This window comes from Hyposmocoma kahamanoa, unplaced genomic scaffold (genome assembly GCF_003589595.1).
Source record: "Hyposmocoma kahamanoa isolate Upper Pololo Valley unplaced genomic scaffold, ASM358959v1 80, whole genome shotgun sequence".
NCBI classification, from domain to species: domain Eukaryota; kingdom Metazoa; phylum Arthropoda; class Insecta; order Lepidoptera; family Cosmopterigidae; genus Hyposmocoma; species Hyposmocoma kahamanoa.
The window spans coordinates 2,868,975-3,013,153 of record NW_020654051.1 but is presented as its reverse complement, the minus strand read 5'-3'; the positions used below and the strand labels follow the sequence as shown (position 1 = coordinate 3,013,153).

At 36.0% G+C, this 144,179-nt stretch overlaps 2 protein-coding genes across 7 annotated transcripts; one reads left to right on the top strand and one right to left on the bottom strand.

Annotated features, from left to right (window-relative positions):
- Positions 1 to 47,667: 47,667 nt before the first annotated feature.
- Positions 47,668 to 103,190, top strand: LOC113233881 (protein winged eye). 5 transcript variants are annotated; one of them, XM_026469106.1, is made up of 14 exons: positions 47,668 to 47,725; positions 49,957 to 50,022; positions 62,335 to 62,464; positions 62,947 to 63,118; positions 63,354 to 63,549; positions 63,888 to 63,950; positions 83,224 to 83,382; positions 92,935 to 95,390; positions 95,632 to 95,854; positions 95,980 to 96,641; positions 97,316 to 97,510; positions 97,945 to 98,106; positions 98,857 to 99,135; positions 101,344 to 103,190. In XM_026469106.1, the coding sequence occupies exons 1-13, from the start codon at positions 47,668 to 47,670 to the stop codon at positions 99,088 to 99,090; spliced, it is 4,776 nt and encodes a 1,591-aa protein (XP_026324891.1). In that variant the 3' UTR covers positions 99,091 to 99,135; positions 101,344 to 103,190. The 5 variants fall into 5 exon arrangements, with proteins under 5 accessions (XP_026324891.1, XP_026324893.1, XP_026324892.1 ...); XM_026469108.1 differs by lacking the exon at positions 101,344 to 103,190 and having other exon boundaries at positions 92,935 to 94,767; positions 94,903 to 95,390; positions 98,857 to 99,599; XM_026469107.1 differs by lacking the exon at positions 101,344 to 103,190 and having other exon boundaries at positions 83,257 to 83,382; positions 98,857 to 99,599.
- A 147-nt stretch (positions 103,191 to 103,337) lies between these two features.
- LOC113233882 (senecionine N-oxygenase) lies at positions 103,338 to 122,540 on the bottom strand. Of its 2 annotated transcripts, none has more exons than XM_026469110.1 (7): positions 122,331 to 122,540; positions 118,799 to 118,937; positions 114,187 to 114,370; positions 113,719 to 113,994; positions 113,199 to 113,362; positions 112,676 to 112,819; positions 103,338 to 103,926 (listed from the first exon to the last, which is right to left on the bottom strand). In XM_026469110.1, the coding sequence occupies exons 1-7, from the start codon at positions 122,525 to 122,527 to the stop codon at positions 103,732 to 103,734; spliced, it is 1,299 nt and encodes a 432-aa protein (XP_026324895.1). In that variant the 5' UTR covers positions 122,528 to 122,540; the 3' UTR covers positions 103,338 to 103,731. The 2 variants fall into 2 exon arrangements, with proteins under 2 accessions (XP_026324895.1, XP_026324896.1); XM_026469111.1 differs by lacking the exon at positions 103,338 to 103,926 and adding an exon at positions 107,691 to 108,706.
- Positions 122,541 to 144,179: the final 21,639 nt, after the last annotated feature.

Sequence of the window (144,179 nt, the reverse complement as noted above, 5' to 3'; positions counted from 1 at the left end):
GTTTGAGGATTTCGTGTTGTATGTAATGATGTAAATCAATCATCAAAATTGTGAATGAACCTTATTAACCTTTGGTGCCTTTAAGGAATGATATTTGTAATTATTAACTAACGATGACGTCGACAAGGTGTCATAAGTTCCGGCTTCGGAAGTGTATTTGCTTCAAAAACTATTTATTCTATTATGGTTTTATAAAATGGGGCTTCTTCAGGGCAGTGCTTTCATTCTTATTTTCATTTCATTCATTCTAAGTTGTGTTTACTAGAATGACCCTGTGCTAATGTTGTAAATGAAATTTATCTTTCTGTTTCAGGTAATATACAATTACGATTCTCAACGAATTCAATGCAAACAGGCAGATGTAACGACACGAAGGTATCATTTAAGCACTCATATGCAGTGAAGAGCATATAAAAGGCCTTGAAGGGTACGTTTTCGAACAAACGAACGCGTTGATTGCACAAAACGTTTTCCAGTTAACTTGTTGTTATTATGACTGTGACTAAACTCGTAGTTGTTATGGCTATGACACATTTCCGTGTCGATTTAATGGACGTGATTCACTGTTTGGCCGTTGTATTATTACAAATAAGTTTGGTTTTGTATTGACTGCAATCTGAATAATTTGTGTCTCAAGTGATTCGTAGGAAAAACATTCGACGTGAAAGTAAGATGTGCACCAGTAAATTTTCAGACAATAATCCTTGTGAATAAATTTTGTCTCGATTGGGGAATATTCTGATATGATGATTCGGGGATCTCTCAGGGCACTACTTAATAAATTAGAACAAATTCTTTCCCCAATTGAATTTTTCTGAATTTTTTCTCGGGCAACTATTCTATTACACATAACCACCGAATCTCCAAGAGCCGAAGAAAAATTTAAATATTCATATGAAAAGTAAAACAAGCTGGCTACATAAGAAACCCTTGATGTAGCATTAATTTGAATCTATTTTAATAAGCACCACAGATTATATAGTGATGCAGGAAATGCCAGGAGTCATGCAGCCGTTGACGACTAGTTTGCAGGCTGTATAGCCGGCAGGCATCGTTGCAAAGCGCCATTAGTACAGGTTGCTGGTAGAGATTTCAATGAATTGGAAAAAAAAAATAGATGCAGCATGCTATTTAATGAAGCACAGGGTTGGGAAACATTACAGATGACGCGATGTCGCAGAGCCGGATATTGAGCCATGAGCCAATAGCTTTTAAAACAAAACACAGTGTCGCCTTGTACTACATTTAGAAGCCTCTCTTCTTTTTAGAAACTAAACCGTCACCGCGGTTTCCTCAAACTCTTAAAGAAGTCATCGAAACGAATCATAAGAGCCTAAACACAAGGATAGTTAGACACTTGAGGAGTTCGGAGATGTCGGAACATTTAATTTTCATTAAAATTACATGTATGTGCCAAGTTTTATTGAAGTTGGTTATCGGAAAGTGGATGAAATTCTATAAACCGGATTCATCCTCTAATTTTCCACCCTTAGAGGTAGACGATTTTCTTCAAATTTGAATGGGATCGCTGAGGTGGGTACCTCAGTGGTACTTTCCAATAAAAAATGAATCATCGAAATCGGTTCACAAGTCAGAGTAATCGGGTAAAATACTCAAAAAAAAGACGTATGCAAAAGCAAATTTCATTAGCTACTTGGTAAATAAATGTATGAAAACAAACTTAGTGCTACTTTGTCCTTTTTTATGAGAACTGGATCATTTTTTCTGGATAATATATTTACGTATATCGATTCAGAATATATTACCTTAGCGAGACGACCTCCTCTTAAAAAATATACGGTTTAGAGTATTCTTGAAGATATAAAGACTTAATACGACGAATAAGTACTAGAAATATTTGATCTCTACATCCTTGATGTCTGGCATGCTAAGAACGCGCGTTCATCGAGTTCCTTCCGCCAACCTATAGGATGTGAAATGGGCTTCCTCTTGAAGTGTTTCCTTTGCGATATGACGTGGAGTTCTTCAAGAATCGAGTAAACGGGGCTCTCATATGCTGGCAATGCGTAGACTGCAGTATCGTGTCAAATCAAAATACTGCAAATCCCTTTACAATTTCGTCTTAATCAAGATAAAACAAATTGATTAGTTTTTCTTTAGAAATATCTTTATTTTGCTCAGTGTAATTGTAATGGCTGGATAGAACTCTTGAACATCTGACATGCAAAGTAAGTTAAATATATCTTTTTATGTCACTGTACCGAAAAATTAAAAAAAAATCCTCTTTTCATAAATCCGTCTTTTGTGGCTGTCTTTGATGTTACAGTGTATTGGTTTGACATGATAGTGCACCTATGCGTGTTGTAAATGTCCACGGTCGACGAAGACCACCGCTTAAGAGTTTTCGAGTAGTTTTCAAGGAGAGTGAAAAAACTGCCTGTATTTATATATTATTGTGTAAGTTTAAAAGCTATTGTTAGTAATAAATGCTCTCTATAAAAACAAATGTTTTTATGTGAGATAGTTATCTCATATTTATTAACTTAAATAACGTATGAAAACCTTCATTATTCGTCTTGAGCGGTGTTGTTGTGTAATTATGTTGTAATGTGTATAATTCGTTGTTTTCGAAATTGTAAGTTGCGCCTATAGATGTAGTTCTAGACGTTTTAGAAGAACTTAAAATTGGGCAAATATAAAAAAAAGCGTGAAATCGACGCGACGCAGACGGTCCTACATCTCAACTTGTGGGAAGACACTTCTTGTGCGCAACAGGTTTAATAGGTATGCCACAGTTTTTGCCTGTTCAGTCGACAACGTTGAGAAATTTTTTATATGAACTTTCAGATCCAAAAAACTAAAAAAATTTTAACGATTTAAATTAATAAGGCTGCCCGTCCAGTTTTTCTGTCCATTGTCCGTTGTGCTTTATTTTCCTCGCGACAGGTGTGCTGATCATTTCTGACAGGGTTGCTCCATGTATCAAATTACTATAGTGAAAGTTTCTTTAATGTTTTTATTTTATGTAAATTTTAAGAATATTTTAATTTACTAATGTGCAGTGACTTTAACATTTCTAGTCAAAAGCCGAACACTAATGCTAGTGCGAATGTGCGCAGGAAGCTGGCAACATGTCCTCTTGGAGCTAAGCTTACGAGCTTATTCTTTGGCGGAAGTAGATGCTGGCGTTGCCTGTAGGATATATGTGCACACGCGTGTTAACATTGAAAAGCGGAATTGTATAAAACCGTACACGTTAAATGCTAACACAGTCTCCTACAACCACGCTATGATCCACAGAGCTCGACCGACTTCAGCTTATGACCCTGTCATTGTTTAATTTTCCTTCCAATACTTTCGCTGTTGACACGAATAGATAGTAAAATAAATAGATAGTAAGTTAAGAGAATGTTGGACACGCCCATAGGTTCCAGTAGCCGTTACATAGTTCTCATTAGTTAGCTATTCTGTTTCAACTTTGTTTCGTATGCAATAAGAGTTACTTTAACTTGTAAATATTTATAAGATGTTTATAAACGATTTCACAAATTTGAACTAAGTATCGATGCTAATGAGTTCGTTACTCTAAAAACATTTTCGAATGTCAGTAAGAAATCTGTTTTCGCCGAAATTGGAAGTTTATTCGTGTTATATGGTGTTGATGGATTTTAATATGAGTTATTACCATTTTTAGATCTTCCATAGTCAACAACAAAAACCCGTATAGCTACGTTATGTCCGTCCACATTTTATTGATCTTCCATAAAAATAGTTAAGTAAAAAAATTGTATTAACTTGAAAAGAGAATCCTTGTGGCAACCCTAGAAACCCTTTAGGGTGCGATCGTCTGAACCGTCATAAACATCGCAATTACAGGTTTATCGCGTAATTGGATATTATAATAACGTTGCAATATTACGATACGTTATGCGCGTAATGTTATGCGCACGATATTTTTATGCCGTCTGCGATGTGTATGCGCGGCTTGATGTCATCGTTGCATTTTAATTTACTCGTGATGTTATAGTGCGTTTTCCAGAATGCGTTTATATCCAAATTCAAAATATCTTCATTTTGTAGGTAAGCAAACTTGAACAACATTTGGTATCGTTACATTGATCAAACTCTACTACTTATTTTAGCAGCAGTAGAGTTCCTTTTAAACGAATTCGTCCAGGGAAGTACTGCCATCTTACCTATTATAGCAGTAATGTGCGCATTACAGCGTACCGGTTTTAGTGAAATTACAGCGTATATCTCAGGTTGATGGGCGCAGTGGCAGTAACCCTCAGATCTTTGCGATTTAAAGCATGTGAGTGGCAACTGTTATGGACAGGCATGTCGCTTACCATCCAGGCGCAAGACAAAAGTCTCGTCACTTGATATTAAAAGAAAAACTCATTCGTAAGGCAGATTCCTTAGGACGAGTAACGAATTCTAGGGATTGCTCTTTGTTCATAGACATTTGTTTAGAAATACCAACCAACCTGAAAGAGCTGAACGGTCAAACAGATTTTTATCTACTAAGTACGCAAAAGCTATATAAATAAACTTTGGGTCACGATAGTTTTAAACTTTGTAAATGGCAAATGTTTAATATCAACTAGGATCTTATTGCACAGACGTGTACTTTGCCCCTTAAATGAATTTCTGACTTTGAAAAGATCACTGTCAAGAACAGCCAGTGTATTATTGTTTCTCGAATCGATGTTATTTGTGTCGCTAATTTTCATTAAAAACTTAATTATAACGATAATATATCTGACCAACCACACTAAATTACCTAGTTACAAATAGAGAATTCCCCGTACTATGAGTACCAGGGCAAAAGAATTTAGAAAAGTTCATTAACCAAATTGCTCCTACCGAGAATCTGTCTTCGTCTTATCGTATCGATGGCATATGCTGTATTATTGTGACCCAGAAGTTATTGTTGCTACCCGCGCCACTAGTATTAGCCACCATGCTTGCCGGTGTAACTGTTCGCCAATTGTTGCCCAGGGTGTCACACGTACAGAGGCCGTGAATTGCCATTGCGAGGAGGCCCCTTTCGTGCACCCCAAATGTGGAAATTTGTCCAAACTGTCGTAATTCCTCATGACGACGACGTGTGTGTATGACAATTTCCGTTTTCTAAGGTTGTTTGTTCGCCACGGGTTTAATGATTTAACGACATTAATAGTCTATACAACCTCAAATAGCTTTGGTTGATTCCGCTTAATAATGAAGTTGTTGAATCAATCACTTTAGAAACAATATATAGTAAAACTGAGTATGTATAGTGATTACTATACGGTGTGAAAACACGATCCCTAAACATTTTCACGATAGAAAAAAATACAGACTTACCGCGAAATTTTACAAGAAAACCGCTGTATTCAATAGATACTTTGATAGATAGATAGATTTTTTATTTTTTTATTTTTTTTTTTATTTTTTTTTATTATTAAGGAATAACAACAGCCAACTTAAATACGTCTTACAACAAACAATATTTGTCTTAAATAACTTAGGCCAAAATAGTTATCCACAATGACATAAATTTTGAAGCCTTATAAACGAACAGAACAAAACAAAATTAGTAGTGAGCTTATACAATTTTAAATTAATTTTTAATTAAGGTTTAAATTAAAGTCTACAATAACTTATTTGTCGTGGTTATACATATATTACAAACAATAATAAAACATATATTAGTGACATATACTTAAGATATAACTAATGATATATGATAGAATATATAATCGATAACATGTATTTATATAATTATATAAAATTAAATCTTTAAATCTAAAAAATAAAACAATACTTTAAATTAGATAAAAGCTTTATTCACCACTATGACATCAGATACATGATATAGGCATTAACTTATATATAACAATAATGATATTCTTATCTACTAATATTGGAAGTCACTTGGAAGTCATGGCAGTGAAAAAGGCGCTGGCTCAGCATAAATGACGCGGCTGCCCGCGAGCGACGCTGGTATTCTGCCAGGACCCTATAGGATAGAGACGCCACTCGCAATCCAACAAAAATCTGATTTCATTTTTAAATTACTAATTTTCAATTTTCAATCTTCTTCCTCCCAACCTCCACACATAATACACTATTTGCAGTCCTGAAACGAGGTACAGCCAAGAGCATAACAAGCCCGGCACCTTGGACCTTGGACCGTTCCTATCGCAAGCGGCACAGAGCTGAAATTAAATCTTAAATGTCAAGCATGACGCGCTCCATGTATATGCAATTATTAGTATTATATCAATTTAACTAAATAGAACACAGCTTCTGCGTATTTGGATCACAGAAATCCATGGTAGTGACCCGTTCAGCTCTTTCAGGTTGATTCTATATATATATATATATATATATATTTGAAGTAAATTGAATTGACGGTACACAGTGAATCTATTCATATTTCGTTTAAGTTATCTTCTACTTTACTAATGTTTCCACAAATAAATAATTTGGGAATGAATTTGATAGTTATTTTTGTTTAGGCAAGTCCAGCACTAAAGCTCCGGACGACTGCTTGTTTTATAGTTATTAATGAAACTGACACTGGCGAGCTATCAAAGCTCGCCAGTGTCAGTTTTTTCCCTTACTTCGTTCACTGTCTTACTGTCACGCCTAGTGTTTATCGTAACGTGAAGTGTCAGCCTTTCCCAATGTACTAAACGTCAAGTGTCACATGTCCCGTAGCAATTATTAGTTCGTTAACTGTCATGGTTGTCTGGGGTAATGACGTGTTAATGTTTTCCTTTGATGGTGCATTTTTCTTCAGTTTTTACTGTAACCCCCGACGTAAAGAGAGGGGAATCATAATTTTGGAGTCTTTGTATGTATATCTGATCTGTGTGTAAGTGGCATTCTAGTTGCCGAACAGATGGACTGATCTCAAGCTGTTTTTTTTTATTTGAAGGCTAATTTGATTAGCAATTTTGATACTTTTTTTGTGAAACATTTACTATTATGAGTGTTAATACATAGATCGGTGAAAGAGATTCTAAAATCTCTCACTAGATGTCACTAGCGGCTCAGAATGCCGGAAGATCCAGTACAAATATCTTTAACAACTTTAACATTTAATTAATTGCTTTGTCAAAGTCAAAGTCAAAGTCAAATCATTTATTCCATTGGAAAAATGTATACACTTGAAAACGTCATTTTTTAAGCTACTGCTTGTTCACTATCTGAGAAGAGCGAGCAAGAAACTCTAGGGATTGCTCTTTTCAAATAAACTTTAATGCTATAGAATACATTTTGAATCGTACTAGTGTGGAATCCAGACTCATGTTGTCTTTTCATACATCTTTATTTAACACGTAGTCTACTTTAATGTAACTTTTAAACTTGGGAAATGGTAATATTAATATATGCTCCGAAATGTTAGTGTAAAAACATATATAGTTCCATAAAAGAATCGTTTAACTTACTTAAACGAAATCGTAGTACCATGAGTTTGGACTTAGTTCTAAGGTTAATATTATGGGTATCTTGTTTCTTAACTTAAATTATGTACATTTTTACGGGCATGGCAATGTGATGCCACAGTCTCCTTAAATTTTTCTCTGAGAGAAATCCGAGAACCTAAACGGTACACAGAACGAATCGCTCGTTTCTGCAACACAAATATGGTTTGTATATCTGCCAGTTTGTTTTATGATACCAAGTGAAGAGTCGTGCGCCTGGTGGTAAGCGACACTCAGAGCTTTAAATCACAAAGATGTGATAGGCACTGCCACTACGCCCATTTAATGTAATTTTTTTGAATGTGTCAATTTCACCAGCACCCTTGCTCATAATTGTTGCTTGGCGGCAGGTATAGGTAAGGTGGCAGTACTTCCTTGAACGAACGCTTTCACAAGAAGTTCTACTGCTTTAAAAAAAACTTATAGTATAGACAAATTGGCATAATGCTGATGACGCAGGCTTGGCCACAATCTACACGACGCAACCAATGGGACCAATAATGTACCAGACCAGTATTAGCCAATTTAAAGAAAGTAATCATTTTAACCTGAAATGTGGGCGTGATTCTGATAACTACAATATTTTAATGTTAATTAATGCTTCCATAGGCGAAGCGACAGCTGTTTTCACGTTATTTATGAGATTAATAACATCGACGTTTTATCCGTCTATTAGTATGTTGATTCGACATGCCAACAAACAAAAATATACACTCTTTAAATTATTAATATTGACGGTAAACAATATAACCGGTGTAATGAAAACAGATTTTAAAAACATAAGTAACATTGAATTAGACTTCACGGTTAGTTGAACTGGGTAGGTTTACTTATATTATTCACATTAGCATTGCGTTCTCATGGCTAACAGCTGTGATTAATGACTAACTGACTAACACGGACCAACATAACGTAATAATTTCAATATAATAATAAACTACGATACGAACATTCAATTATTGTTTAAATTCCTTTTAATCTTTTAATGTAATCTCTTTAATCATAATGTGAACGTAGTGATAACTGTGACGCTTGCCGCCTATGTGAAAATGCCTAGGTTCCATTCCCAACCCGCACGCACGCGCGCACACACACACACACACACGCACGCACGCACGCACGCGCGCGCGCACGCACGCACGCACGCACACGCACGCATGCACGCGCACAAATGCATACGGTGAAAAAAAAAATATGGAATGTTAAAAATCATGGAGGTTCATCTTGGAAGCCATGCATCATACCTATGCACCGCAATCCTCATATGGACATGGAACGCGAGCGCAGGGCACTGTCGGTGCGGGCGAACGTGCAGGCTCGCAAGTTTGCTGGATGTACGGCGGAGGTCAAGGTCACTCTTTTTAGAGTCTATTGCACACGACTGTACGCTTTGGGTACCCTTTGGGCCAGCTATACCCAAAGCTCGCTCAGACCCCTGCGTACGCAATATAACACCATCAGGACGCTGCTGCGGCTGCCATGGTTCTGTTGTGCGTCTGCCGTGTTTGTTGAAGCTCGCGTCGACAGGTTCATGGCACTGTTACAGAAGAAGTCTGCGTCTTTATTAAACTGAATACGTGGCAGCAGCAACGGCCAACTGAAGACTCGCGGAAAGGAGTGAGTGGCCCGTGATGCGGCGTATAATAACAACCACAAAATCCATAGTAGAATTTAAGTACTAACCTAATTATAAGCTATTTTTGTTACTAACACTTCATGGATCCCTGTTGTTCGTAATAAAGAATTTATTATTATTATTACATCGCAGGACGTTAACTCCACCAGTCCGATGCCCAATAGTGGAACATTAATGACGATGTTGACGCCGAATTAAAATTTTATTTTGTTTCATTTTATTGATTGTGTTCCATGAATTTGTTTAGTGGTTACTAGAAGTATTTAACCACAAGAATTAGTTCAGGATTGACGTATTTATTCAAGTATTTAGCTAAGTTATTGTTTTTACCGTAGCTCTCTGGCATGTTTATTCTTTACGATTACAGTTTACTCATGTTTATTTCGTAGTTAAATATGAATTAAACAGTGAACATGTATTTAATTTTCTACCTATCACACTACCCCTAATTTAAATACCAAATGTGATAAAGTTGAAAAAAATATTTTGTCTATGTAACTAAATTATTCAACCTCAGCTCAGTTTTCAGAAGGTCCGTGAGGTCGTAAAAAACGCAACAAAAAATCACAATACCATTATTTATTGTAGGATACAAAGTTAAAAGTAAGAAAAAACTTATCATCGCAGCGGGAAGTGAGAAAGAGGGTCGGATGTGAATAGAGATACCACACATCGAAATATCGATATAATTTTTATTTGTCGATTTTTCTTGTCCGGCAGAGTACAAAAATTAAATTTGTAGAAGTACACCTACACACATTTAAAAGGTGAAATTTAGATCCTTTTAAATCATTTCTGTAATAACTATGTATTAAAAAGTACGTACTTCAAAAGTACCAGTTATTATGAAAAATTACCTAACTATACCAAGCAATAATGTTGCAAATATCTAAAAATACATTTGGCAAAATACAGTAATGATACGCTTATTATAATCGTAATCATTCACGCAAAACATCAATTTTCGATTAATAAAGCATCATCATCAACACTATCTGATACCATCGATTATTCACTTCGTAACACCATTTTTTCCATATTTATCGATAATTACAATCCACATGAATGCAACACTAGTTGTTTTTGCGTCTACCTGGCTAGGTAGGCGTTTCCAAGAACTGCGTTATTTGATAACGCGATAACCGTTGAGATCGCGTTGCATGCAGCTATTGTGCTTTACTAACTATATGTAACTGTGTGGAAAGCATCGGTTAAATCTCAGTTTGCATGTATAGGACTTCATCTGGGCTTGGTTTAGCTCCTTAGTTTATACTTTATAATGAGACGTGTACTTTTTTATTGTGCCCTTATTACTTAGTGTAAAATGTAGTTTTTATTCGTACAGATTTTCATTCGCTTTGGTATGTTGTTTCAACTTGTTTGTAGTAATTTAATAGTTTTTAACAAACAGTATTTGTTTGGCGAGTTCGGCGGCCTAACGGTAAGCATTGTGGGCGCTAGTTTAGGAGATCTCGAGTTAGATTCATCTAGGTAACATTTCTGAATTGTTTCTGGTTTGGGTATTCTGGGTGGTGTCTTCTCCTTGGTACACAAAATTCCCGAGTACGAGACCAGTTTGTTGATATACATAGTTGTCTGCTATACTGTTGTGCGGGGATTTTAATTAAAGTATAATTTAATCCAGACAATACGCGATATCAACCCGTTAAATGTCCCGCTGCTGCGCATGGGTGTCTTTTATGAAGGCAGTTAAGGCCATAGTTGCGGGTTGAGACTTCACATGTTTTGTAAGGGTTATGAACCATCTTAGGCATGTTGGTTTCATTACAATGTTCTACTTCGCAATTAGCGAGAGATATTGCTACTAAAGCTTCACAAATGTACGTAATTTAGAATTAAAGTCCTAGCTAACATGCCACCACAGAGATTCGAACCATGTCGACCTCTCAATTGAGAAGCAAACCACTGGGCTACCACAGCTCTGGCGATATCTCTATGTATTATGTTTACATAAATCTCGGTATTTTCCAATGAGTGGACCCATACTTATATTCTATGACTACCACAATTCATTGTATTTTAACTCTCTGCAGTAAATGCGTGTTCTACAAAGTCTTCATTCACAGCTATTCATTGCAAAGGTTGCATGTAATAATAGGAACGACCCAACTTTGCGGGGTCAGGCGTACCGCAGGGAACAATGTTCGGACCAACTTTAAAGCGCTCCACTTTACACGGCTTTTGAGACTATTGGCCTGCAGTTGGGACTTACTTGTGGTCGACTTTATAGTATTTTCGTTTACATCAACAATATATAGCACCTTGTTGATTTGCGTTAATAATTTTGTTCAATTATTAGAATATCAAAATTTAATTCATTACGTTGTTATGAGAATTATCTTGGATTTTTTCTAGATTAGCAGTACAAATTATTGCCATCTTTGACCTTGCAATACCAATCAGATCAATTCAATGGACAATTGACACATAGCATTGTTATAATTTACATGAAAATTAATTCTTCACTCCAAAGCTGTATAAAATAATTAATTTGTGTGAATAGTCCGTTGTCTGATTTGATAACTTAAAATATAATGCAATCATTAAAAGTCAATATCATTATCATTGTCACCTGATGATGATGTCCACAGTCGGACTTCATCCACTGCTGAGTATAGGGCCGTAGTTGGGGCCATCCATTGCGCTAGTCTCACTCACCCCTCTACGACTTTGGCAGTGACGTCTACACATTTCGCTACAAGACGTCACACGTTGCAATAAATATTTCTTGGACAACGTCCGCCTGTTGCTTTACTCCATCTGTCATTACCACACCTCGCTATACATCCTGCCCGGCTTCATTTTAGCTTCGTTATCAGGTCTTCTTTGTCATGGATCTTAGTCGTTTTCGGAATTTTGAACTTTGTCTATAACTTTGATACCAAATCTGATACTCTCCATGTTTCTTTGTGCAACTCTCAATCTAAACAGTCTTCATGTGCGAACATCTATGTCAAATCGGTAGCAGTCACCTTTAGACTACTTCTCATATGACAAACCTTATATAATCGTGTAGGCGTTCGTGTCAATCATACTGACAATGAAATAATAAGCGATTATGCGTTACACCATCCAGTGATGTCATTTTCAATTATTGTCAAAACCAGGTTTCAGCGGTACTTATTCCGAGGATATTTTGTCACAAGATAAATATACATCATATAACACGCTGGTATACCAGTGGCATCGGTGAGTTACAACTTGAAATTGATAGTACCACTATTAATAGCATTGCCAATAGTAATTGCATAGTCAGTCAAGTGATTTAGTTAGCCTGCAGGTATTCGAATGGCTCGCGAAGCACCAGTCATGTTAGTAGCAATTTTGATTTCACTTGATATCAAACGCCAACTGCAAAGTACAGATTCAAGCGATGGTATTATTAAGCAAGCTACTTTCGCTAGACTTCCTACGTCTTCTCGTATAGCTAAGAATGAATTGTATGCTACGGGCTGTAACACTAAGCATCGACCAGTAGTTATAGTTAATAGTGAAATGTTAGGAGAGTAAAAGTTCCTTTCTTGGGAAACATGTTTTAAGTCATAAACATGTTTATCATCGTAACACAAACATAGATCAAAACCACCAACCCAATGTCTTAAGTTTATTTATTTAAATATTTTAAATTAATTCTGTTCATTTTAGAGTCTAAATATTCTATGTAAATCGGATTGTTGGGACCTCACGACATAAGCTTGTCTAGTGTGCACACGTACGAATAATAAAATTGTTGCTATTAACCCAACACATTTAAAAAAAAAGTTATTCTATACTTTTTAAAATATGCCCGAATATTGCGTTTGCCCTGAAGTTTCTATTGTGATTGTGTTACACCATCTAGCATAAAATATGCAATACTATACTGAATTGGTTTTTATTAGAAACTTTATAAATAGACGCCCCCGATTTGTTCTACATTCGGTCCTCTAGAATATTATGCACATATAGATGAATTTACTGGGAATCAATATTGCCCATCCTGGCGCGTAGGATAGTGTACGGTCCATTCATAACGGAGCTCTGACTTCGCGATAACCTATTGAAGTTGTTTGAGAAGACACAGACGTCGAAAGCGATCAATTTATACTTAATTCAGTTATTAGATACGTCGGTTTACCAACAGTTAATTACTAGATAGAGACCTTTTAAAAACATAATATTCAATAACTATTACGCTTGTTAGAAAAACCGTGGCCACAAATCGAAATAACCCAAGCATCGATCTCAACTGGCAAAGGCATGGTGCGGAAGTGTGTAATTCAAAAATGTTTAATACTCCCTATGGGATGGATAGTTGAATCCAAATAGAACATGGAAGGAATAAATCCAAACGGTCATAGGAAAGATTATAGAAGTTCGAGACGGTTGTTCGGACTTTAACGACAAAGAGAGGTAGAGGAAGTAAGTAAAGTAAGTAAGTAAGATTCCCTTTGGGTTGGATAGTTGTGTCCAAATACAACGCTAGAATTATGGAAGAAATAAATCCAAATGGTCATAGGAAAGATTACTGAAGCTCAAGACGGTTTGCTCTGTCGTTAACGATAAAGCAGAGTAGAGGTAAGAGGAGGTTTTTTTTGCTTAGTTGGGGGCCAGAGTAAGTATATATATGATAAAAAGAACGTGGCGATACACGCAAAAGTCAGTTGAATCATATAATGTTTATACAGAATATATGTTTATAGTAAGCACTCATTCATAACGCGTCGTTGACAGTGCGATAACATAGGGCTGACTCTGAACTTCAATAAGATTGTTATTAAATTTCCGAATCGGCAATGTAAATCAATGTACGTGCTCAATATTCATAATGTAGTTTCTTTTTTCTAATTTACGTTATATATATGTGGTGGTTGCTCGATGTTTATAATAGATTGTTTATTACATCGTTCACGAAATTTAGTGACATAATTTACAGGGATCGATTTAAATTATGTTACATTTGCCCTTGCATATCTTTCCAACAAAATTAATAACTTTACCACCTAACAAAAATTAATATAATATATAAATTTTTGTTGGTTTGTTAGTGATAAGCTCGATTCTATATAATAAAAAAAAAAAGATTAAACAACTGCAGTGGCAACCCTAAGCAAATGATAAACGCTATCAAGCAGTTCCGGGAAAGCGATAACCGTTCAACACATACAAATAGAGCTCCAGCTTACTATAAACAATTCAAATCAGACAAAACTTAATACTGTAGACTAAATGTTCATACATATAGGACACAAAATGCCTTGTATCAATAAATTGATCTATCCAAGTAGACAAGGAGGAAATAAACGTAGATGGAAATATAGTTAAGTAAGAAACGAAAGTGCTTCCGAGGATAGAAAAGATAAAAGAAAATTAATGGAATGATTTCTCTCGGTACGCCTCCCAGTCCATGTTTAGCTAGATATTGTATCGTATGATTAATTCCCAAATGAAAACTTAGCATTCCGGAATACACTGAATCAATCCTTTCTGTAGAATATATTTCATATCAACATTGAAACACGGATTTACTTAAGCAATTACCATAATGGTTTTATCATCATCATCATCAACCTATTTATATATCCCAATGCTGGGCATGGGTTTTCTCTCAGGCGAGGGTATATGCCATGCGGACCCAATGCGGGGTTGAGCCTTTACACGTTTTTCGATGGTTGTGAACCTTCTTCGACGTTCAGGTTTCATCACTATGTTTTCTATCCCCAAAAACCTCAGAGTTGTTCCAAATTAAATTTTACACATAAATTCGGGGAAACCAAGAGGTGCGCGCCTAGATTCGTATTCACGATCTTTCCTTGAGAGGAGTTAGGTCACAACATTAGGTAACTACAGCTATTGGTCGGCTAATGGCCATAATATAGCTTGAATTGCGCATTGGACATTTGTCAAATACGCTTGTCTACTTTGCACTATATTTTGTCCCACAATCTAAGGAATATGAATTCTACTTCAAAAGATATAGCGGTTAAGACCAAAGGAGGAAATTTGTGTGCGTTATCTTGGTGGCGGATATTTGGTTGTTTTGCTTTTCATTTCTTTTATCTTTTCGATAGATATTATTTTATAGTTTTTATCAAATACTATGTTTAAGCGTTTTTACTTGTTGCGAAAGATAGAAATGGGACTGTACTACTACGAATCGTGTGTTTAAAAGTCTGAAACATTTATCCAAACTTTGGATACTTCTTTTTCACATCTCCATTAATTTATAACAACTTGAACACTAATTTATTTTTGAATGGCTATTTTAATATTAATTGGTAAGGTAGTTTAGCAAACGTTATTATTCACTCTAAGACGACGATATGGAGCGTTACGTCATGAGCTGTGATTTTATAGAATGAATGAGCTGATCGACTTTAAATAACGCGGACTTAGGGTTTCGACTACGAAGATTGCGTATAGATATCAGGCCATTTTCTTTCGTTTACTCCAACATCTACCAGGAATATATAAAATAGGGCAGTTTGAATCCGTTACTAAATTATCTACGCGGATCCATGTACTAAAGTATCAAGTCTAAAATAAATCGTGCCACCTTTTTTGTTTCTCTAATAATAATACAAAGTGTTTTTATTGTTACACCCCTGAAGCAGTTAATTCTTTGCATTTACTCTCAATTGCTTAATTAACACCCATGCAGAGATGTTCATTAAATACAATTACGTAATTGTAGGGTTCCACATTACATCTTTCTTAAGTTTCATGACTCTTGACTACGTATTTATGTGTATGTGTTATGGGTCAAAATTGTTTGATTTATTGGACTTCTATAATTAATGATTATATCGTTCCTCACCTGAATAAGTGTATTAACTGACATTTGGCAGTTTCTTATTTAGCTGTACCTAACTCGTGTCGAATTTGTTTTACTAATGAATTATATTTACATTTTTTTATATAATACCATATAACGGGATGAACAAGTAGTGCGGCCAGTGGTAAGCGACACGCTTATTCATAAAAGATGCCGTGGAGTACTGCCATTGCGCCCGTCACCCAGAGACATAAGTTGACAAGTCCCATGTGCCTGTAATTTCACTAGCACTCTTACCATTCCAATCCGGAACGCAGTAATGCTCACATTACTGCTTGGCAGCAGAAATAGGTAAGTGGCAGTACTTCCCTGGACGAATTCTTTCACATAGAGCTCTATTGCTACTAAATACATGCATACATACATAAAGAATAAGTACAGGTACAGGTAAGAATGTGTACAGGTACATTCAAGACGCTTTAAACTACATAAGAGACAAAAATTACTCAGTCGGATTACTCTTTGACATGACTAAGGCATATGACAAGGTTTCTCACTCTACTGCGTAGGGTTGGATAAAATCATACCTAACCGACAAAAAACAATATGTACAAATGGAATATTTGGACAACACGTAAGCTTAAAACCATTCAATCAGATATGTTGACAGTAAACAGTTCCATACCGCAGGGTAGTGTTATAGTATGTGTCCTTTTTGTCATCAAAAAATAACCGATCAATTGTGTATTCTTTTCGCAGATGATATTTCTTTACTTTTTAAATGTCCCAATAATAACAATCTTTCAAAACTAGTCGAAAGTTAGGACATTATTAGGATTGACTACACATACTCATCTAAACTGGAAAAAACATATTGAAGACCAAATTATCACAGTTTATCTATGCACTAAATGCTATAAATAAATAAAAAATATAAAACCCCGATGCTATAAATGACCATTTTTTAAATGTTCCTGGTAGCAATGAAGTGCCAATATCATACCTGACATATACACGAAAACAATCGACATGGACCTGACACCTTTTGCATTGCGACAACTGTGAGTATATTGACTCAAATAAAAACCAAAGCAAAAGGTATTGACCAAATGACCATTGACATGTTACTATTGACTCTTCCGACAACGCCTGAAATATTAACGGTCATGGTTAATAAGAGCTTCGAGACCAGCACTTTTCCGACTGACTGGAAAACAACTAAGGTGGTCCCTCTGCCAAAGAAGCATAATCCTTCCACTTTGTCCGAACTCCGTCCTATCAGCATTCTTCCGTGCATGTCCAAGATAATGGAAAGGGTTGTGTGTAAATAGCTTTCGAAATACCTGGAGAGGACCAATATCCTTCCAGCATTCCAGTCTGGTTTTCGAAAGGGTCGGGGCACAACAACAGCTCTGCTGGACGTGGTCGACAACATTTTGGCAGTACAGGATGTTGGGAAAAGCACGTTTCTGGTGTTATTGGACTTCTCCAGAGCTTTCGAAAGTTTGAGCATACCACTTCTATTGTCCAAGGTGTCGTATTATGGATTTGACACTAAAACCATCGAATGAGTTCCACTGAGTATTCCTCTCTCCGCCCTGTAACTAGAGGTGTGCCTCAGGGTTCCATTTTAAGGCCGTTACTATTTATATTATACAGTGCCGATATCGTTACTAGTATAAGAAACTGTAGCTACCACCTGTATGCATCTGATACTAATTGCTTCAGTCAGTGACATCAATGCTGATCTAGATCGTATAGCGGCGTGGTCTGATAGGAACGTCTAGTACTGAATCTGAGTAAGTCTAAGTACATGGTGCTTGGAACAAAGGGTCAAATCCATAATACACTGGAAGCCCTTGCTTCCAGAAATATTGCGGTTATGGGTGAACCAATGGAACGGGTCGATAGGGTCAGAAACCTCAGAGTACTGATGGACAGTGAACTTCGTTTTGAGGAGCACATCCTCAATGTGACGGGTAACGGTTTTTATCGACTCAAATCGTTGTATGGTATTCGTGATTACTTTAGCGTTGATTTGCGTGTACACCTTTGTGAATCACTGATATTGTCGCGGTTAAACTAATGTAATGTTGTATATAGTGATTGTATTTTTGATAGGTCTAAGAAGTTAATACGACGTGTACAAAACGCATGCACACGCTTTTGCTTTCGGGTGCCTCCTAAATCACATATCATCCCGTTTTTGAATGCTGCAAGCCTTTTAAATATGACTGCTCGTCGGCAGCTACACCTCTCTATGTTGCTGTTCGGTGTAGTGAGAACCGAGACACCTGAGTATCTCTATCGCAAACTTGGTTGGTCTCAAAACTGTTTTAAATACAAGGTTCGGGCTATCGTTCCTGCTCACCGTACAGCAGCTTTCAGAGGAAGTTTCAGGTTTGCGTCATCCAAGTGCTGGAATGATCTACCCCCTCCTCTTCATGACACTTCTAGTAGGAATGCTTTTAAGCGCAAGCTTAAGGCTCTCCTGCTGGAAAATCAAAAGGGATTGTGTTAACTTTTTCCAGCACCTATTTATTTATACTTTTTATACACATTTGTTATATAATACATTAGTTGCTTGCTAGGTATAGTGTATACGTATTAATTATTATATGTATTATCATAGTTATACATAAATTATTTGGAAGTATTTAAACATACACAACACACATCTAAATAAGCTAAATAAGACAAAACTTAATCTTACAAAATGTTATTATTATTGCAATTAAACTATAGCGATGTGAAACTCAAGGCCTTATACATCCGAGGTCTCTGGTCCGATCCGGCCGGCCGGGTCAATGTAGAATACCTAACTTTTTTATATTGTCTTGGGTCTGATATTTATGTGTTTGTGGTACCGTCGTTGTTTCCGATTTCTATAACACAAGTGATTTAGGTACTTATTTTGGGATCAGAGCAAAGTGCGCGACGTTGTCTAATATTGATATTATCAGTCTTAATACTTAGTAGTACTGACTTTTTTATCAATTATATTTTTGTTAATGCAAAATATACAATTTGGCAAAAGTATTTGCTTTAGGAGTTACGACAATTTATTATTAAGTTTGCGATATTATAATAATAACTTTATTGCAAAAGACAGAAAGATACAGAGGTAGCCAGGTCTTACATCAGCCATCAGACACGTATGTTGCCGTCAATAAAATAATAATACTTACTGCTGCCGCCGTTGGTTGAAAGCGCATGTGAAATTTTTCAAATTATCTATGCTGCCGTGATCAGTAAAAGAGACTTCAAAAAAGGACGAGGTTCTCAATTCGAATGTATTTTTTTGTGTATATGTTACGCCATAACTCTTAAAATAATTTGTGAACCGGTTTGATGATTCTTTTTATTGTTGAAAAGAGGTTACCGCTGTATTGGTCCATTTAAATTTGAAGAAAATATTCAGCTTCTAAGGGTGGAAAACTGGGGAATGAATCCGGTTTCGCACACTTTCCGGTAACCGATTTCAATAAAATTCCATGAACTGTTGAGGTCGGTTTTTTGTGTGGATAAGGTATGAAGAAAAGAAAAAACTAGATTTTTTTTAAATTTCTTTTCCCTTAACATTATTTTCTCGGTTAGAGTTTTTGCCACAAGCGCCCTTCCAACTAACGGCGACAGAATAAATAAAAAATTACAATAAAACCATAAAAAATACATCAACCGTAACTGATAGATGACTTTACCATATCAGCCAGCCGTGACCATGGGACCTGTAAAGGGCCCGGTTTGTTTATTTGAAACAACAAATATATACACAATTTAACAGTACCAAAACCAATAAACTAAACATTCAAAACATCCTGCTTTAGATATCTGGACGGTGTATTAGTCGGAATGATCCCCGCCCGGGGCATACCACTGCGGGAAGCGTTGTTATGGCACCCGACTACACCCCTCTGCCGTGCCTCTTGTGTATTTGACAAGTTACTGACCTAGCTACGTTTCGATCTACTTATTCGTGTACAGTCGACAGCATTCTGGACTTTGTTGCGCGTTGCCGAGTTTCCTTTGTCACTATTGCAATAATTTGCCTTAACAGTACGAGGATAATATTAATTTACATATATGGTAATAGACACTTTCACGGTATTTATATATAATTAATCATAGATGGGTAACAGAATTATTACAAACACGATTAGCAAAACAAGGCCGCTCTGTGTTCGCGCGCTATCCGATCCCCACAGACTACAAAACTAACTAAATATTTTTTTGAGATATCATAAAAAAACCATAACCCAGTTTTAGAATATTGAAATTGGAAATGAAACTATTTTTCCGGATTTAAATCCAAACACACACGTTGACAGTCAACCGTGACCATGGGACCTGTAAAGGGCCCGAAACGTCGGTTTGTTTGAAAAAACAAATATAAGCGATTTGAATCCGGAAAAATAGTTTCATTTCCTATGTGTAACAATCGCGAAAACCTAAGAACTCGAAATATTGAAAGTGTTTAATGATATTTCAGCTATGCATCGTTAGCGTGAGTTCCGACAAGTCGAACACGTTAACTAATTTTAACTGTTTTTAAACAAGACTTTTGTGCACTATCTTTTGCTTAGTAGTTAGTGGACGGCAGAATATCCGTCCGATCTCTAAAAGCCTAGCCCAATGAAAAACCCCAGTTGCCACTTTTCTCTAGCCACATTCGCAATTCTCAATTTTTTAATTATTGAACATACCACTGAAATACATACACATACATATATAATAGTAGTAGTAGAGCTCGTTGTGAAAGAGTTAGTCCAGGGAAGTAGGTACTGCCACCTTACCTATTTCTGCCGCCTAGCAGTAATGTGACCATTACTGCGTTCCGGTTTTGAAAGGTAAGGGTGCTAGTGATATTACAGGCACATGGGACTAGTCAACTTGTTGTTGTCTCAAGGTGACTGGCAGTGCCCCTCTGATCTTTGTGATTTAAAGCTCTGAGTGGTACTGCAACTGTTATGGACAGGCGTGTCGCTTACCACCAGGCGCCCGGTTCAGGAGCTCCACTGCTACCAACTTTTTTTCCAACAGTACTACAACTCGTATTTTATTGCTAATTTTGGTGTAATCGTATAATTGGGGGTTTGCCACCCTCTGCAAAGGCCATATAGAACTATTAGGTAGCTATATTAAAAATGCTTGGTAGTGGAATTTTCAGGGAGTGCTAATAAACCGTTGAATTTTTTAATTAAAATTCTGTAGACCTCGGAATAATACAGGGTGTCCGGTAAAGAATGGATAAGCCTGAATTGCCTTATAGTAGAGCTTATGAACGTTAAAAAAATATATAAATAATAATATATCCCATGTAATACCTAAGATATAGTTTTGGGGCTGCCTTAAGGAAATTGTATATAGTAAGCCGATCAGGTCCATGGAAGACTTACGTAGCCGTGCCAGTGCAGCCGCTGCAACAACAAGTGAACGACGGTATACGCGGCTACTCAAAAGGACTTTTATTCGAAGATGTAGAGCCTGCATCAGAGTCAATGGCAAACAGTTTGAACATTTGCTATAAACAAATTGTAAATGAAGTTGTACTTACTTTTAATATTGTTTTTTTTTATTGAACCTCAATGGTCAAGCTCAATTCAGGACAAAAAATGGTCCAATTTTGAAAACTTAGTTTTTAGTCAAATTTACTCCTTTTGCACATTAATAGCAATAATTTTCTATTTATATTAGATACAATAATCAAATATACCATTTTGAAATCTACTTTAAACACACATTATTTTAGAATACTTGGCCACTCCGGTTATCATAATTTTTTTTTATATCAAAATTGCTTAAACATTGCGAAAAAAAAATTTTGCACTGAAAAATAAAATAAAACTTTTTTTTAAATTTAAGTACCATTGTTAGTCATACTATTCACTGCTTATCTATTAGCACAGTTCATGTAGAATATTTAGACACCAAAAAACTGAAGGAATTCATTAACTTGTAGTCGTGGTGTACAAAAACGTAAAATAAGGTGAAAATAATTAAATTTAAAGAAGTAAAAAATATATCTTAGGTACATTTTTTTTTTTGAACGTTCATAAGCTCTACTATAAGGCATTTCAGGCTTATCCATTCGTTACCGGACACCCTGTCTATGTACTGAAATATTATAATATAGGCACACAAGGAATGAATCGTGAATCATGACTCATGATTCACGATTTTATAACAGGTAGTAATAAAAACGAAAAGTGAATTCAAAATGAGCTTATTCAAAATAATAATATTACTTACGTTTTTACTAAACTACCGGATTTTTTCTTCAATTAAGAATATGGAAACATTCGAAGGAAATACTCCCACTTCTGAAAAGTCATGCTGACGCAATAGTCTAGCTACCAGCTTAATTTATATTTTATCGAAAACAATTGTTAGCCATTTTTATTATAACTAAATAGGTAGCAATTATATATTTGAAAGCGCTTTTATTTGTAATTCTAACAACCTCATGACTAACATCGCATTTAACTTTCGTACAAAAATAACTATGTCTAAATAGATCTTTTTAAACGAAGGTATCTCTATACGTTGTGTGCAAAAAGTACGAGCGTTATTACCTAGGTATATATACCTTGTGAGTCATGGATAAATATTTCCATTAAAAAAAAAATTATATTATGTTTTTTTTTCAGAAAAAAATATTTTTTCCGGATATTTTTCTTATAATTTTTGACACCTGTTAAAGTTGAAGTCACTGAACGAAAACGATGGAACCGTTAAAAACATTTTTTTTTTCGATTTTTTGTTGTGAAATCATTTTAAATCTCGTTTTTCTCTTAAGTGACTTTCAGCTATACAAGTTTATTTTATAATTCAACGTTAAATAAAACTTCGAAAGATATTTCTTAACGTCACAATATGAGCCTTCGAAATTATATTTTTTCAAATTTTACAAATTTTTTCGGGAACTTATCCGGAAAAATTTCCACTGTTTGAAATTTTTCGCAAAATTACCCAACAGTACCTATACTAGTCCGACGCAAAACAACACAAGACAAACTTTCTACTTTACTATCACATACAAATGTAAAAAGTGTCAAATAGTACAAACAAAAACTTGAATATCCTTTTTTTTTTAAATATTTTTTGTAAAAAGTTGTTGTTTATGTTATTAATATATTCATGTTAGTAATATAGTCATGCGAAGTTGTTAGTTTTACTTGCGGAAGTACTATTCGGAAGCACAGTTCGTAGAATTGTAATTTAAATAAGTTCTTGATGGTTTGGTAATTATGATTAATTTTGATCTGTGTCTATTTTTCAGTATAACTAATTTTAACTCAGCTTTGTTAGTATTACGAAATCTTTATTATTTCCCTTTTTATAACTAATTTGTGGGAACACAGATTGTATAGAAGTTGACTGTTAAACAAAAATAAGCGCCTACAGCTTACCGTGCCTGAAGCTTTCCCAACTGAGCTTCGGAACGAATTAGCCGACCTTACGAATTTTCGCGCTTGTTACGCATCTTGTTTTTAGTTTTTAACGACTTTTTTGCCGTAGCGCCATCTGTGAGGTATCTATGATAACTTTTCTTCAGTCAGCCAGGAACCTTTATAGCTACCAGCGACTGACAAGAGATGTCGCTTTAATAATTATAATATTAAGTTTTGTTGAAGATCACAATGTTTTACATTTTTAATAATAAAACAAAAATAGTCTATTTACTATTTATTTATTCATTTTGTACAACTAACACTAACAGTGCCAATAATTACACATGTAAATGACTTACATGTTTAGTTGTCCTAACATGGTTGAGTCGATCACCGCCCGAAAGCGATCTACGGAATTCGGATCACAGAGCTTTAGACGGCGATCATAATATATTATATTTAAAATTAAAAATTTAGTATTTAGAATAATTATTAAAAAAAAAAGGAAAGTGCGTAAGTACATGCTTAGACACTACGCGTCAATTAGCTGTCTACCTAACACTATTAACGTAATTATAAGCCATTATTTACCTTAGACCTTTACCATGAGAGATAGTTATCGGTAGTAAATCGTAAATTACTCCACAGCTTATTGTAGATACACAAACTACGCATATTTACTCTGTCTGAAGTTGAAATTTATACAAATTCGATGTCGTATGAGTACAGGGACAATACATTAAGTATATTTCTACATTGGATCGACGATAACTAATTGTTGAACGTGAATATTTTTTATTTAGTTTATTGGTTCACTTACAGTTATTACAATGTAACATATTATAAATTCAATTTGGTGAAGATCTTATCTAAATAGCACAACACAAAACAACATAAAATGTAAATTTACGAATGTAAAAACAGCAACTTAAATTTAAAAAAAAGAAATAAGTAATACAAACAAAAACCATAAATACACGTGAACAAGGGTCTCGGACAGCATCAAACTAGATAGGGTAAAAAAGAATTAATTAAGGTTTGACATCAAAGTAAGTAAGAGTAGTAAACAATAGTCCAATTGGTTTACTACACCAAACGAAGCAACAAAAAGGAAAAGTGGATGGAAATTTTCCACATTTCAAAGACAATCAATGCTTGCTTCAGACTATGGGTGTAACGATAATATTTTGTCTCCAACGTCATCATAGTTCGTTCGATGCTCTGACGTGTGCAGTCGCCAGAAAGGCTTAATATAAAAATGTCCTACATCTCGACGGTAATATGCTGTTAAATTCGTTTTTACTAACAGAGCTCCTTGTGAAAGGAACGTATGTACCTATTGCTGCACTCAAGCAGTAATGTGAGCATTACTACGTTCCGATTTTGAAGGGTAAAGGTTCTGGTGAAATACAACCCACATGGGACTTGTCAACCTATGTTCAGAGGGACGGGCGCAGTGGCAGTGCCTCTCAAATCTTTATGATTTAAAGCTCATACTGGCACTGCAACTGTTGTAGACAAGCGTGTACGATTTGTTCGTTCAGTCACTTGTTATTATAAAAAACAAGACTTTTCAAAAGACAATCTTGACTTTAATTCAGATATGCGATACCACAAATATCGTCTTAGTCTGGACTAACAGTCGTATCTGGCATTAGGCAGAGATTTTCAGGGCAAATTTTACGTTTTCGATATGCAACGGGAATGTTCGCTTTTGAAAACTGAGTCAGATCATGCACTGAAAAAAAAAACAACTCAGCTGCCACGTGGTAGCGACAGCTGAAATGCGCTAACAAAGTTGAACCTCATTGTTTTGAAACAAGTTTAATTAAATGACACACCGCACGCCGACTTTAACAGCGTCATTAGTAAAAAATCATAATTTCTACGAAATTTTGAAAGTTTCCTATGTCGACTGACGACCACCTTGGTGGAGTGGCATGCATACCGGTTTTCATAGTGTCGCCTTCTCTGAGGTCCCAGGTTGAATCTCCGGCCGAGTCAATGTAGAAAATTAACGTTTTTATATTGTCTCGAGTGAGTGTGTGTTTTCGGAATAAAATGGCATCAATGATGGCAATATGATATTCTGACGTTAGCTGATGTCACTTTTTACGAAAACATGCTGCCACGTTTTCTATCACTTTTATCATTTTTGAACTGTGTTGACGCCGGCGTGAGTATGGTGTGTTTGATCCACCATAAAAAAATTAAATTAAAAAAACCCAAATTCGTTACGTTGGCACACGTACACCTCAGCAGAACACGTAATGAATTAATAACTTTTTTATAAAAAAAAAACCAACCTCATAAGTTCGTAGAAACACATTTATTTGTCATTATTGAAATCGGCTACCGGAGAGTGCGCGAAACCGGATCTTCAAATTTAAATGGGAACAATACTGAGGTACCCCTTTCTAACAAAAAAAAGAATCCTCAAAATCGGTTCCCAAATCCGAGTAAATCGAGTAACATACGTACAAGAAAATACAGTTCAATTGAGAATCGTTTAAAATGATCATAATAACGTGTGTCCTGGTAACATTTTCTTAATATATGAACCTCAAAGATTGCAGAAACGATTTCAAGTAGAAAATTTAATCATATTTCTATTGATAATACACCTGATCCATTAGGCCTCCCAAGAGACTGCCATTACCGTAGGAGCTCGTAACAATTACGCGTCACACGTTACTTCGGTCAAGGAGTGTGCGCAGGAACTTTTCAATTTAGTTCCACCCTCAACGTTCCTCCTTCGGTCGACTGGAAGGTTCGGGACACTTCATCCTTATGTCATTGATATACCACCCATTCGCACTAAGCTGTTTGCTTTCTCCTTTCTGATGCGATGGCAAAGTACAATTTGGGGCTATACTGAATGCCCTAGAGCTAGAGTGTATATAAGGCATCATCATCTTATACATATCTAGTTGTGACAGTTGCGACAAAAATGGTTAGATACGGACGGTTGCGCAGGTTGGGAATTTATGTGAGGCTACTACAAGATAGACTAAACAATATTCCTTTGGTGAAATACAGTAAGTGGTGATAGAGAAAGACGAAGGGCGCTGCTTAGCAACGGGACCGAGGCACAATTTTATTGCTTCTGTTTACTTGCGGTACGTTTCAACCAGGTTTCTAAATTATCAAGACTATTACTATATATATATATTTATTTTCTTTGGTAATTATCCGAGCCGACTCATAGTTTCGTTTCTTAAATTTTTGACTATAAATAACAGTGAGAAAACTAAATAAACACGGAAGAAAATTCTTTAAGAAAACTAATTAGTTTGTGACTTTTTTTAGTATGACATATCGTCGGAGATAGACAGTGCAAATCCGCGTATTAAGTAACAGTAGAGCTCCTTGTGAAAGAGTTCGTCCAGGGAAGTATTGCCACCTTACCTATTTCTGCCGCCAAGCAGTAATGTCAGCCAGCATTACTGTGTTCCGGTTTTGAAGGATAAGGGTGCTGGCGAAATTGCAGGCACATGGGACTGGTCAACTTATGTCTGAGGGTGACGGGGGCAGTGGCAGCGCACTGCAACTGTTTTACGGATAGGTGTGTCGCTTACCACCAGGCGCACGACTTGTTCGTCCCGTTGCTTGGTATTATTAAAAAAAAACCTCGGCGGCGCCGGCGTACATATCTATGTAATATGAAACAGACCTTTGCTTCTGCTTTCGCAACTGTGGAAGTTCCGCAAGCTTTTTCAAATTTGCTTCCGTTTCTGCTTCCGAAATGTTTATAACGGAACTTAAATCCGACACTTACAGCGTTCGTGATAGATAAGGCCGATAGCTTGGCGGTAGGGCGGTGTTTTGTTTTAGCAGTTGTGTATTGTGTTAAGTACAATTATGAAACTAAAAACAAGCTCTGCATGGAACTATTGCGTTGAAAAATTTATAGTATTTACACTTGCGTTTCTGTTTCCGTTATAACTCTTCTGCATCATTAGTACGCAACAATTATTCATTCATTCGGTGAAGGCAACAGCCGCTTTTCAGCCGCAGGTCGAATCCAGTCGGATCGTAGTAACTTTCTTGTGATTGTCCGATCTTTGTATCAATAATGTGAATGTTTTTAACTCGTCGATTATGAAAATTGACATTGAACGTTCCTAGAAACATGTAATCTTAACCACAGTCGACCTTGAATGAGCTCAAGAAGCAACAACTATTTTTGTTAAGAACTAATACTACCCTCCTAATCAAAATTGACATAATCAACATTTTTAGCGAAATTCAGTTATTAACATATCTGGAATTAGCGAAACCAGATCTGCAACCCCCTCTAATCTGCTTTTTTATATATTTTATTTAGTTTCAGATTTATTGTTAAGCAAAATTAGTATAATTGACATTTTTTACTAGCAAAAAACATTAGGTGCCAATGTTTCGAAAGATACCGAAATGCATATGCGTTAGTTATTACAAAGGAGGCGGTCGAGCTATAGAGATAAAAAGCTTATTGATAAAAAACTAGTTGAAGCAAAACCAGCAGCATATAAAAATTGACATTGTTCAAGCCGAGATCGCTCGACACAAATATTTTGATGAAACAACCCGGTGGGAATTCAGCAGCTGCGAGGTAGCGATAGCAGAAATGCGCTAACAGAGTTAAACCTCATTGTTTTTAAACCAAGTTTAATTAAATTACACATCGCACACCGGCTTCAACAGTGTCGCAAGTCAAAAATTACAATTTGTTTCGTCTTATTACAGACGCTCTGAATGTAAGCTAGTGTCGCTTTTGACAAAAACATAGCCGTCACGTTTTTTACTTACCGTGTTTGTAATTTTAGAGCTGTGTTGAAGCAGGTGTGCAACACATCCGTATTTCACTGAAAATACAATGTTGAGAGTCCATGCAACTTCTAATGGCTTTGGTTGATTCCACACAACAGTATTGAATCAATTACTTTGGATATAATGTAAAATTGAGGACATATTATACTCATACACGGTGTAAACACGATTCCCAAAAATTGTCACGATGGAAAAAAAAACGCAAACTTACTTCGAGATTTTACAAGAAAACCGCCCCGTATAGAATAGGTACTTTACATATAACAATGATTTTTTTATATTAACAGACCTAAAGAGAACAAGTATAATATACGATATACATTAAATAAGGGAAAATTTGAATTTAAGCTGAGGTATTATCGACCTTTAAAATAAATAAGATGTTATTACGTGTCCTGGGCGTGTTCACGGAGCTCGAGAACTCGACTATGCTCGGTCACTGGTCGCGATTGCACGCAGTTACTAACACGCCACTGTGATTCCCCCATAGGCCATAAATCAAAAAAAATCATTGGCTTATCCCGGTTAGATCAACTCACTAAGTTAGTAACTAGTTAACAAGCTTCCAAAAACTATAAATATCAATGTAATTAGGTCACGTTATCATTCACTTTTGTGCATCGGAAGTGAGCGCATCGCGAGACTAATTATCACCACGTGTGAGTCATCGAAACTTAATCACTTTGTTTTTGAGTGTCACTATTCCAAATCAAGTGTTTACGTGTTGTGAAAGCATGGAGATCCAAGAGCATGGTATGTACTTTTATTATCAATTTTTTTAAATTTTTTTTATGCATATTTTTTTTTATATAATTTTTTTATTGAAGGCAGTTTTTTGGTGAAAATTTTTGGCATAACTTAATTTCCTTTAGACCTACAACTTTTGGCTGCGCTGAGCTGCACCTGAGGTATATGGTTTTTGAATAAGGAGTATGTCCTTATTAAGAGCTATAAGTTTCATTTGCATCTTGCTGCCTCTTCTTGGCTTAAAGGGGTGTCAAAGTATGCATGTCCATAGTATTGAATTTTTAATTTTTTTTTAAGTTCAGCTTTCATATTGTTTTAGGTACATTTTTCAAATGTTCTGTATCGAGGATGACAATTTTTGATATTTGGCACTCTAAAGTGGGTAATCCAAATGAAAAAATGCAACACGTCCTGAGCACTTTGACCGAAACATCATCCCTTTCTGACGACATCGAAAATATTGATTTAGAGACTTTAAGCCTTAAAATTAAGAATATTTGTAAACGAATTTCCCACTACTGGGCAAAGTCGAATCGTACTAGATCTAAATTCTTAGAAAAATATTCAGATTGGCTGCATGTCGTTGAAAATATTGATGTACAGCGAACTGAGTTACGTGTATCTCAGAGCTTTGACGAAGTTAAACCATCAACTTCTTCATCGCATGGCCGTCCGAGAATTAACTTTGACGACACCAGTAAACGTACAAAAAGGAGAAGATTGGCTAGTTTGTCTAACCACGACCCTTCTCTTGTACAGTCATTGCTCAATGCGTCCGATAGCTTGTCTTGTCCTGAAATCGATTCTAGCGAAGTTTCATCGCTCATTGTTGAAGCTCAGTTAACTCGACATCAATATATATTAGTAAAGAAATTTATAGACAATAAGTTTTCAAAAACCATTTTCCCATCTTACCAAAGTGTCGTGGAATCTAAAAAACACTGTTATCCTTCAGATATTACTGTTACAGAATCATCCGCCGAAGTCGAACTTCAAAGTTTATTAGATCATACTGCCAATCGGATTCTCAAGTCTCAAAAAGATGTTTTGGATAGTGTACCTAATGAGTCTCTAGATAAGATATCTTTGATAGGGAAATGGGGTTTCGATGGCAGTACAGGGCATTCAGAATATAAACAGTGTTTTTCTGACTCCACTCTTGAAGACAGTAGCCTGTTTGTTACTTCGTATGTGCCACTTCAGCTTGTTTTGACAACAGATAACAAAGAAAATTCAGTAGTTTTGTGGAAAAATCCTCGTCCTTCATCAACTCGATACTGTCGTCCTATACGCCTCCGATATTTGAAGGAATCGACTGCAGTGTCAGTTGAGGAAGAAGCTCATTTTAAAGATAAAATAAGGAACTTGCAGCCTACTGTTTTCAAGGAAGAAGATCGCGAATATCGCATTACTCATTGTTTGCAACTTACTATGGTAGATGGTAAAGTGTGTAATGCACTTAGTGGTGTTTCTTCATCAAAATGTTTTATTTGTAACGCCTTGCCCAGTGAAATGAACAAAATTGACGAATGTTTAAATAAGGAAGTCGATGAGAGTAAATATGAATTTGGTTTATCGCCTCTTCACGCGTTAATACGTTTTTTTGAATATTTTGTTCATGTCGCGTACAAGTTAGATGTTAGGAAATGGCAAGCTAGGTCCGCTAATGACAAAATGCTTGTTGCTGCAAAAAAATCATATGTTCAGACTCAATTTAGAGAAAGATTAGGGCTTATAGTGGATAAGCCTAAAAGTGGCGGAAGCGGAACATCAAACGATGGTAATACAGCCAGGCGGTTTTTCTCGAATTCAGAAATTTCCGCTGAAATTACTGGGATCAAGAAGGATCTCCTAGATCGTTGCTGGATCATCCTTCAATGTTTAAATTCGGGATATAATATTAATAAGACGAACTTCGAAGAGTTCGCTTTAGAGACGGCTCGGCAGTTAGTTGCCGAGTATCCGTGGTATAACATGCCTGCTTCCGTTCACAAAGTTCTAATTCATGGTGCTAATGTTATAGATTACGGTTTGTTGTCAATCGGAGAGTTGTCTGAAGAAGCAGCTGAAGCGACTAACAAATACATCAAGTCTTTTAGAAAAAATCATACGCGTAAAATGAGTCGCATTGTGACCAACACAGATTTAGTAAATAGGCTGCTTCTTCATTCAGATCCCTTCATAACAGGTCTACGAAAGTTACCTGTTAAAAAAAAAGGTGTACTGTCAAAAGCTGTATTAGACTTGTTATGTATTTAAAGTTAATATTGTTGAGATTTAATGTATTTTGGTATAATTTGTGTTTTGTTTGTATTTTGTAAAATGAACTTTTTTATGTATTTTTATTGTTTTAATTTATTCATTTGTGGTTATTGTTAATACAAATAATCATTATTTACACAGTTTTACCATTAAAAGTCGCAGTATAAAATGTTTTAGATACATCGTCTAAAAACAAAATTACTGCGAGACATTTTTACACCTAAATATTGTCAAATATTTTTTAAAATGTATAATTTTATTAATTTACGTTTACCTAATCATATTTTAACGTAATAAAATAAAAAAAAAATAATAATTTCGGAGTTACGTATTTATGACCGCCTTAGTATGGAGCGTGAATCACCGTGGCACGCGGACAAAAATTCTGAAATAAATTATTATTAATTAAATTTTTATTCAATTGATATTCAATTATTTTTTGTGAAATTACTCCACTAGTTTGTTATAATTATTAATACAAAGATCCAACACTCAGAAAAAATTCCTTCGATCTGGTCGGATCACGGTATCGGCACGGTATGCAAGAAGACGTCGGTTCGTATCCGACCGGATCGAAGGAATTTTTTCTGAGTGTTCGATCTTTGTATTAATAATTATAATAAATTATTATTATTATTATCTATTTTAGACTCGCGTCTCCATAGCCTCAAAGATAAACTTTAAATCTTTAAACGGGAGAGGCGGCATTCTCCGGAAATGGCACTTATCATTGGGACTCAGGTTCAAGAACCGGCGAGCAATACGTGTCGTATCGAGCAGGATCGCCTTCTGCATTTGTGCAGAAAGCGGCACGCCACAGAAACCCAACCGCTTCAAGTTATTAGCGAGGCTTACTAGAATTAACCCATATGCGGACAAAACAATTAGGATTATTGCATTGGAGGCCACACCCGGTGCTCTGAATCTAACAAGCACGATAATTATTGCCGTAATATTAATTAATTAATTTAATCATGGGATTGAATCCGTTAAGAATCCTGAAAAACTAACTTTATTGAAGTCAATGTTTTTCAGTGTAGTGAAATAAATAAAAAATTAAATAAAAATTCATTTATTACGATCTGACACTGTTCTAGGCTGCAACGTGTATATATTTATTGGTATGTATAAGTTTATTTCGGTATATTTATGTATACTAAATATATAAGTAGGTATACTATGTCGTTATTTATTATTTGATAAAATATAATGTTAATTTTTATTTATCTATACAATTCAATTATTGCTATTGGCACACTACGTATCCCGCTCTGGTTAGATTTCCTATATCTCAAAGGTTATTTGGCAGAAATCGCTCTTAGCGATAAGGCCACCTTTGCCCATATTAGTTTTAAGCTGTCTATGTACTGTTTTTGTTCTTGTGTGTGAGCAATAAAGTGTGTATCTATTTTTTTATAGATATATCACAAACCTACACCTCAATATACACCAGAAAACAGTGGATAAAAAGGGACGAAGATTCAGCATTGCTGATTTTCAATCTTCACCTAGTTATAGCTATACAGTCGCTGCACCAGACCGGCAAGCGGAGTGTATACTACACCAAGTAATCATAGATAGAGGCTGTCTATGTTACACTTTATGTCAAAGGTATATAAATGAAAAAAAAAAATGAAATTAAAAAATAACCCAGCACTAGGGAAACCTTGCATCACGGGTGCCATGGACACACGCATAGACAACCACAACTTAGGTGGAGGAAGGAATCGAACCCAGAACCTCTGCGTGGTAGACCAGCATGGTAACAATATCAACCACGTACACAGTAAATTACAAACTGCCTAATTGTAGTTCTACCATTCTTAAAATGTACACCGAATCATTGACTCAGTACAGACCCGTCGACCCGTCTGGAGTTCCGTATCCTGTGGCTACCCGTTTACGCATTATGGCATTAATAATGATAACATTAATTTGTCTGTCATTACATCGTCGATGACATCATTAACAATGATCTTGCCCAGATTTCAAAGACGAAGAATGAGGGCTTGCATAAAAGGATTGATGAAGCAAGCAAGCTCTGTCAAGGTCGTGCATAGTGGTGATAGAAACCCTAATGGGAATTCGGATTACATGGCCACAGGTTATGTGTAAAATATTAATAACTTTGCAGAACTATACTAACATCATAAACAACAACTTTTGTTGTTGACACAATGACCGATGCCTTAAACTGGCATGTCCATAAGCTACACATGGCGAATTCTAAATCGTATAAGACTAAGAGTCGTATTCTAGAACTCAACTCAATGCTCAAGTCAGGATTGCACTGGAAACACAAGCTCTGGAAATACGACCCTAATGGCAGGGACTTGAGTATGATTTCGAGTGCTTTAAACCATACTCAAATCCTGACTAGAGCATTGAGTAGAGTTCTAGAATACGACCCCTAGATTCTGAATCTATTCCTCGATTTTCATTTAAAACAGCGGATTTTTGTATATTTGATAATAAAAAAACTGCTTTTTCTAACCCATAACTGTTTAATAAATCGAACAAAGTTACAGAATTACATTCCTTATATATTATAGGGAAAAAATACCCAGCTCCGCTTCAGCAACCACCTGCGCAGTATCCCGAAGCTCTTCCGCCTAGTTGTGATCGCTCCGAAAATTTTTCCTTAAAAACTCTTAAAAGCTCTTTAAGTACAATTTACTGCGATTTGTCACCTTTCGTAGGTCAACTAAAGCCTCCCTACGAATCTCATATTAAATATATGGGAGCGTTTAATGTTAACGTTTTGGATATTTCTAGTTTTATTTAAATAAAGTTATTGTTGTCTATTTACTTATTAGGTAGCGTACTTTCGATATCAGTTTAAAGCTTTGTGATATCTCTTGTATTTATGGAATAATTGCCTGGGCACCCTTAACCATTACATCTAGTATTTATTTGACAATAAATAGTTACAAACTCTTGGAACAAAGCTTAAATATTAGTAAATAATTATATATAATATAATATTTATAAAGCAGTCCGTGCGTGCCTCAGTCAACATTCCTGGCGCATTACAGCAGCTCAATAGCATTCTGAGCAAATCATTGTAAGATTTTCTTAACTTTTTTAAATTAGAACAAACGACCATTAACTTTAATGCTCCATTATGTTAAATACTGCCACAAGTTTTGCTTTGATTAAATAAACCATGCAGTCACATAACATTTTCTTTAACTCCCTGCAATTTGTCGAATAATTTGGTGCATTTAGTCACAGGCTACGCTATCCCAAGTGACCCACCGCACCGTATCGCATCGTCGCTCTCTTCACAAAATGCCATATCTGACATTTTTGTCGTAACTTCTTAGTTAAGGGGCGATACTACCTCAGCTCGAATTAATTTTTTTGCAATTTCATTTTACTTGGGTCGAGCACCAGAGACACTGGCTTTATTTCTTTCACACACACACACACACACACACACGCAGGCACGCACGCGCGCGCGCGCGCGCGCACACACACACACACACACACACACACACACACACACACACACACACGTGAATACAGCGCTTTTCTTGTAAAATTTCCAGGTAAGTTTGTATCGGTTTTCTAGCGTGAAAATGTTTAGGAGTCGTGTTTTCACACCGTACAGTAATCAGTTGTATATCATCAATTTTAGTATATATTTTTTCCAAACCGATTGATTCAAATTTTCTTAGTTATTCGGAATCAACTAAAGCCATTTGAGGTTGTATAGACTCTTACACGTACGATCTTTCTAAGATTTTAAAAGCGAACATTCTCGACTAATCGTCGTATTTATACCGTTTTTATCCATGTAACTCATTGATAGAACGAATTTGATAGATATAGATCAATATGTGATGTGTTAAACCGAAAAAACGTTACCCTGAATTTGCCTAATGTTATTTAGGGCGGACAAGAACGACACGATATCTGTTTTGCGGAACGCCTTCTCTGTCTAGAGGATTTATCTCCGGCTGCAACTAAGCTCATATCGTATCCAAGTAAGACGTAATAAGCTTTCAAAGGTGGTTGTCCACTAATCGTCGTGTGGTTTCTTTTATTTAATGATACGAACGAGATTGATACGTTCCCAAGATACAATGGTTCCACAGTTCTATCGGTTCTCGTTGCAATAAAAATGTAACGAGTGATCAATTTAAAAACAAGTGAAAAATGGTGATCTGTTGTGAGACAAACTAGTTTTTTCGTTGTTTGCAGCGGAGCGGTGAAAAGGCAGTACAGCTATTTTTAAATATTGCAACAAAATGCATCTACCAAAAGAATTATCAACGCCTTTAATTAAGCCCATTAATTCAAGAACTACAACGACAGTAACGTAGACAAACAGACGACGTATTTCTGCATACAGTGTACAGGAATGCTAAAACGTAGCTACCGTATAAAATATTTTACGTAAATGAAGGCTCTATCCGTACAGGAGCTTGGCTGCGCGAAGAATAGTCCGTTTAAGTTTTTACGAGCGACTTTCAACCGATTGTCCGACCTCACGCGAGCTCTGTTTGTCAATCGCTTCTGGGGTTTATGTGCCGATATAACTAAAGTTATAATGTAAATAATTAAATTCTTGAGTACTCCATTTATTTATATTTATTTACCAATTAACCAGTGCTACATTAACCCCATTTATAAGAGGTTAATACAAAAAGGAATGTCTTCCCAAAATACCGTATCTGAAATTTTTGTCGTATGCGAGACGTAACTAAGTTTTCAAAAGTGGTTCGTCGTATATTACTTTTTTTAATGAATAAAACGAGCCCAAGATACAAAATGTGTTTTTTTTTCATAATACCAAGTGACGGGACGAACAAGTCGTGCGTCTGGTGGTAAGTGACACGCCTATCTATAACAGTTGTACTGCCACTCAGAGCTTTAAATCGCAAAGATCTTATGGACATTGCCATGTGCCTTGTAATTTCACTATCACCCTTACCCTTCTAAACCGGCACGCGGTAATGCTCACTTTACTGCTTGGCGGCAGAAATAAGTAAGGTGGCAGTTCTACCCTGGACGAACGCTTTCACATGAAGCTCTACTGCTACAAAAGTTTCAGACTATAGATACAAAACGTTGAATCGAAAGTACGTAGTTTGCTACGAGTAGTTACGACCCTTAGCCAATAGAGGAACGAGATGACGTCATGCGAATTATGGTCGCGCAAGTGACGTCATATTTTTTCCATGTGTACCCATTTGGCTGGCACTATGACAAATTTCTATTTTATATGAAAAACTTTCGTACGGTTTTTTATAATATTTCTTTTGTAAGTTTCCCAACAATGTTAATTTGCAAATTATGTTATTTATTTATTTATATACTCACGCCCTTAGATTCCCATTGGAGTAGGCAGAGATTATCGATCGCCTCTTAGCACGATCCTTACAAACCTCTCTTGCTTCACTTACATTCATCAATCTTTTTATAAATGCCCTCTTATTCTTCTCACTACGCAATCCAGCCTTTTTTAAGAGCACTCTCAATTTGATCTGAGAATGTTTTTAGAGGCCGTCCTTTCTAATGACGCCTTTCACGTTAGTTCTATATATTTCTTTCGTTAAGCTACATTCATTCATCCGCTTCATGGTCCCAAAGCATCTCAGCATACCCTTTTCTATTTTTGTCACTACATCCGCTTTGAAACCACGGATCACGGTATTCTTTACTCTGTCACGCAGCCGCACACCACATATTCTTCTCAGTGATGACAGTTCAACTGCATTCGCTCTACTCTCATGCTTGTTCTGCCAACCCAACACACACTCCCATACATTAGCGTCGAATTTTGTTACTTTATTATTAATGGTGCGTTCTATGAAAACCATAAACTGCTGAAGCTTTTACCTTTTATTCTATCCAGTTTTAAGCCATAGTTGTCATATTGATTGGGTATTGTGTTGAATACTAAAGTCAAGAGAAAAGGTCCTTGTATTGTGGACAACGTCTGCCCATCTAAGGTCTTATTTAAGGTCAAATCCGTAATACCTCCTTATCTGTGGAGTTTGCTGTATTGATATGGAGGTAAACAGATTTTAGAGTGTCTCTGTGTAGTGAATCCATGTTTCGTTATAAGTGTAAAAAAGGTTTTCCAAGCCAAATCACCCAGAATATTATGGGCACAATCAAATTTGAAATATAACATTTTGATATTAAGTTTCACTATTGTCCAGCTTAGTAAATAACCAAATAATAAAACCCAATTGAGCTCTTTCATTGTTTTTACTAGTTTGTTCTAAATTTACTTATAAAATGATAACGTTTGCGTTAGGTTCATATTCAACAGGTAAGTAATTCGTTTATGCTTAGTTAAATGCAGTTCCCCACAAAAGTATCGTTTACCTTAATAAACCATTCTTTTATGGGGAACTGCTTACGTTTTTATAATAAGATTCCGGAGCATATATTAAGATTATCTTTACTTAAGTTTAAAACTTACATTGAAAGTATTTTAGTTTGCAAAGTCGTATTACGTTTTTTTTTAATAAGTTATACGGACATTTGTATCATAAAACAACATTCATCATCAACCAGTTGTTATCCACTGCTGCTTGATAAGGATTAAGTCTGAAAATAACAATGTTAAAATTTAATAAGGCTTTGTTAAAGAAAACCATGTCATAAATGAAACCAACGGCGATCGCTGGTAGATAAAACTACGGTCTATTCATCATATACCATTATAAATAGCGATAGTTAAAACACGCCAGTAAAAGCTTATCCGTTATATTTTGACACTGTAATTACTGCATTGAGTTTTAAATACACCGACAAACAGACTAAGCCTAGTTTAATTATTTTGTTCAGTATAACGACTCCCAACTCTAGTATTACGAAAAAGTCGAGGTATAATATTGAGTACTTGGGTTTTCACGATTGTTACACTACGAAATGATTTTTTTCGGATGTAAATCGCTTATACTTGTTTTTTCAAACAAATTAGGTCAGAACATGCAGCTGATGTCAATCACCGTCGCGTAAATAAGTCTGCAGTCTTCGAGCACGTCGTGGATACACTTACACACTCAATTAAGTTCGATAAACCCCTGTTCTTTGCAAAAAAAGTCCAATATTTACCCAGGATGCTGCGAGAGGCCATTAAAATTAAGAAATATTCTAACTTCAAGAGGGAAGATGGTTTCTCGGACTCCGTACCACCATCTTGGGATCCAGTGTTTCCTCTGATGAAAAATCCCATGCGGACATAAAGACTGCAGTACTAATTAATATGTTTTAATTTATTCTAATTACCACTATTACTTAATAATAAAACTAAATTTAGCAAAAAATTATATTGTTAAAATAAAATTATTTTGTAAAACACAAGTAGCGAAAATTGGAATATTTCTTTGGAAAATTAAAAAATAAGGTATTTAATTAATAACTTTTTTAACTATAGTGAAAAAAAGGATGGTTTGCATTAATATTAGACATAACTGGTTGATGACTTTACCATCTCAATCAGCCGTGACAATGGGACCTGCAAACCCGAAACAATGGTTTGTTTGAAAAAAACAAATATACGAGATTTAAATCCGGAAAAATAATTTCTTTAACAACAAAATAAACCTTTCTTGTGGATCCGATATTTAAATAGCAGCACCTAACACACTATCGGCAATAGAAAAATAAATTTCAACAGGTAGCAGTTTTTGTAAGGTTATTTTTTTTACCTTTTTTAGAAAAACAAGTTTACGCGATTTGGAGCCGAAAAAATAGTTTCATTTCGAGACATAATACTAATCATTATGAGATTGTTTATAGCGTTCGTTATAAATAATAATAGCTTATATCGCTAGTAGAGGTGGGCGTTTAAATGAAAAGCACTTTAAAAAGTTTGCTTTTCACAATAAGCACATAAGCACGCTATATAGATTTTAAGACTTTCGTGGTTATTCACTAAATGATTATCACTAGTATCAGGTTTCTTACCATGGTATGCGGGACAGCGCAAGAGGGTAGACAGATATGTCTGCTCATAAAGCTGTCATCTGCCGCCGTCCAGTCAACCCGTGACCATGGAGTGTGCAACCGTTCCGAAATATCGGGAAAATAAAAAAAACTCATACCGTGGTAAGAAACCTGATACTAACCTGATAATAAGCACGCTTTTTATTTTAAGCGTAAGCGTTGGTCAGTTCGATCCTCAACAATTCCATTTTTTACAACGTGTCTAAGTTTCAAGTCCCACCATTTATGTTTCCTAAACAAATTAATTAGTCAATGTGAATAATAATTCTATAAATAAAAATAAAACTCGTATTTTACAAATAAACTTACATAACTTAAAACCTTTATTGATCTACTCTTGCTTCTCCCTATCAACACAACGTTGCAAGATTTTTTTAACTTAGAAGTCTATGCCTTAAATGTTTTTCTAAACGTTTTTTTAAGCTCCAAACTAAAAAGCGTCTAAAAAGCACGCTTATTAAAAGATAAAATTACGCAGTTTTTCCCACTACTAATCGTTAGTTACCTACAAAATAACGTCAAGATTGTACGTTCAAAGTTTGGGACGATATGTTGCGTTGGCGATGCAACGACGTTGTGTTGTGACGCAGCGTTGCACTGTATATAAATCAGTAAGGCTAGCACGACTAAGCACGACTTGCGCGAGATCGACATAAAGCGCGGGATCCCTATGCGAGAATAGCAGTATCTCGCGCTTCATGTCGCTGTCGCACCCTGTTGTGCTAGCCCTACTGACCGACATGCAACACGACCGTGCGCTTCGCAAGCAACTTAGTACTCTGAAATCATGTTGTTGCGACGACACAAGTGTAGCATAGCTCGGAGGGGTGATTCTCCAAGCGCGAAACAAAAATTAACGGCTATCCACGAATGAACGTTCTGTGTTTACCATTAAGATTTATATAGTTATTAACATAGGTGTAACAAAGATGTTGAGTCTTTGTAACTAAACATTAAGAAGTTAATAGTCGCACTAATCACAAGAATAGAAATGTCCAGTAATACAGGAAATATTTTTGAAAAATTTAAGAAATTTCCACTCGCATTGTTTGTTTGTTTGTTTAGATAACTATTTAACAACAATTAATAAGTTAAGTATTGTTGAAGTATCAAAGTGGACTTATTATTTTAGATTCATTGTCTATTGTATAGTGGAAACAAACAAAAGAGCCATGAAATAACGTTAGAAACTATCATTACAGATCTCACACACGAGTGGGCAGACTGTTGTTACTTAATCTGTGGTCTCGGGTATATTAGTGACCTAGTTGTAAAGCAGTGACCCAATTTGGAGTAATTATGAATGATAACTTAATACTTCGCACTGGTCCGATCCATTGTTTTTACGCGAGGTAAAGGTGGGTACGAAAGTAAGCCTTTTAGCATTAACTTTAAGAGCTACTTTTGAGGAGGTTGCTTTTGATTATTCATTTTTTAAATGGTGGCCAGCTCGACTTGAGTTTATGAAACACGTCCGTGGAAAATATTTAATAATGGGGCTTTATTGATGACTATATGAGGTAACAATGACATAAAGGAAGATTTTCTCATACGAGAAACCAAGTGTAAAACGATTAAAATAGAAAGTTTGTGGTGTAACAAACAGTCTATATGAATTAAAGCCATTATTTTGATTCGACACGTAATATGAAAATTTTGTCATCACCGCCATCATCAACACATACGTCACACTACTTGGCACGGGTCTCCTCTAGGAAGGGTGTTTAGGCCAATGCGGGTTGGGGGTCTCCACGCGTTTTGTTATGTCATTTTTAGTTCATTATTAAGTCACAGTTAAGCCCCAAATATGTCGGCTTAACTACGATGTCGTCTGTCTTTTAACCTCTGACGCAAAAAGAGGAGTGTTATAAGTTTCAAACCTTTGTCTGTGTGTGTCTCAGAATCTTTGTCTGTGACACAGAACAATAAATATACTATTAGTTCGTGTGGCATGTATGCCAACAATTCGCGGAGTTCCGCAAAACTTGTACGTTATAACCGTATCAATTAACTCGCACAAAGCTCGAAAATCGTAGAAAAATGACTTATTTGGCTATTTTGGAGTGCAAAAATAATAGTCGCACTTGTAATATTATCTATGGTAGTATTTCGTATCATCATGCTCTTCAAATCTTATGTTATTTAATTTTAATAAATTTTCAATTTTCTGTTTCTGTCGTAATTATTTTTTGTTGCAAGAAATGAAAACTTTAATATGCGGTATAAAATAAATTTTATACCGCCGCTTCAATGTAGTCGCTTCTTTTTTGGAGAACTAAGTAAACATTCGAATTCGTCATCGTTCAGCTACTAACACCTAGATAAAATATAAATAAATATAAATAACGCACACACTCAACATAGCCCCGCACTAGGGAAACCTGTGTCGCGGGTGTCATGGACACACACATAGACAACCACAAATTACACCCAAACTCACGAGAGAAATAATTGTAGGCCATACAACTATTTCTCTCGGCCCGGGAATCGAACCTGGGACCTCTGCGTGGCAGTCCGGCATGGTAACCGTTCGGCCACGCAGGTAGTTATGATGGCCGTACATTGATTGAAGTTTCAATATAAAATCAAGACGTGGTAACTTAGAGTAAAGTTTAAATTACATATATTAACGGTCCAGAATTAGTTATTTCTTTTTAAATTTGAAATTACGACCTCATTATCAAGATTTCACAGTGTTTCATAATTATGAATATGTGAGTTTTGGCGATAACGGTTCTGATTGTAATCGAGGCTAAAACCACTTCAATTGTTTTATTTCTTCCGTGCTCTGTGATATGTTAGCTCAGATACAGAATGTCTGTGGCATCTTGGCTCCCAAACGGGTGGACTGATCTCAAAGTTTTTTTTTATTTGAAGGCTAATTTAATCGGGATGGTTTTTAGCTGTTTGACGACCATCTACCTGTTCAGTTATAATTATTATAACAAAGAACAAAACATTAGGAAAAAAGTGCCAGATGCTCTGCCAATTAAGCCACGAAACGAACCAGCAGACCTTCTGAATTGTTCTATGCGCTTGTTGCAGATCTTTCTTTTTTGTAACGACTTTTTTTGCCGTAGCGCCACCTGTGAGCTCTTTTTCATTAGTAATATCATAATATCTATATTCTTTGTCTCCTTTACAAAATTCGACATTACCCCCAGCTTCCTCATTATCTTCGTTCCCGTTTTTCTCCCTTATCCCCCAGTTCCCGCCCAAAACGTACCTGTGATACTAGATCACTATATTATCCCCAATCCAACTCGAAATCCTTCCACAACTCTTTCACGGTAAGTGCAACTCGTATGTGGAATAAACTGCCTGCTGGCATTCGTGATAGTCCATCGGTGGCATCTTTCAAACACAAATTAAAAGAGCACTACCTGTCGAACTAATATAACTAATCGGTAATACGGTATATAACTAATAATATAGCTAACCGGTAACATGATTATGAACTAGTAATTTGTTTAGATTATAATATATAGTTATATAGTCTGCTTATGTATGTATTTATGTATATAAAGTACATGTTATGTTGGCGTGAACGTCTGTCATATGTACATTATCATCATTTATATATATTATTTATTATTTATTTATTTAAACACTTTATTGTACCACAAAGTAACTTACAAATTTTCAGAAACAATTTAAATATTTGTGTACAAAGGCGAGCTTATCCCATAAAGAGATTTCTTCCAACTAACCTTTGAAAATCTGAGAGGAAAGTTGGTTTTTGGGGTGGCACTAAAAATAGATAAGTAAAGAAATGAAATATACTATACTCAATAAATACACAGATAAATTTAATAAATCAACTGTACATACGAATATAATATATATTAAGTAATGTTGATACATTAATACATACAAAGTCTATAATAAATTGAATGTACAAAATAAAACTATAAATAAATATATCAAAAGTAAATAAATATTTCAAAAGCTCTAACATGTGGAGTCTGAACAATCCCAAAACTTCAAAAGAGCACCCTTGAAAACCCGATTATATATATATATATTTTTTTTTAATATTCACATTTAAATTTTAGTTTTTTTAGTCCCGCAGACATCATTTTACACCTAGGCTAGGGTTGGCTGGAAGAGATCTTTTCTAGAGATAAGCTCACCTTTGTAAATGTCCTTTGTAACTTATGTTTCACGTGTCTTTCCTTTGTGCCGTGCCTTGTGACCCTGTCACCCTGAGTCATTAATTTGACCAGTCCCATGTGCCTGTAATTTTACCAGCACTCTTGCCCTTTAAAACCGGAATGCAGTAATGCTCACATGCTTGAAGGCAGAAATTGGTAATGTGGCAATACTTCCCTGGACGAACTCTTTCACAAGGAGCTCTACTGCTGTTAAAGTTAAAAAAATAATGTAATATAGGGCTCTCAGTTATTAAATTACTTCCACTTGCCCTATCGATTTGACATTTGGTATACTATGTAAATCCAATGATCTTACAATAATTTGGTAGGCTTAACTAGATGCTGCAACCAGGACAATCTGCAGACTATCTGACTCTTCGACTACTTACAGTAGAACTATCGTATTTGAACTCATTAAATTGACCTCAACGAGTTATTAGCTTCCAGATGCCATGAATGAATTTTTAGAGTACACGGTTTTTTTTTGTATGTATGTTAAGTCGTTTTCTGAACCGATTTAGATGATTCTTTTTTTGTTGGAAAGAGGGTACCTCGGCAGTGTTCCCATTTAAATTGGAAGAAAATATTCAACCTCTAAGGGTGGCAAACTAGAGGATGAATCCCTTTTCGCACACTTTCCGGTAATCGATTTCAACAAAACTTGGCAAATAGCTGTTTAATACGAAGTTTTGAGGTCGGCTTTTTTATTCATTATAATTTAAATTTTATATAAAGTAAAGGTATCCATGTTTGACTACGGAACCATGAAAAATGTTTGCTCCGGGGATTCTTTTGCTAAGATTTCATACAAAATAATATGTGTTTTACATCGTTCTGGATAGTGCCCACGAGTTAATTTCATTTCACTGGTAATCATAGTACATAGTTGTCAAGTAATTGGTATGATTGTTTGGTATAATATGGGTCGAGTTGGTACTACCTGGAACTTTCAACGTGCCCATTATTATTTGTATACCCTTACAATTACTACCAGTGTTCTTTTAGTTAAAAATAATTAATTTCATGAAAATAATTTTTATTTATATAATATTTAGTAGCAATAGAGCTGTTTGTAAAAGAGTTAAGTACAGCCACTATTTCTGTCGCCAAGTAGCAATGCAATAAGCATTACTGTATTCCAGTTTTGATGGGTGAAGGTGCTGGTGAAATTACAGGCGTTGTCAACTTACGTCTTTGGGTGATAAGCGCAGTGTCAATGCCGCATTGCAAATGGTACGGACAGGCGTTTCGCTGATTACCAGGCGCACGCATTGTCCCTCCCGTCACTTATGGGTATCATAAATAATTGTACCTTTTTCATTGAAACAAAAATCTACCTCAAAATTTTGCTTATCGGCTTTTTTCGATTTCCATGGGATCCCCTCATCAGATTCTGTTCTTGGTCACAATGGGACTGTTACGGACTCCTTTGTATATTTTATACTTTCTTCTGGTTTCTGGTTAACTATAAATAAATGAGATATCTTCACTTTTTTTATTACTCACTTGATACCATTAAAAAAATCTAATTCGTGTAGTTATCTTTTTGGTCTTGTGACTCTATCGTATTTATTTTCGTCTTTCGTTTGTTTTGTTTTTAAATATGAGAAGGAATGTTGAATTAAATAGTGTTAAATATTAATTTATTACAAACCAGGTCGATGAAAAAATGGAAGGCACGTGTGGACGAAGACGAGCGATAATGAATAATAAATAATATTGGGACCAAATAATTTGATGTTTGTGCGTCTGATACGACACGAAAATCTTCTAATGTTTGTAACATTAGACGACCTCCGTGTCACACTGGTTTTCATGGTGTCATCATCTCTAAGATACCGAGTTTTCTATATTGTCTCGCGTCTAATGTTTGTGGTACCATCGTTGTTTCCAATTTCCATAACACAAGTGCTTTAGTTAGAACTTACATGATGTTGTCTTATATTTATATTGAGAAGGGAAGATCGAAGGAGAGAGAGAGTCAAGGGAAGACTTAGACGAAGTTATTTAGATGAAATAAGTTGAAAAATGTATGTCGTGTTATATCGGGGACCAGGGCCATAAATTCGCAACCGTCAGTGATGCGTCCAGTGGGTCGTACAAGGTTACATTGTGCCTTGTGTACATAGCACTTAACGTAATCAAGTACATTTATAGAAAGAAATATTGTTTATTGAAGGAAAATAAACAACAAAATGGAACTGGGTAGAACATGCTAGGCTTGATGATGACAGACAGAGTAAAGCGACAACCGATGATTGATGGCCAGGAAGTGGTCACAGAAACGTGGGACATCCCGCAGCGAGATTCGATAGCGGTTATGGTAGAAATTGTGTATTTTGGTTACTTTAATGACATGGTAAACGAGATGTTAATTTCTACAGACGGAGTATGTATAAGTTACAATACGCCATTACAATTTTGTGGGTAGATAATCCCTACTTTTTAAGGCAGTTTTAAGACTATTAGAAAATTCATTCTTGCTCTTCTTCCTCCACGTCTCCTTCCACTTTTTCTTCGACCTGGTTTGTAATAAATTCATATTTATTAACACTACTTAATTCAACACTCCTACTCAGATTTTTTTACTCTTTATTTATTTAGGGACCTTCTAAGAGTTAAAAACAAAACAAACAGAAAAAAAACAAGGAAATACGATCGATTTAGAAGACGAAAAATAACTATAGGAATTTGATTTTCTTTAACGCGGTATTCTGAAGAACATATCTCATTTATTTCTAATTTTTTTTATGATACGAGACGAACAAGTCGCGTCTGGTGGTAAGCGAAACGCCTGTCTGTACCAGCTGCAGTGCGACGCTGCCATTGCACCCATCGTACCCTGAAACATAAGTTGGACAAGCTTCATGTGTCTGTAATTTCACCACCAAGCACCGTTACCCTTCAAAACCGGAACGCAGTAATGCTCAATATAATGTTTAAACCAACACTACTTCCATAAAATACAAATTAATTTATTTTAGTGAAGTAAATTATCAAACATGAGTGGTTTTGTGGTGACTAGAGTACGAAATAAAATAAAAAATATCAAAAAAAATAATCGTCGCAGTAATAATGTTTTAAATGGGTCGTTTGTCATTCTGTAGCTAAAAAAAAATGTATGCACTACTGCGAGTGTCTTACTTTGTATCACTGTTGATGACATTATAGTAGGTACTTTATTGATCCATCCCAAAATCATCAAACTAATATTTTGACTTCGAAATGCCTAGAGAACTGTACCTGAACGCAGGTTATTTTGGTGTGACTCCTACTTCTTTAGCTAAGAAACATGGAGTATTTACATATGTAGTTGCTTTCGTGATGATGATCTTAGCTCGCTACAAAAAAGGTTATTTCACCAACCACCCAGCTACCCAGGCGAGTGGTAAAGAACCCAGTACGAAATGGGCAGAATAATTCTGAGTATCTTATCTATCAGGATCATATCAGGACATAATAATTGTGTAAACAGTAACGGTATATTAATTTTATTAATACAACTTTGGTCGACTTTATAAAATCAGGTAACAACTATCCTGCAATTTTTATTGCAATCATATTTTTTTTAAACTGAGTTAACTAATCAGTTTTTCTCACATAAATTTCTCGCAACACTCAACTTTTTCAAACAGCACGGTTGCCTACCATGACGTTCGTTTTACTCGATTTGAAAGTGAGTGGCGATTCGAAATACCAGGCGTATAGATTCTTTAAGAGGTTGAGTTATAAACGGCACTCGACTTGTGAGTTGCGACTCACGCTCTTTTGACACCAAGAACCGTTGGCGTTGCTAAGCTAGCTAAATCTATTGGGAATAATTCGCCTCTTCCACAACTCTGAGCCCCTGGTACTTAGCGTATTGCGCTACCTGTTTGTCGTCTTTAAAATCGTATCCGTAAAAGATTGGATGGAGTAGTTTGTTGGAACTTGACGGAATTGGTTGGAACTTAAAGGCGTGTTTGTTACAATATAAATTACATAATTTTTAGATCTTTTCGCGTGTTCCGTATACATCGCGCCCAGTGGGGTGTTTCTATTTAATATTCTAAGAGTTGCACGCAATAACACAATACATCATGAAAAAAAAAGAAATAACTACATAGTTTATTCGCAAAAAATGGAAAAGGTTAATTTCGCAAAATATTTGCATTTACGTACGTAGGTCGTTATCATTCGTTTTCGAAAATTTTCATATACCTAATGTTTAATTGTAGACCTATGTGTGTGTCATTTACATACGGAATAAGCCTTTAAAATATATATTTGGTGATTTAATTGAAAATCTGGATACTTAGAAGGAACTGAAATTTGGATACTTAGAATAAACCACGGTTTAAGAAGTTTTCAGTTATTCGGCTGCCTTATTCGTCTATGTACGTTTTTAAAAGCAAATTTACGTGGATGAATTTTATAAACCTTATTTTCTCGCAGGTGACTTGGAGTGGCGGCGGCGGCGCGGTGAGGACGCGGGCAGGCCATGCGGGGCGGGGCGGCGGGGCGCGCCCGCTGTCGCCCGCCCTCTGACCTACACTCAGGTATGCTGCCCTGGTACTTATATTTTAAATGCACAACGTAATACCAGAAAAAAATACAAATTCGTTCAAAATTTATTTATACGCGGGCGGGTCATTTTTTTTATTATGACGTACCGGTAAACAAGTTTCATACTATTGTCATTTTTTAACTTAAAAATATAAAATAGTTCTCTCATAATACAAACAAATTTGTGATGAAATTTAAATAATAAAATTACTTTAACTTTTTACGTAAAATGTTTGCCCGTCACAACATTCACGAATAAACATTTATTACGCATTGTTCTAAAATCTTTCAGACGACGTTAACGTTTAGTGACGCATTAAATTACCCGAAAGTAATTTTTAAATGTAGTTGTTACCCTGCCTTGCATGCTAAATACGAGTATTACATATAAAAAAGCGGAATAACTAAGAAAACAAATTATTACTGTGTTGTTTAACTTCGGTCGCATTTTGTGAAAACGGCAAATTTACATAAATAGCGTTTTTATTCCTGTTGTGATATATATTTAGTAGTAGTATGATATTTTTGGAAGCTTTTTTACAACTACAAAAAATTTGCACTTCATCTAGTTTTTGGAACTAACTGAAACTAACTACAAACTAACTCAAATCGAAAAGTCACATCTATGTTACGTCTGAGAGCCTTGTATTTATTACAGGTCAGGCAAACAGGGTTTTTCTCAAACAATGCCAATATGTTTACAAAAGTAATGAGTATTTAATTTAGTTAACATAAATTTTACGTACTCCTATATTGGTCATGTTATTTTTACTGGACACTTGAACATCGTTTGAATTTGCAGGTGGCTGGCTTCTGTATTAGCTTTGTCACTGAAATATGCTAAAATAACATTTTCATTTTCAACTTTACTTACTGTATATTTTCTATTATATTTTTCTTTTTTTAGCTGGAAATAAACAATGGCTAAATTGCCCGCACTCGAACTCATTAAAATAAATTTATTTTTTAATTAAAAACAACAGAGATTAGTGTATCGTAATATACACAATGTATTCGCTTTCCCGCCTTTTAGTATTATTTTATTTTTATCCATCATAATCATAATCATCCTTTTAAAAATGGAATTAAAAAAACGCACGCACTACGCTGAAAAACCGAGCGGGTGACTCGGCCGAATGGAATTTTTCTTTAGCTAGGTAGGTACTGCGATGTTGTCGACAAAGGTTAAATATTTAAAAGTTTATCGTATGTAGCGGTAATTAATTATAAAAAAAACTGATGATTATCTATTTGCCAAGTTTTATTGATATCGAAAAGTGCACGAAGCCGGACTTGTCCCCTAGTTTACCACTCTTAGAGGTGGAATATTTCCTTCAAATTTAAATGGGACCACTACTGAGGTGACCTTCTGGTGATGAAAGAGACTCAGTTTTTTAAGGCGTTTCATAACGACTCTACTCCATTTTACAGGACTCGACTCTAAAATTAAGACTGGGGGTTCGCGTTATACTAAAGACTCAAAAGACTTGAACGACTTGAAAGACTGAAACGACTCGAGTTGTTTGCAAAGGACTTATACCTATTTTATGTCTGATTAAACCCGAAGTTGATAAATAAAAATGACGTAAGAGTATGTAGTAAATAACCACGTTTATTTACTTATAATAAAAATCGTAAAATAAATACCTTGTGGGTAGAAATAAAATCACGTCATAAGGCAGTCGCGACTTCCGAGGCTATGAGGCGCCAGTCGTTTCAGTCGTTTTAGTCCTATAAGTCTTTAAAGCTTCCTGAGGTTAAAATACTTCGACTCGAATTAGTCTTCAGTTTTAGTCTTATGACTCACGACTTGAGGGACTAGTCGTGAGGCGTTAAAAATTTGTCGAGGTTTTTAAAAGGGCCTTAAAAGGCTGAGTACCCTCTTTCCAACAAAAAATTGTCATCAAAATCGATTCACAAATGCCGCCGGAGTTATCGCGTAACTTACATAAAAAAACGGTCTAATTGAGACCCTCCTCTTTTTTTAAAGTCGTTTAAAAATGGACTTTCCTGCACATTTTTCGATGTTAGACAAGACAAAAAAATACTGGCTTAAATCCTTTAGAAGTACTGTTAGCCTTAAGAAGTAGACTAACTAAAGATATAGAAGCTATTCAAAAGTGTCGGTTAAATAAATAATAAGCCTTTTGCATAATAATAATTGCAATAGTGCAATTATTATGTAAATAATAGTAATAAAAATGAGTGCATTTTTTCTGAACAGGTGTCGCCCGGTTCCCTCTCTACTCGTTGTTCCCGCAGGGCGGAAGCCGCCCCACCATCCATAAAGGTTAGTATTTACATACCATGTACAATCTAGCGCATATTATTACGGTTAATGCTTTAAAAAACACTTTTTACACAATATATAATTGTCAAAGTGCGCAATTATTAAGAAAAAAAACTGCCAAATACACGTGCCAAAACAGCAGCAGGTACATTCAAAATTTTTATTCGAAAATTATATTGTACGTCCACTTGAAAGTGTTCAAATTTGCATTTTACAAGGTGGTAGTTTTTGTAACTTACTATGTTACCATTCCCGGCAAGTTCTTTTTATTGTTAATAAAAATAGCTAAAATAGAGAATTAGCTGCAATAAGTAAGGAAATGTTGCAAAAACATTTCAGATCTCACGCGTTTATTTAGTTACGCTGTCAACCTCATACGGCATTTAACATGTTTAGATACGCGTCTCATGACAAATTAACATAGAAAACTCAACCACTAGAACAGGAATATCATTTATTTTATTTAAATACGATTCAGTTAACAAACTGACACGATCTGCAATATCTATGATGCAAATCGGTAGATATGAATTTTTTAATTCAAAATTTTTTTCGGACTCGTGATTTCTTTTAGTAGAATTTGAAAAATTGAGATTCTGTAGTCGGATTTTTAACTAAAATAACAAACTGATAGATACTAATGTCGTTTTGAAAATAATGGTGTCATGATTGTTGAATTTTGAAGACGATGGCCGGTTTGCTCTCGATTTTCGGTACAAATAATTTAGGAAATACACCCAGAGGATGCCATTGTTCTTATACTAAAAGTACACGGCATTCCCTATTTGACATCAGGTAGTTAATTGGTGTGTTTGTTAAAAAAAAAACTTCAAAATAGTGATGTAACATTTATTTATTTATAATAGTTTTTGCGAATAATACAAAGATCGAACATACATAAAGAACATTCTTTCGATCCTACTTTTTTATACTATCATGTGATGGAGCGTTAAATCGCAAAGGTCTGAAGGGCACTGCCACTGCGCCTGTCACCCTGAGACGTAAATTGACAAGTTTCATGTGCCCGTATTTTCACCAGCACCTTTACCTGTCAAAATCGGAACGCAATAATGGTCACATTACTGCTTGGCAGCAGAAATAGGTAAGCTGGCAGTACTTCTGCTACTAACTCGTATGGACACGAACCAGCGTCTGTTTGCCAAACCGGACCTACAGTCCAGTCAAGAAATTTGTCTTTGTGTTTGTTCAATCTTTGTATCAATAATAATAGTGATGTATTAGTTCAGTTTTCAATGAACTCACAGTGAAAGAGTCAGTAAAAAGGAAACGTTAAAGATTTTCGATTATCTTACCTATATCTGCCGACAAGCAGTAATGTGAGCATTACTGCAATCCGGTTTTGACGGGTTAGGTTAGGTTAGGTTAGGTTAGACCTTTGCGATTTAAAGCTCTGAGTGGTACTGCAACTGTTATGGACAGGCGTGTAGTTTACCATCAGGCGCACGACTTGTTACTTCCGTCACTTGATATTATTTATAAAAAAAATATTAATGTAACAAATGAAAACAATATTCCATTTCCACTTAGTCTCTTCATACTTCTATTATTTTTCTGTCAATAAATCTTTACTTTTTGAACTACTGAGTGAGTCAGTACAGTCAATCCTTCTATACAATTAATTTTCAAAAAGCAACGCACTAAACAATTAAAACTCCGACAGATGATGTTTTCGACAACATCTTTGTGAAAATCGTAGCAATCTCCTCAATTACTTCGGCTCGTCTTCTCATATTGTCAAATTAATATCTGTGTTTGTAATCTCACTTTCCCTTTTTTAAATTCTTATGTAAACATTTAACACTTGTCATAATGACACTGTATATACAAGTATTAACTCTACATTCTAGATTAAGCCCTTAAATTGTATCTCAATCATATTTCACTGAATGTAAATTGTTTTGCACACCAATAAAAAAAATAGTAAGAAGAGTCAGTTTATTTTTGGCAGTGACACATAAGTACTATTTATCGATAAGGACATTACCTAAACCACCTGATATTACTACTGCATTGTACGTAGCATCTTATTCTCTCTATGCCAATTAGTATAGTTTGCAGACGTCGTAATAACGCGTGCACAGTGTCTGTCGTTTCCCTTAAATTATCCTTTTTTAAGTTTTCGTTTTCTGATTTAGCTCAGTTGTTATACTTCCTTTAATGCTTACTGTATTTAAAGATTGACTTATATATATGAACTAGGTGTATGATAAAAAAGTGTTACTTTAAAATATATTCCTGCATTTGACTGTACTTTTAGAATTTACATATTAATAAATGGTTGAATTTTTAACCGCCAGCGCAAAAAGGAGGATTGTTTTAATGTAAGTTTGCGTTAACGTTTTGTATGTAATTTGTCTATAAATGTGTATATGTGTAGATAGTAACGTGAAATAGTAGTTATTTGTTAGTAATAATGGCGTCTGTTAATTATTCATTTATGTCTAGTTATTGCCTTAATTGTGTAGTTAACACGTAACCGCTTATATGTATGATTTGCTTCAATAAATTGCAAATTTCAAACAATTTTAGGGAGGCGTCACACTTATCAAGCAACGCCGAATCGGTCAAAATAAGCTTTTAAAAGTCCATGGTTCTTTTAAGCGTGCCGCTTCTCTACGAAGTTGGTTGCCATCATGGCTATCCTTATTTTTTTTAATTGCAGTGCATAAAAGGAAATGAGTCGTAAAATTGAACCAGTCTCTCCGATTCACAACGACTACGTTTCCCTTAGATTTTCCCATACATTGTTAGTTGAAGAATCCGGTATATGTTGCCTCTCATTCCGTGTTCAAAATACTGCAGTTTCCTTTCCTTTACAGTTATCACGTACCTACTTATGAAAAACTATGCTAGGCCATTGGGAGAACGATTGCCTGAAATTGCAAGTCGCAGGTTCGAATCCCTTTATAGTTCATTTCACCTAGCATGAGTATGGCGACGTTTTGAGATTTGAAGTTTCTAGGTATGTGGTAACGTGAAATGGAATGAAAAAATCGATTTAAATATCGAGATAATTTATAACGAAGAGAGAATCGATTTAGGGACAATATTTTAAAAACAAGTAATAAACAAAAGAAAAAAGATTCTATTATTATGTTATTAACTTACTAAAAAAACTACGCAACAAATAAAAAAATCAACAATAATCAAACAATAAGTCAACAACAAAGCTTAAAATCAACAACAACGAAACGAAATTTGAATGATTACTCCAAAAACGTTATGCAAAATTCAAAACAAAAGAAATCGACGCGCATACGACGTGTAGGTATGCAACTCGTGACGCGTGATACACAATAGGCCGATTCGCTTTATCGATTCTATGGTGTTAAATCTCTATGGAAAAATATTCCGCTTTTCGCATCAAGTAGTTGGGGTAATTTATTTTTATCTTTATCATTTTTTGTTTCTCTTTTTTACTAAAAATTAAAACTCCAACAAATATTGTTTGATTTTGGTATGTTACTAGCAATTTACTATTTCTTTTTGCAAGCTGGTGGAGAGATTAGTTCATTAAAAATAGCATCCATGCATTGCGAAATTTTGAAATGTCATAGTGCCCATCCTATATGAAATGTACTTATATTTGACTGTAAGGTTGGTTTAACAGCTGTGCGTACGGTCCGTACGGACTATCCACCTGTGGACCATCCGCATGCGTACACACCGCAGTGCTCTCAATCGAGTATTTAATTTAGAGAAAATTCACGGAAGACAGTCACGGGTGGCTTTTGCGGAGTACGGAGCAATCGGCGTCACTGTAAAACGATGTTCTAACTCCACACGTGGTACTCCGCTCCGGTGCTAGACGGACGGTCCGCACATAAATCGGCACTGTTCTGAAACCAACCTAATTGTTTCGGAACGTGTGAAGCATGGCGGACTAAAGGGTGGTATGATGGGTTGATTATGATGTTGAACCGATTGCTTCGATCCTTGTACCCGCGTGGTATGATGTTTATAGCTTGTATAGTAATGTAATTCATGGGACATACGTAATGGTTTGACCTGCCGTCTCTCAAGCGGAGGATCATGGGTTCGAATCAGGGCTTGCACCTCCTAAGTTTTTCGGAATTTATGTCCGAAATTTAATTTGGAATTTATCACGAGCTTTTCGGTGGAGGAAAACATCAAGAGGAAACCTGCACACATCTGCAAAGAAGTCCATCTGTTGTGGATATTCCAAGGATTCGAAGAAAGAAGAAGCGTTACGCTTCCACATTCATATGGCGAACGGTTATGGAGTTAGGACTTGGCCCTTTAAGACGAGACTGAATAGGCATTATTTAAGTGTGCATGCTACATCGTCACTTTCCATCAGGTGAGATGGAGCTCTATTGCTCACTTAAATTTTATATAATAAAAAAGAAACAAAACAATTTAATGATGTGTGTGAAGGTCCCAACACCGCAAGGGAACTACAGACCAAGTGAGAGGTGGCCCAGCATTGGGGCTATATTATTGGCTGACTATTATTCTTATAGAAATGTAAAGAAAACACGTTATACGTAGTTTAGTTTTCTAAGTATTATTATCTAGTGCATGTTAGAAAAAAGACATTATTATGCTGTTACTTACTTTTGTACGTTCAATATTTGGCTGGGTACAGTTAAACTATGCTTATTCAATTACTATATCTCAACTTGAAATACAACCTGTGTTCTAAAGCGTTACGTAATACAAAAGAAAAGAAAAGAAAAGAACGAAATGAAATAAAACATCCAAGATATCCTTAATCGATACCCAAGGCAACTGCAGCCGGAGGCTCGAAAACAAACCAAAAATTATTGTACTAATATGGTACAGGCATCAACCATGTCTAATGTTTATGCAAATCAACCCTATTTTTCTACTAAAGTTACAAAAGCTATTCATTTAAATGTTTTGAAAAAATATTACTGGTTTATCGAGTATTTTTCCGGATTTAACTCGCGTATATTTGTTTTTTTGAAACAAACCGACGTCTCGGGCCCTTTACAGGTAACCATACGACCTGTAAAGAAGGGCCCGAAACGTTGGTTTGTTTGAATAAACAAATATACGGCAGCGGGCGGCACCGCGTGTCATTAAACCGCTGAGCAATTTGCAAATTTTGTGATAAATGTGAATTTAATAACTAGGGCTTCAGTTGAAAACCAAAATTTAGCAGGTTCTTTGCAATACGTAATGAGAAATATCTCCATACAAAAATAATGTACAAAGTTAGATATTTCGTTTTGGATTTTTATTTTGACCTGTATTTCTGGATTTTACATGATCGGATAAAGTACATCCTGTAGTCACTATATTAGGTGTATGGTATATTTTTTGTTAGACCGCTATTTAATAGTAAATACCTAAACCATTTGACCTAGCAAAACAGTTTTTCCCGCTTCTCTTCCGGTGACTTGCCTTTAGTAACAATTGCTAAATCCTAAGTTCTCGATATGAAAAAGGTAAAATTACTAATTAATAGTTCAGAAAAGATGAGAATCATTCGATGCGAGAAACATAATCTCAGTACAGAGTACTAAAAAAACCGACCTCAAAAGTAGGTGGAATTCGTCGATTTGTTAAGTTTTATTGAAATATCCCCTAGTTCGCCACTATACAGGACTTGACACAGGAGATAACAAAAATCGGTTCTCACTACTCAAAGTATATTGAGAGAGAAAAACGCCTTGAATTGGAGAATAGCAAAACCAACCATTAAAATAATTGCTCCTTGTATTAAAATTTAGGCGCTATTTATAAAAATGAATCTTCATGCGTCAACAGCCACCCTTAGAGGTGGATGTTTTCTTCAAAATGAAATGGGACCACTATGGAGGTACCCTTTTTCCAACAATAAAGAATCATAAAAATCGGTTCACAAATACCGGAGTTATCGAGTAACATACATGCAAAAAAAAAACATACAGTCGAATTTCCTTCTCCTTTTTTTTAAGTCGGTTAAAAAGTGATTCACTTTACAAACAAAATTGGTCAAACGAAAATCGTGACCAATGCATTTTCTGTGCATGCATTTCATAAACGTGTACGAGCATTGATGCGTGTTGATGACGTCAGAGATGAGAATAAGTGTGTGTGATGTGAGCTGTGGTCTCTGCCTACACTGATGGGTAAAGTACTAAAAGTATGTATGTTTTTTATTACATTTGAGGAAAATTCATTCGAGATTCATAAAAAACGCGATTAGACAAAAACTACTACGAAATTAAACAAAAAATAATAATAATAACAAAATACAAAAGTACGTTATCGTCGCTAGTTACATGATGAGTCAAAGTGACGTTTTAAGACTTCTTTATTAACATAAGTCTATTTAGTTTAGGCGAGATACTGCTAGATGTCGTTGAACACTTTTTGTGTATTTTCCAAAACGCGCTATTAAACGCTAACAAAAATTTTATCACCTGGCGATTTACAATATTTGAATTGCAATTTGGACTCTGAAATAGCGGCTTTGGTATATAACTACTTAATTCAACTGGCGACCGTATTCATTACTCATCATCCATCCCCTTCATCACCAATGGAGGTAACTAACAGTTTGGTTGGAGAAAACTTTTTTACACAGATCCATTCTGTTTTATGATGATGTAAATAAACCATTTTCGATAGAAATAAAACTATTTTCTGATTTAAATCGTGTGTACTTGTTTATTCAAACAAACCGAAGTTTCGGGTTCTTAATTCTTGGTAACTAACTGAAAAAAAAAAAGAAAGAGTCAGCCGTGGCATAGATCGTAGTTTGAAATTTAAAAATAAATAACAAATTCTGGATTGTTAATACAATTTAAACTTTACCCTGTTGGCATATCGTTGATAGTTCAATACCTGTTAATGCCATTTACGACGTTTTGATATTATACCGAAATTTCAATCAACGTGCTGCCATCAAGACGACGAATTGGAGTTATTGGATTAGTTCTCCAAACAAGAAGCGACCATATTGCAGGGCTATACTTAACTTAAATTTTACTTTCGTTTCTTGCAACAAAAAACGATAAACAGAGAATTGAAAATTTATTAAATAAGATTTCCGATCATATGAAATACCACCACGGGTATCTTTTTTGGTGCGACCATCATTTTTGCATTCCAAAACAGCACAATAACGTATTTTAGAGAATTTGCACGAAAGAATGACACAACCATACCATACAAAGCGAAAATGGCGGACTGAGCTCAAGTAGGTCTTTCAAGACCTACAGTTGGCACGCGTCAGACCCTAACTAGCCACTTCTACTGTATTTATTGTTCTATGATCACGATTCTCTCGAAGCACAGTGGATTACACCGCTAGGTCGCGCGCTTGCGTTCCGTTTAGTCTCCATATACATGACTGGCTACGATATGTACATTTTTATTATCCTCTCTGTGTGTGTTATTTCCTTGTCCAATAGGTTCGCGGGCGGTCTGTAGGTTCAATAAAATTCGTTTATCATCTAGAGATTTTCACAATAATTCATTAGTAATGGAAGGTCTTTGTTAAGAAACATATTAAGTCTTAATAAATTTGATTTTTTTTCAGGTTGTTTTTAAATATTTTTAGGGCCAGAAATATTTTTAATAAGTAAATTCTAATTTTAAAGGACCATAACCCGTCTTACCGGTTGCTTTCTATATTTTTTACTCTACAAAGAAAGATACACATTTTTTTCAACCATTTTTTTTTTAACCGTGTGTCAAAATGTCAGCCCGGAGGCAGACAGAAGCGAGAGATACCATCAGATTACATACGTACTATAACGAACAGACGGACGGGTTTGTTATACATTTATAGTTATAATCAACTTAATTCCTTGCATTCGTGTTTCGATTCGAATGCTTTTGTTTTATGTGACCCTGGTATTTGTATTTTAATTGCGATTGAAGTTATAAAAAAAACTACTTACAAATAAATGAATGACTGGAGTTCAAATGCAATACAATAGAAGACAATACAAAACAATAAGAAACATGTCGTTTGAGTCAATGATTTGGCTACACAGGACTATAATGGACTACCACAACCTTCGCTGATATTCGGCCTAGTAAGTTTAGAACAAAATAGTTAACAAATACGTACCTCATACATGACTGAGCAAAACCACAATGAGAATTCTAAAACATTCTAGAACAACAACACTGGTACTAATTAAAATAAACCTGTATAACAACAATAAATATCATATATTAAACTCGTAAATTGTATGCTTACAAATTAACATAATGTTTTATTCAAGGTATTAATTAGGATTTAGTACCTGTAGCTGTGTTAGATCCTTGTGAAAGAGTTCATCCAGGGAAGTACTACCACCATACCTAATCTACCGCCTACACTAATATGTGCTTTACTGCGTTCTGATTTTGAAGGGTAAGAGTGCTGGTGAACTGGTACAGGCATGTGGGACTTGTCAACTTATATCTTAGACAATGACCCTAAATTCTTTGCGATTTAAAGCTCTGAGTGGCACTGCAACTGTTGAGGAGGCTAGTTTCTCGCTTGGCTAGATATATCTATAAATAAACAAAGATCTTATCCCCTACGGTCGGCAATGTATTTGTGAAACTTATACTTCGTATCAAATGTCTTTCTGTTGTGTTAACACCACCAACTCCTAACACAATTTCCGAAATTCCTGTTAAGCTGGTAACCCTTCCACTTTGCGTTCGAACTGGACTCTGTTCGTTCAGTCTCTTCCCATTACTCGGGTTATAACTAACTCATAAGTCAACGGAGCTATTCCCGTCCGCCCCGAGGGACCTTAATTACGAAGTGTCACTCGCCGACTCCCGCGCACATGTGGCTTTGTTTTTACGTTAATGAGAAACGGGGAACTTGCGATCAACGAGACAGTAGATACCTACTAAACAAGGAACTGTTTTGCTGTTAAAGTCGTTAAAGTAATATAAATAAACGGATTTCACTAAAAATGTGTAAGCAAAATCTTTAACAACGTTTCATCCTTCCTGATGCGAACGGCAAAAGAATGAAATACATGCCGGCGCATCTCTGTTTTCGAAAAGCTACAATTTAGGGCTATTCAAGGCTTACAGTGTATAACCATTTTGTAGGAAAACGCGTAACATAGTAGGCCACATCGTCTCTTAATAGTCGATACAACCTCAAATGGCTTTGATTGACTTCGCATTAGTGAGTGTTGAATTACTTTGGAAAATATATAGGTACATATATACTGTGTGAAAACACAATTCCTAAAAATTTTCACGATAGAAAAAACAAACTCACCTCAAAATTTTATAAGAAAACAGTTATAGTCAATAGGTACTTTACATATACCATTTCTTTTATATCAACTGAACTAAATAGGACACGTGTACTATACTGTATAGTAACATTTAAATGGCTTTGATTTCTTTTAAAAAAAAATCAAATCTGAAATAAAGCCAGTGTCCCTGCTGCTCGACCCAAGCAAAATAAACCGTATTAGTACGGGAAAAATTTGAATTCGAGCAGCGTAATATCACTACTATCATATACTATCGTATCATAACTAACCTAATCGACATTTTCAGCAAAATTTAGTTATTAGCATATCTAGGATCAGCGAAATTAGGTCTACAACCTTCTCTAATCGTTTTTTTATATATAATTTAGTTTCAGTTTTATTGTTAAGCAAAATCTAATATAATTTTTACTTACAAAAGATAACTTTAGGCTTAGAGGCCAATATCTCGAAAGCCACCGAAAATGCAAATGCGTTATTTAAGTCAAGGAGGGCAAATCAGGACTCCGATTCAGAACTCTTCGACATTTTAACCGAATCGTTCGATTGTATATCGTTCCTAAACGAAGGGCGCTTCTGACCTATTCAGAACATTCGAGTTAAACGTTCAATTCGGATTCGGATACGATATCGTCATCTAACAGCGCTTACGGAGTTAGTCGATGAAATAGATTATAAGAAAAACGAAAATCCTCCCAGTACATCAAGCTACACATTGACGTATCTTGTTCCGTTGCACTGTAGGCTATTTTCGAACAAAAATGTGTAGTCTGATGTGCCCTTGTCCGTACATTTTTAAGACTTTAAAGGCCTAAAATATAGGAATGCGTTTGTCTTGCATTAAAATAAATTAATAAAATTGAACAAAATCCAGACTTTATTTAAAATAATAAGATATTTCTATATTATATTCTTGCTTTGTAAACAATAGGACGTTCGATAACCGTGTTCTGAATAACGTTTGTAGCCTTTGCCGGTCGAGAAGTTCGAATAATCGTACGGGTGTGACGTCATTTCGGTTTGGTTTCGAATTCGACAGTTTGACGTTCGATTCGGGTGTTGTGAATAAAAATGAAATCAAATCGAATCGGTCGACAACTGAGTTATCGTAAATAATAATACATAATAAATAAATAACGCACACACTCAACATAGCCCCGCACTAGTGAAACCCTGTGTCGCGGGTGCCATGGACACACATATAGACAACCACAAATTACACCCAAACTCACGAGAGAAATAATTGTAGGCCATACAAATATTTCTCCCGGCCCGGGAATCGAACCGTGGGACCTCTGCGTGACAGTCCGGCATGGTAACCGTTCGGCCACGGAGGCAGTTGATCGTAAGGTTCAGAATCGACCCCCAAGTGAGTTTGCGGTCAAGCATTCGTCGAATATAATTTTTGTTTATAAACTTTGCTAAAAGTAGATCACAATAACTTGTGAGCGCAAGATATAGGGGCACCTTCCCTATCTTAATTCAAATATATGTATATATAAAAAAAACAGTTAATTGAACTCTATTATTTATGACTCATTTTCTAAATGGACTTTGGAGTGAAACTAATCTTAACCCTTACTGTGTATCCTGTAAAACCTGTCAATATTAATTATCTTTTTAATGATGCCTCTAGGGTTATTGTGCCATACAATAGTACCTATTAACGTAGATGCGTATATACTTTTTGTTTTATGTCATGAAGTTTCTAGAAGACCGAAAGACATCTCTTTTCTTGAGCCCATCTGCGATCGAACCATAAACAGACCCGTAAAATAAAATAAAATAAATAGAATTAAAATTTATTAATAACTTGCAAAGTTACAAAGAAAATAACCAAAACCGCTATAAAATCAAAATGATTTTATGTTGTCCAATGTTGCTTTCAATAACAAATCGACTTTCATATATTTTTTACAACATATTACAATAAATAAAAGTATAACTCTTAGGTTCACGGAACAGCACGCCCGTGCCGTTTCACGCTTATCCACCGAACATTCGTTTAATACAGCGCTTATTGTTATGTTCGCTCACTCGCTTCTGTTTATTGTTGAACCGAAAATGCTTACTGTTTACCAGCTATCGATGTTTAAAGTGAAATATTATATGTGATTTGAAGTACTATTAATGTATGTACATACACTTTTTATTAAAACTTGTGTTTGATGACTGGGGTTTTACCAGCGCACTTTAGCATCAAGCACATCGAGTGGGATCCCACTCTCAGTGTTTTATATCTCTGATTCTGATTTGTAATCTGGGCATAATAAATACTAATTTGTAGTTTCAGTAAAAGTACTGCTCTACGTGTTCACTTTTGTGCTAAAACATCTCACATTTAATAATAAAGTAACATGGTAATAGTTATACTTTTGGACATATTTCACCTTTAAATCTTCGAATTGAGGATTCACCACATTTATTCACACGGAAACGCCTTGAGCCAGTCAGAAAAACCGTTATGTCCATGCAGTAAGAGCGAAAAGGGGTTGCGCGAGATGCACAACGTCATTTTCGCTCTTATTACATTTTAATAAAGATTTTCCTGACCGGCACGGCTTATCGCCTCACTTATCGAATCTGTGTCAATAAGTGAGGCAACTCCCCTAAACGTAAAAAAAATAATCGTGTATCCTGGGGCTGGTTACCCAGGAGTCTAGCAACCTTTCCCCTCTGGAAAGCTAAATGTATTTTAGGCGGTAATAGCTGTACGCCTTCTAGTCACCGGAGGCTTCAACGAGACACATCGAAAAGTCTCTGACACAGTTACAATTTCTATACATTTAGTAGCAGTAGTGCTCCTTTGGGACTTGTCAAGTTATGTCTCAGGGTGACAGGCCCAGCGGCATGCCCCTCAAATTGAAGTGGTAGTGCAACTGTTATGGACAGGCGTGTCGTTTTAAACCAGGCGCACGACTTATTCGTCCCGTCACTTGATATTTAAAAAGAAACATACTCGTAGTGCATGGCGATGGCCAAATATTGACCATAATTTCATTAATTCTATAGATTTCTCCCGAAAAACATATCTTTGCTGCAAATTTACGATATTAATCACGATACTTGTCACCAGTGACGACAGAGAGTCTGTTTACGACCTCTTTGTCGGCGTTCGGCGTGCCCACACCGCCGTCGAACTCGCAGTACTCGCCGCTGCAGTTGGAGCTCGTCAACTGCAGCCAGAGAGTGCTCGTCACGGAAAAGTAAGTGTCATTAAAATGAAGCTGTTTTCTCAGATCTAAATCCCGTATGTTTCGGGTTCCTTCGAGGTCCCATGGCTGAATGTAAAGGGCTCAATGATTGCATTTTAAAAAAAACAACTATACGCGATTATCCGAACAAATGGACAGATATACACTTTATTGCTTACACACAAAAAAAAATTACTTCATTGAAAAAAAGAAAGTACATTTATTTGTTTACCACAAATTGCATAGGTAAGCAATATAAAATACTTGAAATGGTTTAGTTATTTTAACAATACTAGGGGTACTCATTAGTAAGGCAGATTTTCTTATAGAGAATGAGTAAGAAAGGGGTTGCCATTTTGTAAACAGATATTTAATTGTTAAATTCAGGCGTTACTTTTCGGAAATCCATATTAATAAAAATACAGGGTAAATGGTACTTGATTGCAAGTCTATGTTTAGGATGTACTTGGGATGATGCAATTTGTGGTTCACAGGGAGAGCAGCAAAATGGAGGAGGCGAAACTGGGCAAGTGCATGACGGAACAGCTATGCTGCCCGGACCAGAGGCAGATCATCGATGGACTCGGTATGATGCAGCCGCTCACCATCAAGACCGAGCAGGCCAAACGATCGTGCAATACCTGTCTTACTAACTCACCGAAAAAGGTTTGTTTCCATTTACTTTTAACGATTATTTTGTTTTAGCTATACATGGAAGCCGGGCTGACAATGGCGAACACGATTTATTTTTCATCTTAGTTATTTATTGATCGCTAAAGTCTAGCTTTGCAATATTTGCTGATTTGCGAGATGGTCCTTTACTACGTTTCTTGTACATGGATACAAAACCTTTCCGAGAAATTCACCCCAGGCTACGATTTTAATATTTTCGTTCTCATAGGTGATCCACACAGACGGTGGATGCAGTCGTACAAACCCAGTGACCTGGCTCGGCGTGACCGGCCAGAACGTTCAAGTGCAAGTGAAAAGAGAACCTCAACATCTGCACGTTTCGGAACTAGTGGCTGTCAAGCTGGAGCAGGCATCACCAGGGAACAAGCCTGAGCCACCTGCCATACCTGCTTCTTTGAATAATGGTTTGTTTAGTACTATGTAGTCCTGGTATATTGACTTTGATGTTGCTGATGGAGACTGCATCAAATAAAATAAAATAAATGTAGTTAAGTTGTATCGAAATACTTAGTGCATAATGTCCTGGTATTATATTTAGCCCATATTGTTATTCTAACTTTACGGAGGTAAAGTAGAAAACTGGCATGTTTTTGAAGACCAGACATAGAGGCTTAAACTTCACCTTCACTTGCCAAACGACATTTAACTCCGTCTTCCAATTCAATGATTTTTAGTTCAAGCTGGTTAATCAAAATCTTATAAATATTGACAATACATTAAATAATTTTGTTTTAATGCCTAGGATCAATTCCTGTTGGCATTGCGGTCGCTAGGCCAAAGGACAACCAACGCATGCACGACCTTGGTAAGTTTCCTTTATTTTTTTTTTACTGAGTTTTATAAAAGTAATACCAGGCCATCATAAAATAAAAGAAATCGAGAGAAAGACCTCGCAACTTTAGTACATAGAGAGCGATTTCTCAACACTTTAAAAAATTCGAATAGTTCCATTCACCTATACACTCACACATAAATATAATGTTCGCTATGTAGTGAGCGGTATAGGTATTGAGTGACCTCAAAACGGTATATCTCTTTGGCGCCGCAGTTCGCGGCAATCTCTCACCGTTTCTGCTGCCCTGGTAGCACTATGTATTTACTGTGATGCGCTTGGTAATGAAAAAAAAGTAAATTGAGCATCATCAGAGGTCGTCGATTGATTACTTGTCAATGAAATGACAATTTCGACTCTATTCCGCTGAAAACAAGTATTACTTTCCAAGTACAAAATACTATGTAGATAAGGCTATGTTTATTACAGGTTGCTCCACTTTCGCTTCAATAGCCAGTAACTAAACCTAACGTCGCTTTTTTGCGGTTTTTATTACCAATTATGAAAGGATAAAATTTTAGTTTTTAGGCCATTAAACTTGATGAAATATAGCCCAATCAACGCGTTTCGATTCGAAAGGAACGCGATCGGGTGGTGTAAATCAAACGTGTGGTAATTGATGGCTGTTGTCGTATCCGTTATTGGGATCACGTGATGACGACGACCGACCGACCGACGACGACGGTCCGACTCGCTCCGAACGAAATAGGGCAAAGTCGAAACAATTAAAAAAGTATCTAAATAGTTTTAAAAAGGGTATAATTATTTAAATATGTAGTTTAAATTGGCGTCATGTCCGTTGGACTCTAACAAAGGTTATTCTCAGTTTTTTAAAAGCATTTGTTTTTTTTTGTGACCTATGCAATATTACAAAATATTCAAGTTGAGTTTTATGATGGCAAGTTTTTCATAGTTCTTAATCATTCTAAATCCCACACGCCATCTTATGTTATTATAAATTTGAACTAAACAGTTTAGTTATTTATCCATTCGTATTTTCGAGTTAAATGAATTCGGGTATGCGGTAAAATGATTTGTATCTATGAATTTATAATGTTGTGTTTGAGAAATTGAACTATTTAGAGTTTATTTATTTTACAATCACACTTTTTGCGTAGTTGTAGAATTTTCATAACTAAAAATTACGTTTGCATAATTTATTGTCATTTTTAAATTTGTTATGACACAAATGTTTTTTTTTCTGGGATACATTCCGATCTTCCTTCGAATATTTGTTTTCTGAAAGTAAAGATGTCAAATAAATTTTGTGTCAGCGTTAGTCGGTGAAAACAAAACCAAACGCATTTTCTTAAAACGTATCTGAATTATCAAATACGGCTAGAAGGCTCGTTCAAATCAACTTCAACCGTTTAGCTACTGTCCAGGAGCTTGCGTGCTGCACCACACTTACAAACGCCAATTAAATTTCTAATGCTTTAGTATTTACATTGTGAGTATCTTGACTTTGAAATATGAATGAGAAATCATTTTCATTTCGAATACTTAACTTTTTTAAATTATAATTTCTTGATAGATATTTTTACGATGACACGGACACCGTAAATAAGCAAATATATGTAGGACTAGCTGGTGCCCGCGACTTCGTCTGCATAAGAGCCTACTGTACTATAGGTAGTAATTTTCTTAGTTTTATGGTTTTTCATACAAAATTGTGTCCCCTATTTCATCCTTTTTAACCGACGTTATAAAAATGGAAGAGGTTATACGTTCGGCTGTATGTATGATCAGATATCGCCGCCAATTGTGGACCGATTTAGAAAATCTTTCTTTTGTTTGAAAGGGTATACTCTCGAGGTGGTCCCAGATGCTGTTCTGGGTTCGTTTTGGCTATCACAAATTACTAATTATTTTTCACAAATGAAAATCGACTTTTCACTTGAAACAATACGTGTAATCAACAAATCACCGTAACCATGACAACCAGAGAAGAAAAAATAAAACGTACAAAGGAGTCCGTAACAGACCCATTGTCACCAAGAAGTCAGAACCTGATGAGGGGATCCCATGGAAATTGAAAAAAGCCGTTAAGCAAATGGGTCGGTTTTCTTTTCAACGAAAAAGTTACAATTATTAAGTATTACTTTTACGACAAAAAGCAGCCTGCGTCCTTCTTAAAGGTCACATCTATCTCTAACCCAAAATGATGAATTTTGGGTTAGAGATAGATGTGACCTAGATATATACTGATATACTGGTTCAGTGGTTTAGGCATGAAAACGGAACGGACAGAGACTTTCACACTTATAATATTAGTGGCACCGGGCAAGCAAAGCATATAGCTCGTAGAATTGACGGCCGTTGGGGCAGAAAGGTTCTCGAATAGAGATTACGAAACGGAAGGCGTTCAGTGGTACGGCCCCCTACTAGATGGACGGATGGCGTGATAAGGGCCGCGAATAACCGATGGATGCACGTCGCATCCGACTGGCTAGTCTGGCAATCTTTGGGGAGGCCTATGTTGAGCAGTGGATGTCTACCGGCGGATATGATGATGATCATATGTTGACGCAACGGGTAGTAGGCGAATTAGAGATTGTATTAAAGCTGAAATTAATAAGCATACAGGTAGATCAATCTTTTGCCTATCTTCTAGCTATAAGAACCTCAGAGTATTTCCTTTGTTGGTTTCTACACAAGAGCATTGTGAGTTGGAGAATGAAGGATCAAAAATTTGAACACAAAATGTCTATTAAACTGTACTGATAATTAGCAGTAGGTCAGTGGGAGAATGGTTGCGACTCAATCGCGAGATTGACGGTTCGAATGCCTTTGGCTGGATGCATCTACGACTTTAAAAAGTTACGTACATTTGAGAACATTTAGTAGCAAACCTCTTAGTTATTATGGACAAAAACATTGTGATGAAACCTGTGTGTTTCTTTCCGAAACAGAATACTCAGGCATAATTCTATCATAAGTAGATTCTCCTGAAAATGCCAAACAAAATATTCCATATAATGTGTTCTGGAGTTTCGACGCATAAAATATTTGATTGTATTGTATAAAATATGTATCCTTTCACATAATTAAGCGAATGAACACTGTGTAGTTGAAAAATCAATAAAAAGTTATCTATATACGTTGCGACAGCAGCAATATTATGACAAGAAAGTCGAAAACTCAATGCACAGAATCTTATAACAGACACATAGAAGAATTTCGTCGACTACGTTAATGCGACCTGTAGCTCAGATGGAAGAGCGACGGGGACGGAATCCCGCAGGATTAAAATTTTTCTTTTTGTTCTTTTTTTTAGAATCATTTATTCCATAGGTAAAATAAATCTACACTTGAAAGTGTCATATTTAAGCTACTCCTCGTTCACTACACTGACTTCCCTGAGAAGAACGAGCAAGAAACACTAGGGATTGCTCTTTTCAAATAAACTTAAATGCTATGGAATACACTTTGAATCAAATTTGTGTGGATTCTGGAGCCACGTCGTCTTTCCATACATCTTTATCTAACACGTAGTCTTCAATTTTGTAATATGACTTTTCAATCAAAATATTTTTAATGTAGTTTTTGAACATAGGAAATGATAATCTTAATATATGCTCCGTTCAATCATTGTATTTAATAATTATAGCAAACTAGTGGAGCTATTTGTCAATTATAAAAACAACTCAATAAGAAAATAGTTATTTGATATGGCAAGACTGCAAAGTTGTCGTTTGACTCGAGTGCTTGAGGGGTTCAAAAACAGAATCCTGAGCGTAGCGAGGGTTTTAAAGCACGAGACGCAAAACAACTTTGCTGCCGAGGGAAACACACAACTTTTCACCTCACTATAGCGAGGAAAATCTTAGATGAAAGAAAAACAGTTATACTATAACAAATCATTTTTAATAAACAAAATTAGTTATCGTTGTCAATTTCGATGCAAACAATAATAATAAGAATAAAATATCCCAAAGGATTTATATTACATGAATAATGTACGACGAATCGCATAGTTGAACGTGTCATTATGTTTTTTTTTTCATCGAAACAAAATGTTAGGTGCACCACAGTCCATCGTCAAGCTCGAATTTCAAAAACCTTTTCCACGCTAGCGCGGAAGAAACGCTTTTGCGCGCAGATTTCTAATGAGAAAGAAAGCCTTTACGAGCTAGTGCGGTGAAAAGAATATTTATAATTTTTTTTTTTGCAGTGGCAATTTATGTCTATTTACATTCCGTTCTCCGATTGGTTTCCACAGAAGTGCCTTACACCGAAGGTATTTTTTCTTACAAAATCGCCCTTTAAAATGTTTGGAAAGACCTTATAGATATACCACAGTTTATGTCGAATAATGCTTATTATAAAATGTAGTATATAAATACTATACCTACATGAGTTGCCAGCCCGGCCTGTAACATCTGATTAGCATATAATTGTCGGATATGCGCAGTTTTATGCTATAAATCTCATTTGCAAAGGCTACGCATATTGTGGACGAGCTGTAACGTAATGATGTTACCAAAGTAACTAGTATTATAATATTTTATTTATAAATAAACTGGACTCTTTTCATCAGTCATACATGTGTATAAGAAACACATCATGAACTTATGAATTATGATAATCTTTGATTTTTAAAAAGGTCTTAAGTTTATGGAGTTCTTAGGTTTTCGCGGTTGTTACATATAGGAAATGAAACTATTTTTCCGGATTTAAACCGCGTATATTTGTTTTTTCAAACAAACCACCGTTTCGGGCCCTTTACAAGCCCCATGGTCACGGTTGACTGAGGTGGTACAGTCATCAACCAGTTTTGTCTAATATTTAATTGTACTGTAGACGCAATTTAAATCCAGAAGAATAGTTTCATGTCCTAGGACTTAAGTTTATTGCTGTGTTGATGTTACTTTTACACGACGCAAAATGTATTCTCATGAGAGCTTCTTCTAGTTTTTTTTTTTAATTGTTGTTATACAATAATAAAATTAAACGTGCGCTAGTGTAGTGAGGTGCTACTCTATGTATACGTGCGGGGGTGAAGGGCGGTAGAAGGGCGACATATTTTACAAGGCTTAGCGGGATCATTGGGTTACTTTAGTTAGCTCGGTTAGCTTAGTTCGAGATTTGTACCGAAGTACGAAAAGATGCCTCAACTACGTGAGCTAAGCTTCGCTTCGTTCGCGGTGTAACCTGACCTTTAGCCCCTAGAGCGTAAAATAAACACTTACCCCAAACATATTACACATTTACTTACTTTACGATTGATTTTTTAAGATTACTTTTTAATTCCACGTATTCTGCTTTAACCCACATACAGTCCACTGTTGGGCCACAGGTTTCTCATCAGAGGGTTTTGACAACAACTAATATTTTTAAACATGTCTTATATTTACGGTTATCACGCTGGGCTGCCACGCAGAGGTCCCGGGTTCGATTCTTGGGAGAAATATTTGAATGGCCTAAATTTTTTCTCTCGTGGGTTGGGTGTAATTTGTAGTTGTTTATGTGTGTGTCCATGGCACCCGCGATACTGGGTCTCCTATAATATACTATTTATTTATTATAGTATTTGTGCTACGCTAAAATATTTTAAAATTTAAATATCATTACAAAAAACAATTCTAATTGTATATTTTTTATTTCAATCGCATTTTTGTTCTGATACCAAGTGACAGGTCGAACAAGTGCGCCTGGTGTTAAGCAACAGGCCTGTCCATAGCAGTTTCAGTGCCACTCAGAGCTTTAAATCGTAAATATCTGAGGGCTCTCCCACTGCGCCTGTCACCGTGAGACATAAGTTGACAAGTCTCATATGCCATTCTCATTCACCAGCACTCTTACCCTTCAAAATCAGAACGCTATAATGCTCACATTACTGCTTGGCGGCAGAAAGAGGTAAGGTGGCAGTACTTCTCTGGACGAACTCTTTCACAAGGAACTCTAATGCTATTAAGTAATTGTGTTTATTTTAATCACCTTTTCTCATAATTTTCCCGCCAACAAACTTGGCGCATTAAAAAAAGTAATAAAAAAAAATATTTTCAGACAAATAAGTCCATAGCATATTAGTTACAAAACCTTAAGAAGTATGTTAGTAACATGTACGTTAAAAAACAAAAAATATGAATTTAATGATATACGGATACAATGTCTTTATAGTAATAACAATAATAATAACAATATTAATACTACTGTTTGAGGCCATGGGAGATGCGAGAGTCTAAAATAGATGTCCGAAATAATAATAATAATAATAAATTTTTCAATTCATTTATTTTTTTATACCTATTTTATAATTTAAAATTTAATTGTAAGCAAACAAGGAGTGAGTGTATCTCGGATGAAGAAGTGCGCATAAGGGATTAAGCTAGTTGGTAGTGGCCGATCTATCGAACTACAAATTTTCTAACATGTAGATCGATATATCGACCACATTATAGATTTAACATTATAGGTTTTTGTTTGACCGGTATACTAAGTACATATACTAGTTACGGTACCGAGTATGTACTCCTCACTAATACCTAGTATAACTAAAGTGTATAAATTAAATGTCAGCTTATGCGAGGAACAGGAAAACCGCAATTATACCGATACGGCTCAATGGTTCCAAGCTCCATTTAAATATTATGTAGTTAGATGTGTTGGGCCATTGTATTAGCCATTTTCAATATTATATTTTAATAATATGCATTATCTATTCGTGATGATATCTCGATGTTTGGAAAGGCTCATAATAATCGAAGGCGTGTAAGGACCTGATACCGCATTGAACCATCATAGCTGAAACTATTTTTCCGGATTTAAATCGCGTATATTTGTTTTTTCAAACAAACCGACATTTCGGGCCCTTTCCACGAGTCCCATGGTCACGGTTGACTGAGGTGGTACAGTCTTCAACCAGTTATGTCTAATAATAATGCAAACCACCCTATTTTTTTTTCACTATTGTAACTATAGTTATTAATTAAATACCTTATTTTTAATTTTACAAAGAAAACATTCCAATTTACGCTACATTAAGTTTTACAAATTATTTTATTGAATGAATTTTTATTAAGTTCAATTTATCATTAATTAATAATAGAAATTAGAATAAACTAAAACATATTAATTAGTACAGTAGTCTTATGTCTGTTTGGGATTTTTCATCAGAGGAAATACTGGATCCCAAACTGGTGGTACGGAGAAACAATCTTCCCTGTTGAAATTAGGATATTTTTTTTAATTTCAATGGCCTCTGATTCAAGGGGCAATGTATACTTTTCTATAACAAGATTTCTGTTGATACTCATTTGCCATTTACGAGGTTTAACACTATAGTAAATCAAAAACCGTAATCTGAAGGTTTATTATGACATTTTTTGCGTACTTGTCTTACTTATTATTAATAAGTATACAATACGTTTGCATGTCTCATGTCTAAAGCAATTCCTATGTTAAGTCTTCTATTGAATGTCAAGATGTTTGGCCACCATGATATTCAATTATTTTTTGTGAAATTACTCCACAGTTTGTTATAATTATTAGTACAAACATCGAACACTTAGAAATAATTCCTTCGATCCGGTCGGATTCGAACCGACGTCTTCTAGCAAACCGTGCCAGACGCTACTAAGTAAGCCACGTAACTAACCAGCGGCCCTTACAATATTTTCTATGTGCTTGTTGTCGGATCTTTGTATCTGGTTTGTAACGACTTTTTAGCCCTAGCGTTATCTATGTGAAATCTATGAAAATATTTCGTCAATCGTCATTCGGATCGAAGGAGTTTTTTCTAAGAATCATCGCACTGTAAATCACCTAAATTCCTTTGCTCTTGTGTACAAAAAGAAAATTAAAAATTGCTAGAAAAAATGTCATTTAGGATCGCTGCTTAATCAAATACCATCCTTTGCCTTTATGCTCTGTATACGAAAGTATAAATATTTTTAGAAATTAATAATTTACTGAGCGAAAGTTGTCCTATGTGTTATTTAATATAAAAACTATTATTTTCTAGCAGCTAACGTAAAAAAACACTTCTAATACTGTTGTTGAACACATTTAGTGCTCACGTTTAAATAATAGCTTTACACCCCTATTGATTGATAAATAGGGAGGTGGGTCGAATATTCGATATTCAGAATATTCGGCAAGTTTACCGAACATTCATATTCGGCAGTCTAGTAGGTAATAATGCCAAACTTTCTACCGAACATACTTAATTAAACATTAATTCGAATTGTTGTACAAGTTTTTTTTGTAAATTGTTTAATTCTTTGATATATACATAAAGTACAAACAAAGAATTACAATTACTGAAAATATAAAAATGACAAGTATGAAAATAAATCGTTTATTTATTTTAATGATATTCACAACACGCACTGCTTGTTATTTTGCGATTCGGGACACAGCGCGTCAAATTTACTGAACTATTCGGTTGAATACTCGTTCCGGTAAACTTGTTACCGAAGATTCGGCCGACTATTCGTATTCAATAAAATCTCGATTCGGCACATCACTGTAGGTACCTACTTTTAAACTTAACAAAGATGCTTTCAAAATTTAAACACCGGTATCGCCTATAGTACACTACTTATTTTTGCGTTTTGTCGCATATATTGGTGGTGACCAATATATACGACAAAACGCAAAAATTTGTAAAATAATATATTGAACGCTATATATTTTGGGAATAGTGGAAAATCAATAAATAACTACAAACGTTAAGACATTACATTTGTGACAAAAAATAAAAGAAAGGGTCCATTTTTTACATTAAATGTACTTTTTTTGCAGCAGACATAATTATATCTATTTCGATTGTTTTGGACAGAAGTGCGTTATTTATGTAATACCTCCTAATTGTAGAAACTATTCGTCATAATTTGAAATGAAAACGAACGCGTAGTGACTAGCATGGCGTATAATCGTTAGTTATGTCAATATTCCAATTAGCCTTTATTGCTCATTATTCCCCGAGGGGCGAGCAGGTGTTCTCGATTCGTTATCGTGACAAAATCGATTAATTTCATCGATTACGTTTTTTGAAAAGCCGCAATGTGTTTGAATTAAATCAAACGGTTTCTGCACATTCTTGTTCAGCTTTGCACATTGTGACAAATATTTCCATGCTGCTTATCCGGGAAAAAATATAAAATTTATGTTTAAAATACTTTAATTTTTCAAAAATTAAACTTTTCTTTCGGAAGTTCGTTTTTGGTTTTGCACGCCCTCTCCACTTATTCCATCCCCATTTATTATTTTTTGTATGCCTCGTGATCAATGTGCGCAGTAAAGTGTATTTTCGTCGATACTATTTTCAGAGACCTTCACTTTTCCAAAAAGTCTTTGGTGATCAACTTATCCTTTCATGTTACCCTATATAAGTTTGTTGGGAAACAAGTATCTCAGTACGGCTTTTCGAATGTTGTTGTTTGTTGTTATTGTTTACCGTGTACGGTTTCTTGTGCCATGTTTTGTAAATTTCATTAACATTGTGCATATATCATTGCAGAAATTTATTAAAACGGCGATCGTTTGTTAGATTTGCAAATGAGCCCATTGTAAATGACGAGCAGGTGCTTCTGATTTGTAAACAAATGTTACATTGGATATTATACTATTTCCATGTCATACATGAAATGTTTGATAGGATTCGTGTTTCAAAATACGAAATAATGTCGTCGTATTTAGGGAATTTGTTTGTGCCATATAATAGAGTTGTTATTTTCACATCACATCATATTTGTTAACATTTAACAAACAACTGTTTGACTTTATGCTGTCCTGGTACAACGGTGACACAGATAACTGTCTAATATTATTTGTTTCACTTGGTTTCACTGGTTTTTTTTACGGTTTAGTACGGATGTGGTATTTTTAACAAACATACATAGTGTATTTTGCTAAGTCATTTGCGGTTTAATTTCTTTCTTCGAGGACTTGCACAAGATAATTATTATTTTTAATTTCCCCTACTTATAGAGTGACACTATATTTCGTTCAAACAAGATTCCACTTTTATATGAAGACCCAGAACCCACCTTTTCGAAAATTGTTTGTCGCGTTTGTTCTGGATTCGTGTGTCCAGATTGTATTCTAAACGCAAAAATCGATTCATATACCACCCTAAATCTCCCCTTCATACATCAACCACGCCATGCAATGATCACATCGTTATTTTATTATAATCAATCGACCTATACGAAAAATATCTTCACCGTTACAAAATAAAGTTGACTTTCAACTACCAGAGCAACATCAAACCGGAGAGTACTCACTAGTATTTCGTAATTATAACACATTGCGGAACGAATCGCTTTGTAAATACAAAAATAACACTTATCAATTCGAAATAGAGTTTACTATTCCGTGTTATTGATCAAAGTATAACGATACAAAAGCAAATAATGTGGACAAGAGATAATAACGCAGCAAGTGGTCCCAACATGTGGGTTTCGACGGAAATAATATATATTTTTTGATTTATTCGGCGCTAGGGCCGCTGGAATAAGAGCGAGTCAACACTTTTATGTTTACAGCTCGGATGGATTCTGGGAAACGTTCATTAGTTTACGGACTCGGTTGGCGGAGTCAAGGATATTTGAACGCCGCAACCGCGAAACGCTGCGCAAGATTCATTGGTTTAGATCGCGATATCCAATGTTTTCATAGAATTGTTTGTAAAAACTTGTCCATGTTTCAAGTACGTGTAAAAATAAACATTCCGGAATCTACTTTATTTTAATATGTAGATAAATAGCTTGTTTTCGCAAGTGACAGGATAATAAACAAAGTTCAAATTAAAATTTCCACGTGCGAAAATAATGTAATTTATCACGTGTTAGTTTGGATTATTTATACCGAGATACTAAGTTTATAGCGAATGGTTATATTCTAAAATCTCTATCATTGCAGACATGTGTTCGGATGAGTAACACATCAGACTTTTATATAATCACTAACCCATATCCCACTGTTGGTCACGGGTCTCATGTTTAGAACACAGTTCGCCACGCTCATCCAACCGGGCTGGGGACTTAACACGTTATCCAAGGGTTGTGAACCGTCTTCAACATGTAGGTTTCATCACGACGTTTTCCTGATGCTAAACATTCCCAAATATACATTACTTAGGAATTAAAGTCATAAATTGGTATGTACTTATTGCAACAGGGAACTGTCTATTGAAGAGCTATTGCTCTCACACTAGTTTACCAACGCACAATGTGACAAATCCGAAATATATTCTCATAGTAATGAAGGAACCACTTGAAATCGGTAAACTGTTTTAACACTACTGCTCATTCTTAAGCGTAGACGAGAAAACCAAATTTGGTTTTCTCATCCGTGTTCGTTCTAGTAGAAAAACGAGTAAGAGACTCGAGAAACTTCTGCTTAATAATAATAATATAGTAGTTTATATGACTGTTACATAATCAAAGACTTTATCTACTCACATATTGTAAGCTCTCTGTGACTGGCGAAATGGCAGCAAATAAAAAATTTTCTCACGCATGTCACACAACCGTAGTTTTTATTTTTGATTCATAGACAAACTAGAATCGGCCCCAACTATCATATCGCTCGATATCAAGTAACGTGTGAAATTGTCAAAACTGCTTGCTATTGACATTTCTTTTCGAATAAAACTTCATCTCGACTGAAATTAGAATTGAGGTCCAATCAAATTGTTTTGTTTTTCAGAGATGTTCGGAATTTGAATGTATTATTAACATCGAATACTGTCGAATACAATAACATTTTCACAGTTAAGGAATTTGTTCTAACAAAACAGTTTACCTTTATGCTGGTCGTAATTTTCGGTTTTTGAACACATTATAGAGAGTTTATGATATGTAGATAAAATCGTTTATTACAAAAAAATACATTTGGCTACAAATTCAAAGTCCGCCAAACTGCAGAGCAATTTATTGGTGGAGACGCACTCTCATCATAAGCAATAAACCTATATATATATATATATATATAATAATCTACCTATCGTACGTCATCAAATACACTCACATAGATATATCAGAATCAACAGTATAAAGCTTAGTCGTCTGAGATTTGTGATAACAATTTCTTTTTAGCTTTCTTTTAAAAGGTTAATTTAGTAAATATTGACTGAATGTCTGTCTCTTCACCGAAGTTAATTTAAAATTACCAAATTTTAATTCCGTGCCATCCATTTTTCTTTTCAATCGTAAATATACCTCATGTCTATTTTATATTGGCCGGCGCGCCGTGCGGTGCGGCTCCGTGCACTGGGCACACGGCATATTTCTAATCACAGCGATGGCGGCGGTGCCGGTGGTTCGGCCCGTCACAAACATTTGGCGCGGTTCCCATGCGACCCCCAGGGCTGCGCAGCACTACGCGTGGTTATTTTCGTATATTTTCTTAGATATGCTCTCCTGGTTTATTTAATCCTGTCACATGTCTCTTTCTCGCAAATGAAGAAGAGATAAACTGAAGTTAAATTTAGTTTAATCTAACCAAAGCGCGTTCGTCTGTATCACATTAAATAAAAGTAAACTAAATTTATGTTTAGTGCATCTGTCTCTTTTATTATCGGTAAGAAAAGGCGTCTGTCCATAAACTTGTATTATTACATCCAAATTTATACATACCTGTCAGAATATGACAGCTCTGAAGTAAAAGCGCGTCTTTTTTGAAAATGGAAGAGACAGATATAATGAACTTAAATCGAATCTAGTTCGACGTTGTTATTTCTAGTATGTTAAATCTCTTGTTAATCTGTTTTGTTGCGTAAGTATCTCGGTGTACTGTGTTGTTTATATGAAGAAATGACTAATTCCTAGATGGCGTCTTATACTTGTTTTTCCTTGAAACTGTCTAAAGAGTATAAAAATATATTTTGTTGAAATTAATTCTCTAAGAATGTACATGTCACGACCACGTTCGCTTTGACACTCAAGGTTTAAAAACTCGGCTCTATGCCACGTATGATAACTACGGTCCAAAGCTCAAAATGCTAAGCCTGACATACTCTTGATTCTTCAGTTACCACATGGTTGGAACCTAATTGAAATTAGTTACAAAGACATGTCGATAGACCTTTCCAGCCATCTTTACGGACTTTACTGTCCTATACCCTATTAAAAAAATACAAGGTCATTTGATTCTATAAACAGTGCACAATTAATTACAAACAATGGACGACTCGTAATATCGGAGTTAGGGCAACCCTGGTACAAGCGCAAGGCATCGCGACCCCCGAGGCTTTAAGAGCAGACCCCTCGCATACCATTCGTCCCCACTGGACTGGATCCCTGGTACTAGCAGTGACATTTCTATCGGTCCATTTCGTATTCGTACCTCTTGAAATTAACAGAATAGTTGGAAATTAGACGTTCGATAAAGTGAAGCGTAAACTGACGATGACGTAATGAGTCTATGGAGCATAATTTTCTACGAAGTAGAAAATTTTTATTCGGATGCGTTATCTTCTACAATTAGATACTACCAAGTAATGTAGAAATATCCACTACTTAAAGAAACATGCCAAGGCAATTTTACTTTCGATTTTACCGTTTTATCAATATTACTAGTAAAGGCAACATTGTTGTACGAATAGATTTTCGATAAAATCCTTTTCACTCGATTGTAGTGTCGAAAATTCGCGCCGCCATAAAGTTTTCAATTTAGCAAATGCATGGCTAAAATTACGAACAAAATCACCGGTTCCCTCTCAACGTTGAGCAGACAATTTTCAACTGTATGTTTTAGTGTTAAGGTTAAATTTATCGCGCTGTTTTAGTTATAGGGGTGCTTTTAACAAGGGTTTGTAGTGTTCCTCCCTCGTTGGAGTGTTTGCACAAAAAATGTTGTTGACTCTGCTATTAGAGAACTCGTGTTTTTTATGCTTTATTTGCATTATTAATTGTAGTTTTTAGATAACGGGTGAAATATGCGTAAAAAGAATTATTTGTTGAACAATTGTTGGGTTGGATTTTCTTGATTTATTTTCAATCATAAAGGTAAATACAGGCAAGTGAATTCTATATAGATTTCAGTTTCCTACGTATACTTGGTACTTGGTGTAACGGACTGGTGTACCTACGTATAATAAATATCCTTCAATATCATGCAATTTAATCAAAATAATTATTTGGCTGTGGATTTTGCTTTCTACTTTGTTTTTTATAAAAAAAGAAAACAACAAAACGTAACGTAATAGTATAATTTTGCCGAAATCACTTCTATGTATATAAAATGTATTTATCGATAAGTCGACTCCGCTGGCGTGTTTCTTTGGAATGTCACTATCGCAGGGTACGTGTCCGATAGACGACCGACAGTGTTCGAATAACCATCTGCCTTCTCTGTTGCCCTGGTACCTTTTTGTATAACACTGTCACTTTCAAAACCCTGATTATTTATTATTTAAATAAATTCCTTCAACTATTTGCCGATGAGTTTCATCTTTATTGTGCTTAAATTAAAAGCTATGTTTCATTATTAGTCTTAAGCTCGTTTAGGGGTTTTTGTTTTTTAACTCTTCGAGCATACAAATTCGAATTTCATTCATTCCATTGTTTTTTAAATGACTTTTCGAACTTAACATAAACTACGTTTTTTATATATATTTTTTAATTTATAACATCAAGTGACGGGACTTACAAGTAGTGCGCCTGATGGTAAGTTACACGCCTGTCCATGACATTTACTTACAGTGCCACTCAGAGCTTTAAATTGCAAATATCTGAGGGGCACTGCCACTGCGCCCGCACCCTGAGACATAAGTTGACAAGTCCCATGTGCTTGTAATTTCACGAGCACCTTTAGGTACCCTTCAAAATCGGAACACAGTAATGCTGACATTACTGCTTGGCCACAGAAGTAAGGTGGCAGTACTACCTTGGACGAACTCTTTCACAAGGAGCTCTTCTGCTACGTATTTATTTAATCGTATCTACGTGCAAGGAATGATGCGTGTAAGCTGATAATTGTTTTTGTTGAATACTGTTGCTATTTAAAAATAATGTGCCTTTGATTTTAAGGTAATTTTAGTTCGTGATAGGAATATCAAGCTTCGATAGCTATTCCCTATAATGACCGGTGTTCCATTAGCGCTAACTACCGGTTAGAGACTAGACGCGCCGACGGAACGACAGTCTATTTACGATACGGCTCACTACGCTGACCATGCAACCAGACGTGAGGTTATTTTAATAGAAACAGGGACACTATCAACTGGCCTAGATTTCATTGTGAAAAATATCCAAAAACTTCGTCGGTACCAATCGAAATGTCGCGCGATGCAATCTGTATTTAATTAAACTTTACGACAAAATCGATTAGTTATCAGTTCAATTATTAATGGTCCTGAAATATTGGATAAGCCAAGTTTTCTGCGTGAAAATTTGTTTTATTTCTTTTGGTCGGAAAATCCTATGTGTATCCGGGTCATTGTCCGTCGGATAAACCCTTTTCTTCAGCGCGCGTGATACTAGGCGAACAGCGGCCACGAGGAGGTTCGGCGAAGCGCCAGGCGACTGGCGTGCCCTAAGTGCGAGTGAGATAGATGTATGCGTGGAATGCAGGCGCTGGAACGTGACGCCATCGGTGAAGGTCAACTGATAGAGGCGTAGAGTAGTGTAAATACAGACTAAACATTAACGAGCCAATATGACTAATAATGTTATTTTGTAAATTAAATTATTTATGTATGAATGAATAATTAAATGTAAGTAAAGTAGAAGATATGAAGTATAATCAAAATTGTATTAAGAAGAATAATAAATAATTTATCGATAGACTAAAGCCAACAAAAATTATAAAAGTTAAACAAATACTAAAATCGATATGAGTATCCGCAAAAGTTTGTAAAAATACATAACTGTAATGTTCATAATCACCAGATATTTATAGAGATTGTTTACCAAGGTGGCGGTGTCTTACTCTTAAAGTACTCTGTGCATATACTACTGGCCGACAGAGACAACGCTCTATGAAAGAAAGAGACAGTGATACCAGCACGTGCTTCCTTTCATAATCTTCTTTTTGCCTCCTCGCGCCCGCTGCCGCTCCGATATTACATCTCATTGTGGGAATTTGTTTCGTGAGAAAATAAATTGTTTTTTTTGGATTTTATCTTTTTTTATTTTAAATGCAAATTCGGCCAGAAGTTTATTCATTTATTTTATTTTAATGTATTTAATTAAGTGTTTAAAATTTATGTGTGCGATTATTGCCAACTTTTTTTCTTGCTTTTTATTTTGTCAGTCATTTAAATAATTTACCAGACGTAGTAAACAGTGTCTTTCTTCAATAACTCGAAGAAGAAATTTAGTAAACATATTTTCTCCAATTCAATAAATATCTGATCTAGTTTTGTTTTTAGGTTTCACACATGTCACAAAGCACAACATCGCGTGATTTCATTGTAAGCAAAAATACTCAGTCATGGCGTGTCTAAGAAAGAATTTAACAAATTTTACGCAACAGTAATTTACATTGTGAGTAAGAACGATTACAATGGTAACCTTAACATTTAGCAAAAAAATTATTTGTATTTGAAAAGGTTACCAGATTTCCAAAACCTACTCAAGATTTACAGGTACGTGTAAATCTTGAGTAGGTTTGGAAATTTGGTATGAAAGATCAAGAGATGAGATCATGCGAAGTTTAATAGTGTCAGAGAGCGGCATAGGTATAGAACAAGTAAGAAAAGCTCCTATCTCGCTTTAATCTTAGATTATGTTTTGACCTAATGGTAAAGGCGTCTAAAATAACTCACCAGTTCGGTGCCAGGTCGGATGTCACGAGAATCTAGAGAATCTCTGAGGATTTTTTTATAAGAAACAAGTTCGTTAGTTATAAGTGATATCGTTAAAAATCCACTTTCCACGAGCGTTAGGAATAATTAAACTAAGAATTGGAAAAATAGATTAGCTAGCTATAAGCGTAAAAAGACGCAGAATCTGGTATACGATCTCTCCAGTACACTAACCGAGCGAGAACAATGCAGAGATAAAACTACTGATTTCTTTTTCGGGAGAAGAAAAAAGGGGACAGTTTTGTTTTCTTCACTTAATCAATTGCAATTTGTGAATATCATTGCATTTAAAAAACGACCTCAGTCCTTTCGTGTTTATAATTCTCAGTCTATTCTGTTTTCCTAATGAGTAGAGTACCATTAGAGTGTACGAGTAGTACACATGAAACAGATAGATTTATGTCCACAAAGTCAATAGCTGGAAAATGAAGATGTGAACGAGGAAGATACACGTGTGCCAAGAATTTGGCTGTCCACTTTGACCTTCAAGATATCCTGATTCTAGATTTTGATGTTTGGAGCAATCATTAATGTATTATTCGCTTTGGCGCTTGCATATTTATTAACGTATTTTCTGCAGTATCTTTTGAGACAATTGCCTATTACAATAAAAAAAAAGGTTAGGAATGGAAGCTTAATATTTCGGTAATAAAAAAAGATAAAATGAAGGCGGCAAAAAACATTGGAGGCTCGCCGGCCTAATTTCTTAAAAACATTACGAAAATCGCATCCAGAGATTTTTGTGTTCACAAATGACGATGATAATCGATTATGATTTTGGGTACACTTTGATTTATTTGTAAAGATTTTAAAATATATTCGAGTGGTCAAACGACACGTTCATTAGGATCAGGGTAAAAGTATCAATCAATAAGACTGATCGAAAACAGCTTGGAAAAATTTTGCCGCAAAAATTATTTGTTTTAGAACAGCACAGAATCTAATCCATTGATCTAGTTGTTACATTTAGCTAGAAAGGCTAGTTATGTTCTCGTTGGAGTAATAGAGTCATTTACTCGGCTATACCTGGAGTATTTATACCTAGAGGTATTGTAGCAATCAATAAATTTATTATATAATTTATCGAATTCTCTAAATTCACATTGAATCGATTGTGTTTTGTCATTTGAAATATCTTTTTTCCTAAGTGTTTGATGTTTTATGAGACCGTAAACCTGATTCAAAGGTCAGTCGTGGCCAGGATTGCATAATATCAAAGATTCTGTCAGTAGTGTTAAAAAGATTTCCACATTGCTCCATTTAATAGGCCTTCATTTACAATTATCGCGTTATACATTAGTATAAGAAAGAGGAACATAATTCTTTCCTTACTCAAATCAGAGAATCACAAACCACAAATATAAATTTTAAAAAAGAAACCCTAAAAGCGGCAGTCGGCGAGCACCATAAACCCTCGCAACGCGCCATTGGTTCTCAATAACGCGCTGAATAAATTACTTTTCAAATTAGGATCGGTTTAAAATCAGCTGAATTTCGAACAGTGAAATAAGAACTTATGTTCTTAACTAAGGTAAGTCTTTGCCCGTTATGTAGCCCCAAATCGTCGTGTTGAAGACTTAACCAATTCAATTAAAGATGTTTGCGATCCTTCGCTAATATATCAAACTTAAATAAAATTGATGAACAATATTTCATCTAAAAACTGCATTTGAGCTCGAATAGATTCAATTAGGTAAATCTTTATGTGTGATTACGAGAAGAGGTGTATAGAGTGCTGGATTCCAGTTTCGAAAGTACCTTGATAGTTATTATAGGCAGGTTGTGTGCTAGAAATTCGTCAATTTATCTGTAGTTATGACCTGTAACACTGGTAATCATTGTAACTGTCACTTGAACGAACGTGGTATCGTTAGTTCCTTTTATTGCTGTGGTAAGTCGATCGATAGATAAGTTGGTCGAACTATCGTACCTATTTGGCATTTCAAACAGAGATAACGTCACAGTGGTCATGTTAAATATCAAAATGGTGTGGAAAGTCGTAGGTTATTACAGACCTAGTATATTATGTTTTTATACCTAATTGCTATAAAAGGCTTTCGCATCTTCTTAGCCTTCTTGAAACGGCAGAAGAGATCATTTTATTGTACAAATCGATTGGTTTGACAGCATTTTTATCGAAATACTTAATTAAATTTACAGTAACAAATAGAGCGCAGAAATGCAACAATGACTATAGTTTGTACGTAACGGTGGTTAATAATAATTAAGCGTGTCGGAATAACGTAGAGGTCACAAGCGTTGATCCTAGATCATGATGCAATATAAGTTTGTCGTTATTTATTTCTTCGAATGTAGGTAGAAGGCAGCGTGAAGACTTTTTAAATGTCACGTGGAGCAACCTGAGCCAGACAGCCAAGACAGAATCCTAACGACGAAGCCGATTTATTTTTACAGCCCTTCCAAGTATCGCGCAATAATAATTAACTTCAACCATAAAGTATATGTAACACGTGTTGCGCCTTGCAGGCACCACGTCATTCTGTTGTCATTCCGCCACAGACGCAGCGCAGGCGGCCATGACGGTGGGCGTGGCCAACATGGTCTGCGACGACCGCTCCGCCCCATTGGCGTGGCCCGCTCCGCCCGCGCCCGCGCCCCCCGCTCCGCTCTGGCAGTACCCCACTGGTAAGACACACCTCTTACGATTCATGCTCTCCTGGTAGCTACGCGCCAACTGCATTGCGAGACCGCCGGCAACGCGACAGCTCCTTCCTGCTCGACACGGTTACAATCGAACACGGCACAAAACTGTACTTAAAATACATTCCACTTCAGCCATATAATTTAACAACCCCTTCGCCCCGCACCTCGTCCCTTCGTCTTTTAAGACACCACCGCTCATGTGTTCAATGGTAGCCTTGTCGGAGTATCAACAGTTATCCCGCTTATTTTGGAACAGCACCTCTTTAGTTCTGGTGCTTTGGTAACGGCATTGCAACTAAATTTATCCGGTCAATAGTAGTCCTTTACTTTGGGGATACACAACCATGTTTAGTTGTATTCTTGATACTAAGGTATTATATGCAGGTGACTGTCACTCAAAATCGGCAGTTTATTCATGGAGTTTGCACGGAATTGCCTTGACGCCTTCGGCGCCACTATTTGTTATGATTTTTTTTATCTCCAAACTAAATATTATAAATTGTTATTCATAAGATCATAAACTAACTTACGTATTATTTATTTGCTCGTAAAAAATACTCCTGTTTGCTGTACTCGTTTCTACAATTCAACTTGTTATAAACAAAGATTAAGTTAATTAGTTCAAATTACCATTTTCGTTTACAATATCGTCTGTTCAACACTTTACATCTTAAGCTATATAGCTCGTGTTAATATATAAAAAAATATAGACGTATTACAGAATTTTTGATGAAGCCTAAATAAGGTCGTACGTAAGTCGTAAGCAAGCAGTTACGACTAAATGTCACATACAGCTGTCCTCATGCACTTTCGATTTGACTTCTTTTAACTATCTTTCTCTTTCTTGCAGTTAAAAAGAAATAATTCCATTAAAATAATTTAGAATAAATGAGAGAGACCTATCTTCTTACAAATATCTCGATCAACAAAGTCCAATTCGTGTATAGGTAGATTTTTGTCCTATAACTTGATCATGTTTATTTATTGCCTTGTCTTTTGTTTCTGTTTTTTCCCACTCTAGAATTAACGTTGAATGTACTTAGTATTAGAAATTATCACTTATTTTTATACCATTATACTAGATATCAATCATCTCATCAAATTGTTTAAACTTTACTATACCATTGTCATTAACGAGATTTCATGAAATAAATTTTGGCAAATAACAAACCTGCCTTTGTTCGTAGCTTCGTCATAAATATTAGGCACTAATAGGTATGTAATTGGTCAGCAAAGAGAAAACTGTCAATTTGTCTCTCTGCTGACTTATTGTCGTAACTAGAACTAAGCAAATTTTTCATGACAACGTAACCGCACGTGAACACTTGACCTGTGGCTTGTGTCCAAGCTGTGTTCGTGCTATCACTGAATTTTATTCATATAAAAAAAATTAGACACGCGATGATTAGAGCAGAATGACCACTTTTGATAGGTTAGTGAGATGGTACGCCTTAGTTACGACAAAAATGTCAGATACGACGGTTATTTATTACGTTGGAGGTATAAATTGTGTGACAATGGAGAATTTTAGAGCGTACTTATTGCTTTTATTTCTGTGATCGAAAATGACCAGGGGCCTTACGATTCTTATTTTAGCACCTAAAATGAATCGTTGTGAGACAGCGCTACATGAAGAGTAATATCACCATCCTGCTTTTTTGTCGTTACGAACCTAGGTATCCTGAACTGTAATAAGAGTTCATGGTAAGGCCCCAGCTCAGAAGTGTCAAAAGGTTTCAGTGAGAATGCTTTATAAAATATTTCAATAATTATCAAAATACGCTATTTTGCCTTCGTTTTCATAATGCTTTTGTACGGAAGCTCATATCTATGAAATTTGACTAAAATAGTTCTTTTATTTAATTCTTTCTCGTAGCTGTCGTAGTACGTAAGTTAGTAGATACGTTACAATATTTAAAAAGTTGGGATTTTCCGTAAACAGCACTTCATTAGCAACTGTAATTAAAAATCATTTAGCCGAAACCATCTTCACACAACACACGGGCGGAACCGTCACTTCCCCGACACAAACAATTATAAAAAAAAAGTGAATTAAGATAAAAACTCCATTTATCGACAAACTGGAATCGTGTTGCGGTCAGCCCTAATCTCGCAAGTAAACTCCGCCCACTTTACGGTACCAACCAATCCAAGCACGCCGCGCCTTTAAGGCGGTCTCTGATATCCGCCGCCTCAATTGTTTTAGTGTTGGGAATTAGTTTTTTTTTACGTTTCATGTTATTCTGAATCCGTTATGGCATAATGGCGATTATGGGTTGCCGTTACATTTCGGAATTTGACACCGCACGCGATTTCAAAAATAAGGTAATTATATAATGTCTTAATTGCTGTTTAATGACGTTTTAGATAGCGTACGTGAAAGGCGATTAATTGATTGTGGGTCGATAAAAAATACGTTAAAGGTGTTGTATTAAGTTTAAAGAAACAGTATTAATTAATAAGTACACGCTGTGCTAGTGTGTTGGCAATGACTTCGTTCATTAACGGTGTGTTTGGTTATTGAACTAATTTTTTCCCTTTCCTTGCCAACCGCCGTATCTGGCATTTTTGTCGTAACTGTGTCGTAACCATTTTTATATATATAACTCATTACCGCAACGACTTTGATCTGAGCTATTACCTACATACACCGGCCAAGATAGAAAGTGCTAAACCGAAAATACGTTAGGTACGTTGAAAAAATTTCCGTAATGCCTGTTACGCTAGTTAGTCAGCCCAAGATCGATGGTTCAACCAGCTGTACACCGCGGTGGTAGCCTTCTCAATTGAAAATTTGACGGCATTTACCTTGCCTATTTCTGCTGCCAAGCATTAATGTAAGGAGTACTGAGTTCCGGTTTTGAAGGGTGTTGCTGGTGAAATTACGTGCCGACATGGGATTTGTAAACTTATGTCTCAGGGTGACGGGCGCAGTGGTATTGCCCCTCAGATCTTTGCGAATTCAAGCACTGCAGCTGCTATGACGCACCACTTGTCCAGTTACTTGGCATAGGTATCGTAATAAATTTACTTTATATAAGTCACGAAGATACTTTTGTCAATGTTAACGATGAAGGAAAACATCGTGTTGGGAAGTGGGTTAAAATGCAATATACCGGTTAATCCGGCATTAATCGGTTTTAACACATTTAGGATAAAACCGGGATAGATGCACTTTTTGAAAGGGCCTCCTAATTTAAAAATTATTAGTTTACCATGGACAATTCCTATGGATATAACTAGTTTAATCGTTTACATTACATTAATACTTGATGTTATTCATCTAACATTTGCTGATTTTGAAGAAATTGACTTTTTGCAAACCTATTTTTTTGAGGATAGATGCCTACCTATATGGATAGACGCCACACAATGAAAGTACTAAGAAGGATAGATGTCCTTTAGAATAAAATAGTAAATTTCATAATAAAATGTTTTATTTGTAATCTTTAATATATTGTATATACATACATACTACATCTTTAATAATAAACTTTAGGTACTTCGTATTTTTGTAGCTATCAAAACATTCTATACCTACAAAAATGTTCTCTCTTTGAACTGTGAATAATTTGTCTTTTTGGTACTTTTATTTACTTTTAAACTATTATCATTTACATGTCTTTTTCATTAAAGTAATGTATTTTTTTATTTTCTATTCCTAATTTTCTTGTTTTGTCATTTGCTCCTAAGGGCACCTATACCGCGAAAAATCGAGGAGACTATCCTATTCGATATGGAGATGCCCTTTTATTACGTAAATTAGCTATATATACAAAAGAGCGATTATTGACACCTAGGTGCGCAGTTAATGAACCAGTGTATGGTTATAATAAAAATAAAACGGAATTTATTGTAACTTACAAAGTTATGCGACAGTAAATAGTTGCATTTGAAATTTTGAACCGTTTATCGCGTTCGTCGCGGTGATAAACGCACGCACAAGCCAAACGCGTCTATTCCATACGAAGCCCTGCAGGAACTTTGATGAGTGGTGCCTATACTTCTTATTTAAACTAATTATTCTTTGTTGCAATTTGGGGAAGTTAGGTTTTTTGAAAGCGAGGAACATATCCCACTGCATCTATCCCGGTTTTACCCTAACTTAACAGCCGGGTTAAAACACGTGCACTTTCTCATCTCTTACCGTGATAAAACCTGCATATCTGTATTTTTTCATCTTTGCCACGATGAACATTATCTGTAAGAGTTGTCCAAGGAATACCGAATTCTTTTGATGCTCTATAAACATTCAACGTGTAGGAATATTTTGACCGTGATATCAGTTGCACCTACTATAATAACGTTTATTTTTGTCGCATCCGGTCGCGCGATCTATATGGACTAAAGTCACGCGCAGTTTTATTCCACTCTGATCATACAAATGGATTATAATTTGCCTGTAAAATGCCCTATTTTCGCAAAATGTTAGTTAATTCATTGTTCATCACTCGTCATGAAAACTTGAAAATTCGTTAACTTTTTGAGTGAACAAAATGAGGATTACTTCAAAAACTATGAAACATAAGTTGATTTTCTTAAATAAACCGCATAACCTATGATTTTACCATTAACTTGACACAGGTTTAATGCAATACATACCTACACTTTTTCTATTTAAAACAGATAAATAACGTGAGATCAAAAAATGCATGTCCGCGCAACAAGTAAAACTCCATTTGAACCAGATTTTCTATCTTAAGTTCCTTTTAAAAGTTTAAAATTTTCATTTAAATTTGTATTAGTTTCCAAAAATTTTGTCACCGAATTAGATATATCACGTAATTAGGCGAGTTTACTATATATCATCATGACTAATCGACATTTTTGGAGAAATTGAGTTAGCTACCTATTAACATAATCTGGGATCAGAAAGTAAATATAATTGTATTTATAACTAAGTACTTAACATTTAAATAAATGAAATATGCGAATGATAATTTTGTCTGGGTTACGTGTTTTCGGCTAAGGTACCTAGTAGGTACCATTGACAATTACACTGTTGGCATACCAGATGTCGCGACGACGAGTAGGTACCGAAAAGCTATTATCGAAGTAAGCTTTTTTTTAAGTAAATTTAAAAGACATTACACACTTAAACAATAATTTTGTTTTGGTTTTTTAATTTTTAAATTTTTGGCGATAAGTAATCTTTTTTTTATCGTATGGATGGCATACACTATCGCGCCACAAGCAGCCGCCATCTTGAACTGTGCATGTGATGTTTGCCATCGTGCAAAGATTTTCCAAAGGTCGCCGATTGTTGCCAGACGTACTCGGAATATGAATCGTCCGGATGATGATTTTGAAATTGGCAATTTAGAGGTTTAAATCCATAGTAAAACTACCTATAGGAAAGGTTACTACAGTTTCTGCGTACCTAAGTATTTAAAGTGTAAACAAAGCTTTTGAAGTCACTAAAACTGAGTTATAATATTATTTTTTATAATACCAAGTGATGTGACGAACAAGTTTCGAGCCTGGTGGTAAATGACACACCTGTCCATAACAGTTGCAGTGCTGCTCAGAGCTTTAAATGGCAAAGATTTAAGGGGCACTGCCACTGCGCCCTTCACCCGGAGACATAAGTTCACATGCCGCTGTAATTTCACCAACACCAATGTTCACATTAACTGCTTGGTGGCAGCAATAGTTAAGCTGACAGTACTTCTCTAGATACTCTTTCACAAGGAGCTCTATACAAGTAATGTAATTGCTTGTTAGACATCAAAAATTTAGAACAAAAAGCAATACAATTATTCCAGAACGTATTATCCATTCTATATGTGTTAATTCCTGAAATTTAGATAGAAATCTGTAAAGGGACTAAAATAATGTAATCTTTTTGTTTACTGGTTTATAGACCATAAACAATGCGTGGTTTCGTGTAAATTCGCTTCTGATTTCTTCTTATAAATTATTCATACATGCAATGCGTTCTTCAATCGATATGCAAGCCACACATCGATTAACGAGCGTACCTCAGGGATCGATTAAAATTACCCGAGATAATTGTTTTTGAGATGCCGAAGAGAGAATAAAACTACGTGATGCGAATGACAGTTTTGTCCGGGTTACGTATTTTTGGCTTAGGTATCTATTAAAGAGGACTGCTAATCGTGGTGCAAGACAGTGTAGTTGGGTCATCGAGTATATAACCAGAAATAGAGACGAAATGTCATTTAATTTGTTTGAAAACTATTCTGCCATATCATTACTGTAACTACTGCGCTCCGATTGGCTAGCCCGAATTCGAATCAATTGACGGGTGTCGTCAATGGGTGTCGTCAACTGTTTCACTTCAAATCGACCAGTTAACTTGAGCTTTGCTATAATGGACGAAAATTGCAAAATTACATATTTAATATTTAATTACCGAAGAAATTTGATTCCGTTTGTTTTGTAATTAGATGTTTTACTGTTTTTCCCACACCACCGAATAGAACAGCACGGCATTGTTAGAGATATTATCTTTATTACAATAAATATAGAATATTTTTTGGAATATACGGAGACGTACACACAGGTCAGTAGTTGGCCTGTCTATATTTCAGTGCAAACGAGAGTTGATATTTATAAGAGCTGTACCGCTAATGTGTTACCAGGAATATATGGCCCTTATTTCGTCTCTATTTCTGGTTATATACTCGATGACCAACTCATCGACATACCCAATACTCAAGTATTTAATACTTGTTGGTACACCAGATGTCGCGACGAGTGACAAATAGCTATTTTTATAACTAATTTGTTTTAAATTGTCAAGGTTCATTGTATTAAAACTACTCTAATTTTTAGTGATAACAAACAAATCGAATAGATGGCGCTTAGGTATTGCACAGATTATTATGGATAGTGCCGGTTGTTACCCATATTAGCGTTAATTTATAAATTTACTTGTAACACACAATGTCATCTATTGACATGCATATTTGTCAAAGTTCAGAAAATAATTGTACTTTACGATCACTATTTGAATAATATTACAAGGAACAAAACTGACTATATTATATTAGGTATTAAGTGACGAGACCGACAAGTCGTACGCCTGATGGTAAGCTACACGTCTGTCCATAACAGTTGCACTGCCACTCAGAGCTTTATATCGCAAAGATCTCAGGGACAATACCACTGGGGCGACGGGCCCCAAGACATAAGTTGACATGTCCCTTGTGCCTGTAATTTCAACAGCACCCTTTCCCTTCAAAACCGGAACACAGTAATGCTGACATTATTGTTTGACGGCAGAAATAGGTAAGATGGCAGTACTTCCCTGGATTAACTCATCCGCAAGGAGCTCTAATTATATTTCATATTAAAAAGATACTCGTAGTCTTAATCTGGCCTTTCTTTACGAAGTCTTCAATTTGATTGTGGTAAGTTCGCCGGCTCTTACCAACTTGCCTGCACGCACTTGGTTTAGAAATCTATTTCGCCGATCTTCCAACCGTGGAAGAATACACCTTTGTTTATAACTGGATCAAAATAGCTTTGTTTTATAGGCCAGAAGACGTAGAAATTCTGCTGGATCGCCTCCAACCTAAGACTATATATTTCGCGACATATTTACATACATTTAGAGTTCTTAGGTTCGTTCGATCGTAAATGTAAACTGTGTTTCCTGGATCTAAAATGCGTAGGTATATTTCGGACGTTTCGGGATCTTTATTGTCCTATGGTCACGTTGCTTGTCGACAGTAGCAATGGTGTCATTTCAATCACCTACATACAATTCTAACAGCACAAAAAGGTGAACCGACCGTTAAAGTACATTAATTAACCCAATTGTTGCGATCTAATCTTTAGTTAAACTAAATTAATAAGATTAGACTCGCACCTCATTTGAATTTTGTTACGAAACCCATAATTTTAACGGCATGCTGCGATTACAGCAATCTGTTGTTTATAATTATCGAGTTTCGGATGCTGTTTGTTTTCACGGAACAGTGACTCGAGTAATGTACGTTTGCTCGCTCTAATTTGACATTCGTGCGTACGAGTTTGTTGCATAGCCTACCGAACACAGTAAGCTTTCTTTTAAGTAAATTTAAAAGACATTACATACTGAAACAATAATTTTGATTTGGTTTTTAATATTTAAATTTTGGGAGATACCTAATCTTCTTTTTATCGTATCGATGAAATACACTATCGCGGCACAAGTAGCCGCCATCTTGAACTGTGCATGTGATGTTTGCCATCTTGCAAAGATCTTCCAATCGGCGTAAGGTCGCCGATTGTTGCCAGGCGTACTCGGGATACGTATCGTCTGGATGTTGATTTGGAAATGAGCCAATTTAGAGGTTTAAACCCATAGTAAAACTATAAAAAAGGTTACTACAGTTTCTGCGTATCTAAACCTGAATGACAAAAATCCAGGAAACTGATCATCGTGATTCTAATCGTGGTGAAAGAATTTGCCAGTCGATGTGTGATCCTCACCGATTGTTGCTCAGGGTACGCTAGACGTACAGGAAAGGAATGATATGTCGTGCGGGGGGCCCTTTTCGTGCACCTCACTGTTAAACGTAGGGGGTACGGGTGAAATTACAGGCACATGGGACTTGTCAACTTATGTCTCAGGGTGACGGACGCAGTGGCAGTGTCCCCAAGATCTTTACGATTTAAAGCTCTGAGTGGCATTGCAACTGTTATGAATAGGCGTGTCGCTTATCACCAGGTGCGCGACTAGTTCGTCCCGTCACTTGGTATTATAAAAAAAAAATTTTGAATGAATATAACGAAGAGAAAGAGACACTGATTTGGATATGCAAAAAGAATATAAAGCCGTGGTAGCCTAATGGGTTGACCTACCGCATCTCAAGCCGAGGCTGAGGGTTCGAATCCGGACTGGCAGCTCAAGAGTTTTTCGAAATTTAATTTGAAATTTACCATTAGCTCTTCGGTAAAGGAAAACATCGCAAGCAAAACCTGCACACCGAAGAAGATTCACAACCCAACGTGGAAAACGTGTGATGTCCCCAACCCGCGACGTCGCCTGAGATGAGACCCATGCCCGGCAATGGGACGTGTAAATGGTTTGATGTTGATGATTTGGACATTTTCTGATTTCTACTTATGTTATTATTATGATAAGTTTTCTGTTACAGGAAGGTGTCTCGTTTTCCTCTTTGCTCTCAGCATATTTTAAGCTTTAAAATTTAACATACTTCATCGCTTATCTACGCTGTACGTTGTGTATTATTTGTCATTGTTAATAACTTAGTTGCCCTGAGGCAAACAAGGGCTGACATAATGATCATTATTTGACTTCCGCGAATGTCATTAGGACGTCCCCTTATGGATTTGGCTCTACGAAAAATTATGACGGAAATGCTGAGAACGGGACAGATATTTCTTTATTTAGGTGGTGCAAGATTTTATGAAGATTATAGAGCGGCATTTGCACGTACCCATAATAGAATTACCTTCAAAAATCTGAGAAACCTTTAGAAGTCACGCATGTATGTATATGCTTTAACGGCAAAAGCAATTTGAACACATTTTAAATATTATTCTTTCTTTAAATTTCAGCTCAAGTATCAATGGAGAGTATGATGGTGGGCGGAGTGGGTGTTGGTGGAGTCGGTGCGGTCGGCGGTGGCATGTCCTCAGTTGGTGGCTTCCAGCTCGTCAGGGACCCGGCATCAGGAGCTTTATTACTTCTACCAACACCTACAGACTTGTCCCACGCAGTCGTTTGGGGAGGAGTGCCCTACTCTTCCGCACCATTGCTACTCCCTCCCGCTCCTCATCCTTCACATCACCTCCAGTTACTATCAGGAGACATACTCGCCTCGACAGCAACATTACAACATACACATACGCACTCGACTAGACTTGTAACTCTGGCCCCGGCTCCTCAGCCGCAACAGCATTCAGTAACTCACACAGCGGACAAACGAAAGCCAATGATCCAACCACTTATTACACCACATACCTTAATCAAGATCGAACCAGAGCCAATGCAAGAAAAACCGCAGCCTACCTTCGTGTCTGAACCTGTGCAACAACCATTGTTGACGACGAATATGTACTACCAACCCGACTTCTCAGAGCAGCCTTGCAGAAGTCAAGCGACATCACCTGCTGCACCGCCCACATCACCACCTGAGGCTCCTGAAGGCCCAGCTCATAAAGATGCTTCTAACCAAACGGATCATATTGATGACGAAGATGAGTCACCTAACCACGCAGATGAAGATGAAAGAGATGTCGCCTGTGTAGGTGTTGCACATTTCCCTGAAGAATCTATGGTACAGGCACACACATTAATGCCACCGTCTATAGACAGCGCTGAAGATTCCTCTTCAGAAGGGTTGGCAACATCAGCAGTTGTAGGTGCTGTCGAAAAGGCAATAGACGCAATAGAACGAGATGAAGCTTTAGATAACTCAAGCAGTGGTAGTGGCGGCTCTCATGATTTAATCATTGATACAGCGAGTACTTCTCCCATACAACAGCAAAATACTGCATTACCTAGGCCAATAGTCGATGTAAGCGGCCTCGAACTGTTGTCTAATAGTATTGAACAATATGAGAGAACAACTCCTGGAAATAATATGCCAAGTTTAGAACCAGTTCCGTTAACGATTGATACGCGAACAACGACGAAACTAAACATTATGATAAAGACGTCGCCTAAATCACCGCTGAGAACTGCAGAAGTGGAATCTCATAGGAGATTCGAGTTTCCCGCCACAGAACCTAGCACTAGTGAGCAGAATAAACAGTCATTCGATGGTTTGGGTCTCCTATGTGCATTAGCAGAGCAGAGAATAATGCAAGAAGTCCAAGAAAGTCCCACAGTAATGCCTTCTAGACCTTTCATTAAGAGTGAAATTCTAAGTCCTACCGAGAGACAACAAGATAGAGACAGATCTTTGGAGTCAAAAAAAGACAAACCAAGACATAGAGATGGCGATTCATCAAATGAAAGGAGAAGAAAACGAAGCCATGACAGAGACGAGCGTCATAGACACAAATTAGAAAAGATTAGACGGCGTGAGAGAGAGAAAGATGATAGAAGAGGGGGAGGAGAATTGGAAGCTAGTTTAAGACGAGTGACAGCATGTACCTGTGGATCGGCGGATTGTTCGCACAAGCCCACAGTCAACGCTCAGGCATTAATAAGCGCGGTAGAAAAAGACATGCAACAACGATTGCTGGAACTTGAAAGAAAATGTGACGAAAAGAGAGCTCAACTCAACGCATTGACACCTCCGTTGCCTGTGCTATCGGGTCCTTCTACACCTTCCACTCCTGCCTTGTCACCTGATTCAGATAGAGGATCATCGAAGAAGAGAAAAGTGGGACGACCTCGGAAAGTATCCAGTCCAGATTCGACGGAAACTATAGTTGCCAAGAAGCCGAAGTCAAAGAGCAGGCTCGTAGGATACTTACTCGCTAAAGGCAAGCTTAAGGGGGGAATATTGTGCTCGAGAGGTGAACCATCGAGAGAAGATGCTAGAACGAGTAAAGTGCGTCCTAAATTGAAAGCTGAGCCGATATTAAAGACTTATTCTGAAGAAGATGATCATGAGTGGGGCCTTAACAGATCTGCGAGTTCTTCAATGGAGAGTCTCAATGAAGTTCGGCAAAAAAATCGAGAAAAAGTGGAAAAACTGGTTAGGAAACACTCTAGGGATGATATGCCGGAAATGGAATTTGCTATGCGCAGAGCTAGCCATTCTAGTGACAGTGAGAAAGAAAGACGCCGCGCGAAGAAAAGGAGAAAGAGCGTCAAGTCTAAAGACAAATCTGATAATACTAAAGACTCGACTCCTATTTCTAAGCCACAAATTTCAAGATGTACCTTAACTGAAAACTTGTTAGATACATCGCCAAGAGTACTTACCGCCATGGGTGGATTATTCTATGCTGGAAAATTAAGCGCAGTGCAAGCTCCCGATGTGTATGCAATCACTCTGGATGGAGAAAGAGGGAACAAGCCTCATATATTGTCAAGAGAGGAAACTTTGAGAGATGCGGTAAGTTCTCTTTCTTTACAACAAAAAATATCTATGCTGTACTTGATTTACTAATTATTCTAATTATTCATGGGTTTTTAAAGGATTCATTACGATGCAATGTTGATGAATTCAATATTACTTTGAAGTGAATTTGAAGTGAATATTGTTTTTAAGTGATTAAATCAAACCTTACTAAATCTCTACAACTATTTTGATTCGCAATAAAACTATTAAAATCAATAACTTGTGTCTGTTCCAGATATTGGAAGTAACTCCAAAAACGGTAGCGGAATTGCCCTCAAATACCCGAGTTTGCGCATACTGGTCGCAACAATATCGTTGCTTATATCCTGGCACTGTCGCCGTCTCATCACCAGACCCTAATGGTGACACATTCGTGGCAGTTGAGTTTGACGACGGAGATTCGGGCAGAATAGCCATTGAAGATATTAGATTTTTGGAGCCAAATTACCCTGTTGTAGGTGAGTCTCCGTTAGATTTTGATATTTTTATAATACATATTGATTGATTATAGCTTTCATAAAAATAGATACCATTTATTTCAGATGTGTATTGTTAAATTAACCTGTTTAATATGTTTTTTTAGAATATGAAAATCCGTTATTCACGCTTGGCAAACGAAGAAGAAATACTAGTATGACCGAAGACAAAAAACCAATTACATCCGCTAGCGAAATAAAACTGGAGGTTCCACTGAAGATAGAAATCGAAGACAAACACAAAGATAGAAAGAAGCTTAAGAAACATAGAAAAGACAAAATCAAACGTCAATCAAGCGACGACGATCCAAACTCTATCGAGCATATTAAAAAGAAGAAAAAGAAACACAAATGTTGTGAAGAACATTGCAAACACAGAAGACATCACAAGAAACACCACAGGAAACACAGGAAAAGACATCATTCAAGCTGCAAAGAACACTCAAGTTCTTCAGGTGACGATCACCATCGCCACAAATCGTCATCCGATTACGGAGATTCCAAATCGAATGAAGACTCTGGGGATTCGAATGATAGACTGTCTACTTTAATAGCCGTAGAGAAATCCCCAGACGATAAAATGAAAACGGTGATAAAGAAAGCAGTGTTGTCTAAAAAGAGTTTGGTAAAGAATGCTGTATTGGACTTTAGCAATTTGGGGAAGATTGGGTTGAACAAAGATGAAGGACAGAAGGACAATTTGAAGGATAGTGGTATTGGGTTGGAGGAAGAGATACCTTCCACTTCAGCTGGTGAAGTTCCAAAAAAGGTAACGATGATTTATGTTTTCTTTTAATTGTAATTTGAGTTGTTAAGGCTTGTAATAACGAGATGCAAGTCAGCTTATTTGTCGTTAGGCAGACCTCTGACAGTAGATGATACCTATACTCTTTGAGATAAATGCTTTTTTTTACAAAACAATAAGTGTGCGTTTGTTTTCGCACCTTACTCGATGGAAAGTGACGACGATGTCGACGTTGAAGCATAAATAATGCCTACTCACTCTCGCTCACCTTGAAACCCAAGTTATAGCGTTCAAGGAATAAGCTGCAGACAGGGAATTCCACTCCATAGCCGTTCGAAACGGTTCGTGCCAGCCTACATCTAATCCCCCGATGACAGAAAGGGGAAAGCGGAATTATGTTATGCTATTTCATTGCGCACATTCCGTGATATATCACAGTTGCCTAGTTAGTACGTTGTGTGTATTGAACAGCATTAATCATTATACAATTGGTTTATGGTATACAAACGCATATCATAAAGAAATCATCTCTGCGCTATTAAGGAAATATCCTTAATGTCCTAAATGCGTTGCCAACCATGAGACTTTGACCGTAGGTCTCCCGTGAAAGTAATTGAGTTGGTTGTCCCGACCTTAAAAATCAGCAGATCTGCGATCAGGTTTATTTATACCTAACTCGCCTTGTTTACGCATTCCAGAAAGCCAAACGCCGCACAGTTTCATCAACATCATCCGATGGTGGTGCTGTAGGAGGCGGCGTGAGCAAAATGGCTGCCTTTTTACCTGGTGGCGCTCTGTGGCACTGGCTAGGACCAGCGTACCGAAGGACGGCCAGGCCGAGGCATAGAAAGCTGTTCTATAAGGCCATACAGAGAGGAGAGGAAACTTTACACGTGAGTTGTATAGCTTATAAAAAATTATGACGAAAAAGTCCCAAACCGTACAAGATTCTGTAGAAAATAAATATATGAATATAAAAAAAAACTTGTGATCATAATAATGAGGAATACAGATTGAGGTGCTGCCTGTTTGCTATCCGTTAAGTTGGCGTCTTAGATATACCTGAAGGTTTCGAAACAAAATAAAACTGACACCAGAAATATTAAGCAAGGCGGATGGTCGATGTTATGTACTCATAAACTTTCAGATGCTTGAGGTGTTAATACACATTTATCAACCCCATCACAGCGCTATCTGGGCCAGGTTAATTAATCAACAAGATAACAAGTGGTTTGAAATAACCAACCCTTTAGGGAGTAATAGAAAACAAGTAGACATACAATAATTCAAACAACAAGTGAACAAAATATCTTGCGTCGTTTTCCAGGTTGGTGACGCAGCCGTATTCCTGTCAACCGGCCGGCCTGATCGACCATACATCGGTCGGATCGTCGCACTATGGGAGGCACGCGGAGCCATGGCCGTGCGCGTAAAATGGTTCTATCACCCGGAGGAGACTGTACCTTGCCAGGAGCAATTACAGTATCCGGTGAGTTGTTTTCACTTTCTTGTGTCCTACCATGGAAACGTAAACTCAAGAAAACATAGTCGAGTATATAGTACCTGTTGGTACACCAGATGTGGCGACGACCAAATAGCTATTTTTGCAACTAATTTGTTTTGCATTGACCAGCTGTAATGTATCAAAACTACTTTAATTTCTAGTGATAACAAACAGATCAATTAGATGGCGCTCATTGTACATATTTTATATGGCGCATATTTTATGGGTACCGCCCGCTATTCTTTTTGTTTAGGATCAGCGCCATCTACCCATGTTAGCAAGCGTTAATTTTTCAACTTCAACTTCAACTTTTGTATCTATGGCTCCGTCGTTTTGCGCGACGATTTCGCCAACGTCAGGGTTGGAAGACATTTAGAGCGGTGGTGAGATAGATGCCGGTTATTAAAATACTTCGGCGGTTATTATTCAATTAGGTTGTTAAACACAATGTCATCTATTGATACGCATATTCGTTACAGTTCCAAAAATAATTTAAGCTCATTATCAATATTTGAATAATATTACAAGGAGAAACAACAAACCACAGATATTTCGTATTAAAAAGGAATTAATTGATATCCACTGGCATTTACATAATATAAACTACTTCCAGACTAGCGATCAGCGCCATCTAGTTATAAGACGGGATTTTATCTTTTTTCGTAGTTACGATCTGTGTACTAAGTTTACGACTATTGTAATCAATAGTTTTAATTTCGATTACTTAATTTACAGGGTGGTCTGTTCGAGTCGCCACACACCGACGAAAACGACGTGCAAACAATATCGCACAAATGCGAAGTGTTGCCCCTTGCTCAGTACAAGGAACGCATGGGTGATGACCCGGTTAAGTACAGCACTGTATACGATAATAACGACGTCTACTACTTGGCCGGGCATTACGATCCTACGCCACAAACGATGAAGATGGAGCCAGACATTCCTTTTGCGAATAAATCGAGCTCCTAAATATTTGTGAACTCCTAGTACTTTTTTGCGCTGTGGCAGAAAAAAATGCCAACATAGAGACGGCGAAGTTTCTTTGATTTGTCATTTAAAATGCAAGAAGTTTGGCTTTTGATCTGTAAAAATAAGATTTCAATTCAAATAATTTGGAAAGTACACGTTTTTTGAAATCTCTGTGTTAGAGTTATAAGTAGTTTGTTCTTATTATGTAGTTTTTACAATCAATTTCAGATTTACGAGTAGCTCGAAACTTCACAATTTACAGGATTTAAAGTACAATGTAGAATTTTTGAGGCTCAATCTGTGACAATTTTACGCCTTCAACTTCCTAGAGGCGTTTGTTATAACTATTGTAATTACGTCTTTTTTGATGATGTGTGACTTTTTGTGGTAACCGACAAGAACACGAAACACAATTTTCTTTGCTATTTGTGTCCATCGGATTTGGTTAAACATAAGTTGTTTTAATGAACATTTTTCCGTTGCCAACGACAACTACTTGATTAATGAATTCCTTGATATTGATGTTTTATTTATGAAAAAAAAAATCATAAAGCAGAAACTTCCTAACACGACGAACTTTTGTTCAACGAAAAATAAATTCGGGGAAAAATTTTCGACTTTCTGTACAAATCTTTTTATAGATTTTTATGAAATATGAAAAAGTGTAGTTCCAAAATTCGTTGAACAAAAGTTTTCTGTTTTAACTATACGAATACTCTTTAATGAAATTTTCAACATTTTTGTAGTTGTATTTGTAGGTACCTATTTATATATCTATTTGTCTATGATATTTTTGTATTACGGTAGGTGCCAGAGGCGAAGGGTTCATATTATACGACTGATATCGGTTTTACTAATAAATTTATTCTCCAACTTAGTATTAGGTAGTGGACTAGGAAAGAAAGGAAAATGTTTCGATGTTTTGATTATATGAGGGAAAATGGATGTTAGTGGAATAACGACACAAATGCGAATGTGGAAATGTGGGTGGTTCGGCGTACATATCTTAGTTGGATGAAGTGGAGGAAACGAAAAAGGTATGTGAGGCGTTACAGTCTTTATGAAGTCTGCTAAAAATAATCTAGGATGATCCCTGTGACAGTCCATAAAAATCCACAAATTGTAACCGTGTAACGACGTGCACTAATTTACGTATTTTTAAAATTTATTTTGTAAGTTTCGCTTTTAAAATGTTTAAAAATACATCAAATTAAAATTACACCAAATAATTTATTTTTTAGAAATGAGCTTTTTTTAATAAATTCATTATTTTTTTTTACGACACCGTGCAAAGGCTACCTCATTGCACTGCACTGAGAAGCATTACATTGTAAGCGCCATTTTTGTAATTTTACGAGGGAAGTGATTTTGTGTCGAACAGTAGTTTGTACGACAATTAGAGTAGCTCGAAATATTATTAAAACTCAATTAGTTTTATTTCAAGCCATTCTAAGTGTTGTATGTACATGCTGCATTTCGACACAAAATCGCGTCTCCTGTAAAATTACAAAAATAGCACTTACAGTGTAATGCTTCTCAGGTACGGAATGTATAGTGCTTGTATTCATTCTTGAAGTATGAATTTTAACCACAGGCAATGAATTGACATGTTAGTGTTATTGCTTTTTGAAACCTACAAATTAATGATAATAATTATAAACGTTTTTTGAAATTTACTAAAATATCTATTGAAAATGCATTCGAATTATAATCGTGTGTTTGAATACCTTCAATATAATACAAAACACTTTCCACATTTATATATCGTTCAGAGTACATCAGAAAAATAAGACTATAAGAGAACTTTGCTCCAAAAATTGCACTGCTGCCGTTAGTTGAAAGGCTGCATGTGACTAAAAAAATGTTATGTTACTGCCGTGATCAGGAAAAAAGGCCTATGTGTCACAATTTTTATTTCTTCCTAGGTAGATAAGGCATGAACTTACCGCAAAAGAAAAGGAGGTATTTTTTTAATTTAACTTCTTTAAACATTATTTTCTCGGTTTTGAGTTTTTGTCACAAACGCCCTTTCAACTAACGGCGGCGGTAGCGCACTAAAAATCTATCGACTTCATCTCATCCCTATGATAAACGTCAAAATGAAATGTCACAGGGATCATGCTAGTTTGAATTTAGTTTAAATATCCACCCTTCGCCATTAGTAGATGCTACGAGGCGTGGCAGAACAGTAATCTACCAAAGCTTGAAGTAAAAGACGACTATTGATGATTTTTCGATATTCCTGTAAGAAAAATGCACTTATTGTATTTTTGTCAGAAAAGGACATAAGTCTTAAAAAGAATAGTTACTAATATTTAAACGTTTTCTGCTTACATGTTGTCCATGCAGCGTCGCTAAAAAAAGTTCTAACAGCTAATACGTCACGAGAATGGCCAGTGTTATTTTTAAAAACGAATTAGTCAAAGGATTACTTTTCAGCCGCCCCTCGTGTGTTGTTATAATGATCGGTTATAAAAAAGTCACCCGTCTATCTCCATTTAAAGTTACCCCCTTTGTTATGTTAACGATGTACGTTGGGAAAACGTGCTGGATTTCGTGGTGGACAATAGGCAGCGATGGAAAGAGGCCGCGTATGGTGATGACATGTGATGTTTGTACTTTAAACGCAGTAATCTCTCGGTGTATAGGTAGTTATATACGTGTATATTCTATTATATATTAGTTTCTCCTCATCGAATGTCTATATTAATCTTTAATATTGCAATACTATATCAACTAGTCCCATCTGTTATTCAAAATTCCAGTGTAGTCATATGTTTTGAGAGAATTTTGAAAAATTTTTTTTTATAACAAAATTTAACTTTTCGCAGAGTTTTTACATTTTCGGTGAACTGTTTGTTGTATTGTTGTGTTAACATGTATTTTTTTAATGTTTTTTTTTCGGTTGATAATTTTATGTTAATCAATGTATACCTTTATCGAAATGGTGCTAGAAGCTTGATACTACATTATTTTCGCTGTAGTTTAAGACTGTACATAGGTGGATCCTAGTTCTTAAGTTTATATACCTACACGAGATATTTCACAAAGTTTTTTATTTCCGCTTACAAAAAATGTTGTCATTCATTTCAATTATTAGTGGATAATTTCACAGGGTATGTGGCCCTGATTTTTAGCTATCCTTTTCATATCGTGAAGTTACAAAAAGGGACTGAAACAGACAGGGAAATAGATAGAGGCGAGAGTGCGGTCGGAATTAGATAGGTTTTTGTACGAAGCGGCCAAAAGGTTTGTAAGAAAAAGTGGGAAATATTCAGCCTTAAAATTGTTTCATCATACTGGATATCTAGTAAGCTAATGTAAGTTCAAGACTCTCCGATAGTTGATGTTGCATGCAGTGTGACAGCTCAGCATAACCTGGTCGAGCAGGTAAATTTAACGATCCACAAATTAAGAAGAGTCCACATTGGACTTCAATGTGTATCAACTTAAACTGAATGTTGCTTGGGTAAAACATCAGAGACTAGTAATAGGCGAGCTCTCACGTTTGATGCGACCGAATTGATTAGTGGGGAGCCTTCAATCTGAGGCCAAAAATATAGCTGGCCAAACTTCAGTTGTTTAGAGTGCGTCATACTTTTTTTTGTTATTATCATTAATAATTTAATAAGTGTAATAATTTAAGTTCTAAGTTAAGGCTTCTTTGATTTCTATCAATATAAAAATAAAAACTAAAAATTATATTATTGGAATTATAAAATCTTAAGAGAAACGAAAGTGCGAATTTGGTAACAATATTTTAGAAATTGGTATTTTTATATTATGGATAGAGAACATTTTTATTTTAAATTAATATAAAAAAAAATAAGTATGAATAAGTACAAACTCATTGAGGTACGGCTCGGCCCACTGTATGTATACTAAACTGGTATTAATTCATTTGGAACGGTTAAAACAATCTTTTGCGTGAATAAATTCACCTGTAGAAAAGAAGGTTTTAATTAAGAATTATTCCTAACTAGATGTAGCGTGTATTCAAGAGGGGAAGCCATAAAAATATTAGCATTAAAGATTAATAATATATCAGCATGAATAATATAAAGATTATAAATAAATACGCTTAAATAAAATATTTTTGGCTGAATATCGTGTTTCATTTTATGTAAAACAAAAATAAGAAGTTATTTTATTCAAAATATTTTAATGTCCATATTTCGATGTAAAAGTATTCAGTTAATCACAAAAATAAATTAAAAAATACACTAAAATAATAGGCAATTAGTAAGAAATAACTTTATCTTATATCTATACGATCATAGGAACAATGTTTAGCTTTTAGAGCACTTTATCTTAATGGTCGTTTATACACAGTAATAGAGATTCTACTTGAGCAAACGTGGAACTTAATTTGTACTTACAAGCTTAGTTATTACTTTAACATACGACTACAAATATAATAAGTGGGCCTAACACTTCACCTTGAATGACACCACGTAAAATTATTTTAAAAAGCATTTAAATATCCAAATATTATTTACTATTACAGCATATTAATCGAATTTAATTTCGATAACTCAGGTAAGGTATCATTATTTCACTATTCGTATGCTTAAAAACCTGCTACACCTATCGCAACCTTGTCTAAAGCCTAACCTAATTCTATAAATTTCCCGTTTAGGGTCAACAAAGAATTTTTCTAACGCCATCATTACTGATGATTTCGTAAGTGTCATCATCGATGATTTTATATTTGTCTTGCCGGTAGTATTTGAGGTTATGCATGAAGCGGATGGTGCTTTCTTCACGAATCTTGGTCAGGACTGATGGAAGGTTCTTTGTACCGGCTTCGTCGGCGAGTGAGGCGTAGTATCTTTCCTGAAATGAAAGAGAAAACATATTTAAGTTCATATGAATTGAAAAGGAAAGGAAGTGTTTAAGATAGATAAAAGAATGAATACAGATGGTTTAAAGAGCAAGTCATAACAATTTTGTTATAAAAGTAACTTCGACTAATATTTTTCGCTTTAAAGGGGTAACAAGTTTAAGAAGTGGAGATCACACGTAAAAATCATAATTATATTATTTGAAAGGTATTTAATAAAGGCAACAACGCGTAGTTAAACTATGAACACGTAATTAATGTAAAAACTAACTGCATATTAATAATACGAGACCATTAAGACTTCAATTTGTTGATACTAAATACCTATCATATGGATAAACACATCGTGTAGGTTCAGACTACTCAAGTTTCAAAACTAGGCTAAGAGACGAGGTTAAAACACTAACTAGTGTTTCAAAACATCGGATATCGACAGTAAACACTAGCAGGAGCTGTCAAGGCAAACTGATAACCCTACAAGGTGATCACTTAAGTGTTGAGTTTATAAACACTTACTAGGGCCACAGAAGGATGTATTGACCAGTACGTAACAAGCGATGAACAGATCGACACGTGAACAGAAGAATTTAATTTCAATTTCAACATAACTGTTGGTTTAGAAACTTTTTCAAATTTATTAAGTCCAGGCAACGGTAAGTCTCAGAAACAATTAAAATACTTTATAATTTTGTTTAAATAAACGTTTGAATTTTTGTGTGTTTTATTGATATGCTCCTAAGTTAGCGTAAAGTTAGAAACATAACATTTTGTTAAAAATGTAGAGCTATTTATTGTATAGTCAGTCAGTAAACAGACTTTTGCACAAGAGATTTACAGGTACTGAATTATTGATATAGTAGAATCTAGAGATCTAGGTAGTTGATTCAATAAAGTAATATTTATCTGGGACAGTAGTTGCCACACGAGTGATGTCATAAGTAATGATTACAACAGTTAAATCGTGAATTTTACTAGTCACGACTTTGCAACTTTTCAAAAGGTGCTTCGCTCTTGTGTCCTCGAAGTGCCTTGAAAAACTATACCATTGAATAACGACTGATTGATCATGACAACTACTTTCAAGATACCATCGCCATTGAGTGCCAAACACAAGGATATCAAAAAATGACTGTTATAACAGAGTATATCTAAACGTACATATCGCACTGCTGTTACAATAGTGTTGTAATTCAAAATATGTGAACTTTAATATTATATCATTACTGAACGTCGATTCTCTATAATTATGTCTAAAAAACCGTGAGAATATTGTAAGAAAGAGTCAAAAGATATGTACTTAACTCAAAATGAGACCCACTTTATGTGAGCTATTTCTGCCCAAAATATTCCTTATTCAAAAACATGAAATTATTTTTTCCATTTTACTTTTAAATGTATTTGGGTAATTGTTTAAGTGTCTATAACAAACTATAACATATAAATTTTACTATTTTTTTGCGGGAAGTGGCAAGTAGGAAATAACCTATACACAAATTTACACAGATATTTCACGGGAAGCGCGTAATTCGTTTTTCGTCGATTCTGAGAAAACACACTTTTTGAGTTAATACACTATTGTATTAACAGTGCGATGTGTGTATCGTATATTTTAAATATACATATTTAAAAATAAAAGAGAAAAATAATTTCATGATTTGAATAAGGACGATTTTGGCCAGAACTAGCTCACATAAAGCGTGTCTGATTTTGAGTTAAGTAGTTAAGTAGATACATTTTAGTTGTTTTTTACAATATTGTAACGACGGTTTTATTGACGTGTAGAGAATCAAGTTTTACTTTAAACAATGATATAATCTTGAATTTCACATATTTCGAGTTATAACACTATTGTAATAGCAGTGCGATATCGTCGGTGTTTTGTAAAAAGGGCGAAAGCGCCATTTCGAAAAGAAATTCAGGGGCAACATGTTTTACTTTTTCACGACTGTTTTAAAATATTTATGCAATTTCTTAATTCCCATTTTAAACACTAAATCTTATTACAACCAAAATTGAACTTTAAAACAGTGTTAAAACTTTAATAGATTTCTCATAGATGGCGCTACGACTAAAAAGTCGCTGAAAAACCAAATACAAAAGACACGACAACTAGCACTTAGAAAAATTCGTGAGGTCCGCTGGTTCGTTCCGTGTCTTAGTTGGTATAGCGTCTGGCACGGTATGCTAGAAGATGTCGGTTCGAATCCGGCCGGATCGAAGGAATTTTTTCTGAGTGTTCGATCTTTGTGTTAATAATTTAAAACAGTCGTTAAAACCTAAAACATGCTCCGCTGAAAAAAATTTCGAAATGGCGCTTTCGCCCCATCTACAAAACCCTGACTATATATCAGTGACTAAGACGTAGACTGGGGTAGGTCGTAGTAATAGTGGACGAAGACATAAAATACCCAAGATTCACACGAAACGTTATTCCACGTTTACATATGGCGTTTGGACTGGAATTTACTGCAGATGCAGTTCCCTGAGCACTATAACTTGCGCCTTTTCAAGGTGAAAATGAAGTCTTTTTCCATCATGTGCGATGGGGGTCAAATATGCACATATTTTATCTGTATAAAAATAGACAAATCCAAAGGACAAACGTCCCATAACTTGATGTTTAAAAAACTAACATGTATTTGTCTATTTAATGACATACGAGTCCGCTTAATGTAGAGGAGGTACACTGAATTCAGAAGAATATAGAAATACTGGACCACCACTTTATGCTTAAGACTGGGCTTCCAAAATTTCATATATTTTGAACTCATATCCTGACTCGTGCCTATGTTTGATCAATGCCAAATTGTTTTTTTTTATTAACTTTCCGTGTTCGTTTTTCCAAAGTAATAATGCAAACATTTTCGAGCATGTTTGAGAATAACAAATTGTATATGACATTTTGTATATGTCTCTTTAAGCATACAAAAGTTAGATAATATCTATCTGCTTAATTCGTTTGTAAAACCATGGTAAAATGAGAGGGGATGAAAAGTTTTGCATTTGTGGCTTTTTACGCCAAAAGGGCGTATTGTTTTCCATGAATAAAGACAAGCTAACACTATAAACTGCTTTATTATTACAAAAAAATAATCATTTTCACTATTACTGAACCTAAGTACCCCGTTACACAACTTATATTTAAAAAAAATAAGTGTTCAAGACGACTGTATAATTGGTTGTACTCAATAATATTTGTAAATACATAAATAGAAGTAGTTCAACTATCTTCCATGACGAACCTACCAAACTATTACTGAATATCGACCACAAAGAATAACATAAAAATCTGTAGGTGAGAAGTAAAGAACCTTAAAATGTCAAAGAGTAATTTTTATTTACTACAGAGCGTTTTAAAGAGAATGAGGCTCTTAAATAGGCATTTAAAATCAATCTTAAGGTCAAATAAAATATGTTAATTAAAAAAAGAGGTGTAAGAGACCCAAATAGACTGGTATACAAACTCAAATTGTCTAATTTCAAAAATCAATGCAATGGTATGCGTGTCCGAATTTATAATGCTTTAACAAAAAACAACATAAAGTTGGCTTAGGTACAAAAATTATTACAAAGTAACTGATTTTATGCATAAATGTTGACACAATATGTATGTATACTATAATAATGATGTACAATATTTAATAGTTTGACACTGACAGTTATTATTTTGTTGTTATTAATTGACAGATTATTTCTTGCGCATGCAGTATTAAAATAAAACTAATTTTAAGTAGACTTTTGCATGTCTAGTCAGGTTAAATATGTGTTCTATTAAACTATGTTCCATTTTTCGTTCACCATGTATTAATCAAATAAAATTTCATTTCATTAAAAAAAAAAGCGACGATAGTATTTAATGTCTTTTACCATTGCGTAATTTTTAGCCACGGAAGAAAAAACAATGGAAGTGCCTTGAGTCTCGATTGCTTAATTTAAAACACTTCAAAATCTTGATATTGATTTGCCGTAGTTTCAAATTTAAAAATCATTCTGGGTTGTTAATATAATTTAAACTTTACCGTTTTGACATATCGTTGAAAGTTCAAAACCGTCATTAGGTACCTATTATTACAAGTTACGAGGTTTTGATATTATACCGAAATTTTCATCAATGTGCTGCCATCTAGCGGTTCATTGTTGAATGACGACGAATTGGAGTTATTTATTTAGTTCTTCAAACAAGAAGCGTTCATGTTTTACTTTCATTTCTTGTAACAAAAAAATATTTCGATAAAGAGAAAATTAAAATAAGAAATAATTGAATTACAATAAGACTTTCCACCACGGATAATATTATTGGTGCGGCTATAATTTTTGCACTCCAAAACTGCACAATATAGCATTATTCTAGGATTTTAGACAATTTGCACGAAAAAATGACACGACCATAACACACAAAGCGAAAATGGCGGACTAGGCTCAGATAGATCTTTCGAGACCTATAGTTGGCACGCGTCAGCCGCTAACTAACCACTTCTACTCTATTTATTGTTCTGTGTTTTTAGCATTCGAAAACAATGTACAAACATTGTATGTACAACATTTTTACAAAAAACATCTAAATTCCAAAAATTGAACTTACTACAGAAATATAGAATCTTAGTAACTAGTATAACAAGTGAAGTTGTCCTCATCGATAATGCGATAAATTTCGTGGCGGTAGTTAGTTAGATTGTCAAGGAACTTCTGACTGCTGTCGTTGTGGACCTTGGCGAAGACAGGAGGAAGAGGGGTGACATTTCCTTCCAGAGCCAAGGTGACGTAGTAATCTGCCTGTTTATAAGTTTATACAGTTCGGAGCTTGTCTTAATACAATATTTTAAAGCAAAATGAAAAAAAAAAAGAAACTGAAAGAAACTCTGGAATTGGCATCGTAGGGCGCGTTCCCATTACAACGTAACGTTTTATTTATCGTCAAACGACAGTCGCGTCTAGCCTGTTCCCATTTCACGAATATCTGCCGTGACTGTATCGTGGACTGTTTTATCATTGATCGATAGTCATGCCTAGCTGTTCCCATTGGATCGTGACGACAATATATCACGTAACGGCAGTTGCTTGTTGTTTGCAGACAACGGTAAATAAAACGTGACGACAATAGTAGCTGCGATTATCTGTCGTCAGATTTTTATAGTGACGTTTTATTTATCGTCTGACGACTGTCGTAGTTTTTCCCATTGTCACGACAGTATGTCGTCGTAACGTCAAAAGGGTCGTGAACGACAGTTAATCGTGTTGTAGTATATGTATATGTGAGCAACTTCATTTAAATGATGATGAATATAAAAATCGAACACACAATACAATTTTCGTCGTAGCATTGCTCTAATCAACTGAGCCACAGGTTCAGTTACCGAGTCGTCGAAATTCTGTAATATAATAGATAGTCAATAAATTCAATCATATAAAGATCTTTGTACTGTCTTTTCGGCATTCGTGGCCGCTAACTTCATTTCAATACACAAACCACGACACTTTAAACTGCACGATTATCGGTCATCACGACATAAGGAGAACACGCGATGAATGTATTAAAATTATTAACGAAAAAAGTTGTGTTTTGCCAACAATTATAAACACCTAGATGAGTAGAAACAATAAAACAAACGATCTATATTAAAATGATAGTGAATTGGAGTTCGGCCATCTTATTCAAATTTAAAAGCAACAGAGTTACACTATAAAAATTGAATCATATTATTATAGAATTAAAATAAGCTCCAAGTAATGGCATTCGCTGAGAAAGACCTTAAGTATAATATGTATAGCGTTATATCTATTTATAGAGAGAGTATTTACGATTTCCTTATGTTTATCCTTGTTTCCTTTATTTGCTGATGCTAAAATTTTTATGAACTGTTCCGCAAGAATTGTAAACTAAGTAACGTTTACGTGGAGTTCTCAAGTTTTCCTGATTGTTACATATAGGAAATGAAACTATTTTTCAGATTGAAACCGCGTATGTTGTTTATTTTTCAAACAAACCAACGTTTCGGGTCCTTTACAGGTTGCATATCAATCAGTCAATCATGGGACCTGTAGGGCTTGAAACGTTAGTTAGACAACGTCACAGACGCCGCTCTGATCCTAAAGTAAGTTTAAAGCACTTATGTTATGGAAATCGGAAATAATGACGGTACCATATACACCGAGACCCGAGACAATATAGAAAAGTTAGTCTACATTGACCTGGCGAAAATGGAACCCGTGACCTAAAAGATGGCGACTCCATGAAAACCGGTGTACAAGCCACGCGACAATGGAGGTTGCATATATAGTATTATAATAGTTTAATTTCCCATAAGTAACGTTTATTGCAAGTAACAGAAAAGTTCTGGGTTTTAAGGTTTTAAGGCTGTGTTCTGTGTTCAGGTCACAATTTGGAAAAAGGTTAATAGGAACATTAGTAGTGTTAAGGACAGAACCAGAGACGGGCAAGCACCCGGCTTTGTTAACGCCGAGTTTAAATCGGATTAAAATCTATTAATGCCCGAAAAAGCTATTTACAATTAATTATTTGTTGTAAATCAAGTTTTGTTCAAATTTAATGATAATATCACAAAATCGAGTTCTTAGGTTTTCGCGATTGTTACACATAGGAAATGAAAGTATTTTGCCGGATTTAAATCGCGTATATTTGTTTTTTCAAACAAAATACCAAATAAGTATACGCGATTTAAATCCGGAAAAATAGTTTCATGTCCAATATCACAAAATGTTTATCTTTCTGATCTAGACTATTCGATTTCCCTTTCTATTGAATCGATTCACTTGAAAATCGATAAATTAATCGATATAAAAATTGCATTGAAATAAACCTCCTTATCGTTTAAAAAAGAGTTTTTAAACCGAAATTAGTAATACACGGCACTTAGGGCAAAAACCTAGGCGAGTTGATTGGGTTTTAACCCATCACCCATCTCTGGACAGAACACAAGAAGTTTCTTGCTGAAAGTCAAAATCTCAGTGGAAAGTAGACGAGAATAACCGAGCCAAATTAAGATAAACCTAAAGACAGAATATAAAAAAAATATGGACGGAGATACATATTTCTTAGGGTTTTCATCAGAGTGATCTGGGTTTCGACAATTTTGAGAGTCTCAACGGTTTTCGGCATTTGCGAGACTTAAGATTGTCAACCTCGGGAATTCGAGACTTTTGAGACTCATGTTACGTAATTAACAGTATCCAAAAAAATCTAGTTTATTCTAGTTTATTCTGGTTACATGGACACTGCATGGACATGATAACACTAAGTGGAATTATCAAGGTGGAATAATCTGTGGAGATTGAAGAACGATACTAATTAATTATAACATTAAAAAAAATTACTTAAAAATTTTGTGGAATTGCATCTATTTGACAAGTTTTATTGAATACGGTTGACGGAAAGTGGGTCCAATAAACCGGATTCATTTCTTAATTTGGGGCAAATGCGCGCGGCAGACGAGCGGCCGCCGCGCGCTTCAGTGCGGCAGGGTCCGTATGAACGTACATTACAAAAATTCCCGCGTCCGGAACGCTTCCGCGGCCGCCTCTGTGTGGTCTGATCATTAGAGGTGGAATTGTCTTTCCAACAAAAAAAGAATCATCGAAATCGGTTCACAAATATCGGAGTAACGCGCACCACACATCACAGAAAAAATTACCGTCGAATTGAGAACCTCCTCCTTCAAAAATGAAATCCTCTCTTTTTGAAATTACATTATGTTTAATGTAACCTTTGAGTGTTTAGAGTGTGTATTGTTACACTACAAAAATCAAAAACTTTCATAAAATATCTTTTATTATTAAACACCTAGTTTCCATACCTACATTTATAAGCATGGAAGAAAAAAAAAATCGATGTCGCCAAAACTCACACATTGTTAATTTGAAACACTACGAAATCTTTGATGATTGGCCGTAGTTTCAAATTTAAAAAGATTAAACAAATTCTGGATTTTTAATGTAATTTTAACTTTACCATGTTGGCATATCGTTGAAAGTTCAATACCACCAATACCTATAATTGCATCAATGTCCTGCCATCTAGCGGTTAATTGCTGAACCACGACAAGTTGGAGTTATTAATATAGTTCTCCAAAAAAGAAGCGACCATATTGCACGGGTATAAATAAGCTTTACTTTAGCTTCTTGTAACAAAAAAAAAATGATTTCGATAAACAGAAAATCGAAAATTTATTAAATAAGACTATATAGATAGATATGAAATACACGGGTAATATTATTGGTAATATTTTTGCACTCCAAAACAGCAAAATAATTAATTTTTCTACGATTTTATGGAATTTACGAGAAACAATTGATACAACCATACCGTACAAAGCGAAAATGGCCGATTGAGCTTACATGGGTCCTAATGGTCGTATTCCAGAACTGTACTCAATGCTCAAGTCAGGATTTGAATACTCAAATCCCGTACGGTTTAAAGCACTCGAAAGCATACTCAAGTTCCTGCCATTAGGGTCGTATTTCCAGTGCTTGTGTTTCCAGTGCAATCCTGACTTGAGCATTGAATAGAGTTCTAGAATACGACCCTTAGAGACCTATGGTTGGCACGCGCGTGAGGTTAACTAACGACTTCTACTGTATTTTTTGTTCTGTGTACATAAGTATGGGAACCTACTTTTGAATTAGTCTCAAAAGTCTCGTTTCCTGGGTATTTATGAAATAGCCCCGCGTCTTGATTTTTTCCTGACAATGAAAACCCCAATTAAAGATATGAGTTATAAAAATTACCTGATCAGGACCCATCATATGCGCCTGCCGTTTAGTGTAACCTCGTGCGGCCCGTTCTTGCTTCTCCTCTTCCCATTGTGCGGTCATCTCCTCGGGGGTTGGCATCTTAAAAGTCCCGTTGATCGCGCGCACGTAATAACGGACCTGAATAGTAAAGATGTCTTGAATACTATAGTACTTACTAATCATCACCAATTCTTTCCAAAAAAAAGTTATTTTAAATTTTGCACTTTCGGCACTGACATCAAATCTAAAATCAAATAGCAGTCATTCTGAAGGCTGAGCAACAACAGAAGCCGCAGCCTGGGCTTGGCATCATATAGTCTTTAGGATTTTGAACTGTAAGTTAAAAGAGATTAACATTCTTACTCTAACGCTAACGTCACAGTACAAATTATGAAAATGTTATTTATGGTAAGAAAAATATTAGTTTTTTTTAATGAAAAATAGTGACAGACATAACATTATATGACTTTGCAAAAGAAAGCGCTATTAAAAAGCTATCTATTAATTATCTATCTACCTGAAGGTCAAACATTGCAAAGGCGCAGACGTAGTAGGGTACTCCGATGAAGCACATGGTGGGATGGTTAATATTGACCAAGTGCTTATAGAGAGGCTCCACGCAGTTATCCTCGACAACAATCTCGCATGATTCGTGGAGAAACGGGAAGTTGTACATGTAGCCTGTATGACAAAGACACAAAAAATAAACGGTGATCTTGATTTTATCATCTTCTACACACACTCGAAATTTATGTTATTTGTCACAGTTCAATATAACAATTAGGTACTTAGGCATAACAGATACGAGCTTCTGCAAATGATAATGATGGGATAAGTTGCTGGTGAAAGGAAAGCTGGTCGTAGGAAAAAAATCGTGGCTGAAGAACATACGAGAGTGGACTGGGATAGCAAGTGCCGCCCAACTGTTTAGACTCGCCAGAAATACAGATAAATATGCTGAGCTGACTGTCATTCTTCACTAGTTGGAGAGGTATCTTAAGAAGAAGAATATAACAACAAAGTTTTAAAGAACTCACCAGTGCAAAGGAACATAACATCAACATCGTCTTCAGTTCCATCCTGGAAGAACGCTTTAGTCCCTTCAACTCTAATCACATCAGGTTTCTGAACCAAGTTGTCAGGGAAAACAGTTCTAAGTTGCTCCTTCAGGTGGTGGCTGAGTATGACTTTGGGGGAAACACTGGTGATCTCCAGAGCGATGTCCATGCCAGATGGACCAGCTCCCACGACAAGAACTTTCTTGCCCGAGAATATTTCTGGTACACGGTAGTCGTGACTGTGCATCACGTCACCTGGTGAATAAAATAGAGTATTGTTTGAAATCTTTCATTTTTATTAACATCTAGAATAGATTATTATTTATTATATCTATATTTTGCAGGTTTTAACAAAGACGCTAGTAACACTCGATTCTATTAAGATTGCTCCTTTGTAAAAGTTAAAAAAAATAGTCTTTCTTTTAATGGGCTATTGTAGATATGTACCTTGGAATTCCTTTAGTCCTGGTATCTGAGGAATAAAGGGCGTATTGTAATGGCCGTTGCAAACGAAAACATAGTCATATTCCCTGGTCTCCGAAACGCCAGTCGAGATGTCTTTGAAGGTCACGTCCCAGAGCTCGCCTGAACGACCCTGTTTTGGCTTTACCAGCTGCACGTGGTGCTTAAACTGTGAAAGCATTCTTAAAGTTAAGAGTGGATAAAAGATGCTTAAAATTCATGACATAATATGTGATAAATGAAAACTATACGTCGTGATGTATAAGATTAAGGGTCGTATTCTAGAACTCTACATGCTCAAGTCAGGATTTGAATATGGTTTAAAGCACTCGAAATCATACTCAAGTCTCTGCCATTAGGGTCGTATTTCCAGTGGTTGAAATCATACTCAAGTCTGCTCAAATCCTGACTTGAGCATTGAGTAGAGTTCTAGAATACGACCCTAAGTTTTGTGAGATTCACCTTATTTATTTTACCATTATATTCATATATTTTTGTGAAAACACCCCACTAGTTTCATTTTTTTAATATCAAGTGACGGGACGAACAAGTCGTGCGCCTGATGGTAAGCTACCGCCTGCCTATAACAGTTGCAGTGCTACTCAGAGCTTTAAATCGCAAAGATCTGAGGGGCACTGCGCCCCTCACTTTGAGACATAAGATGTCAAGTCCCATGTGCCTGCAAATTCACCAACACCCTTACCCTTATAAACCGGAACGCAGTAATGCTTACATTACTGCCTGGCGGCAGGAATAGGTAAGGTGGCAGCACTTCCCTGGACGAACTATTTCACAAGGAAATCTACTGCTACTAAAATCTCAGTTTGTTATTGTTATTGATATAAAGATCGAAGAACTTAAAAAATAATGCCTTCGATCTAACTAGACTCGAAGCAGCGCCTGTTGTCTCACCGGAGCCATCGCTCTTACTAACTGAGCTACAGATTTTGCAGATCTATAGTTCAGTTGGTAAGAGCGGTGGCGCTGGTATGGCTACAGACGCTGTCGATCTTTGCATCAATAATAATAAGTCGAGCTGAGGAGCTCGAATTCCAAATTTTTCCCGCACTAATACGGTTGCTTAGGTCGAGCGGTAGGGACACCGGTTATATTTCAGAAGAAAACACTTTTTTTTTGAACGAAATTAGTCATTTGAAAATGTCGTATACTGTATGTGTTGTATTTATTTCAGTTGGTACAAAAAAATCATTGGTATATGTAAATTACCTATTGAACACAACGTATTTGTCGTAAAATTTTGAGGTAAGTTTTGCAATACGGTAGACGTGTGAATGTCATTTCCCGAAGAAGTTATTGCAAAACTTCTTTCAGTCAAAAGTTCTTTTAGTTTTTGGGACGATTCTTATACAACGAAAGTAATAATATTTTAGCGTATCGTCTAAAAAATAAATACGAGTGTAAGAATATGATAACCAAATGGCTTCTAAAACTGTCATATGAAGAAATAGAAAATCTTCTTCATGCTGCTCAATGAAGTAGTTTTAACATCAAATACGCACTCTTTTTCCAGTACACACGCAAGTCACACACCCGCGCGCAACACACTCACATACACACACATACACTTTCAGTGAGAGAATTAATTATTTATAAAGATTATACAATTCAGATTAATTTTAATTAATTAATTTGTAATTTTTTAATTAATTAATTAATTTGTAATTCTGGTCGACTTGACCATCACATGCTGAGGAAGGATGCCGCTGACCTTGATTTCTCTGGGGTGTATGGTGCTTCGTCAGTTGATTTGAAAATCTCCAACCTTAACCAGTGTTTGATCAATTTGTACGATGCTCATGCCCCACTACGGGCTGTTAGGGTTAAGCGGCCTCCTGCTCCTTGGATTAACAGGGGCATTCGTATGGCTATGACTAGACGTGATCGATTGTTTCGGGTTTACAAGCGCGATAGGTCGGATTGTAATTGGACTCTGTACAAGACTGCTCGTAATAGGTGTAATGGGATGGTGAGGGCAGCTAAGCGTCAATATTTTTATAATAATGTAAGTAATTGTTCTCCTGCTAATGTCTGGAAGTTTCTCAGAACTTTTGGCTTAGGCAAATGTTCTGCTCAACCTGACTCCTACCCTTTTGCTCCTAACGACTTCAACTGCCATTTCTCGTCTGCTCCTTCTTTAGATCCCTTCATTAAGGCGAACACTATTCGACTTATTGCTTCCAGGCCCATTTCTTCTTCAGTTTCTTTCTCTTTTTCACCAGTTACAGCTGACGATTTGCGTAAAATAATTTTTTCTATTAAGTCTAAAGCCGTAGGATGTGACGAGGTGAGCAGAGTGATGATTGTCAGCATTGTTGATCAAATTCTCCCTGCTACTGTCCATATCATCAACTTCTCCTTGCAGTATGGTGATTTCCCTCGTGTCTGGCGTAAGGCATTTACTATACCTTTGCCAAAAATATCTTCTCCTATACAACTTAATAACTTTAGGCCTATCTCTATTCTTCCTTTCCTGTCTAAAATTCTAGAATCTGTTGTTCATAAGCAAGTGTCTTCCTACACATTTTCTAACAACCTTCTAACCCCTTTCCAATCTGGGTTTCGCCCGGGACATGGCACAACAACTGCCCTACTCAAAGTTGTGGAAGACATTAGGCTGGGCATGGAGAAGCAGTTGGTCACTGCTATAGTTCTCGTCGACTTTTCCAACGCTTTTAACATGGTAGACCACGACATTCTGCTTGCCATCCTGAAGTCGCTTAACTTCTCCCCATTATCACTAGACTGGTTCTCGTCCTACCTTCGTGATCGTCAACAAGCTGTTCGCGTGGGTCCTAAAGTCTCCGATTGGCGTGATTTGGCAGCTGGTGTTCCGCAGGGTGGAATCTTGTCACCGCTTTTATTTTCACTTTTTATTAATTTTCTTTCTTTCTCACTTAGCTGCTCTTACCACTTTTATGCTGATGACTTGCAGATTTACGCGCAGGCATCTGCCGAGGACATTAATTCAGCGATTTCTGACATTAACAGCGATTTACAATGTGTTAGTGCGTGGTCAACTAATTTTGGGATATCTGTTAATCCGTTCAAGTGTCAAGCAATTATTTTAGGTGGATCTAAACAGATATCCAAGATTGACCATACTTCGCTCATTCAAGTAGTTTATGAGAACTCGTCTGTTCCATTCAGTTGTAGTGTAAAAAACCTTGGTCTTTACATTGACTCCTCACTAAGCTGGACCTTACAGGTGTCCGAGGTTAGTCGTAGGGTTACTTCTTCTTTACGTTTTCTAAACCGCTTTCGACATTTTCTTCCCATTAGTACTAAGACCCTGCTCGTCACCTCCCTTATATTCCCACTCATTGATTATGCTGATGTCTGTTATCCCGATCTCAATGAAAATCTATTAGACAAGTTGGACCGCCTGCTCAATAATGCTATTCGTTTCATTTTCTGCCTTCGGAAATTTGATCATGTTTCTTCTTTTAGGTCTCAACTTAAATGGCTCCCTATTCGTCAACGCAGACAGAAAAGAATTCTCTGTACGTTGTACTCCGTTCTTTTCAATCCCCACTATCCAGAATACTTGAAATGTAAATTTCAGTATCTCTGTGACTCTCATGACCTCCCACTTCGTTCCATGAATTCACTATCACTCACTGTACCTCTCTTTCATTCTGGCTTCATGTCAGATTCTTTTACTCTCCACTCGATACGGCTCTGGAACGCTCTACCGGACGCCATCAGACGGTCTCCTAATATATTTTCTTTTAAAAATAATGTTCATGAGCATCTTCTAAATTGTTTGTCACAGCAATAATCATCATCATATTCTGTTATTGTAAGTATTTTGTATATGTATAGTATATTTGTATGTATGTAAGTGTATGTATTATATTATTAAGTAAGGTATTAGGTTAGTTTGTTATATGTATAATTATGAATTTGTTTCATTTATTTTAATATAACCGTAATATTCTGTTTATTTACCGCGTTCGTGAATTTCGTTTTTCTCAGAGGTTGACTGGTAGAGAATGCTTTTAGCATTAAGTCCGCCTTTTGTACCCTTTGTATTGTGGTCAATAAAGTTTAATAAATAAATAAATAAATAAATAAAATAATTTAATTTTGCTTATTTGCTGTCTCCACAAATTACTACTAGTTCTTATTGCTGTTTTTGCATAATGTATATATAAAATAACGTAATAAATTGCGCATTTTACTAAGCCATTGGAAGGTTTGCTGGTATTTACAGCACAGGTTTTCATTTTTTAAGTACCAGCGGTCATATCTACTGATTCTTTGATACTTACTTACTGTACACTGTGCATGTTGTATTATTATTATGGCAAATAAATTTATTATTATTATAGTTTGTGTTTTTTTTTCTATCGTGAACATTTTTAAGAATCATGTTTTCACACCATGTAGTAATAAGTGCATATCCTCAATTTTACTATATATTTTTTCCTAAGTGATTCGTTCAACATTTTCATTGTTATGCTGAATCAACCAAAGCCATTTGAGTTTGTGTAGACACTTAAGTTTATTTATTTATTACTAAAATTTTTTTTTATTAAAGCAGCCTTAACATACATTAACGAAAGGCTCAAGGTACCTTAATGTGTTCAGTGACTCCGTGTTTATCAGAATACAGCTGCAGAAACGCCAACATTTCCTTGGCGGGGAGATACGACCTGTCGCTCTCAGGCACTGGGAAGTCTGGGAAACCCATGATTTCTTTGGGAAGGTTTGTTCTGTGAAGAAAGATTGCGTTATAGAGATAATTACGATTAAATTAACACGACTAGTTTTACTTCGTATTGAGTTTGGCCTAAGCTGTGATTAAATTCTATTAACCGACTTCAAAAATATATATATTTTTTGTATATACGTTACGCGATAACTCTGTGATTTGTGAATTTTTTGATGGAAAGAGGGTTTACCTTAGTACAGGTCCCATTTAAATTTGAGGAAAATATTCCACCTCTTAGGGTGGCAAAGTAGGGGATGAATCCGTTTCGCACACTTTCCGGTAATCGACTTCAAAAAAACTTGGCAAATAGATGTAATTCCAAGAACTTTTGAGGTAAGTTTTTTTCATAAAAAAAGTTATATTTTGATACTTAGTCTATTTTATCCAATCCACGCCTTTCTCGGAACAAAACAAAAACATTAATTACATCATTAATAGTTCGGGTGTGCGGTTGGAACTTTTATCCTGGACACAAAAAACTGGGAAAAAAGTATTATAAACAACAAGCAACTGGTGAGTACCTAACGCCGATTAACAAAACTTTTCACCACGACGATGGTAAGGCATTATACTGTATGCCATCGATACGACAAAATGAAGAAGATCGTATCCATCATTGACTTACAAATAAATGGACGACGGGTCTAATACAAAAACCACGAAAAAAATGTCCCAAGTCAACCTATTCGAAATTTAAATTGTTATGTCATCGTAGTATCGCGCTGTCCGTAGAACAAATGAAGACTAAATCGGAGTTTGGCGCTCTGTATACGATTTTAGCGCCTTACAAGTGCGGACACTTTTTAGCGCGGACCCGACGTCCATGTAAGTCAATGGTATCCATAGATATATTATAAAAATCGTACCATAGCTGCAGAATTGTTTTACAGATATGATAAATTTCGACTAAATATTTATTTTTATCAAGAGTGCATTCTTCAGCATTGATTGACCTCATATCTGGCGCAAATCATTATGAGTAACTTCGAGTAAACACTTAATATTAATGCTCTACCTTGAACCACGTGCTATTATCAATTACAGTTTTTTTGCGATAAAAGTGTGGAAGGAAAATTCTCACAAAAACATTGCTATTTAATAGTAAACAAAATCTTAATAGCGTTTCTGCGCAATTGAAGCTGTTTTATGAAATTATAGTAGACTGTACAGTTTTTTTTCAAGGATTTTTTATTCCAAGCGATTATTACACTAAATTTGTAGCTAGTAACGGAGTTCACCGTTCATACTGTGTCCATCTATTTTAATTATAGTTAGATGGTTTTCGAATCTGTATTAACACTATCAATTAATTTGTGCAAGTTATAACCTTCTTATCGGAATTTCTCTAGCCATATCTCACGTTTATGACACATGACGTCAATGACATACAAGCGGACAAATGCTCCCTATTAACGGAATTGGGTCAGATCTACCAGGGCAGCATTAAATTATGTGTAGCAATCAAACGTTTCCAGAATAGCAACACGCTGTATTTGATACCCTACGACCGGACTATCGGAAAGGTGTCGTAAGTTGTTAACATCTTGTATATACACCAATAATAATATAGTAGTTGATTAAAGAACTTCATATAGTAAAAGGAAAGATATTTAATTGCAATTAATTAATCGTTATTTCGTAGAGCAAATTGTTAAAGTTGTCAATGTAACCTCGCTCAGGTACTTAGGTACACACTAGTGATGCAACGGAAATGACATAATGGAAACTGAAACAGAACCAGATGTCGAAAGAAAATCTTAGCAGAAACGGAAGCGGATGCGGAAGCGGAAATGTAAATAATAATAATAATAATAACGCACACACTCAATATAGCCCCGCACTAGGGAAACCCTGTGTCGCGGGTGCCATGGACACACACATAGACAACCACAAATTACACCCAAACTCACGAGAGAAATAAATGTAGGCCATACAAATATTTCTCCCGGCCCGGGAATCGAACCTGGGGCCTCTGCGTGGCAGTCCGGCATGGTAACCGTTCGGCCACGGAGGCAGTTTAAATACTATAAAGATCCCAATGAAATAGTTACAAACACGGCTTGTCTTTGGTTTGATATTGCATTTAACACAAAACTGCTAAGACGCACACGTCTCGTCGCCAAGAATAACGCGCGCTCGTGCTTATCCATCGCAAACGTTATAACTTCCGATAAAAGTTCCTTTATAAAAGTTGCGGAAGCAGAAACAGAAACAGATGTGAAAACGCGAGAGGCACTTAAGCAGAGGTACAGTTGCATCATTAGTACACATTTTATATGTATATACACTATTGGAGGCGGATATAATTGTACTGTTACAGGCCATAAATCCGAATATGTGGCAGATGTATTACAATGGGCAACTTTGTATTAAACACTAGGCGATCAGCCGATGTTTGGAGGGATATTGTACGCCGGATTAAACCTTACTGGTCCCATGTGGGATTCGACAACACTATGCACAAAAAACTCGACTATGTAGCGCTCTCAACTGGCTTCAATCTTCCATTTTGTCATAAAGGCCAGGTATGGAAGATGGAAGGAGGAAGGATGAAGGCGAACGAGATCAGTAAAGAGGTAAGCGAGCGGAAGTTCATGGTCACTGCCTATCCTAGTATGTATCAAGTAGTTATGCTCATAGAATCTCGTTTTTTTATATAAACCCAAGTGACGGGACGAACGACTCAAAGCTTTAAATAGTAAAGATCTATACCTGTCACCCAGAGACATAAGTTGACAGGTCCCATGTGCCTGTAATTTCACCTGCACCCTTCCAAACTAGAACGCAGTAATGGCAGTACTTGCCTGGACGAATTCTTTCACAAGAAGCAGCTACGAAATATTATTTGTACTATTAAATATAACTTTTGTATATAAGAAAATCGATTTCAAATGTTTGTTATCGCGGTCGTCTCAACGATACCTGAAACTCATGTGGAAGTCCTCGTGAAAACGAATAATATGAGCCCAAACACAACTCTTCTTCTGTCTTTTCTCTCTTTCTGTCTTTTTTTCTCTTCTCTTCTGTCTTTTCCACTATTAGATTAGATCTAGGTTACCATAACATTTTATTTTCATTGGAATCGTATCTATATGCCAAGTATTATTGAAATCGGTTAACGGAAAATGCATGAATATTTTCTTTAAAATTTGAATGGGACCATTAATAAGGCATCCTGTTTCCAACAAGAAAGAATCATCAAAATCAGTTCACGAATGACGTCGCAATCGCTTAAAAAATACAATAGTCGAATTGTGAAGTTTCGAACTCCTTTTTAAAGTCGGTTAAAACAGATTCGAAAACTCTATCTAGTGCCAAATAACGTACACAGCGAAAAATGGACGAGGCTACATTGATAAAAGCTTCAAAGTGACTACTTAACTATAATATTCACCTTAAACTTTTGTACATGCTGGTGTGAATAGGCAGCCCAAAGTCATCGTAGCCAACTTTCTCTGTATACACCCAGGTGCCACCTAGCTGCCCAGCTTGCTCCAGGATATCCACCTGACCCACTGAGGGTTCCACAAGGAGATGACGCGCGGCACAGAGTCCAGCGGCTCCAGCTCCGATTATGCAAACGCGGGACATGGCTGTAAAAGAGAAAAAACGTGTTGTGTTGTTATACATACAATATAAGTGGCTATAGAAGATATTACCAAAAAATCTACTTCGAAAGTGCTCTACCATGGAACAATTTATTTCGTCATCATTAGCTACATATATATATATATATATAACATTATATATATATATATATAATGTTCCTGTGTTGGACACGCACGGGATTCCTATAAAGAAAGGTTTTTGTCATCGTTCAACTCCCGTTTTTGAATGATTTCACATGTTTTGTGTCATAAAAGATTGTGATTGCCGGAGGGAAAGGAGACAGAAGGTAAGTAAGTGCTCTACCAAGTCATCTACTTTTTTTAATATACGTATAATAACGCACACACTCAATATAGCCCCGCACTAGGGAAACCCTGTGTCGCGCGTGCCATGGACACACACATAGACAACTACAAATTACACCCAAACTCACGAGACGTGGGACCTCTGCCTGGCAGTCCGGCGCGGTAATGGCGACATGGTAACCGTTAGGCCACGAGGCAGTAAAATTATGAATCATGAACAGCAAATATGAATGATCGAATAAAATTTCTAGAATAAATATATAAATTATTTTTATCCCGATATAATTATTAAATCTGAAGCTGTCTGATAAATATTTCAGCAAACATGTTTGTATAACTACAGTTTAGTATTCTGTATTCAAAGATTTTCTTAATTTTGTTAAAGACAAAATCTTATCGTTCTGATAACAAATGCAACGTGAAGTTGTCTTGCTGCTCTCTAAAGAAATATAAAAGGGTTCAATCGAATTCTTTCAAAGCCATGAGCGCCTGGTAGCAGCGTTATGCATGATGAATGTAAAACAATAGAAGTATTGTTGCGGGGCAGTGGGAAAACTGTAGTGATAGGCACTATTTCCCATAAATAATTGATTAGATTGATGACAAGATAAACTTTGAAATCAGTAGTGTAATCTGAATCTATGGTTGATAAGTAACAATTTTAACTAACCGCGATATTTCTAACATCGGAAACGATGATGAAAAACGATGCGAGGTTTTGCTTCACTTATTAAATGGTAATCTACAAAGATTATCAAAAGTCCTTGTTTTCTAGTTCTACATAGGGCGCACTATAAGTTTCCAGAACTGGCCACATAGATAAACAATATTTAAAAAGTAATTACAACATTTGAAAAATTTTCGTTCTATGATTTTCTACGACTTTAAGTGTAATGTAACAGCTCAGCAGAGCATCGCTTGGCTTCAAACTGCTTTTGGCGATGAAACACCATGCAAGACGACTATTTATAGCTGGTTTGCAGTATTCAAACGCGGTCGTGTGAATCTCAGTGACGAATTTCGTGATGGTCGCCCGTTCACTGCAGTGAACAACAATAACATCGATGCTGTGCGCCGTATGATCAAAACAGGCAGGCATGTGACATACCGTGAGATTCGGGCATCGTTAGGCATAGGCATGAGTCAAATATAATTAATACTACACAAACATTTGGTCGTGAAAATGCTGTGCTCTCGGTGGATCCCACACAATTTGACTGAGGCTCAAAAAACGGATCGCGTCACTTGGTGCAATGACATGCTTACCAGATTCAACGAAGGGGCGTAAACTTTGGTGTGGGACGTAATAACAGGTGACGAAACATGGACTTATAGTTACGATCCCAAAACAAAGCAGCAACCGAGCGTAAAACTGGACACGTGGCTACTGTTGCTTTGGAGAATAGTTATACCGTGAATAGTGATTGGTACTCGACCATTTGTTTGCCGGAAGTTATTGACAAACTCCGTAAAAATAACCGTAAACGCCGTACCATCTCGCACCACGATAATGTCAGTTCTCACACGGCCAGACAGACAAATGAATTTTTGAAGGTGAACAACGTTGACCTTATGAGCCATCCCGCATACAGTCCCGACCTGGCACCTTGTGATTTTTATTTATTTCCAAAAATTAAGAACCATTTACGCGGTCAATGATTTTCATCACCTGAAGAGGCTGTCGAAGAGTGAAAAATATGTTTCAGAGATAGTCACGGAGGAGTGGCATAAATGTTTTCAAAATTGGTTCATTCGTATGAAAAAGTGCATTAACTCTAACGGAGGATATTTTGAGAAACAATAAATTCATTTTTGACCTTTTAAACAGTGTTTTTTTCTTATTCATTCCGGAAACTAATAGTGCGCCTCACGTATATAAAAAGATTTTCACGTTCTACAATTTACAAGAATTACACAGCAACCTTAGGTGAGAGAGTATGCAGAACTCACGAAAGTTCATGTTAAATAAGAGTACTAATTCCGGTATTATCTGAACTCATTAATTAAGTTCAATCAGGTCATTAAAAGGTTTAGATTGCACCCCAGTTTGCTGCACAGATGTACAAGCAGAACTGATAAAACAATTTGCGAGTAACAAAGGTAGAAAAATCATGACAAATCTGAAAAAATGCGCCAAAAAAAGTACTTACATAAAAGAGACTACAAAAAACAGAATTGCAGATTTTTATACAAAAAAAAGCCCTCTTAAGTTTATGTACATCCAAGTTTTATTGAAATCGGTTAACGGAAACCAGGGGAAGTCCAATAAACCGGATTCATCCCCTAATTTGCCTCCTTTGGAGGTGGAATACCCCTTTTCCAAAAAAAAAGAATTATCGAAATCGGTTCGGTGTAACATACTCAAAAAAATACAGTCCAATTGAGAGTCTCCTCTTTTTTTGAAGTCCATTTTCACGAGTAACAAAAGATATATCGGTTCGCAATAATATGGTACTTAATTAAAACATTAATTTGGTATTTACTGAAGTGAGATTCATGCGTTATGGTAAAAACCCTCCTATATTCTTCACTGGGTAGGTGTGGTGTATGTTGCATTCACAATAATATTTATAAATTCTTGTAATTCTCAAACTGCAGATGCCATGCTTCACAGAGTCGTTTTGGTTTGGAATGGCTTATTGAAGGTACGTAAGAATTTTTGAAAGCATGTAAATTCGCCAAAACGCTTTTAGTGAGCGTTACGAATTATGACATCACTTGACCCTCAACTTAAAGGAGACCAGTGGCTTCACCATGAACTCTTATTACAGTTCAGTATAATAATAATAATAATAATTTTATTTATTGGAAGTAATAAAAACTCATTTTTGTTAGTATACACACTCTTATTAACTAATATTAGTATACACAAAACACACAAAAACAATAAAATATTATACATAGTAGACACTGCTGGAAATATGTTTTTCACAACAGTGTCTCAAGTACGGACATTGGTTTCTATCCGCTATCAGCTTAAGGATAGGGTTGGGGCTGGCCCGCACCCGGCGCACCAGAGATGCGCTTCGTTTGCGGATGCTTGTATAAAAACAATCGACGCGCGCTTCAGCGAACATCCCTGATGCGCTACAGAAGCGGGGCAGCCCCACCAGCACCCGGAACGCGTCATTATATTGGACTCGGAGGGACCCATAGGTCCTCTGCGTGTAGTGCCTCCATAAGCTGCATGTATATAGAGATGTACAGTATGCTCTGAATAATGTTATTTTAACATCCTTCGTACAGCGCGCGAATTTACGGGAAATCATGTTAGCCCTTATGGACAGGGCCCTCCGTTCCCGCTCGATGTCCATATTGTCCTTTAGGTCAGCCGTTACAATATGTCCTAAATATTTAAAACTCCTCACCCTTTCTAGTGGAATACTATTCAGACTGATGGGAGGCACTTCAGACACTTTGTAACAGCTGGGTTCGAACACCATGTATTGGCTTTTTTTAACATTGTATTTAAGCCCATGTTGAACGGCGTACTCCTCACACACAGCCAGTAATTTACGTAAGCCACAAGCCGATGCACTGAGCAAAACGATGTCATCAGCATAACTTATATTGTTTACACTCACTGAGTCGATGTGACATCCTACATGCATTTTGCCCAACACATCGAGAAGCCCATTTACGTACACGTTGAAGAGCGTTGGCGAGGTCAACCCTCCTTGTCTCACCCCGCACTCCAACGTATACTGATCCGACATAGTACCCGACCATCTAACGCTGTTGACCTGGTTTCCATACCAGTATCTGAGTATACGTATGGTTTCTGGAGGTAGTTTTATGGCTTCCAACTTCTTCCATAAAACTTTATAGGACACCAGGTCAAAAGCCCTAGATAAATCTAAGAAGCTAGCGTAAACCGGTGTCTTTCTATCTACGTAATATTTGACAGTATGCTTAAGACACAGTATCGCGCTCTCAGTTGATAACCCTGGTCTAAAGCCGAATTGGTTGTGATTGAGACACACATGTTTGTTTAACTGTGCATTAAGCATACTATCAAACACTTTCGCAACAATAGTCGCGAGGGAGATTGGTCTATAATTACTGGAGTTGGACAAATCCCCAGCTTTATTTTTGACTACAGGGATAACAATAGTTTTCATAAAACTCCCAGGCAAATAACAGTGTCTTACACACAGCGTGTAGAGCATTGCCAATACTCTAGAGATATGAGGACCCGCGTACTGAAGATGCTCAATGCTGAGACCATCGTGCCCAGGGGATTTCCCACGAGAAATCAATTTAATGGCCTCGGCTACATCCTTGGCAGTGTATCTAGGAGCAATTTGTTTATCGTTGGTCTCAGCATCGTCCAACCACTCTCGCGAAGTATAGGTTCGTAACGACAAAAAAGCGGGATGGTGATATACACTTCATGTAGCGCTGTCTCACAACGATTCATTTTTGATCCTAAAGTGAATCGTAATAAGAGTTCTTGGTAAGGCCACAGTTCTGTCTCGAGAATTTCTCACAGGAAGCAAGCCACAAGTAATCTTGTCTCGTAAGTTCAATAACATAGTATCCACTTCCTACAATCGATAATTTTCCACACTCGCTCGCGTAAATATTTTGCTGGCGCAATAAAAACATCCTGATAAAACCGTCTCGCAGTTCTGGAAGCCTGGTAACAAATATCGCGATTTGTAATTATAATTAACATCAATATATTTGTTGGTTTTAATGACCTGTGAAAAGAGGTGTGGGAACTTTGGCCTTTATTATTTTACAAATTCGTTTTGAAAGAATTTTTATGTAGAATCTATATTTATATAATTGTATGTGCAATAAATAAGCGATTATTGCATTATATCTGTCATACTAACACCATTAAACTATAACGTTATGAGATTCAATCGACAAGCGTGCTAAGAGGCTTATAGGTGACTTATTAGTAGAGGCGAAGATGCAAAGCCTTGAACACCGCCGTAAAGTTGCCTCCTTGCGGTATTCTACAGGGTATATCACGGAGAGTGTGAGAGGGAATTGCACTTTCCATCATCGGGGGACCAGGAGTAGGCTGGGGTTCCACCCCTATGTTGAGGATACTCCATGAATTCGCATTAAGCGTTTCGCTGCCACATTTATATGGTGAACGGCTATGGAGTGGAATTCCCTGTCTGCAGACTTGTTCGCTGAACATTATAACTTGGACCTTTTCAAGGCGAGAGTAAATAGACATTATTATTTTGGTTATTCTGATGCTTGGGATCATGGTGGTGTAGTTGTCTGGCACATTATTATTATTTTTATTTGGTTCATTTTGAATTGAATCTTTTGTGCTAATTCCAAGTACGTAGAAGAAGAGACAGGCGTCTAGAAGAAACGAATACGTTAAAAATTACATCAAAGTTTACAACGGAGGCGGGAAGGACAGACGTGTCCCTGTTCCTAACAATAATACCATCCCAGTTAATGCCATTATACCAAACTAAACTCCATTTCAAATGCAGAGCAGTAACAATGGTTTCTTTAAACGGTAATTCTCGGATTAGTGTTCACTACCTAATTTTCGAGGCAATTTTTATTATTTAAATATACTTATATTATCGTGTAATTATTAAATAATATTTCACGATACAACACTCGAGTATTAAATAATATTGCACGATAAAAAATCGAATACTTAAATAACAAAAGTTGCCACGGAAATTTGTAGTGAACACTAATCAGAGAATGACCGTATTACGTAAAATTTTTAAGACATTGATAATGAATGAGTTTGTCTGCTACCTACTACAGTAGGTATGCGTATATACTAATAATTACAAATGTATGTAACGTACCTAGCTTCTTAATAAGTGAAGGGAAAAACAAGTCAAGTATTGCGAAAACCTCTGTTACTTTTAGGTCGCGGTACTTACCTCAAACCAAACAGATAGGTATGCAATACGGTGAGAGGTGTTAATGTTTATTAAAATCATAAGTTTGACAACAAAAGTAATGACAATAAAAAAAAAACAATAAAGTTTAGAGTACATGTAAACTTACTACATACGTGCAGTTTATCTATATCTAGTTGGTACTAGTCATTATGCATCTCTTATCATTGTATAAATTACTATTGGTTTATTTACCAAGTAGAAGAGGTGTGTAATTAAATGTCATAGAGCTCTTCTATACGGGTGATATTGGATCCCTACAGCTATGCTAGTTTTGGGCAGGATAGCTCTCCCGTCGAACTAATTAATTAAAACATGAAAATAAGGAATTACTGTCAAAGTTGTTGAGCTGCTCAACAACTTTGACAGTTCTTAACGTTAAATCGTCTGTCCTTCTCTTATTGATATGATAACTGAGGCAGAACGCACGCGCACTGACATCGATGTAACCTTAACTGCAGTCACTATCAAGAAAGCCAGCTCAAACCGAATTGTAACCGGTCGAACCGGAAAGACAAACAAATTGATAACACTATAAGCGACTGTCGACGTCACATCGTGTCCTAATAACACGTTCCTCTCTTCGCTAGCTGCCGTATGTAATATTTTCATCGTAATTGATTAAAACGTATGGTTTTACTCAGCTTTCAAAAGCGAGCCACCACACACCAAAGGTCCTCTTCTCAAAGATCGTCACAACAACGACTGGTCCCGCAACCTCTACCAGGTGATTATATATCAAAGATAGAGGGAGTTTGACATGAGTTGCAGTCTTCAAAAGGTTGAGTTATCTGCTCATCATCAGTTTGAAAGTATCTAAGCACAGCCAGGCAACCATTATCACCATCAATAAATTATACGTCCTAATGATCAAGTCATAGTCCGCCACGTTAGACCATTGCGGGTTGGCAAGTTCATTCGTTTTCCCACGGTAGAGAGCAGTCTTCGACACGCAGGTTTTATCAAGATATTTTCGTTTACCCTTACGGTAGCTTTCCACGGCCTGATATTACACGGGTCGTCTCGCGTTGCGCCTGTTTGTACCTACTTTATAATTACTTACTAAATCTGACTAATGACACCAGACACTCACTACTAGGAAAAAGGAACCTAAACACGCGCTCAGAGAATTGTAAACAACGTTGCCTGCCGTGTGCAGTCATGCGGAGCTGAATGCTCATAAATGAAAGACTTGTATAAGCGCTTGTGCCGACGTCACTCGGTACACTCAGCGTAACTTTGAGCGAGTGAGGGAGCCCTGGCCAGAGACAAAGCTACGTCACCCCGGACCTAGGCCTGAGCCGTCTGACTCGGTTGTTTGTCGCGTGTTCGACCCAGGGGGTCTACTCTCGATCTCGGTCTGACATCCGTCCGAAACAATTACTGCTAAATAAGCAATACTTGACTAAATGCAAAGACGCGTAATGCGAATCATTCATACTTGATTACTTGTCTTTTAATTTTGTCGAATATTATTTATTTGACAGTAATTGTTTAGGACGCATGTCAGACGGAGACTGAACGAGAGTAGACCTTCTGGATTGAGTTGCCATTCGCGCCCCACCTTTTAAAGTTCACGTAAAGGCGGATCTGACCAGTCCTTACCAGCGAGCCCGCATCATCGGCACGGCAAGGGCTGCATTTTTCCCGAGTCGCGTGGACACGAGCTAGCGCGCCACGACGAATATTTATTTATTCATTTAAAAACACTTGAAAGCTTACAGTATTTACATTACCAAAACGCTTACAAGTCAATCTGATTAAATTAATAAAAATACAAAAATAATATTACACAATTAAATTGGAAAACACTGCGCACAGTATGCTACCTACTCTACAGGACACCAATGCTCGAAAGGTAGTTCATGAATAGAAGTATCCCGCGCCGGATAACATAATGTTTGTCAAAGAATATGTCTAAATTCTGAGCAAGTGAGCAAGTCATTAATATGTAAGTGTAATTGCGCGCGAAATAGGTGCGTTGAATATGAAATCATGGGCCATGGGAAGCTATAGCGAGTTAGTAGCGACCATTCTCCGCTAATATATACTACTATATCTATATCTATACCTCGTTACTATATCTCGTTCCCTGAAAAATTTGCGTAAATGCTAATTACGACACTTAAAACAGGGGAGAATTTACTTCTCTCATCTCAGTGGCGAGGTCGTATCAAATACAATTTTTTTTTATAATATCAAGTGACGGGACGAACAAGTCGTTAGCCTGATGATAAGCGACACGCCTGTCCATAACGGTTGCAGTGCCACTCAGAGCTTTAAATCGCAAAGATCTGAGAGCCACTGCGCCAGTCACCCTGAGACATAAGTTGACAAGTCCCATGTGCCTGTTATTTCACCAGCACCCTTACCCTTCAAAACCGGAACACAGTAATGCTGACATTACTGCTTGGCGACAGAAATGGGTAAGGTGGTACTTCCCTGGACGAACTCTTTCACAAGGAGCTCGACTGCTATAAATTATGTAAATAATTAATAGTTTCTCGTCGGGTAATTATTAAATACAGATAAGAGCGACTCAATCCGGATAGCGACAGTATTTTCTAACGGCTCATAACCGGAGTTTACTCTATCAATCTTTACACGTCTATTGCTGGGTACCAGTGAATTCTAAGGGAACGTTAAGGTCATAGGTTCTGGTTGGTGGCTCCACGTATATGAGTAATACAAGATAATATATTATTACGACTAGCGCGGGTGAAGAAAGTGGGAGTTAGAATAGATAATGTAGTAGAAATTACCACGTTCCATACACACGCTGTATTTCACTGATGTGCGGTGAAGACACATCACTTCAATATTATCATAGATTAATAAGCAACAGAGTGTTCAGACTACATAATAACAGAGTAGGGATAATATGAATACAATAGTTAGAGTGGTTACACGCGGCGACATTTAGCAGCGATCAAAGCGATGCAGTCGCTAATCGTCTACCTTTACACACGCACGCGATTTTAAGCAGCGAACGCGATGCAAGCGCGCGACTGGACCGAAACAAATGCGCGGTTGCACCGCGCTCTTAACATACTTACCATACACAAATTTCAAAAATATAAAAAAGACTAGACTGTATGATCTAAAGATCTTTGCCTTTCCGCAAGAAAAAGTACATAGCATAACATCAATAATTTCAACAACATGACTCAATTTTTTTTTACTTAATTTGTTTTTGTCTTTAGCAATATAATAACTTATTATATTGCTAAAGACTATATTATTATTAATAAGTAATTATAAGCGGAAGGCCCCTGGGTCAAAGCAAAATGGAATGTATTGTGCAACTAATAGCGACTTTGGCAGGGGCTTTACGTTAATTCCCTAACTATGGATAAATGTCATTAGTAAACATCCAATATTATCTGCCTGCATACCTCATTCCCAATAGGTATAGACTGTCACGTCTGTCCACGGTACTACGGTACACTGATACTCTTTGACAAATTCAACACTACAACACTTGATAGTGTTTTGTTTGGAATATGTAATCGCTGTGAACATTGACTTACAATTATATGGACGTCCGGTCCGCGCTAAAAAGTGTCCGAACTTATAGGGCGTTAAAATCGTATACAGAGCGTCATTCACGCTTTAGTCTTCGTTTGTTCGACTGACAGCGAAGCAAGCAAAATTAGACAGTACTGCGATGACATTACAATTTAAATTCAACGTTTTAGCTTTTTCATATTCCTTTACATGTCACTACGTTTAAATAGGTTGACTTGGGACATTTTTTTCGTGGTTTTAGTATTAGACCCGTCGTCCATTTATTTGTAAGTCAATGGCTGTGAATGTTCTTTTCTATAGATTGAATTCGTTGATTTCTGCCCACCTTCACATAAGTAACGACTTTGCATTTTGCTAATTTCCTACTTAAAGTTTTTTTCTTTGAAAAATATCAATTACTTAATTACTTAATTTCGCTTAATAATAAAACTGAAACTAAAAAAAGTCCGTTTAAAGAAGCTTGTAGATCACGTTTCAAAATATCGATTACGTTAGTTATGATAATTTAGCGCCCAGTTACACGAGGAGAACGTTTTCGACTCATTTAATTTAAAACGTAAAAGCTATATAAATAGAGCGTATTTTGCCATTTTGCGGTCGCTGTGCGGTGGCAACGCGGACTCCGCTCGGCGAACTTGCGGTGGCCGCGCGGGGTGGACGCGATGAAGTTCGTGTAGAATAAATGCGCCCCAGATTTGCTGCGTAACTTCTAAGGCGGTTTTCCTTCAAGTATCTAACAATAGCAAGTCCGCTGATAGCCAGTATGACAAATTAAAGGATTTTTTAATGCGTATTCTGACACGCACTTTTTACGATGTCGAGTGACATATTGTTCTGGTATGTAATTGATCGACTTCTCACAATCTGACTGCATCCGTGACAAAATCGTTACCATGCTGGTCTCCCACGCAGAGGTCCCGGATTCGATTCTTGGGCCTTAGAAATATTTGCAGGGCATTTATTTCTCTTATAAATTTGGGTGTAATATGTGGTTGTCTATTTCGCACTTCTTTTACAATAGTGTTGTGATTCAAGATTGAAGAATTGAAAAAACACAATTTGAGAATTCAAAAAAGAAATACTGAATGGATCTTGTTGCGAATAATGTAATTATTTTTATTTATATATCATACTTAGTTATCCATTTAAAAACGAGAATATATATTGGTTTCATTCGGTTTTTTTTTAAATTTTTGAATCGTGTTTTCGCAGTTACACAATTGTGAGTGCGATTTGCAGCAGTGTGATTTGTGTGTCCATGGCACCCGCGATACAGAGTTTCCCTAGTGCGGGGCTATGAATATGTGTATTATTAGAATCCTTTTAAAATTTGAAATGTGTCAAATCAAAATCAAAGTCTTAGTTTAAATAGTCCCAGTACAGAGTACTAAAAAAAACCGACCCCAAAAGGATCTACTTGCTAAGTTAAGTTAAAAGAATCATCAAAATCAGTTCACAAATGCCGAGTCATTGCATAACATTGAAACGAAGAGAAACGAGAACCTTGTCCTTTTATGTAGTCGGTTAACTATTTATTTAAATTTTTATAGCTATAATAGAAGAGTTATAAGAGTTCAATACAACAATTTGTTTCATGAACGATTGTTGTGACTACAATGTTATAAAAAACTTTTGGCGTTTGGTCACCGTCGTCCCCGGAGAACAAAAAGATAACTGCCATTATCACTATTTTAGTGTTATATCATATTTAAGATCTTTAGGTACCAATACATCTTTTCAATTTTTTTCGTGATTTTTAAGCAGTTACTTACGGAAGAACAAAATAATACAATATTATTATTCAAATTCTCTACCCATGCCCAAGTGCACAAGAATAAGGTTATATGATAATATTAAACTAAATTAGTTACGTTTATTAATATGACAAATGACAATAGGATTATGTTCTCGTAAAAATAATTACACGAAATAACGATACACGCAGTTATCCTATTTCATCCCCGTTCCAAACTGGGCTGTCCGTATAATAAATCAAAATAAAGCAAAAGTTGATTATCATACCATGGTTTCATTGTAACGGCAGAATAAAAGACCTTTCCAAAAAAATATATCTTACTATGTTTACAAAAATAAGATGATATGTAATTATTATCTTCGCCACTTTTACTATTGCAACCGGTAGAATAAAATGATGTCAACGGTGCTTATACTTGTTTTCGGCTCAGACAACGAGAATAAACTGATAATCCACAATATAACTCCAACATGATGATTGCTTTTGACTAATTATTTATTATTGAAATATCTCCATTTTGGCTTAACTTACGGCTGTTTAATTTATAATATAGAATGAACAGAAAATATTCTTTCCTTAAAGCTAACTATTATTATATACGTTCAGTATTTAAGAACTTATCAATGAAAACATGTTTTTATTTTTCCTGAAATATTACTTTGTTGCGATTATCATTTTGTTCTCCGGGGATGGCGTAATGTATAGTCTTGCCTATGGTTATTGTATCAAGATACGATATGGATTTTGCATCATATAGTAGAAAATAATGAAGTAAATATGTTAAATATAGAATAGCAGAAAAACTTTTTCACTTAAAAAGTCTTCTAGATAAAAAAAAATTCAGGGACGCGATGGGGACATCGTCGCCTTAAAATAAAATAAATATAGGAAAAGCACCATATTATATCGGATAGTTGCCTAATTTCGGATAATGGAATATTTCTTTTTTGTTTCTATGATGTGACATATTTTTTATTTCATGTTTTAATAGCCAACTATGAAATGGCACCACTGTAAAAAAAAATCAGTTGACTAGTTTAGAAAATGGCAGAATATATTTTTTTCTAATACAACAAATATGTTATTCAAGGAAAAAGTGTTGTTTTCGTCTGGGCAATGTAGTCTAAATTCAAATAAATTTTGAATATTTGTTCTTGTTATTGATGTTTATTTGAAATTATGGGGAGAAAATATTTTTTATAAATATATATATAATATAATAATATAAATATATATAAAATATTTTTTATAAAAAATTTAAATATTTATTTCTTGTAATTTGTTTTCATTTATCATTTCTGATACAAAACATATACTAAGCACAGCTATTCGATTGTTTTTGTTCGGAAATTGTAAATATCTTTTTTTATTTTGATTTTCTTACTAAATTTTAAAATGTTTAAGTCATTTTAAAGTACAAAATAATAAATAACCTTAAATATTATGTACGTATCTCACCTTAAATGTAAAAAAATTCGGGATTGGTAAAGTCCAAGATTATCACAACACAAACTCACTACACTAAATTATATTATGCTTTTCAATAAAAAAAAAAATTGTGATATTCAAATAACGGTAGTGCACAAGTTGTTCAGTAGACGTATTGATAGCAAATGTCGAAACTACCCGCACGCGCAGCGTTTTAAATCAATCGCGAGCGAAAGAACGCATCGCTCGATTTTAAATAAATCATAATTTAATTATGTAAAAAAAATAATAATTTATTATAGCCCATAATTAATTTAAAATGTTATTGAATATTATTTATTTCTCCATTCATTTTAATACGGATTACTTTTATTTCTAATTTAAATAGATACCGATAAAAGGTATTTTATGTATACTGTACGATGTCGCAATGCAGTATTAGTTAAATCTATTAATAGAAGTTGCGCGAATATCTATTAACTAAACTCTACATACGGTTAAAATTACAAAACCTAACTGATTACCAAATGTAAAGCCTAGGATAACATGACTTTCAAGGACGAACAAGAGAATTTCGCAGTCACCCGCGTCTATTTCGCCCTAGATACATCTCAACCTGCGCTGTTTGCCTGGTACTTTGATCATTGTGGTAACATGCAACTAGGAAGTTGATGCATATAGCCTTACGCTAGATCACTTCCGGTGTGAATGGGACAGAAATATAAACAGTCCTAGCTGTGTCATCCATAAAGCACATAATTTGGAGTGCATAGAGTTTGCCTTAGAGTGAAAATTCCGGTTATAACTTTTACATGGTTTGTTTTTATTGAAGCAAAATTTAAACATTACTTAAAAATGTTATCAAGTCGTGGTACCCCAATGGTTTGACATACCGTCTATGAAGCAGAGGCCGAGGGTTTGAATCTGAGCTCGTATCTCTGACTTCCTCGCAATTTATGTGCGAAATTTACCATGACTACAATTTACCATGCTTTTCGGTGAACCTTCGGAAAACGTGTAAAATCCGCGTATGGTTTAAACCTTCGGTTGACCGGAGACCCGTGACTAGCAGGGGAGAGTTTAAATGAGTTGTTGATGATGATGTTATTAAACTAATATATAGCACCCGAAAAAGTTATTAATTGAACTAATTAAAACCACCAAATTTCTATCTATGTACGTCCTGAAGAATTACATAGAAATCACTTACGAGATATATACATAGATAGCCTAGAGTATGAATAAATGGTTGACATGGGCGCGGTTCTCTGTATGAGAGCTCTTAAACATGTAAAATGAAAAAAGTTTCAATCAGAGAAATAAAATTAATTTTATGATTTAAAAATAGAATTTAAAAGTGAACAGTATTTTAAAAAATACATGTTACTAAATTACGTACATTATTTTCTCGTCTAACGCGTCTTAAATATTGCGTGAGACACACGGGGTGCGGCTAGGCGTGGCGTCCGTCGCCATCTTCGGTGAATTCTAATCGGGCTGATGCAAGCGCATGCGCCGCTTGCATTCAGTTCTTTTCCCATGAACGCCGTCATAAGAAAGTAAAAAAAAAAAATAACCTTACAAAAAAGGCTACCTGTTGAGATTTATTTTTCTATTTCCGATAGTGTGTTAGGTGCTGCTATTTATATATCGGATCCACAAGAAAGGTTATTTTGTTCTTAAAGAAATTATTCAAACAAAGCAACGTTACGGGCCCTTTACAGGTCCCATGGTCACGGTTGACTGAGGTGGTAAAGTCATCTACCAGTTATGTCTAATATTAATGCAAACCACCCTTTGTTCACTATAGTTACAAAAGTTATTAATTAGATACCTTATTTTTAATTTTACAAAGAAACATTCCAATTTACGCTACATTATGTTTTACAAATTATTTTATTTTAACAATATGTTTTTTTATTAAGTTCAATTTATTATTGATTAATAATGGAAATCAGAATAGATTAAAATATATTTATTAGTACTGCAGTCTTATGTCTGTGTGGGATTTTTCATCAGAGGAAATACTGGATCCCAAATTGGTGGTACGGAGAAACTATCTTCCATGTTGAAACTAGGATGTTTTATAAATTCAATGGCCTCTCGCAGCATCCTGGGTACATAACGAACTTCTTTCGCAAGGACCAGAAGGAGGAAAGTTAAGTAATTTAATGTTTTTTAGCCGACTTCAAAAAATGGAGGCGGTTCTCAATTAGACTGTATTTTTTTGGAATGTTACGTGGAAACTACGACATTTGTGAACCAATTTCTAAGATTGTTTTTTGTTGGAAAGGAGATACCTCAGTAATGATATCATTCAAATTTAAAGAAAAAATCCACCCCGAAGGATAGCAAATTAGGGGACTTAACCGATTATATATTGAATTTCACCCACTTCCCATTAACCGGTTTCAATAAAACTTGGCAAATATAGAAGTAATTCCAAGAACTTCCGCTGTAACTACACCAACAAATTTATTAAAAACGGGAAAAATGCTGCCTAACGATTGCTGCCGCCGTTTAGTTGTACGGGTGTATGTGACATTTATTTAAAAAAAGTTATGTATACACTGTAGTGATCGTGATCAGTAAAAAAAGGCCGATCTGTCACTGTTTTTATTTTTTCCTAGGTGGATAAGGTAGAAAGTTACCGCAAGATAAAGCAGATAGGTATTTTTTAATTTAATTTCTTTAAAGATTATTTACTCGGTTTTGAGTTTTTGTCACAAGCGCCGTTTCACCTAATGGCGATAGAATGATCCACATCTATTTCTACCTCCAAAGTAGCATGTCTGTGTCGGGATTATAGGATAGGAAAAACTAGCAACACGACGCAAGTACAAGTACAAGAGCTTGTAGGTGACTTGGAATTAGTAGAGGCGAAGCTGCAGAGCCTTGAACACCGCCGTAAAGTTGCCTGCTTGTCGGTATTCTACATGATATAACACGGTGAGTGTATAGTTTTTTCACTTCCCCATTTATAAAGCGGTTAGGGAGTAGAATTCCTTGCCTGCGGACCTGTTCCCCGAATGCTATAACTTGGACCTTTCAAGGCGAGAGTGAATAGGCATTCTTTAAATGTGCATACTAAATCGTCGACTTCATCGTTACTTTCCATCAGGTGAGATCGAGGTCAAACGTGAGGCTCAACTCACACTGGCGCCCAGTCGAAGCGTAGCGACGCGTCATGTTTTTCGCCTGTAGCATATTCATCTCTATTTTCCCAGACGCCGACCACACTGTGATGCGAGCGCGTCGCCAAGCGTTGAAAACAGGACTCCTCCTCCCCTGCCGGCAGCTTTTTTGCGACAGTCAGGATACTTACTTAATATCTCTACTGATATATAGGCGGCTATTCCTTTCTATCACATACAAGGTAGTCGCTTTAAGCCTTTTTGTGTCGTGTGCATTAATCAAGTAGTTAAGCACCCAAAAAACAGTGTTCATGTAAATATATACAGAAAAAAGTCCTTTCTTTACCGTTCCATGGCAAATGTTGTTTTTTGGTATCCGTAGTACCTACAGTTTGCAATTAAATTCCTTTCGGACTGTTAGTTCCACTTTTGTGTCGTTTTGAAAAACTTACAGTAAAATGCTCAGTGGACAATACACCTTATAATTTTTTGGACCTATATTTGTGGCCTAACGGTTTACAGCATAAGTTCGTACGCTTCTTGGCTCACCGTTCATTTAGGCAAGATAAAAAAATTTAAACGCCCACCACCCCAAAAAATAATTACAATGATAATATTTATACCGACGACGCTGCTGTTGCGACGACTCCGCGAAGTCTGAGGAGATAGCGGAGTACACTACATCAGGCTAAAAGCTAAATACACTCTGAGGGTCGAGCGGATGGGCTCCCGCCACAACGTAAATTTGAATTCGTTTGTGGTGAGAGTGCCGACCGAACATCTTTCATGAAGAAAGAGCTTTGGCCCGAATAGGGTCATAATATATCGGCGATTCCGCGGCCGGTTACCTGACACCAGATTAAGCCACACATCGCCGACAAGCACTATGGGACACTATGGTTTACAGTGTGGATGCTAAATGCGGAGGCCCCAAGTTCTCTTTCCCGTAGGACCAATTTAGGAAATGAAAATATTATATAATTTTTTATCTTGTCCAATCTGCGCCATCTATGGTTTTAAATGTGTACTAAAGTTAAATTCTATGTGAATTGCTACCCCATGGTTTGTATAGAGAAAATCGTTTGTAACAGCCGGCTGATGCAACGATAACGAGGCTTGCGTTGCTATGCTGTGTCATACATAATGCATCGAGATTTGGCGTGCCTATGTTAAATATTCATTTACATATTTAATCGATTTAGCGACCACGGTAATATATGAAAGTTATTTAGTTACACTATTTTTTACTACCGATGAATATATGCAGATGTAAATAACTTGCGATTGCATCTAATATAGTTGTAAATTAAGGCGAGTTACCGGAGGAGAAGCGAGAAAAACTGTTGCTGGATGAAATGGTTCAGGTTCATTTACCTATTGTTAATAATAACTAACGGTCTTACAAAAAATTTACGATACACCTAAGGATATTCTCTAAAGAATGTGCTAATGTGTTACCTGCACAATGGGATGTACTTCACGCGATCATATAAAATCCTGAAAACAGGCAGAAATAAAAGTTTAAAACGAAATTTTTTAAGAATAAAATGTCTAACTTTGTACATTATTTTATACGGAGACATTTCTCTTTAAGTGCCACAGAGAACCTGCTAAATTTTGGCTTTCAACTGAATTATTTATATATTAGTTATTAAATTCACATTTTATCCCAAAATATATTTCAGCCATATTTATATTGGTCGTCATTGATAATTATTCACCACGGCGAGAGTAAGAAGAGATCTCTTCTGGAGATAAGCTCACCTTTGTATATGTCCTTTGTAATTTTAATGTCATTTATTTGTACAATAAAGAATTATAAAATCTGCAAAATACCCGGCTGTTTAACGACACGCAACGCCCCGTCATGTCGCCATCGGGCGCTTGTTGACGTCGGATTTGTGTCAAACCTTCTTCGCCTGATATTATTTTATTCATATTAATTCACAGCGCGCGGATTGCGAGTAGCGATCGTCGATTCGTAAAATCTAGGCTCGCGTTGACATAACATAGCATAAAATAATCTGTCACTCATCCTAGAAACACTCGATGTCTCTTACAATATTGATAAAAATAATTATATACATACTATTGACGAATTAATTTGTTTAGGAAACATAGATGGCGGGACGTGAAATATAAATAAGCAAGTTAGTAAAAAGTGAAATTGTTTAATATTGAACTGACCAACGCTTACGCTTAAATTGAAAAGCGTGCATAAGTGCTTATCAGTAGCGAGGCGTCCATTTAACTCGATTCCCACCGGCTTGCCTAAAATTTTCCACGTATCGTCAAATATCATAAATATTTTAAAGTAATTTACTACATTTTGTGCTTAATTGTAAGTATAGAATAATTAACTAGTATCTTGTGTGCTAATAAGTTTGTTAAGACAAGTGTTTTTTTGTTTTGCTCCGCCTTTACTAAAGATAATTTTCATATGCTAAAAATATATATTTAAAATTTTAAAGCGGGCCACCCCCTGGGCGGCATGCTAGAGAAAGCTTTGCGAAGGTTGGCAACAAAATTTATCCGAAAGAAATCTTTCGGATAAATTTCGTTTTTTCAAACAATATGTCAATCGTCCTAGGATCTCTAAAGCGCTCGACACTTTAGTGTGTTTGTTTATTGATAGCTAAATTTTCGACGGGATGTTTTAGCGGTTTGCTTATAATATTGCCTAACTGTTTATCTGACCGTGGTGCTATTGACAAGGGATATTTTTTTTCCTATGTTATTACTCGATGACGTATCTACGCAATTTGTTTATGTAGTTAAGTGTTTATTCACGTAGGTACTTAAAGGCGATATTATTGTCACAAAGAAAAGCATGACCTGGTTTCGTTATATACGTAAATCTAGTAAATAGATAATGTTGTTCTGTTTTCGAATTAATCTAACTTTGACGTCATTGATTGGCGAAGATAGAGTTTCCATTATCTTAGTAGGTTGATTTGACACATTTTTGGACTTTGCAAAGTAGGCGTTTGTTTGACTTTTGACATAATTTTTTTTGTTACTTAAGTTGACTTCCTGCTTGTATGACCTTATAGACCCTATTAATCTTAAATCCCTTCTTTTTTATGTATTTACTCCATTTGTTAACATTTTGTGTGATTTTATCCGTTCTAATAATATTAGGGTCTAGTTTGTTCCTTGTCTATATTTGTTCTTTGTCACCTCCGAAAGCGGTTTGAACCAAAATCACCTTTTCCTTACTCGTCGTGCCACCTATTTGTAATTAATATTCTGTGTACCTCACCTCACTCTTGATGCAAATCTCGACTGGCATAGGGTCGTCATCCAGGGATATGTGTGGTTGGTATAAACAGCATACCCAATTATCTCTCTTACTCACTATAATATTTATTATAAAAACTACATGTTACAAGAGTATGTAGAGTGCGTCATCAATCGATGAGCGACCGCATGTATCTAAGTATGAAATGCTTACGCTAGCTTATTATTTATATTACACACTACAATGTGCTTGTTGCTGATCTATGTTTCTGATTTGAACTGCTTTGTACCGTAGTGAGTGCTTATTGCAGAGCTTAATAATACAATTATTAAAGCGACAAAACTAGAGATCTAGTCAGCCGCTGGTCGCTGTAAAGGGGAGTGAAGAAAAACTTTCATAGATTTCTCAAACAGCAAAAAAGTCGTTAAAACCAACAACAAAGATATGCAACAAGCACATAGAAAAATTCGTAAGATCTGCTGGTACGTTCCGTAGGTCACATAAGTAGCAGTTCTCGTTGGGAAACAGTGTGGGTTTAGGTTAACACTCATAAATAGAAGGCTTACTATTACACTACTTTTATTTAACAGCTTAATTATAATTATCACAATGGTTCAAGTGGAGACACTGTCTGACGTCGAAGTGAACAAAAACACAGACAAAAATGCGCGCAAACAGCGTTATTTTAACGGCTTCGTCCGCCACTAGAGTACGCCCAGGGAAGTACTACCACCTTTCCTATTTCTACCGCCAAGCAGTAATGTGAGCATTACTGCGTTCCGGTTTAAGAAGGGTAAGGATGCTGGTGAAATTACAGGCACGTGGGGCTTGTCAACTTATATCTCTAGGTGACGGGCGCAGTGGCAGTGCCCCTAACATCTTTACCCTTTAAAGTTCTGAGTGGCATTGCAACTGTTATGGATTGGCGTGTCGCTTACCACCGGACGTACGACTCGATCGCCCGTCATCAGTTATTATATTTAAAAAAAATATTATCATGATAGTAAAATATCGATACATAATAATAATAATAATAACGCACACCCTCAACATAGTCCCGCACTAGGAAACCCTGTATCGTGGGTGCCATGGACACACATAGACAACCACAAATTACACCAAAACTCACGAGATAAATAAATGTAGGCCATACAAATATTTCTTCCGGCCCGGGAATCGAACCTGGGACCTCTGCGTGGCAGTCCGGCATGGTAACCGGTTCAGGCACGGTAGCAGTTATTAGCATGACGATTATATTCAATAAACTTAATATTACATTAATAAAATCGTAAAAACTCATCATAATACGTCAGTTGGCAAGGTAAGAATGATGTGAAGAATTCGACTATAGAGCTACAGTATCTTCAAGCAATAATGTGCATGTTGCCATTATTTGAGTTAAGTGTAATATAAGAGATCTCCGTTACAAACCGTTGCTTATAAAATAAACACTTATTGTTGCATCATTTATTTTGTTTCTTTATCAGAATGAAATGTTGTTGCATAATGCACTCTCTGGCATTAAAATACAAAATATTAGATGACCATTTATTATGTCTATTATGTTATATGCGCATTTCACTTCCACTTTAGGTGTATTCCAGCAGGTAAGATGCAATACCTAAATGCCTGTAACGAAAGTTATAATGTTCAAGGAACATGTTTGCAGACAAGAAATTCTACTCCTTAGCAATTCTGCAACAAGCGCATACAAAAATTCGCAAGATCCGCTATTTCGTTACGAGGCTTAGTTGTCATAACATATCTTTGTATTAATAATTATAACAAACTAGAGGAGTAATTTCACAAAAATAATTAAATGTCGCGGTGGTCAAATATTGACATTCAATAAATTAATTACAATTATTAAAGCGACATCTGTAGTCAGCTGCTGTAAAGGTATCTGACTGGGTTCGCTCAGAATAAAACTTAAAAATGATAGAGAGTTTTAAAGTTTTCACGATTGTTACACATAAGAAATGAAACTATTTTCGAATGTAAATCGCGTATATTTGTTTTTTCAAACAAACCAACGTTTCGGGTCCTTTATAGGTCCCATAGCAATGTCACGACTGACTGAGATGGTAAAGTCATCAACCAGTTACCTTTAAGGGAGATACCACACTTAAACACAAGGAATCCCATTAAGACGGTCAGAAAAAACTTTGACTTTTTTGCTCTTATTATAAGAGCAAAAATGCCGTTGTGCATTCCGTGTCGGCGGACCAACCGGAAGCGAAACAACAACGTGTTTTTCCCGTTTATTGCATGGATATATACCGTTTTCTAATCGGCTCGAGCTGCGTTAATAAGTGTAGTGACTCCCTAATATTAATGCAAACCAT

Coding starts and splice junctions, on each gene's coding strand:
- LOC113233881 (XM_026469106.1), top strand. CDS start 47,668: ATGCGGGGCGGGGCGGCGGGGCGCGCCCGCTGTCGCCCGCCCTCTGAC. Junction 50,023..62,334: donor CCGCCCCACCATCCATAAAG/GTTAGTATTTAC, acceptor ACTTGTCACCAG/TGACGACAGAGAGTCTGTTT. Junction 96,642..97,315: donor CTGGTGAAGTTCCAAAAAAG/GTAACGATGATT, acceptor TACGCATTCCAG/AAAGCCAAACGCCGCACAGT.
- LOC113233882 (XM_026469110.1), bottom strand. CDS start 122,527: ATGTCCCGCGTTTGCATAATCGGAGCTGGAGCCGCTGGACTCTGTGCC. Junction 113,995..114,186: donor AGGACTAAAGGAATTCCAAG/GTACATATCTAC, acceptor TTTATTCACCAG/GTGACGTGATGCACAGTCAC. Junction 113,363..113,718: donor TGTTATGTTCCTTTGCACTG/GTGAGTTCTTTA, acceptor TTTGTCATACAG/GCTACATGTACAACTTCCCG.